Here is a 144,179-nt window from a genome sequence, read left to right on the forward strand (position 1 = left end):
GCACTGTCGCTGGGCCCTTAAAGGCAATTTATTACGGTAGGGCCCGACATCCCCCTCCCACTGCGAGAAGTATTTTAGTGTTGCCCACAATAACAAGTCCTATCCTTAGATTAAGGCACGTGTAACCTCTGTGGAGAGCGTGCACTTGGTTAGCCCTGTAACACATTCATCGGGATGTAGCACAGTTTTTTAATGGGCAAACCTGGGTGCTGTGAGGAACGCATGTGGCTTGATGTTTTTACTTCTGCTGTTTGAGCTAAGTGCATAGTGCGCTACTCGTTTTACACTCTTAATTGCTCCAACAAGACAGCACAGTTTTTAAAGGGCAAAGCTGAGTGCTGTGGTGAACGCGTGTGGCTTGGAGTTTTGTTTTAGCTGTTTTAGCTGAGTGCATAGTGCACTGCGTGAATTTGACGCTGGTAACTCCAACAAGGTTGGGTGGTTTATCCATCTCATACCCTGTGCGGCACAGGGCAGGGGATCCTGAAAGTAGGGGTACTAGCTGGCGGGGAAACATTTGGGAGCAGGAGGGGCTAGTCTCTTAGGTGCGGGACAGCCGGAGGTGCGCAGCAAAACCAGTATTTTTATTTTTTCAACAGTGTCACTGTTCATTGCGGGGAGAACAAGGCTGTTGCCCATGCAGGGAGGTCGCTGGTGGACACTGGAAGAACCGGGTTTTGGCACAATCAGCTAGCCAGCATCTCATCGCCTCCAGGAGCCACAGAGGGTTTGAGCGGGCGGCTCACCTGAGCCTACTGGGTTAGTCAGTGGGTCGTAGCTCTGGGGTGACAGATTTACGCATGGCACAGGTTGCGTGCGGGCAAGTCCTGATAAAAAGTAATCTCGACTGCCATGGCCTCTAAGGTGCCGCCGACAGACCGATTGTAAGGTTCCTGAGGCGTGAGCCGGGAACAGCGATTTTTAGCGAAATTTTTTAAAATTGTATTCTGTGTGTTGCTATTTTTTAAAAGTATTCCCTGAGCACTTCCTACCTTTTGCTTACGCGTGCGCTCACCGCGTTGAAGCTGCGGCCACAGCAGCCGATTAAACGCTGCAATAGATAACTATCACCGCCATTTTGGGTGAGTCAGAGGGCGAGCAGACTACTTGCTCGGCCCTCCCACCCTGACCACTATAAAATGGTACCCCCTCCCCGGAAGCGCAGCGGACGGGCGCAGCGGGTGCGCTGACGGCGCGCCGAAGGCTCGCCAAAGGCAAGCCCGTCTGCGCCCATCCGAGCCTGTCCCGAGCCTAGGGCCACCCCCGCTGGTCCACAGACATCTCGTCTTTCACACTCAGGTATCTACTACGATGCTGGCTATTTGAAATCACTTAACATCAATAATACCCACTGCGCCTCAACGAATCTACATACTCTCAATTATGCCCCGTATACCTGTCCCCATTGTTCATTTCATATTATGGACCACCCCCACTTAACAGCTCCAGCTATTCCACCTCATACCAAATCTCCTAATACCATCAAACTAGCCCTTCTAAATGTGCGATCACTCCCGAAACACAGGTATGAGATTGCACACTTTATTGAAAGCTGGAACTTGGACATCCTGCTACTCACTGAAACCTGGAGAGACCCGGCGTCCGACCTTGATTTCACCTCAGCCACTCTGGAGGGTTTCTCTAACATTAGACTCAACACATCGCTTAAAAAAGGGGGGGATAGCGATAATATATCGCAACACTTTTCGTCTACGCACAGAACCCTTAAAAATTAATACTTGCGAGGCTCTGAATTTCACTTTTGTTACTCCCTACTCCAGTTCCTCTACAGGCATTCTGCTCTATCCCCCCCCCAGGCCCCCGTTCTACTTTTCTGTCCTCTCTGAGTCACCTCTTAGAGCCAATACCTGGAGAAAATAACTTTACCATCTTAGGTGATTTTAATTTTCACCTAGAGATGAAGGATGACCCTGACACTCACTCCCTCCTCACTGAAATGAGCGCAGCAGGCCTCACCCAATTTGTCCACTCCTCCACGCACTTAGCAGAACACACGTTAGATGGAATTTTTTCCAATCTTAACTCCTCGATTATAGAGAACATAATATCACTTACATGGACAGATCATTCCGCTGTCTGCTTCAATACTCTCCCTCTTACCCCATCCCTCACGAAACCTTGTAAACCTAACACTTTCAAATCTTGGAAAAATATCAATATTCCCGAATTTAGTAATAAATTAGGCCCCTTGAAAGAAATTGACACCTCTGATCCAGAAACCGCCGCCATTCACTATACCACATGCATCAAGATTGCAACTGACACTTCCATTCCCATAAAAAAACGCTCTGCCAATAGACTGTCAAATTCTGCCCATGGTTTTAGGCTCTTAGATTAGAAAAACAAAGCTGCAGACGACAAGAACGCAAGTGGCGTAATAACTATGACCCCCATGAAAAAAGTTGCTACAAAGAGAAGTTAAAGAACTACAAACTATCGATCATCACTCAGAAAAACATTTTTTTTAACAATCAAATTGAATCAGCCCAAGATTTAATTAAACAACTCTTTCAGGTCGTCTCCCACCTCTCCGGCCACAACAAATCCTCTACCACGGAAGCGTCTCAACCTATGTGCAATGCACTTTCTATTTACTTCCAAGAAAAGGTCTGTGACATCTACTCCAATTTTAATAAACTCACTAATGATACACATCAGGCTCACACCATACCTAAATCCACACCCCCCAATTCTCCCAATTTTTCTTTCAATCACACTTCGCCTGAGCTAGTTCACAAACTTATGATGACCACTAACTCTGGCTCACGCAACGATCCCTGTCCACCTTCAGTTTTTAAAATGGTCCCAGAGACTATCTCAACTGTTCATGCAGATATTTTTAATGCCATGATTACATCATGCACCTACCCTACCATATGGAAAAAGACAGTAATTAAGCCACTGCTCAAAAAAACCACCTTAGATCCCTCCAAAGTCATTAGTTACAGACCCATTGCATGTATTCCCTACCCATCTAAGATCATTGAACAAATTATGAATATTCAACTATCTGAACACATAGATATTAACAACTGCTTAGATGCTTCCCAATTTGGATTCAGGAAGGGACACGACACGGAAACGGCATTAATAAAAGCTTCAGATGAGATAAGAATGATCCTCGACAAAGGAGGTGCCACGGTGCTCATACTGCTTGACCTTTCCGCGGCTTTCGACACGGTCGATCACTCCATTCTTATCGACCGTGTCGGAAAAGCCGGAATCTCACCAAATGCCGTCTCACTCCTTGCATCTTTTTTGACAGACCGAGAGCAATCGGTTTCCATTGGCGCATTCCCCTCTGACTCCTTTTCATTACCTTGTGGAGTCCCCTAGGGATCCTTGCTGAGTCCAACACTTTTTAACATCTATGTGGCGGACTTGGCAAGGGTCATTTAAGCTCATCGTCTAGCAGTAACATCGTACATAACAACGGAATGGAAGTCGCTATTAACTTCCAAAAAGGAATGCTTGCCATATGTAATTGGATGAACTCAAACTGTCTGAAGCTTAACTCGGATAAAACCGAGGTGATGGTGTTTGGGAAACGTACTCCCGCATGGTCTCCCACCTGGTGGCCCCAAGACCTTGGCCCTCCACCTAATCCTGTCACCAAGGTTAGAAACCTAGGCGTAATCTTTGACAACAAACTCTCATACACTCATCAAGTCAGTTCAATAGTTTCTGCCTCTTTTTTTACACTCAAAATGATCAAAAAACTTCAACCCTACCTTCCCTCAAACACCATAATCACCTTGATCTCAACATTACTTATGTCCCGAGTCGACTACTGCAACGCCTTCATGCTTAATGCTCAAGAACAAGTAGTCAATAAACTCCAGCTGGTCCAGAACGCGGCTGCAAGACTTGTCACAGGCACACCCAAGTTCAAACCCATCTCCAACATCATCCGCAAACTCCATTGGCTACCGGTCAGACAACAAATTAAATTCAAAGCCCTGTGTATAGCTTTTAAAAGCATTCATGAAAAAGCGCCATCCTTTCTTAAAGATGCCCTCTGTCCCTACCGACCGTCATGCACTCTCAGATCCGCTGATGCTAACCTTCTGAAGGTAGTCAAAACCAAGAAGGCTACTTGGGGAGACAGATCCACGGCTAAATTATGGAACACCTTGCCTTGTCACCTCAAGAACATTCCTACACCAACATCATTCAGGAAGCAGCTAAAGACTTGGCTATTTAATCACTAGACTCCACCAATGTTCTTAGATCTGAACCTTCAGTTTTTCTGTCAATCGCCAAAACACCCTTGGGTTATCGTGCGCTCAATAAATTGTATAAAATAAATAAATAAGGTACGGCAAAATGAGAAGCGCTCACGCACGGACATCATGCTTGAAGCAATAATGCAACAAGTACAGGTAATGGAGCAGACCCTCAGCAGGTTACAGGATAAGGTAGAGGATCCCTGTACCCTGGACTTTAGTTAGCATCCGTCTAGTTGACATGAGAACCAAATCTGCTGGACCACTACTTTGATTGATGGACTGTTTCAGTGGTATGGACATCATTGGATGTGTCGAGTTGAATTCTTCCCGGATTCTCCTACTTACAGTTACAAACAGTGGTTTGGTTTGGACAGTATGACATTAGAGAACATACACCTAACCATGAATTGAGAGTGGGTGGTGTTGGAATCAAAGTAGTGGTCCAGCAGATTTGGTTCTCAGGTCAACTAGACGGATGCTAACTAAAGTCCAGGGTACAGGGATTTTTTGGTATTGGATCTAATTGAGTGGAGGGCTATCCCGTAGGTACCCGTCTTTTCCCTCTGAGCTCCTTTGTGATTACACAGAGGGTCCAGAGGTGCCAGAAGGGAGGCCCAAGCTGCCTATTGTGCTGCCAAAAACCTACTCCCCGCTATTGCCAAAGCGCAACAGGCCAAAGCCCAGCGGGAGGGGGGCGGTTGAAGACCCGGGGGTGGCACCAAGAGAGGAGGTGCTGGTACCACCGGCACCTACGCCAAGCCCTCAGGGCGAGGAGGGCCCAAGTAACACAGTGCCCGAGGGGCTAACAGAGGGCCAAGCTATTGTCCATGTGCCCCCCCAAGGGGAAGGTCCAGGGGATGCAACACTGGATCAGCCGGACATAGCGTCCAATCTGGCGGCAGTGCTCCCCCGGCTGGAGACGGTGGGGAACTGGTCTCATGCTGTGGGGGCGACCTCCGGTGGGGGCGATGCAATTGAAAGGGCAAAGAAATTAATGGCTGAGTTAAGTAAAGGGAAGCCAAATGAGGTGCCGGCAGTACCAACAAGGGGTGCAACACCCAGTGCCACAATAGCGGTCCCCGGTGGCGAGGGCATCCTGGTTCCGTCAGCGATTTGAAGAACAAAGAAGCGCGCAAGACTGCTGATGCAGCAGCACCAGCAGGTACGAGTACAACATTGGCTCCACTATGCTTGGGAGAGATGTGCTCCGGGAGGGAACATTTGAGGCGTCATTTGTCCCAAGAGACTAAAGAAAAGATCTTGAAGGAGGAATATGTTAGCATGTTTTCCCTCCTGATTGATAAGGGAGAAGGCAAGGAAGAGCAATGAATGGACACATTACAAAGAGTGGGCAAACATATTTATAAAACACAGGGTGGAGGATACCTGGCCAATTGGATACAGGGTTTCACCATATACAAGGCTGTCGTGTTAGAGCATTTCCCGGAGGAAGGGTCCGAGATGGCATGTTATCAGAACAGGATCACCATAGCTCACGCAACAAAAGGGGGTGATGGGTGGAAGGAATATGATAAAGACTTTAGGAGGGCTAAAGCACAGGATCCAACTCTAAGATGGAACCAGACTGATATGAATATTCATTTGAGACATTTGGTCCAGGGCCCAACAGATAACATGTGGGGGCAGGTACCAGACAGCGTTCGGTTCCAGCACTTTAAGGCAGGCCCTGCCGGTAACACAGGGGAGATCACTGGAAAAACAGGGAACTTAGGTAGAAAAGGTGTCTGTTTTAATTATAACAAGAGAACCTGCAGTAGAGCGCCAGCTACATGTAGATTCAGACATTCCTGTAGTTTCGGTGGTAACGCATCCCACCCCAGTCCAGGTGTCACAAGAAATCCAGAGAAAAAGGGGGCAAAAAGCAAGAATAGTGAGGAACATTTAGTAATGGCTAGATCCCCAGTTAATGTTAGAGCCATGATCCCCTGGTTAGAATTTTACAATTGCCCTGAAGCAGCCAGGACGATCAAAGAAGGGTTTGTTGAAGGTTTCAGTATACCAGCCCAGGGCTACAATGGGGTGGCACACTGCAGGAATCAGCTCCCAGTTAGGTCCAATGAAGGTATAGCAGCAGCAAAAATCCAGAAGGAAATAAGCCTGGGTAGGGTGGCAGGACCTTTTGAGGATGTCCCAATGAAGGATTTTGTTTGCTCACCACTAGGGGTAGTTCCTAAGAAAACGCCAGGCGAATTCAGACTGATCCACAATTTTCCAGCGCCAAGGGGCAGTTAGGTGAACGATGCCTTTTCAGACACACTGTGTAGTGTGAAATATGCATCTTTTGACCAAGCAATAGACATGCTCAGGTCGCTAGGTCAGGGATCTTTACTGGCTAAATCCAACATTGAGTCTGCTTTTAGATTACTGCTGGTCCACCTTTCAGATTTTCACTTGCTGGGCTTCCAATTTCAGGGCAAGTACTATGTGGATAGATGTATGCCAAGGCGTTGCTCAGTGTCCAGCGCCTACTTCGAAAAATTCAGCTCCTTTTTAGAGTGGGCATTCAGGAGGGACTCAGGGCATCAATGGGTGCTGCATTACCTGGACCATTTTGTTTTTCTAGGTGCACCAGACTCAGGAGAATGCGGGACAGCTCTGTTAAAGTTTTGTACCGTTATGCAGGTTTTTGGTGTGCCTTTGGCACCCAGTAAGACAGTGAGTCTGAGCACAACAAATGAATTCCTGGGTATTGAACTAGATTCTGTGCAAGAGGTGTCTAGATTACTAGCTGACAAGGTTAAAGATTTTGGGGTGGCATGGCAACACCGCCTCAACAAGGATAAGGTTACTCTGCACCAGTTACAGCAGGTAGTATGGCAATTGAATTTTGTACTATGCATAATCCCAATGGCGCGCATATTTTCCCGTACCATCACGCGGGCCATGTTAGGCCTCAGAGAGAAGCATCATCACACCAGGCTGTCCGGCGAAGTCAGACTGGACATGCTGATTTGGAAAGCATTCCTTTGTGACTTTAATGGGAGAGTGGTGAGGCCCAGCCCGCCCAGGTCCAGCCCGGATCTGGGCTTGATGACCGATGCAGCAGGTAGCGAAGGTTTTGGGGGTATTCTGGGGTGTGAGTGGGTAGCTCAGCGATGGCCAGGTTGGTGGAAGAACTCTGGGCTCACAAGTAACATAAGCTTCCTAGAGCTTTTTCTTATCCTGGTAGCACTGTCTGTATGGGCTGAGGGACTGAGGAACCAGTCTGTAATATTCTGATCTGACAACATGGCAGTGGTAGAATGCATAAATAGCCAAATTGCTAAATGCAGCATGATGCTGCGTTTGTTGAAGGAAATTGTGTTACATTGCATGAAATTGAATGTCCTTTTTAGAGCTAAACATGTGCCAGGTATTTGAACCATGCAGCTGATGCATTGTCTCATTTTAAAATGCAGGCATTGAGGTCACACATCCCAGAGGCAGCGGTGCACCCAACACCTTTCCCAGAACAGCTTTGGCAGCTTGGTGCCCCCGAGTATCGAACCTCGTGGCAGCGAGCCTAGCACCCTGAGCCAGGAGTGCTTATGAAGGGGCTTTTGGGTATTTTTGTCTTTTCTTGGTGGAACAGTGGGAACATAGGTGGCACAACCCCAAATCAGTGGTGGCATATCTTGCTTTCATGAGGTAACAGAGATGCACAGTATCAGGGGCAAGGAGGCATATCACTGCAATATCATTTTTTGCAAAGATAGGTGGAAGAGGGGATCCCACAAGGAACTTTGTGATGCGAATGGCACTGAAAGGATGGCAACATTTGCAGGGAGGACAGCCAGATGTCAGGAGACCAATAGGACTAGAAACGTTAGGGAAGCTAGCGGGGGCCCTGCCGCAAGTTGGTGTTTCCCCAGGCGAGGTGGTCCTATTTCAAGCAGAATTCTGCCTTGCATTTTACGGTGCATTTAGGGTAGGTGAACTAGTGGCAAAGAATGAGAAAGATTGGCTGGGTGGCCTACAGATAGGACAAGTGAACGTAGGGAAGGAATCAGTGCTGATTCATACTAAAGTCAAAAAGCGATCAGGAAGGAAGGGAGGAGAGCATAGTACTACACAGGGCAGGGAACAATGCATGTTGCCCTGTCTACAGGCTGGAGGCCATTATGGCCCAACGTGCACAAGTCACGAGAGGGCCTCTCTTGATACATAGGGACAGGTCACCCCTCACTATATTCCAGTTCAAGAGAGTCATGGTTCTGGCATTGGAGAATGCTGGGCTAGACACTGCTGACTTCGGGACTCATTCTTTTAGGATAGTGGCAACCACCGAAGCAGCAGCAAGAGGGCTGGGGGATGAGCATCTCAAGAGGATTGGTAGGTGGTCCTCTAACTGTTATAAGAGGTATGTGCGGCTGCACGTGCTCTAGCAAGGTGTGAGTGTTCGTTATAGATACAAATTGCATCTTCCCTTCATCCTGTGACTCAGAAAGGAGGGTGTAGTCCACTATCAGATAGTGCTATTTGCAGTTTGTGATGTGTTCAGCATGCCGGTGTAGCAATGCATTTACCTTGGCTCTCTTTTTACCATGTTACTTTCAGTTTCTTCATCCTGTGACTCAGGTGAGAGGCTTTCACTTGTTCTCACTCATCAGCCACAGCACCAACCGGAAGAACGTCAGACAACAAATTTCAAGCAAACAACAGAAGTGATGGCGCAAGTTCACTCTTCGCTCCAAGAATATCAAGATATTTGGGTGGTAGGGCATTCATATGTCCACCATTTAAAAAATGTCTTTTCAGGGTCTGTCAGGACCAGGGCCCATCAGCTGGGGAGTAGGTTATAATTTGTTGGACAGGGTGACTTGTGCGTAGGTCAATTCAGGGAGCTGGTGAACCGCACTTTGAAAACAAGTAAGGGACCACCCGCGATCTGCACCTAGGGGGTAATGACTTGGCCTGATTGGGCAGGAGGGTGCTAGTGGAAGATCTGCTCACAGAAGTGGGGTGGCTAGCAAAGCAGTGTCCTCAGTTGATAATCGCAGGGTCTCGCAGGATCCCTAGGTCCAGTGGAGGGGGGGGTGAGTCAGTAAGAGCGTTGAATCACTCGGTAAAGCGAGTCAACAACAAATTTGATAAGTTATTCAGGACCCCTAGATTAAGGTCAATAGGACACAGATACATCTGGGGGAACACTTCTTTCTGCAGGATGGGGTGCACCTCTCACATAGAGGTAATTAGGCTTTCATAGAGGCCATCCTAGCTTGGGTGGAGAGTATGGGGTGCAGTACATGACCTTCCTAGTGAGTGAGGGGGAGGCCAGGGAGTCGGGCAACTATGCTGGCCTGTGGCGATAAAGTCATGATTGGTAAGCATATTCTTCGGTCCTTAGCGGTCAGCACCATGTAACTCCAGGGGTAGTGACAGCTGGTAAGTAGTCTGTCGGGGTGCGGAGGCTGGGGGAGTCATCCTTCCCAGTGGGCCTGGGGCCACCCCCTCACGCACGTACTTCAAGGCACCAGTATGCAGAGGTCTGCAGCCCCCGTAATGGAGTTTAAGGCACAGGGCGTGGGAGGGTCCGGGGGAAAGTATCCGTCCAATAAGGTGTACCCCCTGCGCAACCTTACTCCGGGAGTAGTATTGGTAGTACACTGGGATAAGGGGAGCTGCCAGTCATTGACCTTGCAATAGGCTCTAGATGGGACACCCAGAAAGTAAATATATGCATTGTTAGATTTACGGTAGGAGTGTCTTGTGTATTACACTGTGTTAAGGTTAGCCCTGTAACAAAATTTTTCTATCAATGTGTCTGTACTTTCTGCGTAAATTTTGTATATCATGTTTTTTAAAAATGTTTTTTGTAATTTTTAATAAATACGGCCGAGGGGGTTACACCCCAATCCAAAAATATTATATTTTGGTGTGATTTCAAATGCTGTTGCCTGGGGAAGGAAGGTGCCATACATACCCCAGAATCTGTAGTGTCCAGCAGTTAGAGTAGGGGACCTAGGTAAGTACCAGACCGTATGGGGAAGGCGAGGACTAACATAGCCCGTGATGCCATTATGGCGGTAGCACTAGTCCCCGGCTTTAGGAGAGGAAGGGGGGGAGGCAGAGTCAGCAATAATGTGGCACTCCCTCCCATATTTATGATCAATAGGCAAGAGGCGGCACCTTTGAATCGCAAGCACTTCTGTGCTTCCTATCCAAACATCCAGCCTGCGCCCAAGTAGACCAGTCTGGATCGGTCAGCCTGGGCGCCCTCTTTATAAGGGAGAAGTGTGAAGCAGAACAGTCTCTTCTTCTTGCTCTCCACAGGACTATCCACCGGGCCGGCTGAGGGCCCGTAATTGTTTTCTTTCCCACCCACCATCCCCTAAGGCAGTGTTGTTGAAAGGACTTGTATTGTGTGGTATGGGAAATTGTTTCCCTTGACCATTTTATTTTTAGGTAGCAAAGTTATTGAATGTAATTATTTGGAAATCACGTATAAGTAAAAGTGTGAGGTTTTTTTAGTTTCTCTTTCAGTTAAATATTGTTGTATTTAGTTTTGTGTCTTTGGTCAGGCGGTAAGGTCATGATTGGTAAGCATAGTCTTCGGTCCTTAGAGGTCAGCACCATTTAACTCCAGGGGTAGTGACAGATGGTAAGTAGGCTGTCGGGGTGCGGGGGCTGGGGGAGTCATCCTTCCCAGTGGGCCTGCGCATCAAGGAGCCAGTATGCAGAAGTCCGCAGCCCCCGTAATGGAGTTTAAGGCACAGGGCCTAGGGGGGGCCCGGGGGAAAGTATCCATCTGATAAGATGTTCCCCCTGCGCAACCTTACTTCGGGAGTAGTATTGGTAGTACACTGGGATAAGGGGAGCTGCCAGTCATTGACCTTGCCGTAGGCTCTAGATGGGACACACAGAAAGTAAATATATGCATTGTTACATTACGGTAGGAGTGTCTTGTGTATTAGACTGTGTTAGGTTAGCCATGTAACAACATCTGTTACCCAAGAATCTGTAGTGTCCGGCAGTTGGAGTAAGGGACCTAGGTAAGTACCAGACCATATTATTTGTCGCCTGGTCGCTCACATAACTGCTCGTGGGGACATGCAGTCCATATTTATTTTCAAACAGTCACTTTACAAACCACGGCATTCATTTGATGCCCTTTATCAGGAGCAAAACAAAACTATCTGTTTGTTCCATTTCTTAGCCTGAAGAAACAGATGGGCAGGTACAATGTGACTTTTAAAGCCACAATCATAACAAGCAACGGCAGAGCCAATATGTTGGTATTATGCAAACAGCATTTGTGCATGATAAGTGTGCAAGCAGGAGCAAATAAAAGAAAAGTGCTTGTTTCATGTGTTAAGGTGTCGTCCTCAAATAGTCAATCTGTGTCTCCGCTCTAGCTCTCTTCTTGTCCAAGTGATCCCATAGAGACATCCTTTTCTGCAGGGAATGCTTCATGGTAGGTCCATCATATTAATATTAAACATAGTAACCCCTTTAGCCACAATGAATTCCACATATTTCAGTAGGCCTCAAGTGGTCTGGAGACAGTTGTGGTAACGGTGCAGGATGAAGATCCTCAGAAGTTGACCCTTTTGACGATGTTTGTCTGCACTCTACCCCTGCTACAGATGAAGTCAGAAATTCACATTATCCGGATTTATGTGCATTCAGTAATAATTACAAGTATTTAGTAATGTTAATCTTGCCAAATATCCTCAATATTCTGGATTGTGAGGGTCATCTGGATCGGTTGTTTCCAGGTTGCCAGGTTTCAGACTCCCCTATTACTGTTTCTTTCATGAAATCTTTCAACAGCCTCTCAGTGGCACTTGCTGTACGGGGCACTGCTGTCAGCAGTATTTTTCCTATTCACAGGACGCAGCGACTATCCATTTAACTTTCTTCTGGAACAAGTTGTCCTTTTCTCTGAAACAGCTACTCACAGATCAAGCATGCCCCTTTACAAACACAGACATTCATTTGATTCTGTTTACAGTGAGCATAACAACTCCATTTTCCCTATTTTAGTCCTCTGGTATCTTCACACCAAAGTACGTAGCTATCTTCTCGAAGATGATACTGTATTTGTCTACCATATGCAGGTTATGCGTAATGCCCAGATGACTGACAGAAAATGAATGCGCTGGTGCAGTCAGCTTGGAGCACTGCTTTTCCAGTCCAGTTATTTCACTGTAGAAGTGTGAAAGCTCTACTTCGGAAATAAAGTTTTACTATTTTAGACTTTTTTCTTCCTTATTCGATTTCAATTAGATATCTTGCATTCTCGAGTGACACTTAGGACACCCATTTATGAATGAGAAATTTTGCTTGGATTTGTGCTAAGGACCGTATCAGAAAGGTTCAGTAATTTTTTGCAGGATCTTGGACCCTTCAGATATACCAGAATATTTAAGCACCATGAGCGACTGTGTAGTGTTAGATATCTACTGTACAATCATTCAACTACTACAGTGACCTAGACCTTAGCCCTTACAAATCTAAAAACGCATTGGTGCATCTCAAAGTATTACAGAGCTATATCAAGGTAAACAAATCATTCATTCACTCAAATAAATAGAAAACCATCAATACATCCATCCATCAGCTTTGGCACCAATTTATGTTTTTTGGAAGACGTTCTAATTTTTATCTTCTTGTTTAAATTTACCGTGAAGGTAATCATACATGTAGGGTTATCAGATCTGCTTCATAAAATACCATGCCCACAACCGAGAAAACTCCCATCTGCAATTAAAAACATTGATTCTTTTAGTTTACCTCTTCTAGTCGCTGCAATGACCATTAAGTTTTAGTTTAGACATCAAATGAATCAAAGATCTGTAGGAATTTGGATTACTGGTTGAGGTGGATGGAAGCCCCCTCACACAACATCCACAATCCTTGTTAGGGTCAACCACAAAAGTCACAAAATTAACCTGATCCTAACACTCTGGTATCTTGGTCCAAAGCAGTCAGACTTAAAACTTAGAGGCATAGTGCGTCTATGCAACACAGAGTAATAAGTTGAAAACACAACACAAGAAAACTTTTGAATAATAGATTGCATTTCAATAAACAAAATAAGACCAATGGGACACAAATACAATCAATAGGAACAGAGATATTAAGATTCAAAGTTAAAGGTAAGTATAGCTTCTAAAAGTACAAATTACCACTCGCAGTCACCAAGTCGTTCTAGTCTGGGGGAAAGTCACAAGTTCAGGCCAACCACGATGGAGCATGGGCCGGATCACAGGACCAGGTTTATCCCACTGGAAAAGTTACCTTTTAAAGTCCATCACTAAAAGTCCACTTCATGGTGGATGAGGCTTTGAGGAGCAGGGAGAAAATCATGGCTAGTCATCGATGTAGTGCGAAGAGCAGGCCTGGTGTCGTGGATGGTCTTCACTACCATGCAAGGTTTGGGTAGGGCATCATGGACGGTTGTTAATGTAGCTTTTCATTAGCGGTTACCATAGGCTGTTGTTGCTGTAGCATGAAGTGTAGAATTTGTATTGCTGATTTCCACTGTAGCGTGAAAAGTAGGTTCACCGGCGCTTTGTGTTGGCGGTTGTCATATGTGGAAGTATCTTATCGCAAATGGCACCTCTTGGAGATCAGTAACTTACTCCAGCAGAGGCCAGGAGGTCCAGTTGCAACAGGCCAGCAGGGCAGTGGCAGGGAAGACTCTGGAGCTTGTTGTGTCCCTGTGGCACAGAACAGGAGGTCAGTCATCTGACCCTTGACGTCATTTAGGTAGCCTAGGATGATGGGAGCATGTTCTGTCTGCTTTCTCACAGACTAGGGCATGCCTAAAGCAGCAGAGCAGTTTTCCGGAGAACAAAGCAGACCTCAAGAAGCAGGGCAGTTCTCTGGGGAACAAGTCAAGCCTCAAGCCTTAGATGTTTTAAGGCTTGGGAAAAGTAGGCTCTGGTCCGGGGCCCCAGTCTTTCTAAATGTTTTGCCTGATCTATCTGTCTTATTCTGACAGTCCTGCCCTGATAATATAAACGGCTGCTTAAACATAAATGTTCATTTTTTTTAATGTATGTTTTTAGCAGGGGAGACCAGGTGATGTGGTCGTTCATCACATACATTTTGAAAAGAAATGTTTTAAGCCCCATGTGACATCTGTAATAAGATTTATTTAGAGCTGAACAATGTGTCTTTCAGGAGTAATGAAGGAGAACAACATAGACTATTTCTAATAATACTACTAAGCTGCAGTTGTACCATAATATCGAAAACATAAATGGTACTGTTTTGTCTGCTGTTAAATATATTCTGAATATTAGGACCTGGATTTACTTACACTTTGCACTGGGGTTGCTCTACCTTTGTAATCCAAACCCAGCACAAAGCATTGCTGTTGAATTTAGTTTCAATTCAAATCAGGATTTGCAAAGGAAAGAGGGGTAACTCAAAGTAATTTGTGTCAAGGTGACCTGCCATGGGTGGTACAAGGGCGTTCCCATGCTGCTACCCATGGTTTTTGATGCAAATCATTATCTACTAACAATTTTACACAGTGATTTTCAACAGCACCTTACACCTCCTCAAGGCAGGAGTAACAGAGGAGAAATGTTTTAACTTGTACATGCTATTCAAACCTTTCATGTGTGCTGCATTGTACAGCATGCATGCAAAGCATCATACGTATTAAGCATAGTATTTGTACTGGGAGGGTTACCTTCCAGTACAAAATCTGTGCTTGACAGAATCCACACATTCTTGCTCTATGGCACCAGAGGCACATCCTTGCTCTATAGTGCAAGGGTGTGTGTGTTGACACACAGCAGTGGGGGAGAGAAAACAGCATTGTATCGTATTGGATATGGTGCTGTTTTTCACTATCTCTTTGACACAATGCAGCACTGCAGCTTTGGTTGCTGTTCTGTGCTGTCACACTTTAGTAAAAATTTCCATAAAAGCACATTTGAAACATTAGTGGTGTTTGTTGCATATTTACTTATTCTTTGTATACTATTCCTCACACATATACGTCTTATTTGAGCAGATTTATACATTTATAAAATGGCATATGCAGCCCTCCATCCAAAGAACTTATTGAACAAAGCTGCTGTTAGATGGTTGAGTGTGTAAAATGTGTGTAATTTGAGGAAAATGTAACAAACAAGTGAGGTACCCTACTTTTTAAAATAGGGACAGGGTAGATTTGCGAGTACAAACAGTGTCCCAATTAAGAGGCACAGAAATCCCCAAGATTTTATGACAAGGCCTATTGCCATTCAATGATTGTCATACCAACATAATTTAAAAGGCATGTCAGCAAACCACACAGTATAATTAATCCACAGAACCAAGAGAAATGATATTAAAAATGTTTTCATTTATTTATTACAATCAAAAGGTTAAAAACATAAGTGCTTAAAACATTTAATTATAGTATTATTAGAAAACAAAGTCGACACGGCGTTTCGGTGTTTTGAATGATGTTTACCTTCTTCAGGACAGATTTCTAGACAGTTTTCTAGACAGTGGAAGTATTTTATTATTTATATATACTTGTGTTGCTGACACCACCTCTACAATAGTCATATTATACTCTTAACATTAAGCAAGGACCAAGAGCATTATCTTGGTAACCACAACCCCCCCATAGAGCCTCTCATAACATCAGAAAAATATTTTATTAAAAAAAACCTATTTTATTAAAAAACACAATAGTATCTTCAAAAGGCATAGATTACACTAACTTAAATCCCATAGTTCAGTATAAATTTAATAACAGTTTACGTCAACATGAATAGGCTAAGGACATCAATTTGAATATCATACCTCTATTGTTAACAACGCTGAGTTTTTATTATTCTTTTCCTCAGACTTATGTCAAGAGAAAGATGGGATGGGATCTTGAAGATAGCCCAAGTATTAAAACCTATATGTTGTCAAAGAAAGATAAATACTACCTCTATCGATCAAAGAGTTAAAGAATTCATGAATCTGAAATAGGTAGTAACTAAATTAGACCTACCCCCTGAAAAAATGTTTAGGAATAATGGACTTGCATTGCAGCCACCGTCTTGTCAGATAAAAAAAATGTACTATTTGGGCAAAAGATATATATATTAAAAAAACTATACATTTGCTACCAGTCTTAAGGTCAGAAACTGTCCGACATAAATAGAGTTTGACTTGCTTTATATTATATGTAAAGGTCAGCAGGACAAGTCGCAGGTGCCTGTTTGAATCAACAGATGTGTTGCGACTGGATAGCGAATAATGACCACACAGCGTCTTGGAATTTTAGCTGTACCGTGGATGTAATTTTCTGTATTATGTATACATAATACTCACTATTCTGTTATTTTATATATTATTACTCAGTATTTTATGAGACAGATTGGCTATTTATTACCTGTAATCAAAACCAATGTCGTTCACTCTGCAGGGTTTTCTTGATAAAATTGTCTTCTCCTGGCATACCTGTAGACATAGAGTCATGATAAAATAACTTACTCTCTCATTGGTATTGATCAACCATAGCGCCATGTCTATACAGTTCTGTACTCCATATTGAGAAAGGTTATGCTGCTTATATTCCTGGATGGGGAGCACTCTGTAATACACTGTTGTCATGGAAACTAATCTCACCCCTTTATCTGTCTGTTAATTTAAAAAAAGGGGTATCAAAACCTAGTGATTCTGGCTTATTAAAGCAAACGGTAAACATATGCCTTCTTGTTCCTCCGTTGGCTAAAACTATAGACCACGGCTTGGTCTTCGATAGTAGTTTAGTTGTGTACGTGCCCTTTGCCCTGTTATTATAATATACATAGGCTAAGAGTATTTCACTTGTGTACTTGGATTTTCATGTCTGGATCAACCAATAAAGAATTTAATCGGACCAACATTGGATTCTGGACCTGCTTTTTACATCACATTGTTCTTGGATTTAATCGCAATTCCTTATTTTGCAATTGCATAGGAATGAATGGGGAGGTATTCCTTAATTGCGAATCGCAATTTGAGATTCGCAATTAAGGAATATGGAGGATTCGTAAAATGTATTGCAAATCCTACATACATAGCATTTTGCGATTCTCAAATAGCGATTCGTAAAAAAACGCTATTTGAGAATCGCAAAAGAGGATTTTGATACATATGGCCCCATGTCTCTCTCCAGTATTTGATGAACTATAATTGCACTATTGCAATGACTTTTGCAAGTTGTGGTTCTTCTTGCTTAATGTTAATTAAGTACACCGTTCCACTAGGGGTCCTAGATAGTATATTAGGTATCTAAATCCAAGTATGTCTTTTGAAATGTTAGCTATGTAGAGCACAAGCCCTCATCCACCCAAAGGTGGCATGCTTCATCATCGGGCTATGCTCTTTGATGGGCCGACACTGCAGTGCCCCAAAGGCCCCTCTGGAGGGCTCTTTGCAGAACAACCTCTCAGGTTGGGAGTGTGGAACTCGAATGCCTTCAATGTGAAACGGACACCAAAGAGTATCTAAGGAGATTGGTGATAAGTACTGCATATTAAAATTAACTGCATTTGGACTTTTGCGGATTGCGTTTTAGTGTGGTATCAACTCTTTTGTTTTGCTGCTCTTGTCTCATTCGTGGGGCCCTCTAGAAGATGTTATGCTTTCTTGTGCACTTAATTGCTGAATAATGTAGTGCTACATATGAAGCTACTGGGTGAATGACACTATGAACTATACTTGTTGCTTGTGCAAAACTCTGTATCTGTTATGTTTTAGAGTAGCTAGTTATAACTTGCTTCTTTCTCAGTTGAATGACGTTTCATTTGAGTATCCAGGCCCCATTCACTGTGCAGTGGGCCTATTACCTAAAACTCACAGTGCACTGGGAGGCTTTCAATAAGAGTGTTCATATTCCTTTAAGCTTTTCAGATGGCTCGGGGGCGGAGCTAGCCAGCAAGCGAGATGGCCGCACCTTAAGAGAGCTCCTCGCCTGAGCCCATACAATCCTAAAAAACCATCCTTCATCTACCTCCCTACCTGCGCTCCACAGTAGCCAGAAACATTGGGGCACCGAACGCCCGGGGTTAAAACATCAGCTGCGACCCCAGTGCGAAGAGACATCGACACAAACCCGGGGCCTGGTGCCGCCGCTGCGGACCTGAAACCTCGGAGTTGCGTGGAGTAGCTGCCGTGACGTACGCGATGTAAGGCGGGCGGAAAATCCTTTCCCGGCAGTGGCGGCCGGGAGTGCGACCCTGACGAGCGGACGCTGGGAGAAGACCTGTAGGGGCGAGACACAGCTCGCGCACACAGGGGCAGACGTGACAACAGCGAGAAGCTGCCCTCGACACCACGTGTTAACCCCCGCTGGGCCTGTTGGCGGTGAGAGACAATCGCGGCATCCTCAGCTCCTTCCGACTCCTTTGGAGAACCAAACCTTCACGGGACTGCCACGGACCGGCTGCCCCCTTGGGCCCCCTTGATGAGATCGAGGGAGACGTGCATCTAGGACGTTGTGTATGGACGGATTCCACCTACACGGTGAATAAGGTGAGGCTGCATATGCTCATAAATACCCACTTTTCACAGTAGAAGACACCCCGCTCCTTGACTGTTCCCGGTGGTGAGGTGGGGCGCGACCGCCGCGCTGCTGTGCGCGTGGTCTGGGCCTACCTGGGAGCTGCCGCGTTCTTCTCGCCTTGGACGCCTACGGCCCCTTTGAAATGCCCTTAGAGACCGCTATATGCACTCCGAAACCAGCCCCAATAAACATTTATGTGCCAGTAGAGTGGAGGATTGCCATGACACGGACCTCGGGGGCAGCAGTGAACCGTGTCAGAGATAGCCACGATATCATACAGTGGAGGCGCTGTTGTCCCAGGTTGGTGGGACGCCCACGCGGTATTGCCGCAAAGCCAATTGGTCACCATGGACATAGCAGGAGAGATTACAATGTCTTCCCAGCGCCTCCTCAGGGGCTGCTTGCTTACCCACAGAGACTGTATCCTGTACACACTACACTATGGGGAAACCAGACCACAACCAGTCAAAATTAACCTTCGAACAGGCGAAGAAGCACCAGCAGGATGTCGCGGGATCGCAGACCCCGTCCGCGCCTACGACGTTGGAGGCCAGCAGGACAGCAAATGACACCATCCAATCCATGTTCCACAGGATCCAGACCTCCCTTGCGTACATAGATGGTAAGATAGATTCCCTAACATATAGTGGACCGTATGTCGGAGCGTCTAGATAAGCACACTGAATGCATTGACATGGCGGAACGACGGATATCGGAGGCCGAGGACACTCAGACGCAAATGGATGCAAAACAAACGAGGCTGGAGAAGCAGATGGTGGTAATGGCTGCGAAGGCGGAGGACTTGGAAGTCAGATCTAGACAATGCAACATCCACCTAATGGGAGTTTCGGAAACCACAGCTACGGGCCAGATGGAACTATATGTTGAGAAACTGTTGATTGCCTTGCTGGGTCGCGACACATTCTCTACAGTGTTTATCGTTGAGAGGGCACACAAGTCGCTGGCTCCGAAGCCGCCTGCCGGATCCAGGCCGAGGCCTATTATAGCCAAGTTACTGAATTACATTGACCGCGATGCGGCACTACGGAAGGCCAGAGAACTTGGTAAGCTGACCTATGAGGGGATGGATCTGTCTCTGTACCCAGACTTCACCTGAGCGGTACAGGAAGCAAGAAAGAAATTCATGGAGGTAAAGAAGAAATTACGTGACCTTGGCATCCCCTATGCAATGCTATATCCAGCGAGGCTCAAAATCACGGAGGAAGGCAACACTCGGATCTTCAACGACACGGCAGAGGTGCAGAAATTCCTGAAACAAGGGGCGAAGTCGAGCGTGCGACGAAGATTGCCCCGGAGTGAACAGGGAGAGCAGCCGATCTTATCTGATGTGGAATAACATCGCCCCGAGAACGGGCTGGCACCAATGGACAGTTGCGCTGTCTTGTGAACCCCTCCACCTCAGAGGCATTGGACATTGTTGATATGCACGTATGTGGGCGGCTGAAGTCATCACCAGATAAGTGAACACTACTTTACTATGTTGAGGGGCCTACTTGCATTTCGAGATGTGCTGGGGTCACTGGCGGCTTTAATCTTGTTTAACAGGTCTCTATTATCACCTTGGTGGCCTTTTAAAAGTGTTAAGGTGTGTATATGTGGGGACTAGATGTACCTATCTTGAGTTGGGCTCAGACTCATGTAACCTTGGTTACAAGTAACGGGTGGGCAGCTCCGACCCGCATGCGAGCACCGCGCAATTTATAGACTTTTGTTGTTCTTCATTTTTTTTCGTTTTGATCACGGGGGGAAATGATAGTTGTTGTGGGTAGAAATGTTTCCGCCGAGTTTGGGGTGGTGGAGTGGGAGGGGGAGGTGAGGGGGAAACAGAAAGCTCTGACTGGCAGACAGATATTTGTACCATTTGTGACCATCGCGCGTCAACAACATGACGGTGGGGGGTCCGAGATAACTCCGATAGGTTCAGCCCTTGCTCTCAATGCACGACATGGGTGACACTTTGACAGACAGCAGGCCGCTCTCTATTCTCTCGTGGAACATGAGGGGACTACACAACCCACAGAAAATACGCCGAGTACTGCTATATTTAGATAGACACAAGATTGATGTGGCCTGCTTACAAGAAACACACCTGACTGATAGCAGGGAACACCACATAGGCACTAGGTGGGCATCATTTCCGCTGGTATCCTCCTATTCTTCGTATGCCAGGGGAGTCTTAATTTGGGTGAAACGGTCCACACCATTCACACACATTAAATCTATACGGGATGACCAAGGGCGCTATGTGATATTGCAGGGAAACTACGGGGGCACAACAATAACAATTGCGAATGTATACGGCCCGAACACGGATGATCCCGCTTTTTATGCCCAGCTCTGGTCGAAGCTGAGGGAATTACAGTCTGACACTATAGTCTGGGGAGGAGATTTTAATACATGTCTAGACCCTGCAATGGACAGATCATCTTGCGTAGACCGGTATGGCAGGCATTCGGCTAAGTTCTTGCTGGATGGGATGTTGGACTGGAATTTGGTGGACATATGGAGGCAGAGAACCCCTACTAAACGAGAGGGTACCTGCTTCTCGGCAACACGCCTCACATGGTCCAGACTGGACTACTGGTTAGTCACTCAAGATATCTGCACATGGACTGTTGAGGTGACACACATGTCTAGGACCCTTTCCGATCACGCACCGGTTCTACTCAGATTGAAAATCCCGATGCACACTCCGAGACAATTTACGTGGCGGCTGCACCCCACGGCGCTACAAGATCAGGTATTCCGAGAGAACTTACGTCAGGCTATTGAGACATTCTTTGAGACTAACACTGGCTCAGTTCATAGCACACAAACTCTCTGGGAAGCCTTTAAGGTTACGATACGCGGCCACTGCAAAGCTGCACATGCGGGTATACTGCGTGATATTCAGCAGCAATTGGAAAATACTGAAAAGGCCATCCAGACCCTTGAACTCAGCTGCGAGATACAGCCCTCTGACGCACTACTGGCGGACTTACGGAGGCAGATAGACGTATATAATGATCTTGCTACTGACAAACTCAAATACCTCTCACGTAAATACGTGGCACGCAGTTATGGCGAGGGTGGTAGACCTGGCAGGGCCTTGCCGTATAAAATCAGACCTGCTCACAATACGGCACTCATTACTGACATTAGGGACGCAGGGAATACCCAAGTTTATGACACACCAGCCATACTCAAATGCTTCACCGACTACTATACACAATTATACACGGCTAGAGCTACTCCCCCAGATACAGATATATGGAACTACCTCGACGACATAGGCCTTGCCTGGCTGTCGAATACTCATAGACGGTATTTTTGTCTGCCGATTTCTAAGGAAGAAATACTCGATGCCTTCAATTCTCTTCCTAATAATAAAGTCCCGGGCCTAGATGGGCTTCCGGGAGAATTTTATAAAGAATATCGTGACCTGCTCATGCCGCACGGAAATGCTTGAGGAAGCCTATGAGGAAGGTGCACTTCCGCACACTCTCTCGGAAGCATTGCTGATAGTGCTCCCAAAGCCGGGGAAAGACCCACAGTACTGTGAATCATACCGGCCGCTATATTTGATTAACATTGATCTGAAAATATTGGCGAAAATCATAGCAAATAGAATACAACCACTCCTTTGTAACCTGGATTACCTGATCAGGCGGGCTTTATGCCTACACGATCCACGGCCCAAAACCTGCGCACCATTTTCTCTATATGCCACCACTTGGACCCGGAGGTGCCTGCTGCTGCCGCCTTGCTGGATGCAGCTAATGCATTTGACTCCGTGGAATGGGGCTTCATATTTGTCACTCTACGAAAGATGAGGTTCCCGGAACCCTTTCTGAAATGGATTTCCCTATTATACGCAGCGCCAAAAGCAGGGATTAGAATCAATGGCTTGACATCTCCCCCCATCTTGGTTACAAGAGGGACGAGGCAGGGGTGCCGGCTGTCACCCATGCTCTTCGCCTTGATACTTGAACCATTGGCTTGTAAGATTCGGCAAAAACATTACACCGCGGCTTTACAATTTACATTCCGACCACTTGGCATTTCGCTATATGCGGATGATATGGTCCTATATACCACGCACCCGGACAAGAATCTGCCCCCCCTGATCAGGGAATACATACAATATGAACAATATGCAGGTCTAAGCATAAACTGGGACAAATCCGCAGTGATCCCGCTCACTGAATGTACGGTGGATCCAGAACTAGACTGCCCTTTGAAATGGTGTGTTGACCCGGTCAAGTATTTGGGGATCTGGATACACAGAGACCCAGAGGTGGTCATCCGAGAAAACTATGGCACGGCAATGTCCAAATTAGAAGACCAGGTGGAGAGGTGGATTAAAATGCCGCTTTCACTGGCAGACAGGATAGCGCTCCAGAAAATGATTATCCTACCCAGATTCCTGTACCTATTCTGGAATGTCCCTATTTGGCTAACCAACTCATTTTTTGACAGACTACGCTCTGTACTCCAGAGGCTGACCTGGGCTGGTAAACAATCCAGAATCAGCTGGAAAATCATGACCCAACCATATCATCTGGGAGGTTTTGAAGCGCCCGACTTTCAACTCTATTACATCTGTGCGCAGGCCCAACACGCACATTATTGGACAAGACCAAATGCCTGTATTCCACATGTTGCGGTGGAAAGTGATAGTGTCTATCCTACACCGTTGATGACGCTGCTGGCCCATCCAATACGACACACACCACACAACAAGTTTAAACTGGCTAAAACTACCTCAAGAGCGAGTCATGCACTGGCTTGCAGAGCGAATAAATTACCAATATATGCGCGGGCTCTGCCAACAGCTCACCACCCCCGGCTGACGGTGACTCAAGAATCAAGCCTGCAGACAATACTGGAGGAAATGGTATTTCAGACTATAGGTCAAGCCTTCCCACATAACAAATGTATTAATTGGTCAGACTCTGCCTTATGTGCGCATCAGACCCCCATGAAAAACTTTATATACCTGCGCTTTCGAGCGACATAAGGGCGCTATACGACACGTTCCACACTGAGCCTGAACAATTGTTGACTCTCCAAGTACTCTTGACGGCCCCTACTCGGAAACACTTAGTGTCCCGGTTATACACTGCAGCTCAAAATGAACAGGCTGACATGCCCTCGAAGGCAGAGGATAGATGGGAGAGGTCACTGGGTGAACCTATCGACGAACAGGATTGGCAATATAGCTGTACGCAACTCACACTTCTCACTTCAAATTGTAATCTGCGCATTATACACTTCAAATGCCTTCACCAGATCTACTACACCCCACTAAAACTACACAAATTGGATCTCCGGGACACTGACTCCTGCCACCGCTGCGGCATGGTGGGTGCAGATTTTACACACGTGGCCTGGTCCTGCCCTGGCCTGCAGCTGTATTGGAACGTGGTCACTGACGCATTGAGTACCATGCTCTCTGAGCGCATTCCAAATTCACCCTTGACCTGTCTGCTAGGTATTCAGAAGCTCAAACACGCTAGGCGCAGGAAGTTCTTGGCAGTGTCGTTTCTCCTTGCAAAACGGCGAGTGGCAATGAAATGGGTGGGGAAAAAGTCACCTAGACTGAAAGACTGGATAACAGACATGACATACTGCAAGACAACACTAGAGACATATGCGGAAGGCATACCATTGGCGTCCCGACCCTGAGACTTTTGGGAACCATTCGTGCAATACTTGCAAAACGATGCCAGTTAACTACTTTATCATTGGGCTGCATGTTAGATGGAAATATAAATTGAGGTGTGGGATTGTCATACTAATATGGCATTGAAAGGGATGTGCAAATATATGTTTGGTAGAGTTGTGGAGATTTCTAATGCCAATAACATACGATGTATTTGTACCACATTATATAGGCCCTATACTGTACCTGTCTGCTGAGTATTTATGTTGTGTTTAATGGATGTGAATTGTACCCTAATGTTGATCATTGAGATTTACTGTCAAATGTCAAACTCTGCCGGTTGGAATAAAAAATAAAATACTAAAAAAAAAGCTTTTCAGATGGCTCTGTGACACCAGTAATCAGTTTTCCTTTAAGGACATCCTGGTGACATCCTGGTTTAAGGTTAAAGGGTCATAAGAATCTCATTTTGTTTGATGACTGGTCAAAGTTCCTCTGAGGTTCAGAATTGGAAAATAGCAGGCTCCCGTAAAATCAAAGGGGATTCTTCAACTTAGTTTGTACTGCATTTTCTTTCCACCCTTGATCACAAGTGCAGGTGACTATTACCTTCCAAATGAACGAGTCCACAGGGGATTAAGTTGAAGGACTACTACAGGTTCACCACCAGGCATAGTCTCACAGTGACTCTTGCATGTCCTTAGCCCCTTACCTTGCATATATTAAATTTGGCTCTCAGGTTCAGGCCAAGACAGTTTAGGTCCAGATACCCATGGATTCTAAGCAGACTCTCTCATTGAGGTGGTTTCCATGTAGATTGCAGTCAGTTGGGTCTTATTCATGTTCTCAAGTCAAGAGCAGTTTGCCTCTTCTCTGGGTAGCCTGGGTACTCTAAGGCACACAGTAGCAGGACCTTCACCACTAGTGCAACTCTTTTGTTAGCCTTAGGGAAAAAAGAACTAGAGATGGCATGATAAATCAAACTCCTCGTAACTGGTGCTGCTGAGGTTCGAGAGGATTGAGGAGTTGGTGGGGGGCATAGTTAGAAGCTCCCCTATCTTCAAACTATATGTTCCCAGCCAGCACAGGGAATTGATCACAGGTTTTTTCCAGGCTTCCAGCTCCAGAGTAAGAGGGAGCAACAAAAGAGGTCAAATTAATATTTTCTTGGCATGTCAAAGGTTATACAGACGTCTGTGACACAAACGTGAAGGCCTACTCCAGTGAGAGGGTAGATACTAATGTAGGGAATCACAGTCTTGTACAATATATGATGTTCACCATTTGCACAGCACATGATTACTAAGCATACCACATAAGCACAACTGCACTTCATAAACCTGGGCAAAGCAAAGGACTGTATATATAAATGTTAAGCATGGGCCAAAAATCCATTCCGCTCACCAAATTTGCGAATTTTCGGCAATTTCGTGATCCGCGAATCTCGCGAATTTGCCGCAAAATTCGCAAATTTGCTCGCGGGCGGATTTTTCATTTTTTTGATGGCCATCTCACTCAAGGGACCAAAGTTACAGGCACACACGGTCACTGGAGCAAATCTTCTGGCCCTTTACGCAGCTGCAGTGTAGGGAAAGCACTATACATTACCCAACTAGGTAGCACTTACTGGATTAGCCAGTAGAAAGTATTCCAGTTGAGTAGAGGCATTGCACAAAACTGTGGCATCTTCGTGGATAACTATGCAGGGCAGGATTCATTCTGGCACGAGGCTCCTATCACAAAAACTAAACTTCAACAGGAAGCACTTACAGATATAAATAAAGCAGGTGCCCGAGTTGAAGCTCAAAGTCAGTAACGTTTTTATCAGCCCAAAACATTATTGAGCACGGTTGAGGATGGCCAAGTGTGCTTTGAACCCCATATCTGTGTGAAAATTAGCTGTAATACTCGAGGGAGGTCTTTGCATCCATGAGTTTCTCGAGCGCAATCCCTGTGTAGTTCCTGTGACCAGGAGGCTGCTTTCTCCTCACCTGCTGCCCTGCTCACTCTCTGACCCTTTATACACAAGAGGTATGTTGACATGCATAGAAGCCTCGCTCGTTTGGCCCCGCACCACACAGTAGCGGTATGAAACGTCTTCCCGCCCTTTCCCAACTATGATGGACAGCTCACTCAAGGTAACTCGGCGCCTTTTGGCGCTGTGGCAAAGTTACAGGTACACATTGTCAGTGGAGACAAATCTTCTGGTCCTTTACGCAGCTGCAGTGTAGTAAAAGCACCAAACATTTACCCAATGAGGTAGCACTTACTGGATTAGCCAGTAGAAAGTACTCCAGTGCAAATCCCCCAAAAATACGCGAGTTTGTGGGCAAATCTGCGAATTCGCAGATTTTTTCGCGAATTCGCAGAACGCAGATCCGTAAAATTCGCCCATAGTTTATAAATGTTCGAAAGGATTTTCACAGAGGGTCTATAGTAACCTGCCCTGGGATAGATATTTAAAGACCTGTGCAACTGCATACAAATGGCCATCAGCAACCATCACTCAATCAATCAATCATAGCATTTATAAAGCGCGCTATATGCCTGTGGTGTTTCAAGGCACTGGGGGGGGGAGTACTGCTGCTGCTCGGACATCCAGGTCTTGAGGCGTCTTCTGAAGGTCAGTAGGTCCTTCGTCTGTGTCTGCCCTAGGTGTAGGGGGAGGGTGTTCCATGTCTTGGCAGCGAGGTGGGAGAAGGATCTGCCACCGGTGGTGGCTATGCGGATGCGGGGGACGAAGGTGAGGGCGAGGTCGGCGGATCGTAGCTGGCGAATGGGGGTGTAGAAGTTGAGGCGGCTGTTGAGGTATGCCAGTCCGGTGTTGGTGACTGGGAGCCAGTGCAGGTGTTTCAGGAGCGGGGTAATGTGGCTGCATCGTGGGATGTCGAGGATCAGCCGTGCAGATGCGTTCTGGATGTGTTGGAGCCGTTTGAGGAGTTTCGCCGAGACTCCTGCATAGAGGGCGTTTCCGTCATCCAGTCTGCTGCTGACAAGGGCCTGGGTGACCGGCCTTCTGGTTTTGGTGGGGATCCACTTGTAGATCCTGCGAAGCATGTGAAGGGTGTAGAAGCAGGAGGAGGAGACGGCGTTGACCTGCTTTGTCATGGAGAGGGTGGAGTTGAGGATGACTCCTAGGATGCGTGCGTAGTCGGTGGGGGTGGGTGCTGTTCCTAGCGAGGTGGGCCACCAGGAGTGGTCCAGACTGAGGGGGTGGGCCCAAGGATGAGGACCTCTGTTTTGTCTGAGATCAGCTTCAGTCTGCTGTTTCTCATCCAGTCTGCAATGGCCATCATTCCCTCGTGGAGGTTGGTTTTGGCTGTGTGGGGGTCTTTGGTGAGGGAGAGGATCAGCTGGGTGTCGTCTGCATAGGAGATGATGTTGAGGTTGTGCAGTCGGGTGATGCGGGCGACTTGGGGCCATGTAAATGTTGAACAGCGTGGGGCTGAGGAAGGAGCCCTGGGGTACACCGCAGATGATCTTGGTGGTTTTGGAGCGGAAGGGAGGAATGTGGATGCTATGTGTTCTGCCGGATAGGAAGGAGGTGGTCCAGTCCAGGAACTTTCCTTGTATTCCTGCGTCGTGGAGGCGTGTCCATAGGGTGTGGTGGCAGACTGTGTCGAAGGCGGCCGACAGGTCCAGGATGATGGTGGCTGCGGTTTTCCCATCATCTAGCAGGGTTCTTATGTCGTCTTTGGTGGCTAGGAGGGCTGTCTCGGTACTGTGGTGGGGCGAAATTTGGACTGGGATGCGTCTAGGATGTTGTTTTCCTCGAGGAACCTGGTCAGTTGTATGTTGACGACCTTGTCAATGATTTTCACTGGAAAAGGGAGCAGGGAAATGGGACGGAAGTTCTTGAGGGCCTTGGGGCCAGCCGTAGGTTTTTTCAGGAGGGCGTCGATTTTGGTGTGCTTCCAGTACACCAGGAAGGTCGCCGTTTCAAGGGAGCAGTTGATGGCCTTCCAGAGGTGGGGTGCGATGGTGGTGCTGCCCCTGTTGAAGATGTGATGTGGGCAGGGGTCTGTCAGGGAGCCGGAGTGCACGGAGTTCATGATCTTGATGGTGTCGCTGATGTTGTCGTTTGCCCAGGCGGTCAGGCGGTTGGTGTGGGTGGCGGTGGTGTGGGTCTCGGTGATGGCTGAGGCGGGCGTGGTGATGAAGCTGTCATGGATGTTTGCGATCTTGCGGTAGAAAAAGGTGGCGAGCGAGTTGCAAAGTTCTTGTGAGGGGGGATGTCGATTGCACTGGAGGTGGGGTTGGAGAGTTCTTTTAAGATGTTGAAGAGCTCTTTGCTGTTGTGTGCGTTGTGGTCTAGGCGGTCTTTGTAGGAGGCTCTCTTGGAGGCTCTGATGAGGTGGTGGTGGTTGCGGGTGGCGTCCTTGTGCTTAGTGCGGCTTTTCAGGGTTCGTTTGCGGATCCAGATCTTCTCTAGCTTTCGGCAGTTTTTCTTGGATGTTTACAGGTCTTGGGAGAACCACTTCACTTTCTTCCTGGTGTTGCTGGTGGGGGGGGGTTCTTGATGGGGGCCAGTGCATTGGCGCAGTCTTCGATCTAGTGTCTGAGGATGTAGGCTGCGGTCAGTTCTGATGGCGGGTGATGCGCGAGGGTGACGTTTAGCTGATCGTCGGTGACGTTGCTCCAGTGGCGACGGGGCATCTGTTGGTTGCGTTGGGGGGTGACCGGTTTTCGAAAGGTGAAGTGGATGCAGCAATGGTCTGTTCAGTGGAGTTCGGTGGTGTGGTTGAAGGAGACGTGGGTGCTGGCTGAGAAGATGGGGTCCAAGCGTGTGACCTGCGGGGTGGGTGGGTGTCGTGACGAGTTGCCTGAGTCTGAGGTTGGCAAGGTTGTCGATCAGGGTGGTGGAGTTGGGATCGTTGTTGTTCTCAAGGTGGAAGTTCAGATCCCCGAAGAGGATGTAGTCCAAGGAGGCGAGGGCGTGGGTGCTGACGAGGTCGGCGATTGAGTCGCAGAACTGTGGTCGTGGTCTGGGGGGCCTGTAGATGAGCATTCCTCTGAGGGTAGTGTTTGGGTCGGTGTGGATCTGGAAGTGTAGGTGTTCGGCGGTGCAGAGGATGTCGGCGTCAGTGGTATAGACGTTGAGGGTGTTCCTGTGGATGATGGCGATTCCTCCTCCCAGTCCGTTGGTGCAGTCCTTGCGGATGATCTTGTATCGTTCCGGGGTGGGTATGGCGATGTTCGGTGCCGTGGAGGAGTTCAGCCAGGTTTCCGTCAGGAAGGCGACATCTGGGGTGTGGGTGTCGAGTAAGTCCCAGAGTTCTACGGCGTGTTTCCTGGCGGAGCGGGTGTTGAGGAGGATGCATTGCAGGTGGATGGCTTGTTTGGTGGGCATAATGTTGGTGTAGCTGCAGTTCCGGCAGAAAAAGGGCCCGTGGGTGCGCCTTGGGTCGCCCAGGCATCAGGTGCTAGATCGTCCGGTGTTGAGTGCGTGGAGAATGCTGTTGGTGTAGTGGAGGCGGATGTTGTGGCGGTCACGGGAGCCATGGGTTCTGGCTCTGGGCGCGGACCAGGCGAGGTCTAGGTGCGGACGCGTGCAGATGGGCTTGCCTTAGGTTGAAAAAACCATAGGTTTCACACACGTTATACTTAAAAATTAGCATTTAAAAAACCTTAGAGATTCACTGAAAAACCATAGGTTTCACACATGTTATAGTTAGCTGGACATTTCACTCATACAAAACCATTGAAATTCCCCCGTTATATTCAACTATATCTCGCGCGCCCGCAATGCACTGCTGATGACGTCACATATGGTCAGTGACATCACTCATGACATCTCAAATGACATCACTCATGACATCACTGATGACATCATCCAGTAAATGTGTATTTCTGTAAAGTTTAAATATTTTGCATATACATCTATGCCAAGATGTATTGAAGAATGAGTGCATTTACAAGTGCCTGAAGGGATTATGTGTGACTGACTGTATAAGTGAGTGATTGAACATGTCTCACTGAATACATGGGTTAGTGACTAAACTGTGTGAAAGTCTGTATTAGTCTATCAGTTGGTGTGTAAGCGGCTGCATGGGTTCGTGAGTAGCTACATGAGTTTGTATATGGGTTATTAGTTTGTTTTTGAGTATCAGTATGAGTGTCTGTATGGTTCGGTGGGGGATATCACTTAGCATATAGATGCATGAATGAGTGACTCACTGTTTGTATGTGTTTTGAAGACAGCATGGGTGCAGGACTGTATGGGTGGATGAGTGTGTGTAAGGGTGTGTTAGTGAGTGAATGACTGTCTCAATAGTGTCTATATGAGTAACTACATTTGTTTTAAACTAGTATATGTGAGTATTGATGTATATAAGTGATTATATGTGAGAGTGAGAGATTGGAAGAGTTCCTGTATAAATAAGTATTTGTTTCTATAAGTGATTGTTTAAGAGAATAAGTATGTGTATGTTTCTGTAGAAGTAAGTGTAGTGGTGGGTGTATAGCTGTATATACAACTAAATGGATGTTTATTTGCATGTGTCAGTTTGTGTGTGAGTAACTCTATAGATGAGTGTCGGTGTGTAATAAGATGTATAGGTGTATGAGTCATATGATGAGTGAGTACATGTATGAGTGCCTATATAGAACTGTTGGTGAAAGAGTGGATGTGTATGTAGATGTTAGAATTACTGAATAGGTTGTTGTAACTGGTATTGGTATCTGCTTTTTAAAAAAAAATTTAGGTTCGATTTTTGAATGTGTGTATCAAACGTTATATTACGGTGAGAGGTCTGCCACAAGGATGATGTTATCAGTGATGTCATCAGTGATGTCATTTGAGATATCATCAGTGATGTCATGAGTGATGTCACTGACCATGTCATGAATGATGTAATATGTGACGTCATCATCAGTGCATTGCGGACACGCGAGTTATAGTTAACTATGATGGGGGAATTTTAATGGTTTTGTATGAGTGAAATGTCCAGCTAACTATAACATGTGTGAAACCTATGGTTTTTCAGTGAATTTCTAAGGTTTTTTAAATGCAAATTTTTAACTATAACGTGTGTGAAACCTATGTTTTTTTAGTGAATTTCTAAGGTTTTTTAAATGCTAATTTTTAACTATAACGTGTGTGAAACCTATGTTTTTTTTCAGTGAATTTCAAAGGTTTTTTAAATGCTAACTTTTAACTATAACGTGTGTGTAATAATAATAATATTCTTTATTTGGATATAAAATAACATCCTTAAAAGAAGTGCCAACAGCAATACACATTGTAAGAGCAAAAATAACATCAATGATCAACTTTAAGTGGATAAAAGTTCCCACATTGCATTGTGCAGTTCCCTATTGAACAATCCAAGTGACGTTTAAAAATGACTTTTTTTAAAAAAGAAGAAAAAAGATACGGAGTTTGTTATATGTGTGTGAAACCTGTTTTTTTCAGTGAATTTCAAACGTTTTTTAAATGCTGATTTTGAACTATAACGTGTGTGAAACCTATGGTTTTTTCAGTGAATTTCAAAGGTTTTGTAAATGATAATTTTTAAATGTATCACATTTTTTTTCTTTTTTTACTAATTTTCCTCATTTATATAATAACTATTTACATCTTATTTTGTTTTATTTATATTTCATATTTAATTGTAAAATAATAACAAAATTAAATAAAACATTTTTATTGATTAGTTTTTTTACAAACATAAAAATTTAAATTTATATTCTTCCTTTTTTTTTAGGGTAATCGAACGGTACTCGTCCCGTAATCACACCGTTGTTTGTACTGTAAATTTTTCTCTGCGCGTACCCACACACATGTCACGCATACGTTTTGACGTTACGCGGTGCATTGGCGCTACCGCGTGATGTCTGATGTATGATGTATGATGTATGATGCCCCGTGCGCGTACCCCGAGAATTTTATAATGTTAAAAACAATATATTTATGCATTTATTGTTAATTTTAAAGGTAGACATTATCTGGGATAACGAAGAAAATGTTGTTTTTATCTTTTAAGAACCGTATATTACTTTTTAAAATAATTACAAATATCGCAACGGTCCGTCATACGTGCGTCGTACCGTAAGCGCACCTTAAGAGTCCATACAGTCATGTGACATGAAAAGAAGAGATTTCATTGGTTCATAATACTTCCTACTGCAATTGTTGAAGGACCCCTCCAATTTTGTTCATTCTACTTTGACTTTTGGAGTAGTAGGACCATTTCTTTGTAGCTCAACTAATCTGAAAGTTTATTTGAGTGTAATGGCTGCACAATCTCCACATTCTTCTAAAGATTCTCCAGATGACAACACCTTTCTGGCAGAACCTCCTCCCAAGAAAAGGAAGGAGGCATTTATTTGGAAATGTTTCTCTTTTCCTGAACACCCAAAATAAAGTGAACGCACCAGTGGTGACCTGCAAAATTTGCAGTACAACTCTGTCTCGTGGGGTCCCAAATAAAAAAAATTCTTTTGGGACGGCCAGTATGGCCCGACATGTAAAAAATGTACATCCTCACAACTATGCAAGAGAGAAGACTCGCAGTCTGCAGGATTTTCCACCACCTGCAGTTCCGAGCACCACAAGTGCACTGCCACCACCATCAGGAAGCACTCCTACTAAAACGATAGTTCCTCAATTTGCCAACATCATGTTCCTCTGCAATTTTTGCAATGAACTTTTATCCTCTAAACCGGCAAGGCAGAATATAGTTCATGGTCCCCGTTGGTTTGATTCTTCATGTTCCAAGGCCAATAGGGACCTGAGGGCTGCTTTAAAAACCAACCCTAGGGATGCGAGATTGGTGAGAGATCTAAGATCAAAATATAAAATTGCCCTATACACCAGATCTGAGGCTCTGGTGATTAACCACTGGGAATCTCTTACACGTACTGCCACGCTAAAGGACACAGCAGGCTTTTGGAGAGAAGTGAAGTTATTAAGATCTTTTGGCTCTAGCATTAACCCAATTAACTGCAACATAACTGGTGAGGCGTGGGTTGAGCATTTCTCTCAAATTTACGCAATATCAGCCACTTCTCCAGTAATTGCCCCCCTATTTAATAGCGCCGAACCTCTGACCTTTTCATTAATGGAGGTTGAGGACGCGATAATTGATAGTGCAAGTAATAAAGCACCCGGCCCCGACGGTCTTTCTATTGACCAGATTAAATCAGAAATTAATTTTTGGGCCCCTCTTCTATGCAACTTATTTAATAATCTGCGTGAAAGCACAATTCCTGAATCCTGGTCGAATAGTGTAATCGTACCAATATTTAAAAAAGGTGACAGGTCGGACCCCGCCTGCTACCGTCCGATTTCACTGATCGATAACACGTTAAAGGTCCTCGGTAGGGTAATCTTCAAAAGGATAAGGAATTGGGCTGAAGAAAACAATGTTCTTCATTGCAGTCAACTGGGATTTAGAAGCCAAGTAGGCACAGTTGAACAGTGTCTAAATTTAAACCTGATTATCGCTAAATACATTATCGTTAAAAAATCCCCTCTTTATTTAGGTTTCATGGATCTGAGTTCTGCATTTGATTTTGTTAATCGTTCTAGGTTGTGGTCACTTTTGCTCGAATATGGGTTGGATGACTCACTGGTGTATTTTCTTTCTGAGTTACACAGGGACTTAAAAGCGAGAGTACGGATCAATAATGATGGCCATCTGTCCAATGATGTTTTTATTAGCAGAGGAGTTAGACAGGGCTGCGTACTCGCCCCCCTGCTTTTTATTTTATATATTAATGGGTTGAGTAGCACTTTGAGTAGGATTACTAAGGACGTCCCAATTATAAATGGTTCCCCCATTACTACTTTACTTTATGCGGATGACGCAGTACTAATGGGGCGTACCCCGAATGCCTTACGCATCTTAATTTCTGGGTTTGTTGCGTTTATGTCCGATCTTGGTTTAAATACCAACTTTAAAAAATCCTTCATCATGAACTGCGGACCAAAGAAGTACAATATTACATCAATTAAATCCGGAGACAATATTTTAAAATGCACTAGCACTTTCCCCTATTTAGGGTTGTTATTCTCCAACTCAGGTTCATGGCAGCCTCATGCTGCACATGCGAGAAATAAAATTGGCAAATCAATCAATTCAATCTTATCCCTCCGAAAACCGAAATTGGCCAATGTTGTTACACCCCTACTTAACATATACCGTACTCAATGTCGGCCTACTGGGACATATGAGTCGTATTGACTACTGTAACGGACTGCTCCTTTCTGCTAATGAAGGAGTTCTGGATAGGCTCCAGGTGGTCCAGAATACGGCAGCTCGCCTTGTCCTAAATGCTCCCCCTAGAACAGCATCAAAACCTCTATTACAGAAACTACACTGGTTGAGCATCCGACAAAGAGCCAAGTTTAAGATATGTTGCATTATCCATAAATGCTTAAACGGAAATGGCCCTATATACCTGGAGCAGAAATTTACCCCCTACACTCCCTCCAGATCGTTGAGATCTAGTGAGAATTTTCTGTTGGCAGTACCTCGTGCAAAAAAAACCAGACATGGAAGGAAAGCTCTATCTGTTGCAGGACCCACACTGTGGAACAAACTGCCTCTGGCCCTCAGGCTCTGCACAGACCATTTAAAATTCAGGAAGCAACTGAAAACTCTGCTGTTCATTGATAAAATCTAGACCTTTCCCCTCATCTGCATATTTATTTAGACTCTATTTGGTATCACAGCGCAGAGATACTCCGGTTGGAGTCGATTCCAGCGCTATAGAAACATATAAATAAATAAATAAATAAATATGGAGCAGAAGTGTGGGGTTACTGCAAAAGCACGGGTCTCCAGTCGGAGGAAAATAGATTTTGTAGGAGGGTGCTGGGGGGAGTCCCGTGCGCCTCTACATTTATTTGTCACAACGAATTGAGATTGTCTTATATTGCTGATTTTATTAGGTCTAGGCCTGCTCTTTTTTGGATCAAGGTATGGTTAAATCCAGCAGCGTCCTTAACGCGCAGTATAATATCTGACTGTTTGTTAAGCGATAGTTTCCATCACATACCTTGGTTAAATGCAGTCAAGAATAGCCTGCAGAGCGTGGGTCAAGGTTCTTTGTTTAGTTCCCCGAATTCTATTGTACCCGCTCATAAGAATAGCATTAAACGGGCTTTACTAGACCTATATAAAGAGGACCGACTGAGATCAGAGTCAATTAAACCTGCTGTTATTAGATATCAGCTTATTATTGACTCTAGTTGTGATAATTTGAATAATTTTTATAGATACTTGTCAATACCTATAGGAAAGTGGAATCGGAGCCTTTTGTTCAGGTTTCGCGATGGAAGCATAGTTAATTTGCTTAGCTTCCCCCTTGGCTATAATAAAAAACTAGAAGAACTGGATTGCCCCTGCTCTCAGGGTGGAAAACAAAGTTTATTGCACTATTTCTTCTTTTGTAGCTATTACAAATTGTATACCTGTAAATACCTAAGGCCGATCCTTCGTAAATATAATCTTAGAGATTTTAAACTCGCATTAAAATTCCTACAAGTGTTGCATACCGACGAAGTTATATATATTTGTGAGTTGTTTTATAAAAAGATGTGTGAAATCGAGGGCATGCATGGAGTTTGGATAACTGATATCAGTATTATGGTATCTGTTGCACTTTTCTGCACTTAATTATTTTTGTAAATTGCCTACTGATTTAGTTGTATATCTATTTTGATATAAATGTTATTTCGGGAGTACATAATCTGAATTTTGTGTCTAAATTTGTTAATAGACCATTGTTTCTCCCTTTAGTATGCATTTTGTACTGTATAACATGCGCTTCGCACTTTATGACATATGCTACTTAAACCCAACCTGATAAATCTGTTTTCCATCTATATATATGTTTTTAAATAGTTTTAAACGTATTTTTATCTTGTATGTACTTTTATGGATGTATTGATAATCCGAATAAAGATCATTTGACTTGACTTGAAGTTTTATGTTATGGGGAGCAGTCAGTGGACCTTATTGTTAGGAGGTAGGAGCAGCACAAAGGCCCCAAAAAATGATTTTTTATTTTTAATTTTGTGTTCCAGGTCTACTTTTTTTTGTTAAAAGTTCTATTTGTCTGTTTTTTGTTGCTACAAAAACCCCCACAAAATAGTTAAAAAAATACAAAAAAAATACAAAACAAAAAAGAAAAAAAAACAGTTATTTTCTGAACTACCTCTACTGGTAAAAAAAAGAACTATGTTTGTGTGTAAAAGTTTGTCATAGTGAATGTCTAGTTCATAAATGAATGAATGAATATGAAAGTGCAAAACTACAAGGATCTGGTACAGCATAAATCTATAGGGTGTTTACCTATAGTATACTGTACTTCCTCCGAAGCACTGAAATGTAACATATGTATATAAATATATATCAAGTCTATGCTTCAATCTGCACTATCAGTGAAACTGCGTGAATGTAATTGTATGTATGAAAGGCGGTTTTACAACCCCCTTGTATCTCTTTTACACAACTGTTGCATCATATTTGTGATGCAGCAGTGGTGCAAAAGATGCAGCATGATGTATGCTATTTACAATCTGACGTACTTGGAAAGTGCGTCATATTGTAAAGCCGTGCGCCAAAAGAAGGCTTTCCTGCATACATGGGGAATGTGATGGTGCAGGAACGTCTCCTAAAAGTGACTAAGTGAAATTTAAAATATTTCATTCAGTCACTTTTCGGCTTATACTACGTCAAAACCCTGCACCTGTTTCAAACAGGTGTAAGGATTGACACAGCATTATAAGCATAGGGCCCAAAATGTTCTGTACTGTAAATGTAGGACAGCGTCAAAAGGTCATAGTTGTTACTAGAAACACCCCCACCAACAACCAGTGCACACCCCTTTAGCGCATAACACTGTATTAATGGGTCTCATATTTATCAGGCAACAGTACACCAAAAAAAGTGCAATAGAGCTACCTTAAAAATATTATGCTGACAGCTGTGCCACAGAACATCACAAAAAGTGACGTTCTAATGGCGCAAGAAATCTCAAAAATGAGGCCGTGAATGATTACAATTCTGCAAGGAGACTGTCTAAAAGGGTTTGAAACAGTCCATGCCCTAAGCCCACTTTACCTTATGAGTACTTTGGTACTGTCTCAATGATTAGAAACCGGCAAGGAAACTATCTGGTTGAATGTATAGCAGCTTCACTTTTAGAATATAACCTTATAGTCCACCATAGAGGGCTATACCGGCTATTAAAGGCTCTCTCCATCGTTGTTGGCCACGAGCCGAAGAAGAGGGCCTTTAACAAGGGAGAGAGACTTTAATAGTGGTATACCCATCTACGAAGGGCTATAAGGCTATTAGAACATTACGTCACTAAAGGACAGAATGTTGTAACAAAAAAAACAAAGCCTTTTGGGAGCGACAAGGGAATTGGGATAGGATGCTGACTGGGGAATTGAAGGTGTGAAATACAAGTGTGTAGGTGGTTAGAGGACTGTATGCATAGTGGATAGAGGTTTGAAGCAGTCAAGGTGCTAAGGCCTGGGTCACTGCATGAGTACTTGGGTACTGACTGAATTATTAGAGTACTGCAAGGAGAGTGACTGGGTGAATTTATATGTGGTTGGGTTGTGGTACAGTGAATGGATTAGTACATGGTGCTGAATGGGTCACTAGAGGATTGCAAGAGAAGTGACAGGTTGTTTGCTGGAGTGTTTGAATACTGACTGGGGAATTGAAGGCGTGACATACAAGTGTGTAGGTGCTTAGAGGACTGCATGCATATTGGAGAGGGGTTTGTAGCAGTCTATGTGTTTAGGCCTGGGTCACTGCATGAGTACTTGGGTACTAACTGAATGATTAGAGTACTGCAAGGAGAGTGCCTACTGAATTTTAAATAGCTTCATTTTTACCACAGTGCATACAAAAAGACATTCTGTTGAATAGCTCTGTACAATACGAAATCAGCAATCACAGAGACTTTGCCAGAAGTCAAAGGATATACACCTGGAAATAAAAACTATAAAACACAAGTTTGAAGCACTCCATGATGTAAGACTCAGTTTATACCATAATAACTTCGTTAGTAGCTCAGAGATTACAATTGTACAAGAAGACTCTCTCAAACCATTTTTAATTTTTAATCATAAATTTCTTCTTGTAACATTTCATAATGTAATAGAAGATCTAGCATGATTTCATCAGGAATTTCATTTGCTTCTTCATCAATTTCAAAACTTGTGACATTAAAGTCAATATCATCTAATGCTTCAATGAAGTCATTGTCCAAACTTTCATCCCAAAAATCGCAGGTTATATCTTCTGCACCAATAGGTTGTTCTTCATTGCTACTGTCCACAAAAGGTACATTTAAGTCCTCTATCAGACTGTTGGAAATTTCAAAAGTGTCTTCGATGTTCTTCTCAAGTTGATCCATAATACATTTTATTATGTTGCTGTACCTTGCAGGAAAATATAAACACTTCATTTTAACATTTTCCCTAATTAATAATACAAAACTAGCTTTATACTAGCTTTATCAACTATTTTGCCCTTTAAAAACAATTATGCAGAAACCTTTTCTCAAGTACTTTATATGATTATATCAATTAGATTTGTTTATAAGAATTTTTACTTATAAAATGTCCTTACATTTTTAAACCAATCATTATTTATCATTTTAGAAGTAAACTAAGGCTCTTATAATAAAATGTAGTACTAAAAAAAATAAAAAATATCTATTCAGCTTACCAATTCCAAAGCAGTTGCTGTGCTGTAGTTAAATACAAAGAAGACAAGTACATTCACTATATATGTTTTTTAAATTTCTTCAAATGTGTTTCAAAGATATAAACCATCTTTACAAACTGTTGTACACCATAGACGTTGTGTTACTTCTCTTTTGTAGAAGTACATCCAATCGATCATTTTTGATAGTTAGTTAAACTTACCTTCAAAATAAAAAATAAAAAAAAATGTATGCAAATTTACCATCTGTAGAAGACAAAAAAATACAGTTACAATTTATCTTATACAACACAAAATCATTTCTAAAGCATTTAATTTGCCTTTTTTGCTGTTCTCAGAATATAATGAATTTCACTACAAACAGTGAGTTCATTAGTACTCATCACATAACAGCGGGCAAAAAAACAGACAATTAAGAAGATTTTCTTAAAAAAGCCCGAACAACAATCTCAATAAATATTTCAAAAATAGAAATAAAATATATCTTAAATGTTTTTTTCTAAGACCAATTTCTTACGTAACTATGAGGTATGTCAAACAATCTAGAAATAACAAAACGCCATCTTTACTTTTATTCCATGATAACATTTGAAAAAAAGTAGTTAAAGGTTTCACAAACTTTTCCTCATGGCCAAATAGAATGTATGTAATTCTTACTTTGAAAGATGATCAAAAGTAACTCTGAACATTTGCCTTCCAGTATTCTGATCCAAAACCATTGATATCATTTGCACCGTCCACCAGTGCGGAACCGTCAACCCAACGCTATTCAACATCTTCATAGCCACCGTTACACAAGTGGCTCGCTATCTCAACCACAACATCATCTCTTACGTCGACGATACCCAGCTCATCCTGTTCCTCACCAAGGAACCACATACCATAACAAATAACCTCCACAACATAATTAAAGATGTCACCAAGTGGATAAGGAGCAGCTCTGTAAATCTGAACTTGCACAACATGAAGATACTCATCCTCAAACCCACCTATTCACCTTCAGATGACTTCTGCTGGCCAACTACACTGTAAACAGTACCAACACCTACTAACCATGTACACAACTTATGATTCTTTTTCCACATTCAAATTACGGCGTAAAATTATCCTACAGTTTTTACATGCATATAGATTCTTTTCTAACCCAGAAGTTTTACCTATCGATTTCTGTAAAGAATCCAATTTCCTCTATAACTTTTCAGTCAAAATAATAGTGATCCTTTCATGTTCTAATATATCAATTGCTTCCAATATCATAATTTCTTCATTTTCCAACGTTAACATTTCTTCATTGAATATAGAAAATTCACGCAGTGTTGGCATTAAACAGATTACAGACTTATTTTCTGCAATTTCCATATATATTTTCTCATGTACAATCGGATAGGTTCAAATGATGAGCAACAGCACTCTTTCTTCTCATGAAGTAAACCATGGTTAATCTGCTCTCTCACTTGCTCATATATTTCTTTCTGCTCAACATTTAGTTGTTCTTCCAAGTTTCCTAAGTTTCTTACATCTTCTAGAGCTTGATACATTGCTTTTTCCACCTCTTCCATAGCAGTTGTTGCTTCATTTTGAATAATTGGTTCTCCTAATGGATCCTGACTTAATGAAGCAGAAGTTTGACTATCCTGAGAACTGTCTCTAGCAATCTCAGCTGCAGTTGCAGCTTCTTGCTCAATTTCATCATTCAACATCTTCACATAATTAGCAAAAACAGGATATTCTATAGTGTCTTTATTAGCATTGAAGGAATCTTCATAGCTCTCGAAATCTCCAAGTAATTCTAATTCTGAACGCCATGGCTTAAAAAGTTTCAAAAGAGCTAAATAGTCAAATTCCCTTTTGTCAGGTGTTTCACAACTCAGCTTACAGTGATTAATCAAATGTCCTTTTCTTTGTTTCACCAGATATCCTTCAGAACCAATCACGGCATTTATACCATTATTGATGTTTTCTGTAATATTCAGTTTAAAAATATAGCTTTGCAGCACGTCATACAGACAAATGTTCTCAAGATGATGACTTCTATTTGGATAATATGTATCCAACATATTTGTTTTCACAATATCTGTACTTTCTGGGTCCTTTTCAGCGAAATATTCAATTTCTTGTACAGATTTAAGTACTGTGTTTCGTGTTGCAGCAAGACCCAGACTCACCCAAATGATTCTTCTAGATATGGAGTAAAGACTTGCAGATGATAAGCGATCCGAGCATTCATACTCTCCAATTTCTCGATGAGATAACATCTTCAAACTGTAAGTATATAATTTCTTACTTAGACTCTTCTCGTGAGAAATCTCTTCCCACATTTCCTTCAATTCTGTCTTTTCTGATTTGGTTATGTAAGATGTTACATATCGAGCAACTGCTATGGAATTGTCCGCAACGTATTGAATATCCATGTTAGCATTTCACATGGACAAAATTACTGGGTTGTAAACATTTATATATTTTGACTCTTCATTTCTTCTTAAGTTGTAGGTATTTTTTGGAGACTTTCTTCTGATACTATGTTGTACAGATGACATAAAATTGTTCACTCTTCCTTTCGATATTACAGGACGTGTGAATGCAAAACGACATTTGGTATAGAATTTATCCTTTGATTTGTACTTTCGTCGACAGTATTTGCCGCAACAATGGCTTTGAAATCGTAAGACTTTTTCTCTTAAGTCCCTATATTTTGTACTTTTTGGTATATCACATGTTGCATATTCTTCAATGAAAAACAATACAGTGTCATATGAGTCTGTTCCAAATTTGGGAGCATCTTTAATCCATATTAACATATGTATGTGATGAGCACCTCTTGCTTGATACTCTTTTCTCCAAAAGAAATCCAAAACCTCTCCAAGAGGTGGATTATTTTTATTGGTGATAAAAGACATCATAGCTTCAAATCTATGATTGAAATACCTGCATCAATCAATCAATCAATCAAGAAATTTGTATAGCGCGCTACTCACCCGGAGGGTCTCAAGGCGCTAGGGGGAGGGGGGTCCGCTACAGCTCGAACAGCCAGGTCTTGAGTTGCTTCCTGAAGGAGAGGTGGTCTTGGGTCAGACGGAGTTGGATGGAGAGGGAGTTCCAAGTCTTGGCTGCCAGGTAGGAGAAGGATCTTCCTCCCATTGTGGCTCTTCGAATGCGTGGAACGGCGGCCAGGGCGTGGCTGGTCGATCACAGCTGGTTGTTGAGGTACCTGGGGCCCAGGTTGTGGAGGGCCTTGTGTGCGTGGGTGAGGAGTCAGAACGTGATTCTCTTGTTGACGGGAAGCCAGTGCAGGTCTCTCAGGTGTCCGGAGATGTGGCTGTGTCGGGGGATGTCTAGGATGAGTCGTGCTTAGGCGTTCTGGATGCGTTGGAGTCTCTTCTGAAGTTTGGCTGTGGTTCCGGTGTAGAGGGTGTTCCCATAGTCCAGTTGGCTGGTGACGAGTGCCTGTGTGACCGTCTTTCTGGTCTCGGTGGGGATCCATCGGAAGATCCTTCGGAGCATGCGTAGGATGTTGAAACATGATGATGAGACGGCGTTGACTTGTCTGGTCATCGAGAGGGAGGAGTCCAGGATGAAGTCGAGGTTGCGTGCGTGGTCCGTTGGTTTGGGTGCGCTGCCCAGGGCAGGGGGCCACCAGGAGTCGTCCCAGGCCAAGGGTGATGATCCGAGGATGAGGACTTCCATCTTGTCTGAGTTCAGTTTCAGGCGGCTGTTCATCAGCCACTCGGCTACGTCTTTCATCCCTTCGTGTCGGTTGGTTCTGGCGGTGGCTGGGTCGTTGGTGAGGGAGAGGATGAGCTGGGTGTCGTCGGCATAGGAGATGATGTTGAGGTTGTGTTGGCGTGCAATGGCTGCGAGGGGGCTCATGTAGACGTTGAAGAGGGTGGGGCTGAGTGATGATCCTTGTGGTACGCCGCAGATGACTTCGGTGGCCTTGGATCTGTACGGGGGGAGGCGGACTCTCTGGGTTCTTCCGGTGAGGAACGAGGTGATCCACTCTAGTGCCTTCTCTTGGATTCCGATGTTGCTGAGGCGCTGTACTAGGGTGCGGTGGCAGACAGTATCGAATGCTGCGGAGAGGTCCAGGAGGATGAGGGCCGCTGTTTCCTCGTTGTCGAGCAGGGCTCGGATGTCATCAGTGGCTGCGATGAGGGCGGTCTCCGTGCTGTGGTTGGCTCGCAAGCCGGACTGCGAGTGGTCGAGGGATCCGTTCGTCTCGAGGAAGGCGGCGAGCTGTCTGTTGATGGTCTTCTCGATGACTTTGGCAGGAAAAGGGAGGAGCGAGATGGGACGGTAGTTCTCGAGGTCGGTGGGGTCTGCTGATGGTTTCTTCAGGAGGGCGCTGAGTTCGGCATGCTTCCAGCTCTGGAGAAGGTGGCGGTGCTGAAAGAGTGGTTGATGATGTCCCGGAGTTGGGCTGCGATGACGGAGTCGGCCTTGTTGAAGATGTGGTGGGGGCATGGGTCGGTTGGTGATCCGGAGTGGATGGTGTTCATCGTGTGGATGGTGTCGTCAGTGCTGACCGGGGTCTAGGCGCGGAGGGTGGTGGTGGAGGGCATCGGTTTGGTGGTTGGGTGCGTGGTCTGTGCGCCGAAGCTGTTGTGTATGTCGGCGATCTTGCTGTGGAAGAACGAGGCGAGTGAGTCGCAGAGGTCTTGTGAGGGTGTGATGTTGTTGTTTCCGGCGCTGGGGTTGGAGAGCTCTTTGACGATGGTGAAGAGTTCGTTGCTGTTGTGTGCGTTGTTGTCGAGACGTTCCTTGAATGCTGTCTTCTTGGTGGTGTGGATCAGCTAGTGGTGTTTGCGGGTGGCGTGCTTGAGGGCGGTCATGTTGTCTGTAGTCAGGTTTTTTCGCCAGGCTTTCTCGAGGGTGCCGCAGTTCTTCTTGGAGTTCTTGAGGTTGTCGTTGAACCAGGAGGCTTTCTTGATGCCGGGCCTGCTGGGATGGTTTTTCATAGGTGCGAGGTCGTCAGTGCAGTTGGTGATCCACTGTGTGAGGTTGTTGGCTGCTTGGTTGGGGTCCGTTGAGCTGGCGGGGGGGTTCTGGCTCAGTGATGTGGTGAGATGGTTGGTGGTGATCTTGTTCCAGCTCCTGCGGGGAACCTGTTGCGGGTGGTGGTAAGTCGTGGTCTTTCTGAAGCTGAAGTGTACGCAGCTGTGGTCTGTCCAGTGGAGTCCGGTGGAGTGGCTGAAGGAGATGTACTTGCTGGAGGAGAAGACTGGGTCAAGCGTGTGTCCAACGTAGTGGGTGGGGGTGTTCACCAGTTGCTTGAGTCCGAGGTTGGCGAGGTTGTCCAGCAGGGTGGGGGTGTTGTTGGCGTTGTTGTTCTCCAGGTGGGAGTTGAGGTCCCCTAGGAGGATGTGATCAGCAGAGGGGAGGGCGTGCGGGCTGATGAAGTCTGCGATGTCTTCGCTGAATTGTGTGCAGGGTCCTGGGGGTCTGTAGATGAGGGTGCCTCTGAGAGTGGTCTTGGGGTCGGTGTGTATCTGGAAGTGAAGATGTTCGGCGGTTGTGAGGGTGTCGTCGGAGTTGGTCGTGATGTGGATGGTGTTCTTGTGGACGATGGCGATGACTCCTCCTGTCTGGTTGACGCGGTCCCTCCGGGTGATCTTGTATCCGTCCGGGATGGCGATGGCAATGTCGGGCGCTGAGGAGGTGTTCATCCATGTTTCCGTGAAGAAGGCGACGTCTGGAGATGTGGTGTCGAGCAGGTTCCAGAGTTCTACGGCGTGTCTGTGGATGGAGCGGGTGTTGAGCAGGATGCACTTCAGGTGGTTGCTGCTGGTGCTCAGCTTGGCGGGTGCGGTACAGGTCCGGATGCAGGTAAACTTGCACGATTGGCAGTTGAAGGGTCCGTGGGTGTGCCTTGGGGTGGCTCGGTAGCAGCCGGGGATCCGTCCGGTGTTGAGTACGTTGAGGGTGGCGGCGTCGTAAGTCCGGCGGGTGGGCTGGCATCTGCGGGGGCCAGGGGGTCTGGCGCTGGGCGGGTCCAGGCGTGGACGGGCGTAGACGGGCTTGCCTTTGGCGCGCCTTAGGCGCACATTTGGCGCACAAGCTACGCGTGCACGCTGCGCGTGCACGCTGCACGTACGTGCGGACTCTGCCATAAATGGAGAGTGGGGGGGCGGAGCAAGGGAGGAGCAGCTGGGAGGTGGGAGCGGGGTGGCGAGTGGGGAGGGGAGCGGTGCGGTGAACAGAACGAAATGGGGGTGGGGCCGTGGGGGAGCAGCAGCAGGGAGTGGGAAGGGGGGTGGAACAGCGAGAGAGAACAGCGGTAGAAGCACAAAAATAGAATCAGGGGCACAACAGTGGAAGCAATGAAAGCAAATCAGGGGCACAACAGTGGACGCGCAAAAGAGATACTGGCACAACAAAGAAGCAAAATACAATTACTGGCAGTGACGGCTGCAGGGGAGACCGGGCACACACAGGGTGGGCCACGCGGCGGGTGGAGCGAACCGGCGCTGACGAGGTCAGGTCGGGTCACAGCTCCCCGCCTCGCGGACACCTCCTTAAGTATCCAGTGGGAGGTAGGAGCAGCTGGGAGGTGGGAGTGGGGTGGCGAGTGGGGAGGGGAGCGGTACGGTGAACAGAAAGAAACGGGGGTGGGGCCGTGGGGGAGCAGTAGCAGGGAGCGGGGTGGAACAGCGGGAGAGGACGGTGGTAGAAGCACAAAAATAGAATCAGGGGCACAACAGTGGAAGCAACGACAAACAAATCAGGGGCACAACAGTGGAAAGCAATGAAAGCAAATCAGGGGCACAACCGTGGAAGCAATGAAAACAAAGCAGGGGCACAACAGTGGATGCGCAAAAGAGATACTGGCACAACAAAGAAGCAAAATACAATTACTGGCAGTGGCGGCGGCAGAGGAGGCCGGGAACACTCAGGGTGGGCCACGCGGCGGGTGGAGCAAACCGGCGCTGACGAGGTCAGGTCGGGTCACAATGCATACATTAACTGGATCCATAGAACACAATTCTCCAGGTGTCTTGTATTCAATATTTTCTATATTTGCATTTGCCTCTCAAAAAAATTGAAGTAAATCATCCCAAGCATATTCAGCCCAGCTTAGAGTAAGGAACCATGTAGGAGTTCCTAAGTTTCTTAGCATACATTTAAGTTATCCTTGATGACGGTACCAGTACTCATTAGTACCACGCTGACATGCCATGAGATTAATCAGATGAGATTTCAAAACATTATCTTTCAAGTGTACTTTATCCATAAATTCCTTTGCTGAAACATTTTGCAGATGTACACCTGTTTTCAATATATGATTTACTGCATAAGAAAGTGCAGACAAATCACTCTCAAACAACAGGAGAAACAAATATGGAATACATTGTCGAAATCTTGGATCTTCAGCATACAATCTTGATGTTCGGTATTCAGATGCAGGAATCTGCACAGGTCGGTCATCATATCGTCCACCTTTTCCTGTGGGAAACAACTGTGGAAAGCAGCGAGCTTCCAAGCTTTTTTCCCATACACTAATTGGACTTCCCCTTGCTTCTTTCATTTGGAACAATTCTATAGTATCCCCCATCACTTCTTTAGAATGAAGTGGATGAACACTATAATATTCATAGATTTCTTCTGTTCTGGACACATCCGCTTTTTCAATTTTTCCAGATGGCAAGTCACTGTCTTATTCTACAGTTATTTCTTCTTCTCTCAGAAACACATTTTCATAATATTGATTGTTTCTTATCAGATACAAGGTTGCCTTTTTAACTTTCCTAACATTCACTAATTCCTGCCAGATTTTCTTACTCTTAGTAGGAACACCAATAACTAAAATAACTAAAAGTTCATCTTCAACATTTTCTACACCAATTGTTTCAATATTTTTCTTTAAATCTAGAGGCAAATATACAACTCTTCCCTTTAACCCTCTCTGTAAATCTGAAGGAGGCAATGTCCCCGTCTTAGGCTCCATACGAACAATAGCTTGAAATGGATAAACACATTGAATAAGAATAGACTCATAGGTATTTAAATCCATCAGTTCAGAAGGAATATTTACCAACTCAAGATTATTATGCACAGCTCTAGCGGTCATTTTCTGCCCATCTAATTTATTATAACAATATTTACAAATATGCTGATCAGAACCCAAATCAAAAGAATTCTGTACCAACAAATAAGTTGCAAAATCCTTCCACTCATTTTTATTTTCCTTTTCACTTTTTAAAAATAGATCAACACTCCTGGTCTGATATTTATAATGAGTACGTCGACAAGAGATACAAGAATAATTTGGCCTTTCACCAGAAATCACCTCAAACTTTGTAATTTCTAGCTCAAAATTTTCTGTACTACAATCTTGTACAGTCTCTTTTACATTTCCTTTTATTAATGTATCAATTTCTACACTGTCTTCCTCAGGACCAAAGTAACTAACCTGAATTTCAACACAAACCTTTATTACATCTGATACAGATCCATGCAAAAGAGCACTGTTCAACTTGTTTAACATTAGTACTGGACTTCTTGCATAATACAACCTTCTCACTAATTTCCTCATTTGAGTATGATGAACTGCTAACATCCTGAAATGGTGAAAAATACTTCTACATACTTTTTTAGTAAGACAATCCAAAAAATGTCCTTGCAAACCAGTATTTTCCCTAAGTCTACAAGGGTCTAATCCTTGCAACATTTTAATCTTTTGTTTAACACTTTTCTTAATACAATTACGTAAGAAATTGCGTAAAAAATCAATAGATTCCTGCCGTACACTACAAATACTACTGCAATTCCAAGTGTACACTGGAGCTTTAGGACGTCTCCCTAAAACTTCATCAGCTAACAACTGTTCCTCATTTCTAGGAACAATTTTCTCTTTCTCAATAGGACAACCATTTCTAACCTCATAAGCACGACCTGTTGTGTCAACTGCATGCAACAACTCATTACTCTGAAAATAACTCCCCTCATTAAAAAAAGGCTCAGAACTTGAACTATGTTTCCATTCACCCAATTAAACCTCTGAAAAATTACTTTTGTTAATTACTCTTTTCCACTTACTTTTGGCCTTCATTAAATGGATTGTCTTATCTAATTATTGAATTCTATTGATTACTAAAACAAAAAGTTTTTTTTCAATTCAAAAGCTTTCTCAAGAACATGTTCAATATATTTCTTCTTTTTGTAAAATGCTCTTTTTCTTTTACAATTTTTTACAATCTTAGTCAAATTTAAAACAACTCGATTATAGTACATTTTCTTCCGTATCTCCTTGTATTGTTTTTTTCTGCTTGTACTATACTCATTTTTTTCAGAATGTAATACTACACGGTTCTTCTCTTTTCTCTTGCTTCCAGAAACACTGATTTTTTTTTTCTTTCTGCACACTACTCTTACTGTTTACCAATCTTCGTAGAAAACTTTAAGTTTTCTTACCAGGACATTTTTGCGTCTTCGTAACACATTTTTCTTGTGGTAAATCTTGTTGATGACTTATCTTTAAATAACCTGCTTTCTTTCGTTGTTTCGTTTTCTTAGCCTTACTGGGCATGATGACTTTTTTTCAGTATTGATCAACAAAATCTATTACAATTTTTTTTATCACTTTTGAAAAATAAATGTATAAAACACACGATTATATTACTCTTAAAAATTGAGCAGAGATTACACTAAGAAGACAGGAGGCAGTTTGAAAAGAAGCAGCACTATCAAGAAAAACAAGTGAAAATAAGGAAAGAGTGGAAATATCAGAAAAGAGAGGACAGTATAAGCATAGAGAGGTAGACAGTGAGGAGAGACAGGTGAGATTATAGAAAAAGGTGCAAAAATAAATATTTTATTTACACAGACACTCAGTGTTATTCTGGACAGAAATATTAAAACCATACATTTTACCAAAACACATTTACCTCAGTTAAAGGTTAAAGTGAAAGAACACATCCCATGTATATTTTTTAGTACTGCACTTTATTCAACAAAGCTGACTAACTAAATACATTAACTTACCAAATAATTTGCCACAAAAGTTATCCAAGACCAAACAAACTGTAAATAAGATTCAGCAAACTTTTTAAGATTAAACACTTTACTTTTAAAAAAAATAAAATGCACCATATACATTCCCTTACAACTTTTTAACTCTCACCTTTCAAACAGATTAGTAGATTAAGAAGAATGCCACTCACACAGCAGATAGCCTTTTACAGAATCTCTCTGCTCCAGTGCTTGCAGCAGAACCAAAGAAATTGCACATTTTCCCTCTCAATTTACACATATATAAACATTACTGACAAATCAAATTCCTTTACACAATAATTGAAAACCAAACACACATTTCTATTGGTTCAATATTTCAAACCTTTCCAACTGACATATCTTTCCACCCTACCCCCAACACATCATGCAGAAGTCTACTGTAAATAGAGGTCAAAAGTTCAGCACACTGTAAAATACTAGTCCTCATCAAGTTTAGACTATGCATAAGTACTTTCTTATAAGTACCAATAAACAGAAAATCTCTAATTACAACCAACCAACACATAAACACATAAACTTGAAAGATATATGTAAAATATACTCTTTTAAAAGATTTTTTTCATGCTAGGGCCCGCTTCCGGTATGACTTAGGAAATTTACACCGTACGCGCATGGTGCATCTATCTCAAAAACAAAAATAGCGTCTATTACAAAATTTGCATAAGCCCCAGGGACCCCATCCCCCGGGGCAAAAAAAAAAACATTGGGGACCGTGGGGGGAGCCCCAATGCCCCCACAGTCCCAGCCGGCTACAAACATCCTTTGGGACCGGCATTGCTTTTTGTCAGAGAGAGCAGCTAACATGCTGCTCTCTCTGCCGAAAAGCAGTTTGCTGTGGTAGGGTGGGAGCCGCGAGGCACTGCCCTGCCACAGCAAAAAGCAGTGTCCCCGGGGTAGGCACCCCGGGACACTGCAGGAGCCGGCCCTGGGGAGGTGGTGGTCTCCAGGGCCATCATTGGCTCCAACATAGAAAAGCCCCGGGGTTTAATATTAGAGCCCCCCCACAATTTCTTTTACATTTTTTTAAAATGAAGCCCCGGGGGTGGCGGACCCCGGGGCTGCGGGGGGGCAGAGAGCCCCCCCGCAAACAAATAACTTAAGCCCCGGGTGATGGGGTCCCCGGGGATTATAAAAAATGAGTAATAGAAACTATTTTTTTTTACAATAGATGCACCGTAAGCGTACCGTGCAAATTTCGTAAGTCGTTCCGGAAGCGCACCCTAGCATGAAAAAATCATTTAAATATACATATACATATATCTTTCAAGTTTATATGTTGGTTGGTTCATTGTAAAACCCCCTAATTAACCCACAGCAATCTAAAAATCATATAGCAAACAGCAAACAATTCCTGTCAATCTACACACTTATCTTAAGTAATGTTCTTTACTATCACTTTTTCTTAACCAATAAATAACAGGCTTTGTAGCTAGTAACATTCCAAACAACCAATCTCTTCTTTGCTTTTTTTCAAAACTCCACTTATCCACCAATTTAGAAAAAAACATCCTTAAACTGCCCTTTCATTTACAGAGACCATCTCAGTGCATCCAGACCTCTCTTCAAGATGTTTAAAGTGTGGATTGTGGGACACAGCAATATTTTCTGGATTGAAAGGTATGCGCAACAGAAAGGAACTCACCTAAAGACCTAGTTTTATCAAATGTAGACATTAAATGGATTGGACAGAGAGGATTAAAGTGGCACCAATTGATGCCATTAGTGAAATCCTTTATGCATCTCCAACACCCTGACCTCATAATTGTGCACTGTGGTGGCAATGACCTAGGCACTTTGACTGGGGTAGGTCTGGAAATGTGTATGAAGGACATCTTTCAACAACTGATGGCACTTTTCCCCCAAACTGCCTTTGTCTATTCTAATATATGCCAAAGGCAGAAATGGAATTGGTCCAACCAATATTGTCCACAGATTGAAAAAGCTAGGAAACGTAATAAAACTGTTTCTGCCTTTCTCCAAGACTATAGAATGGGTTCCATTTACAGTAACAATCTACGCTTCAATATGTATGACATCTAAAGGAAAGATGGTGTACATTTTACAAATGAGGGAAACAGAGTCTTCCTCATAAACTTAAGACTCTCCAGCAGTACTTACTTGTAGGTACTAACATCTCACAATAAACACAAGGGCTCCTTTTAGAGCCACACAACACATAAATACATACACTTCATACATATCTAAAAATATTCTTAATTTTCTTGCTTACGTATGCTTACGGGACGACTTACATAATTTGAACAGTACGCGTACGGTGCATCTATCGTAAAAAGAAATGGCGTCTACAACACAGTTTTTTATAACCCCCGTAGACCCCATCCCCCGGGGTAAAAAAAAGTTGGAGACCATGGGGGGAGCCCCAATGCCCCCACGGTTCCAGCCGGCTCCCCATGTCCTTTGGGAGCCGGCATTGCTTTTCGTCAGAGAGGGCAGCTAACATGCTGCTCTCTCTGACAAAAAGCCGTTTGCTGTGGTAGGGTGGGAGCCACAAGGCTCTGCCCTACCACAGCAAACAGCAGTGTCCAGGGGGTAGGCACCCCGGGACACTGCAGGAGCTGGCCCTGGGGAGGTGGTGGTCCCCAGGGCCATCAATGGCTCCAGGAGGGGGCCCGTGTGGCCTCCCTCCAACATAGAAAAGCCCCCGGGAGTGGTGGTCCCCGAGGCTGGGGGGTCCATCACGGACCCCCCTTTTTTCAATATTAGAGCCCCAGGGGGTGGCGGTCCCCAGGGCAAGTGGGGGGAATAAAAAAAAAAAAAGAAAACCCTTGGATTGACCCCCTGAGCAGGCCTAGGAGGTCAGGGTGTGTCTACCCTGCCCCCCTTGCGTATTTTGCACATTTGTTTCTCATTTCTTTTGCCTTGGTTCTACAAAGGCACAAGATGGCTGCCAACACTTCCTAGTTTGGAATGTTGACAGACAGTTGACATCCAATCAGCATGCAGCTCGTGCTCGGGAGGGTAAGCTTACTGCACGCGTACGGGTTCGCGTACCGTAACACCTCCAATATATACTTATGATTTTACTTTTGATAATGTCAGGCACTACTGAACGGATTTACACCATTTAACAAAAAGGCCCATCTGCAAACAGAACTCTACCTTTTTGCCAAGTTTGGTGTAATTCCGTTCAGCCGTTCGGGCTGTAGCCCCGGCTAAAGGTCCTATGGAAAATTGCATGGGGAAAACACGTTTTGGGACCCCCTTTTTTCTCGGCCCCCGCTTCACGAATCACCCCCAATCTTTCAGGGAAGGAGCGGAGCGCAGCAGGCCATTTTCTTGGAGAAATTTGCAAAGATTCGTCCACCGACGCCAAAGTTATTCCAAATAGAATGTTTCCGATTTCCTATGGAAACTAGGTTTTAACTATAACTACCTAATGTCTATATATATATATATATTCACGCTCCGTTTGCCCAACAAATTGAGTTGCACTCTGACACAGGCGAAAGGTGGCAAACCTTTATTTCCAGTATGAGCTGACATCTGCCTGCTGTTTCCAAATCCAGTCTCTCCCGTACGTAATGCCTGACGCGTTTCTGGAAGATACGACTTCCTTCATCAGAGGCTTTTACAGGATTGATGTGTGCTTTAGGACTCTGTTCCTCTTAATCCAATGCAACTTTACACGCCCCCAGATGGGCGGGTTCCTTAACCAGCAAGGCATTGTGGTATACAGAGTCCTGACATTTCACGCACTATTTCTGGAGAAAACAGTTCGCGCCCTCAGATGGGCCCCCAACCAACAGTGCCAGCTCTCATCCCTAGCCGGTGTCCCACAGTGCGATTCGGCAATTTCCTGGTCGCGTGGTCCCCACCGTTAGTAGGGGTGGTGCAACTCGGCGACTTGGACTGCCGCCTAGTATTCACGCTCCGTTTGCCCAACAAATTGAGTTGCACTCTGACACAGGCGAAAGGTGGCAAACCTTTATTTCCAGTATGAGCTGACATCTGCCTGCTGTTTCCAAATCCAGTCTCTCCCGTACGTAATGCCTGACGCGTTTCTGGAAGATACGACTTCCTTCATCAGAGGCTTTTACAGGATTGATGTGTGCTTTAGGACTCTGTTCCTCTTAATCCAATGCAACTTTACACGCCCCCAGATGGGCGGGTTCCTTAACCAGCAAGGCATTGTGGTATACAGAGTCCTGACATTTCACGCACTATTTCTGGAGAAAACAGTTCGCGCCCTCAGATGGGCCCCCAACCAACAGTGCCAGCTCTCATCCCTAGCCGGTGTCCCACAGTGCGATTCGGCAACTTCCTGGTCGCGTGGTCCCCACCGTTAGTAGGGGTGGTGCAACTCGGCGACTTGGACTGCCGCCTAGTAGTCACGCTCCGTTTGCCCAACAAATTGAGTTGCACTCTGACACAGGCGAAAGGTGGCAAACCTTTATTTCCAGTATGAGCTGACATCTGCCTGCTGTTTCCAAATCCAGTCTCTCCCGTACGTAATGCCTGACGCGTTTCTGGAAGATACGACTTCCTTCATCAGAGGCTTTCACAGGATTGATGTGTGCTTTAGGACTCTGTTCCTCTTAATCCAATGCAACTTTACACGCCCCCAGATGGGCGGATTCCTTAACCAGCAAGGCATTGTGGTAGACAGAGTCCTGACATTTCACGCACTATTTCTGGAGAAAACAGTTCGTGCCCTCAGATGGGCCCCCAACCAACAGTGCCAGCTCTCATCCCTAGCCGGTGTCCCACAGTGCGATTCGGCAACTTCCTGGTCGCGTGGTCCCCACCGTTAGTAGGGCTGGTGCAACTCGGCGACTTGGACTGCCGCCTAGTATTCACGCTCCGTTTGCCCAACAAATTGAGTTGCACTCTGACACAGGCGAAAGGTGGCAAACCTTTATTTCCAGTATGAGCTGACATCTGCCTGCTGTTTCCAAATCCAGTCTCTCCCGTACGTAATGCCTGACGCGTTTCTGGAAGATACGACTTCCTTCATCAGAGGCTTTTACAGGATTGATGTGTGCTTTAGGACTCTGTTCCTCTTAATCCAATGCAACTTTACACACCCCCAGATGGGCGGGTTCCTTAACCAGCAAGGCATTGTGGTATACAGAGTCCTGACATTTCACGCACTATTTCTGGAGAAAACAGTTCGCGCCCTCAGATGGGCCCCCAACCAACAGTGCCAGCTCTCATCCCTAGCCGGTGTCCCACAGTGCGATTCGGCAACTTCCTGGTCGCGTGGTCCCCACCGTTAGTAGGGGTGGTGCAACTCGGCGACTTGGACTGCCGCCTAGTATTCACGCTCCGTTTGCCCAACAAATTGAGTTGCACTCTGACACAGGCAAAAGGTGGCAAACCTTTATTTCCAGTATGAGCTGACATCTGCCTGCTGTTTCCAAATCCAGTCACTCCCGTACGTAATGCCTGACGCGTTTCTGGAAGATACGACTTCCTTCATCAGAGGCTTTTACAGGATTGATGTGTGCTTTAGGACTCTGTTCCTCTTAATCCAATGCAACTTTACACGCCCCCAGATGGGCGGGTTCCTTAACCAGCAAGGCATTGTGGTATACAGAGCCCTGACATTTCACGCACTATTTCTGGAGAAAACAGTTTGCGCCCTCAGATGGGCCCCCAACCAACAGTGCCAGCTCTCATCCCTAGCCGGTGTCCCACAGTGCGATTCGGCAACTTCCTGGTCGCGTGGTCCCCACCGTTAGTAGGGGTGGTGCAACTCGGCAACTTGGACTGCCGCCTAGTATTCACGCTCCGTTTGCCCAACAAATTGAGTTGCACTCTGACACAGGCGAAAGGTGGCAAACCTTTATTTCCAGTATGAGCTGACATCTGCCTGCTGTTTCCAAATCCAGTCTCTCCCGTACGTAATGCCTGACGCGTTTCTGGAAGATACGACTTCCTTCATCAGAGGCTTTTACAGGATTGATGTGTGCTTTAGGACTCTGTTCCTCTTAATCCAATGCAACTTTACACGCCCCCAGATGGGCGGGTTCCTTGACCAGCAAGGCATTGTGGTATACAGAGTCCTGACATTTCACGCACTATTTCTGGAGAAAACAGTTCGCGCCCTCAGATGGGCCCCCAACCAACAGTGCCAGCTCTCATCCCTAGCTGGTGTCCCACAGTGCGATTCGGCAACTTCCTGGTCGCGTGGTCCCCACCGTTAGTAGGGGTGGTGCAACTCGGCGACTTGGACTGCCGCCTAGTATTCACGCTCCGTTTGCCCAACAAATTGAGTTGCACTCTGACACAGGCGAAAGGTGGCAAACCTTTATTTCCAGTATGAGCTGACATCTGCCTGCTGTTTCCAAATCCAGTCTCTCCCGTACGTAATGCCTGACGCGTTTCTGGAAGATACGACTTTTCTCCAGAAATAGTGCGTGAAATGTCAGGACTCTGTATACCACAATGCCTTGCTGGTTTAGGAACCCGCCCATCTGGGGGCGTGTAAAGTTGCATTGGATTAAGAGGAACAGAGTCCTAAAGCACACATCAATCCTGTAAAAGCCTCTGATGAAGGAAGTCGTATCTTCCAGAAACGCGTCAGGCATTAAGTACGGGAAAGACTGGATTTGGAAACAGCAGGCAGATGTCAGCTCATACTGGAAATAAAGGTTTGCCACCTTTCGCCTGTGTCAGAGTGCAACTCAATTTGTTGGGCAAACGGAGCGTGAATATATATATATATATATATATATATATATATTTGTTCTGTAGATCCTCACACAGTATATTCGTGGCATGCTTCATCATTGTGTCTCATCCTATAAACCAGGATTGGCTCGACCTTGGTGAATATTTTCTGTTTCTTGTTTTCATTTTTGCTATAGTGCCCAAGTACGAATTACAGCTGAAAAAATAGGTTGACAATATGCCAGAGGAACAGCAATGTAGATTGAATATGCCTTTTTAATGTTTATTTATTTTTATACACACCCTAGATCTAGGAGTAGATCCTAATGTTCATTTTTCCAATATGCATGCAGCTTGATCATAGTAAACACACCAAAAGGTAATGGAGTCTGTGAGGGATTTGTCATCTTGTAGTTCACACACAAGGAGGTACTCTGAGTTGTTAATAACATTAAATATTTTTATTAGAATGATTAAGGCTCCCCTTTAAGATTGAATAATCAAATTGAGTCGACAGCAGGAGATTTCCTAATTTAATCTTGTAATATTAGTGATCAATCGAAATACCTATGTTTGTGATCTTTCTAACATTTTTTTTGTTGCTGTTGGTTGATGGAATGTTCTCAGGAGTCACTCACCTTAAGTCATCCTGAGAATGCCCCTTATCCAAGAAATACCCAGTAGTTTTTGTCATATTTTTGGCAACACCTGATGTTGGAACGTTGCACATAAACACCAACCTGTGCTTTCCGCGATGTTATGCCGGCATTCTGTAAACCACATGGACATGTAAACAAGTGCACTACATTAATTGAATTACAATCTGCGTGATTAATCGACTTACAGGCCCTGCACTGTGAGCACTGCCGACATAGAAAATGCCCCTCTACTGGCAGGAGACCCCAAAGAGAATTCTCTTAAGCTGAGTTTGTGTTACAGGCTCTTATATGCACTAATATGCCTTTGAAATTTGTGTTATGCTTGAAAGAAAATGTAAATTTTTCAAGCAACAATTCATTTGAATTAAGTAACTCACTAATGTTTATTGATTATTTTCCAAATTTCAGAATAAGTGTTGCTGTATTTTGTATCACAGATAGAGTGTGTTTTTCTGTCCTTAAGCAAAGATTTTCTCTAATGGATACCTGGCTGTTTCTTTGCCTTTGCCATTATCTTCTGCGAATGGTGTCTAGTAGACAGGTTCCATGATAGATTATCAGCTTCTCTCTTGCAAGTTGGTACTTGTTATACATGGCATTCTTGGCATGGTTTTCTCCCTAATCTGTTTGCCTTCAGACCTCTCGTTTTGTTGACTTAGTTTTTGCTTGCTCTTCAACGTCTACATTCACCGTCTACATGGCTCCACTTGCCCCTATCGTCAGAACCTACGGACTCAACATTGTGTCATATGTAGACGACACCCAACTGATCCTCTCCCTATCCAACTAACCCAACACCGCCAGACACAATTTTTGGGAAGGCATGGAAGCAGTAGCCAAATGGATGAAAAACAACTGCCTTCAACTAATGGGGCAAAACCACGATGCCTGCAATGACATTTGGTGGCCCCCCACCCTCGGATCGTCTGCCCACCCCCACGAACCACACATGCAACATGGGAATCATCATGGACTCTGAACTCAAAACATACTGCCAGATCAACGCCGTCTCGTCCTCCTGCTTCCACACCCTCCGACTCCTATGCAAAACCTTCAAATGGATCCCCCTAGAACACAGAAAGACCGTAACTTACGTCTTGATCATCAGCAGACTCAACAACGGCAATGCTCTCTACGCCGAAATAAACAAAAACCTCACACACAAGCTACAGAACATCCAGAACGCCACAACAAGACTGGTCCTCAACCTGCCAAGACACTGGCACATCTCCCAGCATCTGTGCACACTCCATTGGCTTCCCATCGAAGCTAGAGTCACCTTCAAGATGCTCACCCACGCTCACAAGGCCCTCCACGACACCAAACCAGCATACCTGAACAGCCAGCACAATTCCAAGCACCCCAAAGGACCCTACGATCAGCCAAGCTCTCCTTCCCCGTGGTCCCCCGCACCAGAAAGACCAGATCAGGCAGACGCTCCTTCTCCTTCCTCGCGGCTAGAGATTGGAACGCCCTCCCTCTCCACCTCAGACAGACATGTCTCCTCATCTTCACATGAAACCTAAAAACCTAGCTCTTCAACAGACCCACCCCTTTATGGACTAAAACCTGCAAACCCCTCCTTTCCTAGCACCTTGAGACTCCCACGGGTGAGTAGTAGCTCTTAGCAAACACATGATTGATTGCCTTAGGACTCTGCGCACTGTACCGGTGCTAAAATGGCTGTTATCTCTCCTTAAAACATGTTAGATTGGCTTTTTCCCAATTGGCATACTTAATTTACTTGTAAGTCCCTAATAAGGTGGCAGCACCTGTGTCCAGGGCCTGATACTTAAATGCTCCTAGTGGGCCTAGAGCACTGATTGTGCCACCCATTTAAGTAGCACTTTAAATATGTCTCAGCCCTCCCATTGCAGCCTATGTGGCAAAATAAACATTTTGTCAGGCCCAAACATTCCTATATAATACATATCAGCTACCCCTATGTTAGATCGTGGACAGCTGAGAGAGCAGGGTGCAATGTACTTCAATGAACATGTACTGTTATGTTTTACATGTACTGTTAGTGAAAAGCCCACAAATTTGGTTTGTACACTGTAATGCCTACCTCTACATAAGATAGCATTTGAGTTACCTTATTACACTTAAAAAGCTGTAAGTTCCAAATGGAGAAGGTCTTAAGTTCAAGTTTGGTGTCTTTGGAATTGCAATTAACAAATCCTAACTTATGGGAAAGACAGATGTTATCTTCCAATTTTGAAAAGGCCAGAAAGTTGGCACTTTCCTTCCTGAACAATTTGGTGGCTACAGCCTGTCTCTGGATCACATAACTGGGTGTAATCAACAGATGAGATTTGTGTATTCCTCCTAAGCAGCCATATACAATAGGGAGCTTAGGTATCGCTGTATGGGCCATCACAACTGGATGGGAGGGAGGAGGTGTGCCCAGTCAGTCTCACCCTTAAATAGAATGTGTCCTGTCTCCACACAAAGGACTGCATACCCACTGTAGGAATTTGGAGCCAGGGCCAGGAAGGCAAGGCATCTGTGTACCTGAAATGCCAGTCTCTAGAAACTTTGCCGCACTTCTTAGGCACAACTGGCTATAAATTCTAGACATCCAACACCAACTCTTCAGTACACTTCTGGACCTGTGGATTCTCTGCCAGGAAGAAGGACTTCTGGGGTGCTAAAAGGACTTACAATGAGCTTAAGCAAGGGTGAGCGATGCACACCGTTGTAATCAAATTTAGTCCATGTTTACACCGATCCAAACTTTACCGGGGTGCAAAATTGTTCCGCGCTTCATCCCATTGCGCTGCAATATCATAAACCATGAGGGAACCATCAGTGGTTCCACCAAGCTGCACAGCCACAAGACTCTATGATTCCAGTACATTAAATTCAAATAAATTAAATTTGTCTTCACTGACGTGCACTTTTCTCTCATTATTTGCTTATCATTTTTGTGTTTTTTTAACCATATTCTTCCTTCCTTTTTATCATGGGTGCAATCTATACAATTTGGGACAAACAATGCATACAATGAGCTTAAGCAAAGGTGAGAGATGCACACCTTCGTAATCAAATTTAGTCCATGTTTAATCCGATTAAAACTTTATCAGCGTGCAAACTTGCTCCGTGCTTCGTCCCATTCTACTGCAATATCACAAACCATGAGGGAACCATCAGTGGTTCCACCAAGCTCCACGACCACACGACTATATGAATCCAATAAATTAAATTCCAATACTTTTATCTTCTGGTTTGTCTTTATTTTTCAATATTATTTTTCACCCTTCATACTTTACTTTTCACTCAATTCATTTTATTCATATCAATGTTTTACGTTGATGTTCACAAAGACTCAGGAGCAAAAGGTAGGTTCCATATTTCATGATTTTAATACAACAACCCAACGCATTTCGGGAAAAGATTCCCTTGATCAGGGGCATCTAAAAAATACAAATACATATATGTTTTACCCATCTTTGTCAACATAATAATACACCTCACTTGAATTAAAATATGAAATCCATCTATTGTACATGAGGCTAATGTTTTCAATAAGCAGTAAATGAAACACTGCAACTAAATCTGGCCTGTTCCCAGAGAGTTTACACCAGCATACTAACACCAGTCCTTTTTTCAACACCAGCATACTAACATCAGGCCCTTCTTCAACAACCGTGCTGTTCTCAAATACTCCACGTAGCACGTTAACCCTTGATCAATCCAAACCCTTTAGCTTGTAACATGGTATCGCCTATTCATTAACGCAGAAACTGCTTTAAACATGATCACGCTTACCATGACATCTGATCAATCCTGTTATTTAAAACACCTATTCCAGAGATTCCAACTCCTTTTAAAACAACATGCTGAGTTTCCTAGCGTGCCGAGGCGCACGTGTACCGTTTAAGTGCAAACTAAATCTATCAATGAAACAACCTCTTTTATGCATTTCCACCCATGTTAACTGACCCCAGGTGGTTGATTACGTATACCTATATCAAGATTCTAATCTAAGCACAACAACAGACTTTCTCCTTTCCTTTCACCTTCCCCCTTTTTTTTGGTTTTTATTGATGCAACTACACATCCCAAAATGCAATATGCCCCGTACCTCTCAACATGGTATTTTTCACAGACCCCAAGTCATCTCTCCAATATTCCCATCAAATTAGTTTTTATAATGATGGAGCAACACAACTCAAAACCACCTCATATCAACATGTATGAAGTCTCGTATTTCATTCAAACAGTTCATCTTAGTAGCGATGATAGTTATTTCTCCTTCCATGAATTGCTTGTGAACTTCGCATGTCCATAGTAGTCTGTCATGACAGGAAAACCGACTCCTGCGCCAGTCTTCTTCACTGATGTGCACTTTTCTCTCATTATTTGCTTATCAATCTCGTGTTTTTTTTAAACCATATTCTTCCTTCCTTTTTATCATGGGTGCAATCTCTCCAATCTGAGACAAACAATTCATACAATGAGCTTAAGCAAAGGTGAGAGATGCACACCTTCATAATCAAATTTAGTCCATGTTTAACCCGATTAAAATTTTATCAGCGTGCCGACTTGCTCTGTGTTTTGTCCCATTCCACAGTAATATCACAAACCATGAGGGAACCATCAGTGGTTCCACAAAGCTGCACGGCCACAAGACTATATGAATCCAATAAATTCAATTCAAATAATTTTATCTTCTGTTTTGTCCTTATTTTTCACAATTATTTTTCACCCTTCATACTTTATTTTTCATTCAATTCATTTTATTCATATCAATGCTTTACGCCGATACTTTTTGCACAAAATTATTAGCTTGTGACAAAACTAGGGGCAAAGATGTGGCCTAATAGCTAGAGCATTAGACCTTGAAGCTGGGGAATCGGGTTCGAGTCTTGGCAGGGATGCTCAACATCTTCTGATTCTGGACAAATCACCTAGGGCCAGATGTAGGTAAATCTATTTTACCGACACTTAAATACCGAATTTTACCGATTCGGTATTTAAGAGTCGGTAAAATAGATGTACCGAGATGTAGGTAAATCCAGATGTGGATTTACCGATTCTTTAAAAGTCGGTATTTACCGATTCGGTAAATACCGACCTGTAATGCTCCATTCATTCCTATGGGCTTTGAAGCCCATAGGAATGAATGGGGCATTACAGGTCGGTATTTACCGATCGGTAAATACAGATTTTTGGCAAGGGTGCAGGGGGTGTCACTTTGACACCCTCTAGCACCCCCAAAAAAGGTTCGGGGGCCATATGGCAGGCATACCTGCCCTAAGGGCAGGTCTGCCTGTCATATGGCACAGGTGTGCATGCACACATTTGCATGCTCACCTGAATCGGTATTTCACCATCAAATTGAATTTGATGGTAAAATACCGATTTCTTAGGCCTTGTGGGACTCATCAGAGTCCCACCTACATATCGATTTTACAGAATCGGTAATTTTACCGTTCTGTAAATTTACCGACCGGTATATTTACAGATTCTGTAAAATTACAGATCGGTAAATTTACAGAACGGTAAAATTACCGATTCTGCCCCCTACATCTCGAATTCCTTTTACCGGTCGGTAACGGCCGAATTCGGCCGTTACCGACCGGTAAAACCCTACCTACATCTGGCCCTTAATCTCCCTGTGCCTAACAAAAAGATGAATGTGTTTGTCTGTAATGCAACTGGTGCTCGTGTAAAGGTCTCTGATACCTTGGTGTCTACTTCGCATTATATAAAAACTCACAAAAAACACTAGAGTATTTCTCTTGCACATTATTGGAGTTTTTAACTCCTAACCTTGTATGTTCCTTTTGCGAAAGTACCTAATGAAGCTTGGAGTAGTTCGGTTTACTTTTACTGCTAAATTTGTCCTTGTTTTATCTTTCTTCAGGTGGAATTGCTGCCTACAATGCTGGACCTGGAAGTGTTACAAGTTAACCCAATGTAAATAGTGGCACATACAGCCAAGACTACTCCAATGACGTTGTCGCTCAAGCTATCTTTCAATAGAAACAACGGATATCATATGTATTGATGATAACCATTCTCATGTGCTGCGGATCTGTGTTCTTTTAAAGCAATGTATGTACTTATTTGTCTAAGACCTGATTTAGAGTTCCATAGTAGCTGAAAATCCTTTAAGGTTTCTAGAGGTAAGTCTAAATATGGAGTAAACGCCCCCATTGTTTAAGGAAATTCAGCCAGTGGATTATACTTTGTATTTAGAATATCTGTCAGAAATGTTGGGGTATTTTCATTTACCACTGAAATCTGAAGCAGGCCCTAACTAATCTTAACTTGTGGGAAATTTTTACCTGATTAAAAAGACTCCTACACAGCCTAAAAGTTAAGTTAAGAGAAGGTGGTCAGTGAGATAACTGACTTCACCAAAAACTGTTCAGAGTTAATTTACTCAATTGTATCAGATGAGACATAAACTTTAAGAAACACTCTGTATTTAATCTGTTTACTTGTAATGAATACCAAAGTCTCAATCAATCGGTGAACTTTCATTCAGCACGAAAGGTACATATACTGAAAGATTTTTGGGAACAACCATTCAGGAGTGGCCTACTCCCATCTTCAAGTTCTGCAACTGCATATATTCAAGGAAGATACATTTACATACATGAATATTAATGGGAATTTGAAAGTAAAATGTATCTGTGCTTCAGAATTGCCATGTAATCTTCTTGATATTGAAGAGAAACATTTTCCAATATCTGTAAACAACATGGACAAAGTGGCTATTGAAGAAATAGAAACCTTCTAAGGGGTTCACTGATACACCTGGTCCTTTAAACCAACAAAAAAGAAATTGGCACGGAAGCTGTAATATAAAAACAATGCATTTATTAACCTCACATAAGGGAGACTGTGTCATACCGTACCCTCAGGCCACTGTAGGAGCCAGTCTAAGGAATACAAAGAACAGGGGCCTTATACATGCATAGGTTGTATAGTCAGCATAAAACCAAGGGGAGGTCCTGGCACATACAAGCATGCTTACTGACTAATATGGCTATACAAAATGTGCTTGCTCAACAAAGTGGGAGGGGAGACAAAACTGAACAAATCAGTAAGAATAACCTGACAGTTCTATACTAGGAGCAGAAGTGTTCGACCAGCTAGGCCTTTCTGAGCATCTGCAAGGCTCTGGAAGAGGTAATCAGCACCTGAGAGCACATGGCTAACTAAGATGGCTGCCAAGTACAAAATGGCTTTCAGCTCATGCTAACAGCGATTCATGCAATCTTTATCAGATGGTCCTTTTAGTATGAGCTAAAGACATTCCTATGATCTAGTAGGAACATACAAAATATTTTGCACATTTATTCTCATAAATTCATCAACATCCTAATATATTGCTAGGTGGGCATTTTTCATTCTAAACATTTCATTAAGGGGGTATATATAAGGTATAAGCAGGAGTACAGAGGGAACATAGCATTGGGTCATAATTAACATACAGATAGTAGGAGAGAGTAATGACTATTATCACAAACAGAACTATCAATATTTTTCCAACCCTAAGCAAAAAGCAAATCCTAGATCCATCTAGTCTAATTCTATGTAAAAAACATTTTCAGTAGACTTTTCGAGTGTTCCTTTTATGAGGGCTAGATCATCAATCATTATACTTTTTGGAGGAGGGCAAAGTAACATTGCTAACAAAAAGAAGTCCTTGGGAAATTGAAGCCGATGTACAACCAGCCAGAGGGGATTCTACTCCCTGTGTTCGTTTGAGCCTCATAGGCAGGCTCTTGTTGTTCACACGGTGGAGCTGCACAACCCGCAATCCTGTCCAGTGTTTCAGACAGTGCCCCAGTGTTCTTCACTTCAATCTACAAGGCACCAGAGACACAGCACCTGTACCATAAACTCAAATCCTTCCCTAACTCATGTATTGCTCCACTGGCACACTGCTTCTTTGTTGGGGCCACTAAGTGTATCCAGTGTGCCCAGGTATCTCTTGATCAACAAACAGAGGTGCAAACTTTCATTAACTTTGGGACCAGGATTCAGAGGGCTGAAGCAACCCTTGTTTCAAAAGGGTTCATCTCAAGCAAAAGCCTCCTTGCCGTTCTGGTCGGTCTGTGACTCTCTCAGCTGGGCATCAAAAACTTGATCCACAACTTCTCCTTTCTAATTTGTGACCCCGTCTTTCACCCAGGACAGTGGCAGGGGTACACACTTTACATCACAGTGCTTCTACCTTCACTGAGGTCCTAGTTGCCAGCAACACATGTGCTGGTTAGCTTCACCTTGGCTTCAAGCTGGACAGGTGCTGACTCCCCAGGCTGGATCTGATGTCTGTGCCCCTCTGGCAATGGTTGTAAGGCAGCAAATAACTATTTGTGGACAGAACAAAATGTCTTTAAACAAGGCATACAAATAATCTATTAACAGAGAGGATAGTCTCAGAATACTTCCTAGTCAAGGGACGCCCCATATATTAGCAAGGCACCCTGGGACCACTTCATCTATCTGAGAGTAAATAAAACCTGGAACTATTACACTATTTGAAGCAGCTAAAGAAGTCTGTGTACATTTACTAAATTCTGAGGAAAAGAGAAAAACAATACAGACATACTCTAAATCCTTGTGTATTCCTATAGTATTCATCTGAAGACTCTCCAGAAAGAGAAATCTTCTACATTTTTACTCATAGACTTTGCATTACTTGTAAAGGACTGAAGGCACTTCTAAAATTATTTCTCTTAATAAAAGCACCTACATGTTACGCTTAGGACCATGCTCTCATGTTATAGGTGCAGCAGGAAAATCTAAAACTGCTAATTTAACAGGAATTCTTATTACATAAAGAACAAAAAAAACTTCAAAATAGTGGGTACATACATTTCTCCAGAACAAGTTGTAACAAAGAAACTCCTATAAAACATTATTTTCCTAAAAAATGTTTGCTGAAGATCACATGGGCGTCTTTACTGCTTTCAACTTTTCATGATCCAGACCATGCAACATCTGCTCTAATAAGATCTGTCAGCTTATTTACACAGACTAGCTAATAATAATGTTGTTATCACCTGAGAATTTTAGAAGAAAAACTACCCATATCTAGTTCCCCTTAAAGGTCAAATAAGGGAACAGAAATCTAGACTACTCATCCTTTCATAATTTCAACAGACAGGATGGACAGTAACATAGCATATGTATTTCCTTATTTTATTAAAAGCTAACAATTTTTAAAACAGTATTACTGAATAGCCTTTGAATGTCTCATGGCTGTTTCACAGACAGCTTAGACAGGCTCAAAAGAGAGTGAGAAAAAGAGAGAGAAAACATAAATTTGCCTACCCTTAATTTGCAGAGGAGCTAACCTCTTTCCCCCATTTCGACAGTAGGAAACCTGAAACAGGTTTCACTTCTGTCAACACTATTAACCTCTATTTGTGGCAACTGGGCACAAAACAAACTTGTAGGAGGTAAATAGCACATTTAGCTAGCGAGAAAACATTAATAACTAACTACCAATTCCTTTAGCAATTGTAGTAGTGTAACATGAGGGCGCATGAATTCAAACTAAATCCAATTGCCTCCTTATCTCAGCCCTTGCACAGTAATGTTTAAGCTAAAACCATTCTTTTTCTATATATGGTAGAACTGTGCTATACACAGGGCCCACATATAAGACTATATTTTCTTTTGTTCATATGAGTGCATAAAAACTTGCTTTTGCCAAAAATAGTAAGCAAAGCTTCTCTTTTCTCTCCCTGCGCTGTCATCTCGTCTTTCAACAATTTTCAGGGGTCAAAAAGTCAAAGTAAACCTTGCTCTTAGCCCTGCTAGGCTGCCAAATGCAGAACTCGACCTTTAACCCTTACCAGCTGTCCTATTTTGTGCCAGGCTTTTCGATGCGGCCTTTACACTTCAAAGCAACTTATGGAGACTCACAGCTGAAAAGTAGTCCTATTGCTTTCATGTTTACCAGTAATTTAGAGGTAGGATAATAACTTCTGCTGGTTTTTTATACTTAGTTTCATTTGTGTGCAGTGTGTGGTGTGCTTTTCTAGCAGTATAGAGGTCAGCTGTTCATTCTATACTTACATGTGTGCATTTACTGAAGCCTAAGATCAGTTTGAAAACTGCTCTGAGTGGCAGAACTGCTTTTAAACAGTACATTTTGCCAAAAGTTGACTTTGGTGCCAGGGGCACTACAAATGAATAACCTACATTTTTCGACTTATTAGTCATCCCCAGAGTGTCCCCTAGATATCCCAGGAATGGGGAATCAGAAATGTATGAGGTACACCCTTATAAAAATGATTTTTGTACCCCTGGCTAAAGTGACATTTTACATTTGAGTTCCCCCCATTGCGGTACAGAACTGCTTAAATTCTACTTTGATGCTAGGAGTTCACAGTATGATAATTAGGCAGCATAGAGATCAAAAAACATTTTTAGTGCACTTATTTTTAATGAACATTTTTTGTCATATCTTCAAAATTCCCCCTATTTTAATTTTTTTAATAACACCAACCCTTTTGATGGTTCCAGATATGAAAAGCAAGCCTTTTAAAATGCCTTTAACATTTATTCATTTATAACCCTAAGCACAGAAACCTTACTGAAATATGAACCTTCTGTGCCACTTTTTAATGGACAGTTATTATTTAACATCAGAACCACGGATGTTCTTTTTTTTTATTTAAACATTTTTTATTAGGGCATCAGACATAAATAGCAAAAACAAAAACATATTATAACAACTTCCCTGTATGACAGGTAAACATATAAGTTATATCTCACACCCAATTTTGAGACAGTATCGCCCTCCCTCCCCTCTCCCCGGTGGATCCTATTGAGAAAAAAAGAAACACAAATTTGGAACAGAAATAGACATATGACAATTCATCATATTAAACTATATCAGAATTAATCCATTTGGTTAACGATCCCCAAATCCTTTCTCCTTTCCCTCTAGCATTTCTACCCCTTCTTTTAAACACCGACATCTCCATTGGTACAAAAATAATATTTTACTAAACCAAACATGAATAGGCGGTGGAGTTGGTTCCAACCAATCAGCGGCGAGGCAGAGCCTCAATACCACCATTACGATAAAGACCCATTTACGATCCGCCTCAACCACAGGTTGGTTAGAATTCCCCAACATAATAGTCTGGGGGGTCAATACAACTGGATAGCCCAAAATCTGTTCTAAGCGCTGTTCAATTTAGGCTTTTAGTTGGGACAGACTGGACAGGTGGCAAATATATGTGTACTGTCAGCTGCCAGCACTCCGCATCGAGAACAGTTTATCCCGGAGGTCCTCCCCATCTATAGATGCAAGCTGGCGTTATATGTAAATCAGACCAGGTTTTAAAGCATTGTACCTGTATATTTGCAGAGATACACACTGTTTGGCTATAAAACATAGAATCCTCACAATCTCCCTGCCCAGCTTGTAATGTCATTTGCCATCTGTTAAAATGTTTAGTTAAATCATCCGGCCTTTTCTCATTGACAATTTTATATAAAGATGAGATTGTCGGGCGACCTGCATTTATCATATCCAATAGCGGGATTTGCAGCCATATCCCAGATCTCCTCATTAAAAAGTCCCTAACCTGTAACTATTTGAAAAAAAATGTATTCTCTACATCATATCTCTCTTTTATGGCCTCAAAGGACATTATAGCTGTATTGGATAGGAGATCCCCAATACAATGAATCCATTTATTCATCCAGTTTTTAATTGATGAATCTCGAAATATTTCAGGGAAGAGGGTATTCATTAGGAAAGGAGAATAAATATGTAAATGCCCTACTCCAAACATTTTCCTCACTGCTGTCCAAACCCGATAAGCACTTAATAAGACTTTGAATTTAACCCTTTTGAAATAGGCAAAATCAAGATGATGCAATAGAAGGCCCCTAGCCTCTATTCCGTAAATCAACTGATAAAAAGAAATCCCTGATATATCAGAATTACCCAGACTTCCAACATTTACCAGGTCTCGTATCTGTGTAAGGGTAATCGCCCAGTAATACACTTGAAAATTAGGGACCGACCACGCTCCCCTGTCTCTAGAAAGAGTCATCAATCTAAGAGCCCTTCTAGGTCTTTGTCCAGCCCATAAAAACCATGTGACTAAGTGATCCAGTTTCTTAAACAATAATTTGTCTATCCAGACTGGGATTGCACGAAAACAGTATAATATTTTGAGGAGAAATATAATTTTGATGATATTGCACCTACCCATCAGTGTTAGATGTAAATTATTAATCCTACGGGCTTAAAGGGTGATGTTATATAAAAGTGGTTTTAAATTAATTTCAACTATCTCCTCTACTTTTGAGCCAATTTCTATGCCTAGGTATCTGGCACTGGGAACGATCCGATGATCAACAAACCCTACGTTATCATTACAAACTATTTGCATTTTTACCTCATTTAAATGATACCCAGAGATCTTGCCATATTGCTGAGTTAAGATCTTAATCTGGGCTAGAGCCAGTTGAGGGGTGCTTGTCAAAATGGCCAAGTCATCCGCATATCCCAAAATTTTAACATTGGCCCCTCTGGCTTGAATGGGATGGATTATTTCATTAGCCTGGATCTTCCTGATTAGGGGGTCTATGTAGATGGCGAATAATAAAGGGGAACACGGACACCCCAATGTGATGTTGATTACCCCTGACTGTGCTCCCATTGCTGTGACATAGGCCATAGGGTTCTTATACATACTTTGAATTGCTCCGATGAATCCCTCCCCTATACCTTAAACCCTCAGTGCTTCCCATAAAAAAAGCCAGGAGACCCTATCAAAGGCTTTCTCCGCGTCTAGCAGGATTAAAGCCATAGGTTCTCCTGTAACCTTGGTATAATCAAACAGTGTAATTGCACATCGAATATGATCAATAGTTTCTCACCCAGGAAAAAAACCATATTGTTGTGGCGATACCATTTTCTTAATTACTGATGACAATCTATTAGAAAAGATTTTAGAATACATTTTAATATCAGTGTTAATCAATGCAATGGGTCGATATGAACCAGGATCCGACGCCACCTTCCCTTTTTTAAGAATGTAGCTATCTTAGCTGTCCGCCATGAATCTGGGGGTTTGTTTCCCTTCTGCATTAAACTAAATAACTCAAACATAATTGGCGTGAGCTGAACTTGAAATATCTTATAGAACTCCCCAGGTATATAATCTGGCCCTACCGCCTTACCTGTTGGCAGTGAAGCTATAGCACTTAGTAATTTGTCTAATTTTAAAGGAGCTTCTAACATATCAGAATCTTCAGGGGGGAAAGGAGTTATTGATAGCTCATTCAAATAATTATATATTTCAGTTTGAATGTCGCTTGGGGTCATCCAGAACTGGTCCATAGATGGAGCACAGTGTAAACCAATTATTTTGAATGGAGCATTGTATAATCGCCCACCTGCCATAATTGTCCACTGATGAGCGAGCAATATTGGCTAAGCCCCTACGTATAAAAATGGCTACCCCTTTCGTTTTAACTTCCTGCCCTGTCCAAGAAATTAATTGAAACCCGTCCAACTCCAAAACCTTAATTCAACTGGCTTCAATGTGAGTTTCCTGAAGATAGATAATATCTGCTCTCAGGATCCGTACATCCTCCTTTACCCTACGTCGTTTCGCTGGATCATTCAAACCACAGATGTTAATTGAGGCCATTCAAATACAGCCCATAGGTAAAACACCAACATTTTCCTGAGACATAAGGCATAGGATCTGTACATACATGAAAACATGTCAAACCAACTCTCAAATATAGAAATAGATAACCTTATTGACCCCACACCCCCCTTCTCCACAACGGATCCCTCACCCTCCCCCCGCCCCTCACCCCTACCCCTTACTATGGCATAAAAGGTCCTCAGACCCTTGTGATGCCTCCCGGTTTCCTGAGTGAGCCCCTGGTCACTCCCTGACCTGCAGGCAAAAACATATCATAACCAAAACAGAACAAGTAAAAAACAAAAGCCCTCCCCTTTGTACCACCATCTCGGAAGAGGAGATCATTCGTTACCAAAACACCCTCCATTATACCCATTACAACTTCCTCTTCTGAGAATTCCAATACGCAGAACATATAGAAAGCACAAACCCTTTCCACCCCTCCCTGACTTTGCACAAACAATACAGTCAATACATTCTTCAGCCACTCTTCAGCTCTTTTAGATAGCATTCAGCTTGGATCTCTGAAGTGAATATCCAGACATTCCCTTGATAAATAACCTTAAGACGTGCGGGATTCATTAGATATACTTCGCAGCCTATTTTTTGGAAAAGAGAGATCAATTGACGAAAGCGCCATCTTCTCTCCACTGTCACATGGCAAAAATCTGGCAGCACAAAAAAATATGTCCTTCAGCTGATTTCTTTGCATCTGGTCTTGCTTTTTCAAATACGGCCTGACATAACAAAAAGTTTCGCAAAAATATCAAGCTAGCCCGTGGTTTCGTATTCGTGGCTGGGATGGCATTTGGCCATTAGCGGAAATCTATGCACACGCTGAATCTCAGCTTCCCAATTCCAAGTTGACAATTTTGGGAAGGCAGCCTTAATTAGTTTCAGCACAAAACCTCGTATGTCATCCCCTTCGGCTTTCTCCTCAATGCCTAGCAAGAGTAAATTATTCCTCCGTTGTCGATTTTCTGACTCTTCTAGTTTCCACATAATGTCAGCTAATCTTGCATCAATCTCTGAGGTTTTGGCTTCAGAACTTTCAAGGCCAGCCTCTAGGCCACCACACGCTCCTCTAATCCTGCTGTTCTAGCTACCATCTCTGAAAAAGCTTTAGTTGTCTTCCGGATAGCCCCCTGTATTTTTTGAGACGCCAATTGAGCTCTTTTATGCTCTAGCCGGGCTTCGGCTTGAATGGCTTTTAATGTGGCGTATATCAAACTCATTGAGGGGGCCAGCTTTGGCTTGCTAGCGGAGGCTGTTAGATCTTCCTCTTGAAATCCTGGTTTCTTATCTACCAGTCCACTGGGATTGGTCAGTGCAAAGTCCCTTTTTAGGTGATCAATTGTCTCTGAAAGAAAGCTTTCTCATCGTGAATCACAAATGATCTTCTTCCTGGACTTGACGTAGCGAAGAGAAGCCCTCTTTAATGCATCAGCTGTTGTTGTAGGGCTATCTGTGTCCTCTCCGTAAGCCTCATCTGAACTGCCCGAATCCAGAGATTTATCGACATCCAGATCTGACTCCTCTGCCAGCGAGAAAAAATTATCTCCATCAGGAGTACCTGGTATTATTGGTGCCTCTACCAGTTTTTGTGATTCCCCGATAGGATCACCCAGTTGAAAAATGTCATCCGCTGCTGTAGTTTCTTTCTGAATCAAGCTAGCTGAACCTTCGCCAACCCCTACTGTATCCCTGCAGAGCTCTGAAAAGCCAGCTAGCTCATGAAAAACAGTTTCTAATAATACTGCACCATTGTTGCCAATATTACCAATGTTACCACTGTTACCGCTGTTGCCATCTATAGCCTTCGAATGTTCTGCAGGAGAAATGGTTCCAACCACTAGAGCTCCCCCCGGCAGCAGGTTATACTTTTTAACACTCGATGGCTTGCCAGAAAACATGTCAGGGATTTTGGGAGTCCGCCCTCTAGTAGCCCCTACAGGTAGTTGAACACACCCTCTTCCAGTCCCAGAGATATAGCCTTTATTAGCATTTTTCACTGCGTTTCCCTATGGGGGGTGCAAGTTGTTGTGGCGTCTTTTACTGCAGATACAGTCTTTGTATTATTTAATGTTGTTTTAGAATTTACCCCGGTCTCTTTGATCCCATCTGGTTTGCGGGGCGGCATGCTTCCCTTACCGCTCACACTCCGCTGCGTCCGCTGTCCCCTTTCGGGAACCCTCAGACCGGCCAACGTAATCTGCCGGAAAGCCCGACTCCAGTGGGCCAATACGCCCGACTTCACCTCTCGCCACATTCCAGCTCGACACAGCAGCCAAATTATCCGGCCACGCCTCCACAAGCAGCGGCAGCTGCTCCCAACGGCTTCCCAAGTGGTTTCTTAGCCCCGGGTGAAGACGCCAGCCTGCCGAGGTAAATCCGGCTTTCCCAATGGCTTCTCGATAGAAGCAAAACAGCCGTCTATTCTCGCCCGCCGCTCATGAAATATTCCAGCAAAATGTGTGCTTCCTACTGCTCAGCTAAAACCTGTATTACGGTCTTTCGATCCCCATAAAACTTTTTCACCGGGTCAGCAGTCAGGGATTGACTCTCACTCAGATCACGCGGCCGCCATCTTGCCTCAGAACCATGGATGTTCTAATGTAAAAAGGCTTTAAGAAAGGAAATCCCTACCTTCAAACTTTTCTCTGTTATCTATAATAATGAAACTGTTTTTTGTAACTTTTAAAATCAACAGTCTGTAATGCAGGCTTTTATACCGTGTTTGCACTGACTTAAAATCTAGTTGACTCAGCAGTTCCCTTGTGACCAGAAATAGCCATGTGTTATTGACGCAGCTGTTGCTCTGACCAGCAGGCGTCAAATTCTGCACCTTTCTCAGGAGAAATTTTTTTTTTCTGTATTTATAATGTCCTGACAGAGTTTCATCTCCGTTGGATGTGTGAGACAGGTTTTTCTCCGTGAGACAGCTTAAACACAGCTGTTTGAAAGTTTTTTTTCTAGTGCTAAAATGTAAGCACAGTGACAGTCTATTTAAAAGTCAGGCATTTCAAGGCAGTCAAAATTTATTGTTTTGATAATGTCGTGTTTACTGCAGCAACAACAAATTCACTCAGATGACGTGAATGTCTTTTAATATATAATACAATGTATCTAAGGAAAATGCTGTAACATTTTGCATTTTAGTCCTAGTTATTGCAAAGCACACAATTTCGTTTTTTCCCTTCCTTTCTATGATGCCTATTGTATTCCTATTGAATGTAAATTCAGATTTTATCTGTAGCATTGTGGCAATCTGCACATATCTATATTTTCTTACTTTGTCAATTTTAATGGTAGCGTGCAGCTATTTAGCATATGTTACATAATTCATTTCTGGATTTTTTATTTAATATGTAATTAAATAAATGACATTTTGCATAACAGAAGGATGACAAAAAAACACATTGAGCTCATTCCAGACATTTACAGAAGGGGGTCATACACTCAGAACACACAATACAGCACGCTTAAGGCTAGCCATTCTTACACAAAGAGCGCAATCGCTACTCACTCACACAAGTACCACCGGTGTCAAACCATAAAACACATAGACATGTAAACACACAACTAACCCACAAATCAACTCTTAGGACAAAACCAAAAGACAGCCCACAGACTGTACTTAAACCAAACCTTCTGTAAATACGAATTGTAAGTCATATTTACAAAAAAAGGTCTCAAAAGTAGTCGAAAAGACTGCACAAAACAGCCTCAAGACTGTTCCATGTTCAAGAAGCCAAAATACACCAAATTTGCCAGTTTTGGCTGACAGAACACTAAAACAAAACGCTCTGCATATCACCACTTATGAACATTTGTAAGTGCACAGATTAGGATCCTTTTAATGTACATATTTAGTTTCATGGGGTACTTAGTCACCAAGGAAGAAATATATTTTTTAATATACCTAAACCTATTTAGGTATCGCTTCTAGAGGAGCCGACTGATTCCATTCTAGTTCCATATTCGTTCCTCCAAGAAAGCAACACATTATACGATGTGTGCTAAGAACAGGCATGCCAAGAATATTGCAGCATATACAATATTATTTGCAAAGTAGCACTTAACTCAATGTGTACCGTTCAAGTTTTAAAAAACTTAGAGAAAACTCTCCTCATTACCTGTCTATATTAATTGCAATTCATATATATCCAAGCCAGTTCCAAGATTTTTGGCAAAAACAAGTCAAGAAAATGTCGACGACCTTACCAAGCACAAATCTCCAGCTACTCACTGCCAAGTTCTGAGTGACCTAACAGTCGTTTTTAGATTACTCACGCCATAAAGGTTCTCAGTCTGGAGCGGCAAACAGTTGGACGATCAGATCAGGGAGACCAGAAATATACTGGGTACCTCCTTATTAGACTCCTGTCCTGTCCTCTTCAGTAGATTCCTGTCTCCCATCAAGAACACTCCCTTGGGTAACTGCTTCTCTGATGAGGTCCACGTTTTGGGTGCCATATGAAGTAATAGAAACATTCTAAGGGGTTCACTGATACACCTGGTCCTTTAAACCAACAAAGAAGAAATTGACACTGAAGCTGTAATATAAAAACAATGCATTTATTAACCTCATATGAGGGAGACTGCGTCATACGGCACCATCAGGCCCCTGTAAGAGCCAGTCTAAGGAGTACAGAGAACAGGGGCCTCATAGATGCATAGGTTACATAGTCAGCATAAAACGAAGGGGATGTCCTGGCACATACAAGCATGCTTACTGACTAATATGGCTACACCAAATTTCCCTTCTCAACAAAGTGGGAGGGGAGACCAAACTGAACACATCAGTAAGAATAGCCTGACAGTTCTATACTAGGAGCAGGTGCATTCTACCAGCTAGGCCTTTCTGAGCATGTGCAAGGCTCTGGAAGAGGGAAAAAGCACATGGCAAGCACATGGCTAACTAAGATGGCTGCCAAGTACAAAATGGCTTTCAGCCCATGCTAACAGCGATTCCTGCAATCTTTAACATTATATTTTCAAAGGAAAAGTAAAGAAAACCCTACAATCAAAATAAAGTAATTGATATAGATCCATACTGTTGCTTCCCCATTGTAAGTGAAAAGAGTACTTTTTATAGGAATACTTTTAGGAAAACTTCAATAATTTTTTTATTTAGCGACAGTTTGCTAATAGGGCAATAAAAATATCGCCGCTTTAAACGGGAAAAAGTCCCGCTAAAGCGGCGATATTGCACTTGCTAATATGTCCCTTAATTCCTTACAAAAGTTTAATTCAAGTGTTTGCTTATAATGTTTATGTGTGCTTACCTATACAAACATTACTTAAATGTGGATATGTTATTTCAAATTGAAGTTAGCCATTTACAGTTAAATTAATTTAATTTGCTAAGGGCCCAATGTAGGTGGGCAAATACCGGTCGGTAACGGTGAACTTGGTAAATTTCACCGTTATCAACTGGTATTTAGCCATTCATGATGCAAGGAAGGAATCGGTAATAAGGAATCGCTAAATACTGATTCCTTAATACCGATTCCTTATTGGCCTTGCATTTAAGGAATCAGTAATAGCGATTCCTTAAATGCAATTTAGAAAGCACATAAAAGAGTGCTTTTGGGTCTTATGCAATCAGTAATTACCACCAATTTCAAGTTGGTGGTAATTACCAAATTCCTTTAGAAAAGCACATTCTTGCTTTTTTTGAAGTGCCATGTGGCACACAACCATGTCCTTAGGGTATGCAAGTGTGCCACATGTGCACACATGCACATTTCAGGGGGGCAAAAGGGTTTCCTTTGGACACCCTGGCACCCTCGAAATACCTCCCGGTATTACCGATTCGGTAATACCGAATCGGTAAAACCGAATGTCTTCACATTCTTTCCTATGAACCGCCAAGCCCATAGGAATGAATGGGTAGGTATCCGTTATTACCGAATCTCAATTACCGATTCGGTAATAACGAATATTAATGATTCGGTATTTTTTACCAAATTCTTACCTACATCTGAAATACTGATTTCTTAATACCGAATCGGTAAAATTCGGTATTAAGAATTTGATATTTTACTATTGCCTACATCGGGCCCAAAATGAGGAATTTTGCTCTATCACTCACCAGCCAGCTTTCATCACCTACTGCAGTACCGTACGTACCCTGTACCATATGGCTCACATGAAGTATTCTCTTGATATGATAAGGAAATTATATGCAATGGCCTCCCTGGGTGTTGAGAAGTCCTTTGTTAATGCATGATAGGAGTTCATGTTTCAGGTCCTTGAAAGGTTTCATTTTGCCATCTGTGTCCTGGGATGGATCAAGGTTCTCTCTGCAAGGCCTCGGACTCATGTTCGAACTGGAGGAAAAATCTTGAAAGAGTGGACTCTGGACAAGAGTATATGCTAGCGCTCCCCTCAAATAACACTGTTATGTGCAGTTGTGATGGAGCCCATAGACAAATTGTTGAGACAATTTGTGGCGGAATTGGAGATTAAGGCTGGTGCAGAGTCCCACACAGTGTCTTTGAATGCAAATTATTTTTTGGCACACAAAAAGGATCCTGCTCTCTCTATAACCAATTTCTTAGATACAGTGGGTAAGTACGTGGATCTTTTAGGGCTCCACATAAACTAGTCTAAAACCTGGTATTTCCTCCTGGGGAAAGGGCCTCTCTCCCAGATTAGAGCTAACAATGGTAAGCCAGTGATCCAAAATACACATATGAGTGTCATATTGGTGCATGATTGAGATGAGTACATTCAATTGACAATAGGGCGAGTACCTGATCACGTATGCAAAACAGTGGCTTTCTGTACAAAGTTAAACATTTACTTAATCTATATTTTTATTCCTCTGTTTCTTTTTGCTACACAGCAATATTTTTGGAAAAAAAGATTTTCACACAGAATGCAATCAAATCTGCACTTCTGCTGCTTCCTTGAATATTGCTACAACCTATAACTACAAACAAGATCTTCAGCAACCTTCTTAAAGCAAATTTTTAATTTGAGATAAAATCCTCCATATTTCCTACAGGAATATGTTATGTTCTATGTTAGGGGATTTATAAAGCGCACTTACACCATAGGTCTCTTGGCGCTGTTCCTACATGAGCTGCTGCGGGGGCCAGATTAGACAGTTTGTCCGAAAAGCCAGGTTTTTAAGGCTTTCCTGAATGCTAAGAGGCTATCGCAATTCCTAACTGATAGAGGAAATGAGTTCCAGAGTCTGGGGGCCAAATAGGCAAACCTACGCCCACCTAGACGTCTTAGTTTGATCGATGGAGTGGACAGAAGATGAAGATGGGCGGAACAAAGATTGCGAGTAGGGACATGTTTTGAAATTAGGCTGTTGAGAAATCTGGGACTAGTGCAATGTAGAGCCTTAAAGATTATATAGCCTGATTTGAATGCAGAGCGTTGTGCCATAGGTAGCCAGTTTAAAGTGCGCAACAACATCCTGGCAGACTGCCCTCTTGGCTGCTTATAAATCAATCTCGCCGCTTGGTTTTGAATTATTTGTAGACGATTTACCAGCCCAAGAGTAAGGCCAGTATAAAGAGAGTTGGAGGAATAGAGTTGTTAGTCACAATTGAGACAGCATAATAAAGGCATGGCCACTCAAAACATGGGTAATTCTCTATAAAATCATGCCTGTAGGTATGGACTTTACTGTTCTAAAAAAATAAATATTCAATGATTCTACCACCTCCTAATTTGTAGTTGGTGTTTGTGGTGCATTTTGATGAAGACATTTATGTTGTCAGTCACAAGTCGTTGAAGTGTTTGAAAAGTGTCTGGCAATCAACATTTTCTTTATTTGGTTTTTCACTCCTCAGTTTATGAAATTAGATTTTGCTTTTCTTGTTCCAAACTATCCCATCTCCAGTAAAAAATAGCAAAGGATGTCCCAAAGTTCTCAATATCCTGATTTTGTCTCATGCATGCATGCACACAGGATATGCTCCAGTGTCAACTGTCCTTCAGTGCTCTGGTAACTCTTGCTGCAACAGCACCCAGTTTGCACTGTCCTATGAATGTCAGGAGCATTGCAGCTCCCTTTGAGACCTCAACAGACAGGTAAGAAGTCCATGAAGGGCAAGTGCTACCTACATGCATACTGGTAGGAGGTCACCTTTCGACCATGAAAAGTATAAAACGGAGCTCAAGGTTTTGCAGACCTTGGATCTGGCATGTCTGAAAGAAATTGGTGGCATAGACAGACACCAGCCAGAATGCCCATCGGGATGGCACTTTACATCCCTTAAAGGACACAATACACTCCACCACGCAGGAAGTCATCCATGATGTCAGCAACGATGACAGATGAGATGCCAACCATTGCGTTGCTGGTACGTCACTTTTATTGACGCACTGGCAGCGCAATTGACTTCCCCATATTCACAATGCCATGTAAAGTCACCCTGCGGGCATTTTCATGACCTTGTGCATATGTTTCCCTTTCACTCATAACTTTGCATGAAAGGGGCATTTCAAGGGTGTTGGTGTGTGTGTTCCCACGCAACATCCATGGAACTTGACACGTCGCTAGATTTACAACATTTTGTAAACCTGGGAATGCATCAGAATCCTACGCCTCTCCAGGGGAGGCGTAAGGAGGCGCAACAAGGAAAAATACTTTTATTTATTTATTTCAATGAGGAGAAATACTTTAACTTCTCCTCATTTTTTCCTCTTTCTACATGTGCTGAATTCTGCAGCATGCATAGAAAGAGAAAAATGCCTTCAAAGATTGTTATTGTGCAGGAAGGTATCCCTTCCTGCACAAAAGCAATCATCTTCTCAGCGCAGGCACCCTTGCAATAGGATGCATGGATGTCGAGCTGGTGCATGGCTGCTGTTTGTGCACTGGTGCAGGGGAGAGAGACTGGAATGCGCAGTGTCTTCTAGATACAGCTCATTCCTGCCCTTTTATTTTGATGCACAGCAGCGCAGAAGGAAGGCTTGCTGTGCTGCTGTATGTCAATATATTGTAAATGAGGTCCAGCCAGTAAGGATATTACATAGGACGTCATACCAAACGCCATACAGCAGATGCCAACCAGGATGCTCAACACTAAGCATGCCAGTCAGGATGTTATGAAGGGTGTCATACTTATGCTGGAATACAAATGTAATGCACTATTTGGTGCTCAATGTTTGTCGCCTAGTCGCATTGATGTATAATGGCACACCTATTTTTATTTAATAAATTCTTTTTTTTTTTAAACAAAAAAAAAATGAAGGATGGCATACTAAATGCCATAGAGTGGATAACAACCAGGATGCTGAACAGCATGCCAGTCAGGATGTTATTAAGTCTGGCACAGCGAGTGCTATACAGCGGATGCTTACCTTGAAGCAAGCCTTTGGCCTTGTAAAATGGGTGGAGCAGGAAATAACCTTAAGCTCAGTAAGTTCTTTCACGTCCATTAAATTGACCTGCAGTGCTTTTGACTTGTTGGACATCTTTGTTTTATTGCTGCTCTTTCATGTAACAGGCCCCGTAATACATAAGGGAAAGAAGATGGAAGGCAGTGGAACTACAAAGGGAGCCATCACAAACGACACGCCAATAATGCAGGAGTATCTATTGATAGGAACAGCTTGATGGGACAACATGCAGCGGTTACAATGAAAGACAACATGGCTTTCCATGTGGGCACTATTATTGTTGCACGAATTAATGAAGATTGGAAAAACTATTGTTTGCTTCGCGGCACCAAGTGAGAGTTGGTGTTCCTTCAATGCCTACAACCAGAGATAGTTTCTAGTAAGAACATCCGCAGGGCCGCTTCAGACATTAAGAGTACATGGCAAATTAATGTTATTTCACGCTACAAGCACGGTAAACAAAGTTGCTGCACTGCGTGAAAGGGAGAGTTCAGGACAAAGACACAGCACTGCTGCTCTCGTCCCGAGCAGCGACTCACAATCAGGCTGCCTAGTGCCACGCACACACAGTTAGGATGTTTTGGATGTATTTAGATGAAGCCATTTATGCTGTCAGCAGGACAAAGTTATGGCGCTGCTGTTCTCTTCCCAGCCATAAGTAAGCTGCACCATAATACAAAGGTGGGTGCACAAGTCTAGCATAGGGTTTGTACTGGAAGGCTATTATTTCCAGTACAGAATACCATGATAAGACTAACTTTGTACAGTGCAGCACTCCTGCAAAGTTTGAAAAGTTTGTAGAAATAGAAATATTTCTTTACCTTTGCATCTGCCTCAATGTATGGTATCTTTTTAGTGCAAAATCCTGGCCACTGTTGTTAGTAGATAGGTAACCACATCAAAACCTTGGGACATACCCTGATAATGCACATGTGCCATGTATAACACCCCTTGATACAAAGTCAGGTAATGGAATGCACAGTGTAAAACAAAAGTAAATTACAAAACAGCACGTTATTCTTGCTTGCATCACTTTTGGTGACTTCGCACCGGCACAGTGTTGATTAATCTGGCGGGGACGCCTATCTGAATTTTCAGCGTTGCATTTGCTTTTTGGGACTGACCATCTTGCTGCCTTTCAGCCTTTTGCCTACCTCTTGCGGAACCCGCTTCGCGGGTCCCGCTTCGTTGGAGCGTTCCTGTTTGCCGCCTGGAGTCTTGAAGGGCCAGCTGAGGGTAGTTTCTAACGGGGCTGCGAGCGAGCGCGCCTGCTCCCTGAGGGACTTCATCTCCCAGGAGTGAGCGCCAGCCCGGAGCAGCATCACCTGGGCCGCTCTCCCCGACCCCTCCCACCCTTCCACCGAGCACTGATAAACAGCTTCTGCAGGTCAGAGAGCGGGACGCCTATCTGAATTTTCAGCGTTGCATTTGCTTTTTGGGACTGACCATCTTGCTGCCTTTCAGCCTTTTGCCTACCTCTTGCGGAACCCGCTTCGCGGGTCCCGCTTCGTTGGAGCGTTCCTGTTTGCCGCCTGGAGTCTTGAAGGGCCAGCTGAGGGTAGTTTCTAACGGGGCTGCGAGCGAGCGCGCCTGCTCCCTGAGGGACTTCATCTCCCAGGAGTGAGCGCCAGCCCGGAGCAGCATCACCTGGGCCGCTCTCCCCGACCCCTCCCACCCTTCCACCGAGCACTGATAAACAGCTTCTGCAGGTCAGAGAGCGGGACGCCTATCTGAATTTTCAGCGTTGCATTTGCTTTTTGGGACTGACCATCTTGCTGCCTTTCAGCCTTTTGCCTACCTCTTGCGGAACCCGCTTCGCGGGTCCCGCTTCGTTGGAGCGTTCCTGTTTGCCGCCTGGAGTCTTGAAGGGCCAGCTGAGGGTAGTTTCTAACGGGGCTGCGAGCGAGCGCGCCTGCTCCCTGAGGGACTTCATCTCCCAGGAGTGAGCGCCAGCCCGGAGCAGCATCACCTGGGCCGCTCTCCCCGACCCCTCCCACCCTTCCACCGCTTGTGTGCAAGTACTATATTGACTAGTTACCCTCCCGCAGCGCGGGAGAGCGCGCGGGAGAAGCCCGGGACAAGGGCGGGACCGTCTGTGGCCGTCCGGGGCCGCTGGAGGCCGGGCTGGGCCACCCCTTTTCCACCTACAGTCTTGTGTTTGATTACAATTTAGTACTTAAGTGTTTACCAGGATCATCTATTCATTTGAGGATAGCAGGGGGTTTTAACCTATGGCGAATACCTTAAATACCTCTGCCTTACAGTCTTCCATGGGTGAGGCTGAATCTGCGGTTATGGGGCCCCTAGATTCGTATTTTAAGCGTTTGCCCCAAGATATTGATAGGGAAATTGCTTTGGCGGAAAGACGCGCTGGACGAAGGTTATCGATCGAATTGATGAAAAATCCCCTTGAAAAACACATAGGACAAAGCTTCCCTGCACTGGTCACCCCGTTATCTTCTACAGTATTGCCACTTACACATGAAACACTGTATGATATATCTGTAAGTAATGAGCTGTTGGGTGCCTCTCCTGTAGATACAGTGGTTACCGCCCTATCATCAGAGCATTTAAAGGGCCCTAATACAGCACAAACAGGGCAAAATGTTACATCAAAAGCAGTTGTTCAAGTACACGCTGTCAAGCCCAAAGTATGCTCAAAGAGGAAGAGGGCTACAACCCTAAAAAAATCCATAGTCCCTAATCCAGCAAGGAAGATTAGGAAATTGGCCACTAAAACACCCATAATCCATGCCCTAGCTGAAAACCCTAATGGGGCAATAAGGGGGGGGGGAATTGGTTACCCTAATAGACGTAGAAAATCCAAAGATTCCGGCATCACCAGTAATAGAAATAAACCCCATTACCATAGCAGCTTCAGGGCAAATGAGGATTCATCCGGAATATTTATTGGATTTGGAAAAACTAATACGCTCCCTCTTAAATCCCCTTGAAACTAAACTGGAGAAGCTAGTAAAACAACTTGATCATCTTGAACAGGCTAGTTTAGATAATTTTTTCTCAGTGAAATCATTAATTAAGTCTCAGAATAAATCGGAAGAGAATGGGCGACAAAATAATCTAGCCGAGCAGGATTTGGGTGTTACGGGGGTCGAGTTGTTTCCCGCAAAAGTAAGTGGGGTTTCTACTCAGCAGAAACAGGGACCGAATAAAAAAAATATAGCAGCACCCCGACCTCCTGTAAACAATAGTGGCTCTGGGCGTACTAACACTATCTGCACTAGCACAATGGCCAATAGTACTAAAGATAGCATAAAAAACTGTGCCCCCGTGGTTCATAAAAAGAGTTCACTTTCACCATCTACTATGGACTGTGACCAGGGTACACTGATAGACACAGATAAAAACCCAGCTATAACTATTGATGGATTAAATGGGCCGTCTGTCTCTCAGTTAGTAAATAAGGGTGGTTATGTAAGGAATGGTAACCACACAGCCGGTGGAAATAATGCTAGTATGGCTGTGGGAAATAGTGATCCCGCGAGTGTTGCTGCCCCAGAACGCTGCCCACCAAAACCTTATGTTAATAAACCTTTAACTCGGATTCCCCCGGTCCAACTTACCCCTGATTCTTATCCATATGTGGCCATTCTCACCAATGTTCCTCCCCTACCGGATGGCCAAAGGGAAACATATGATATGTTAAAAAATAAAGCCATGCATTGGCTGCGGGTAAATAGACCCCTGCCAGGAGATGTGGATGGCCTGATCATTGGGGTTAGAAGGGTCAATTGGATTGGGAACACTTTGAAAAAGCAGGGGGGTGAGTGTATCATAATTAACTTTCAAGACCCAAGGGTAGTAGGGTTAATCACGAAACCTGGATGGAATATTAGCATTGGTGGGATTGGCGTTGTGGATTTGACTTTTTTCTATCCAAGATCTCTGTCATCTTACCCAGGGGGGAATGAGTCACTGAGAATTAGTTTGCCTCTACGGGTAGAGGCTAGCTCTTTCCCTGCTCCCTTCTTGCGCTCACATGATGGTTACAACCAGGTATATAATTTTGATGGTGGCGCAGGGTATATGAGATGGGGATGCTGACAGAATCCAGCTGAACTCCTTGACTCAGTTGTCCAAATGGACCGGGAAATTGTTGGGGAGTCAACCTTGCTATCTAAGGGGGATGCATTGTATAATTTAGTAGAAGGGGTCCCAGACAGGGACTGTGGATACAAGAGGGGGGGCAACCGGGCTTGCCAGGGCGATTGGGGAAGTGTCTCTGGACCACATTTCGGTTCTGGTACAAGTGATGTTAATGTGGTCAAATGTGTAAATATTGCTGTGGGAGAGAGCGGTGACTGTGAGATCCTGACTAATTCACCGGTCATAGTAGTCACCGAAAGGGGGACAAGCAAAGATGATACTGCGGGGAGGTTCCTTTCATGGAACATAGCGGGTTTGGCCTCCAGACTGTTGTCTCAAGATTGGCTAGATTTCGTTAATGGGTTTGAAATGTGCCTATTCCAGGAAACATGGGCTTGTGATCCAATTTACCTGCCAGGTTATTTAAATTTTTGTATACCAGCAACTCGGGGTCTGAGGGGAAGGCCTGCGGGAGGCTTAACAGCCTGGGTCAAGCAGAAATCCCAAGTTAAAATAAAAGTTATTGACCTAGGCTGCAAGGATATACAATTACTGAGGTGTACATCAGGACAGGGCGGTGTGATAGATATCTATAACATTTATGCTAGGGGGTTAAGTGCTGGGAATTCCCCCACCCTAGATGTTCTATCAACCTCCCTTGAATGCAACTCTCTGGGTAATAGAGTGGTTGTGGCAGGTGACTTGAATAGGACTTTCGAGCCTTTAGAAAATACCGAACATCCTATAGGCCAAGAGGAGGATGCTTTATGGGGACTACCAACTTTAAATCTATCCCCAGTGAAGCGTTGGACCAAGGATGTACTGTTGTTGAATTCGTTATGTTTGGAATATGGCTTGAGGGCCCTTAATGGCAGGACAAAAAGTGACCTAGGAGGAAACTGCTCTTTTGACAATGGGTATAGTAAGAGTAGGATCGACTATGTCATTTGTAGTCTTGAGCTATGGTCTGGCCTGGGTGATATGGAGATAGTGGAGAGAATAGAAAGTGATCACAATCCACTCAGTGTTACCCACTCATGGTGGAGGGCTGCCCATATAGACTTAGTCCCAGATAGCGAAATTGTACCTGTCATAGCAAACGATTCAAGAAGGGTGAAATGGCCAAATGTGTTGGCCAATTTAGCCACTATTGAGCACATTAATCTGGAGGTAGACAATGCTATTTTAGCTATGGAATCAGTACACCCTGTAGTACCGGGTTCCTCTTTAATAGCAGACATCCATGACGTATTTTTTTCTTTAATAAAACCGTATTTTATCAAACCTGTTAAGGCACATAGAAATCCACCTATTAAATTGGCAAGGTGGTTCAACAAGCAGTGCAGGGCAACTAGATTGGAGTTGGGAAGGGCAATTAAAAGCAGGGATAAGGCATTGATTAGTGCTGCTAGGAAGCAATACAAGGAGAATATTTGCAGGGCCAAGAAGCAGTGGGACGAGGAATATTGGGAGGAGTTACTTGAAGCTTCTGGACAAAAAGACTCAAGACTCTTTTGGAAAATTATGAGATGGGGCAGAGGTGGCACACCAAATAAACCTGATAATAATGTTAACGAAGCATCATGGGTTGAGTATTTCCAACCCCAGTATGCGGAGAATAGGGATAACTTGGACATCGAACCAATCCCTGTGGTATTTTCCAGGGGAGACCTATTTACATCTAAAGATGCAGAACTCGTAATTTCATTGCTGCGGGGGGGGGAAAGCTCCGGGGTTGGATGGAATCCCCTCAGACATCTTTAAGCATGATAAGGTTCGGTGGGCAAAATATGCGACTGTGCTTGGAAATGCCCTTGCAAAAGGGGCTAAAATCCCGGATGTCTGGAAGGGGGCAATTATAATTCCGATCTTTAAGAAAGGCGATCGGTCGCTACCTGCAAATTATAGACCGATAAGTTTGCTGGCCACTATCCAGAAAGTGGTGGGTAAGATGGTGGTCGACAAACTTATGTCCTGGGTAGATGAAAACAACGCCTTATCCCCCTACCAGGCAGGTTTTAGACGTGCAACCAGCACTGTCGATCAAATCTTTCGTTTCACCATGCTACGATGGGGGACTGTACTCCTTGGAGAAGGCAGCCTTTATGTAGCATTTGTAGATCTGAGGGCTGCCTTTGATCTGGTGCCCAGGAGCAAGCTATGGGGGGTTTTGAGCAACATAGGGGTTCCACTCGAACTACTCACACTAATAATGCGTCTTCACGAAAGCAACTTCGCTAAAGTCCAGTGGGGAAGGAACGGGGAATCTTCCACCAGTTTCCCCGTTGAGCGGGGGGTACGGCAGGGTTGTGCCATGGCACCCCTGTTGTTCTCCTTGTTCATCAATGGCATTGTCGATAGGATGTTGGATGCGAGGGTCGACGCACCTTCGCTGGCGGGCATCAGGGTCCCGATCCTGATGTTCGCCGACGATACCTTGATCGTGTCCAAAACCCCGGCAGGACTGCAGAGAGCCTTGAATATATTCGACAAGTTTTGTAAGGAACGGGGTCTCGAAGTCAATGTAAACAAAACTAAGTTGATGGTCTTTGGGCGAAAGCGTCAAGTCCGACCCAGGGTATCTCTGAACAGTATTAGACTAGAGGTAGTAAAAGTCTTTACTTACCTAGGGGTGGAGATATCCAGTAATCCTGGCTGGACAAGACACATTGAGAAAGCAGTTTTGAAACATCAGCAGATCTCGGGAGCGCTTCGAGTGGAACAATCTAAATCTAAAACCAGGCCCATTAAACCTGTTCTCAGGGTGTACGACGCCAAAGCCTTAGGCGCAGCCCTTTACGGGGCTGAAGTCTGGGGCTTTGAGAGGTTTGACACGCTCCAAAGATCGGAGAACAGGTTTTTGAGGGGGATAACTAGTCTCCCGCAAAGTACCCCGTTAATACCACTTGGCCTGGATTTAGGAAGAAGATCGCTCAGCGATCGTGCCCGCCTAAGGCCCATCCTTTACTGGAGACGGCTGTGGACGATCCCAGAAATTAGACATTATGCCGAGGGGTTTTCTGCCCTAGCTAAATCTGATGTTTTCCATAAAATTCCATGGCTAAAAAAGCTCAGGGACGTTCTTGCTGAGCTTGGTCTATCCAAACTGTGGGAAAATCCCTCTGGGGAAGTATTCCCTAGTAAAACAACTATAAAAGCTATATATTGGGATCATATTGACCAGAAGTTGTGGAGGAATGCGACCCCAGGATCTATGGCGGGTAGGTTTATGGAAATTAAAACAAGACCTGTACTAGAACTGTATTGGGATATTTTAACTGTTACACTAGACAGGAAATTATTCTTTCAGCTAAGGGCAGGTTCACTCCCGTTGAGGTCGTTGATGTCTAACTGGGGATCAAATAGTAGTTTGTGTTGCCCGGCATGTGGCGCCCCCAACGAAAGTATAGCGCATTTTCTATTCCTGTGTGAGGCTTACGTAAATCCAAGGAAAATGTGGCTGGCACCTGTTTGCAGGAACCTTGGTGTCTCTAGTGGTGTAGAGGGGCTGAGAATTATTTGTTCCACGACCGATTTGCCCATAGTAATAGGAACGGCAAAATATCTGGGGTGGGCCTGGTCTTTAAGGCGGAGGCTCCTATCGCTGAATAGGTTTTGAATCTTGTTATCTTGTTTTCTTGCCTATATGCTCGTATGAATTGCAATGCTAAGTATTTGATTGAGATAACTATGATTTTAGTTAAAATATGTTGCTAAATGTACGTAACAAGCTTTGATTGTTCAATTTGGGCTTTGATCCACATTGTGGGTGATTCGGCCTTTTTACTTTGCATTTAGCTAATGTACTTTGTGAGAAAGCTTATATTAACTTTTTGGGGAATATTTTAAGTGTCTAAACTGTGTATTTTATCTAGAAATTTAGTGTTAATGTATGTGTAGTGTTTCTAAAATGTGCAATTTTATATGTGTGTGCTTTTATGAGTGTACAACTCGAAATAAAGCTTTTTCACTTCACTTCGATTAATCTGGCCCCCCTGCACTGATGGTGTTACTGCAGTGGAACAACAAATGTCACTGAAAAACTGTCCATATCAATCAGTTCCCCCAGGTGCATAGCTTCAGGGGGTTGCTTGTGCTGTTACACCCCCCTAATCAATGTATTTTCTGGTAAATAGGTGGGTGCAGGTGCTTTCAGTCCGGTTTGGTGAGGTTTCTTTCGGATTTCATCAGGACTTTTTACATACACCCAGATAAAAACGCATACACATGCTCTCCATCTTTCAGTTTTTAAAGTCTGCAAAAATATTGGTTATTTTACAAAATATTGGGATTTCTCTCACTTAGTACCCCTACCAGTCCACATTCCTCTCCCTTTTTACCACCCTTTAATGTAAGATGCTCTCATATGCCGTGCTTGTGATACAATACTTTTTAACATTATATAGTTGGGAAATCTGAAGCTCACCCCCCCCAATCTTACTGACTAAGCTACACCCCTAGGTCTCCCTCATGAGTCCTCACCTTTGCAGTCTGCACTCCTGTGCAGGAGAGGTGTGGAGCAGCGGCCAGAGCTGCTGACTCCGGAGCACAGGGCTCACAGTTCGATCGCAGGTGGCAGCTCAGCTCAGCATCATGTGATGCTGGGCACTAGATTACTTAATCTGCCCGATGGCCTCCAGTGCCTTGAAACCTTAAGATGTGAAATGTTTGCGCTTTATAATTAGGAATTGTTATTTTTCTAATGAAGATAAACTATATCTGTCTGTGAGGCAGCAGTTCACAAAGTACCTATTTCAAGCCCTCAACAAGGACACTAAAGAGCTGCATGTTTTACAAAATAATATTATATTCCTCATTTTATTTGTGTACGACAAGATGTGAATTTCAATTGTTTTGCTTTTTTACCTGGGTAATAGGCTCATTTTCCCCAAAAAACCTTTGTTTTAAAAGCTGAAGCTGCATTAGCACGTGTTTTGCTCGTTTGTGCAATCTTTTGCTCACACACTGAGAATTCACAAGAACATAAAAACACTTTTCATATCTAGGAGTTCTGTAGGGGTTAATGGAAAAGCAGCGATGCTTGATACATCCCACAGCATTAGGTGCAAAATCTCCCGGGAAGACCACAGAAAGCAGGCCCTGAAAAACCTGCATCCTTGGCAACAATTCTCGAAAGATTTCAAAGCCAATAAACTAGAGCACTCACCAATGGAAGCACCAGTGTTTTTATCATGTGTTTTGGTTCCAAATTAGATCTGGTGATGTGTTTCATCTTGAGGATTGTGGGGCATATTATCAAGAAAGGGCGTTACATTATCGCCGCTTTTGATAAAGCAGCGCTAATGGGCTTGATAATATGCTCTATGAATTCCAATCGAAGCCAATGTTAGATGTCTTCATCATCTAACATGGGCTTCGATTGGAATTCCGAGAGCAAATTATCAAGCCCATTATCGCCGCTTTATCGGCAGTTTCCTGCCGATAAAAGCGGCGATAATGTAACGCCCTTTCTTGATAATATGCCCCTGTGTCCCTATGAATTTTACAAGGCTTCAAGATTTGCGCAGCATCCCAAATAAAGCCATCTGCATCTTGTAGGTTCTGGTACCATGTGGCCATTGGATTCTTCGTTGTTGAGAACCTCCATTTGGAAGTGGCAACATGTGTTTATGGGTTTGCATCCGTGTTTCCAATTGCAATGTTGGTCATATTAACAACTGATGCTACAATCACTAATCAACAAGGTGGGCAAATTAATTGCAAAGCATGAAGCACAGAAAATCACTGTGAAGCTACTACCCATGTCTGTCCCTTTGATGATAACGTTACCAACATCAAACATGTGGCAAGATCTTCCAGAACCAACACACCCTAAAGAATGTGATGAGGTCACTCATCGGAATTTGCACTGTTCTCCTTTTTGATGCAGTAAAACGTCAAGATCCATAAGAAATTTAACAAGATGGAAAATTTAGCTCATGAGAAAAGTGGGAAAAACAGTAGGACGTAGTAGACTTTCCCCACATCAAAATAGTCTTTCCATCCTCAACACCACAAAATCACATAAACATACAGAAATACGATTACTCTAAGAATAAATACCGCAAAATTTGAATTGCCATTAAAATCCGTGGGGCATATTATCAAGGGGCTTTATCTCCGCTTTTTTGGCTTTAAAAGCCAAGAAAGCGGAGATAAAATTATCTCCCTATTACCAAGCTGTCGCTAACACCAGTTAGCGACAGCTAATAGGAGATAGTGACCATCTTGGGCCCCGCTTTGCATGTCAGTGATATTTATCACTAATGACATGCAAAGTGGGCGTGCCAAGATGTTAGCGACTGAAAACAGTCGCTAACATCGCTATCTCCTATTACCAACTTTTGGAGATATTCGCGCTAAGCGTGAATATCTCCAAAAGCTAACACTTGCCCAGGAGCAGTTCTTAGCCATGTTATCCAATGGGAGGTGGATAACATGGCTAAGAGCATTTGCTCGATAATGCATGAATATCGCTGACTTTTCAGCGATATTCATGCATTGCGGCCGTTTTTTATCGCATTTGCGATAAACCTTGCTAATAGCAAGGTTTATCTGCGATAAAAATCGCCGATGTGCGGCGATAATTTTTGTCTCTAAACAAGTTAGAGACAAAAATTATCTCTATTGGTTGGTAATATGCCCCCATGTCCCTTTGTGGAACAGGACTGACTAAAGCATGTGGGATCTAACGATACCTACATTTTTTTTGTAGGAAACAGGTTGCCTTGCAAAAAATAAATGGAGAACAATGGAAACACCTGTATACATTACCACCATGACCTGGCTTCTCATTAGTCATTATGGAAACATCAACACCCAAGGCCCCCATTTTGATGTTGTTTGTGCGATCTGAATTATTGTTTAGTTTTTACTAATGACTAAAATCCAGTTTCAACTGTTTTCCAACACTTTAGGTAAGAGAATAACTCAACATGTTAGGTTATCTTACGCTATGCTCTGTAGATTTGTATAGAGTGGCTTATCACCCATTAGGTTATGACAACCATATATATTACTATGATCCATGATCCATAGAGCCTTCTACAGGATATTTCTGCATGTAGAAATTGTTATCCAGTCTAACCTATATTCCTCATTTCATGGAGCTTTGGAAGCTTGAGCGGGTAAGTTGACATGCCACAATGTGAACAAGCGCCATTCCATTTACGTCTTTCGGTATTCACATAGGGCATTTATGAGTAGAAAAGTTAGACTTTTTTCTCAGTTAAACTTAACTTTTGGTCTCAAGTTTCACTGAGACCAAAAGTGAAACAAAAGGCTAACTTTACTACTCGTAAATGTCCTTTGTAAATATCGAAAGTAATAAAGTTAGACTTTTGTCGCAGTTTACCTTTGTGAAACGGGCTCCATAGTCTACATAAACCAATCCTTTTTCGAATTATTCTTTACTGCAGCAAACCTTTTTGAAGTATTTTTGTCAGCTCAAAAGTGAGAGACAATATCACCAATATTACCGCCACCACCATTACTTCCATCACAACTATCAATATTATCACCACAAACATATTTGTGCCGGCCTTTGGTAGCATAATTTATCATATGAACACAACAGCATTTGGCTCTTCCACAATTACCTACCAAATAATGTTTATAACCAGCTTCAAAAAACACCATTCATAAATATTGGCCCCAATTAGGATGGCGGGCGGACTTTGCCCACCATCCCATCGTGGAAAGGGACCGCTCGCCATAAGGGCGGGGATCCCGTGGGGGGAATTAGGATGCTGAATGCACCGCCCGCCGCAATGTTAAAAATGTTGTGCATTTCAAAGCACAATGTGACAGGCACCGCGCGGTGCCTGCCACATTGTCCTTTGAAAGACTGGGGGTACAATAGGTACCCCCCATGTGCACCCCCCAGCCCCAGAGTCCTTACCACCATGAACAGGCTTCTCCTTAGTCATTATGGAAACATCATCACCCAAGGCCCCCATTTTGATGTTGTTTGTGCGATCTGAATTATTGTTTAGTTTTAATTAATGACTAAAATCCAGTTTCAACTGTTTTGCTACCTAGCTTTACGTTTTAATTTGGATTTGTAGCTTTAGGTGCTGGTGGTGCATGGTAGCGATATTATTGATGGTTATGCCAAACAACTAATTATGTCAGCTTTAAAGTTACAACCCCTCTAGCAACATTTAGGGGCATATTTAAGAACCCTGTGTGCTTCCGGAGGGTCAATTTTTGTGACCCTCCAGCACTGCAGACTACAAAATCCTATTTATGAGGTCAGGCAAAGCCACTTTGTAAGGCTTTGAATGGCCTCATAGATATGGAGTAAGGCAAGGCAGCGCAAACTGCTGTGTTGTCTTACTCTGCGTTAGGGAAGCATTCCATTGATGTAGTCTCAGATTTCCAAAACCTTGTAAACCTAGGTACGTGCCAAAACCTTACTCCCCAGGGGAGGCTCAACAAGGAGAAATAACTTTATTTCTCCTCACTTTTTTCCTCTTTCCAAGTGTGCTGCATTCTGCAGCACACATACAAAGAGGAAAACGCCTCCCAGGAGTGTATTTGTGCAGGATATTCCCCTTCATGCACTAAAACAATCCTGCCAAAAGCATAGGCACCCTTGCACCATGATGCAAAGGTGCCTGTGTTGGCTCAAGGCTGCAGAAATGGTGCCAGCATAGGGGGAAAGGACAGGAATGCACCGTACTGGATAAATACAAAGCTTTCTTGCCTTACTCCAAAACCCCATAAATGAGGCCGTTATTCCATATCTCAGAAATGAAGTCTACAACAAAATTGCCCTTTCCATGTTGTATGGATGACATGAGGAATTCTGCTATTTTTTTCGTGTTTACACATAGCTAAAAGAACCACAAACCCAGGAACAAAAGCATCATACTAAGGGAAGAGAATAACTCAACATGTTACGTTATCTTACGCTTTGCTCTGTAGATTTGTATAGAGTGGCTAATCACCCAGTAGGTTATGACAACCATATATATTACCTTGATCCATGGAGCCTTCTACAGGATATTTTTGCATGTAGAAATTGTTATCCAGTCTAACCTATATTCCTCATTTCATGGAGTTTTGGAAGCTTGAGCGGGTAAGTTGACATGCCACAATCTGAACAAAGCGCCATTCCATTTACGTCTTTCGGTATTCACAAAGGGCATTTATGAGTAGTTAAGTTAGACTTTTCTGTCAGTTAAATTTAAGTTTTGGTCTCAAGTTTCACTGAGACCAAAAGTGAAACAAAAGGCTAACATTACTACTCGTAAATGTCCTTTGTAAATATCGAAAGTAATAAAGTTGGACTTTTGTCGCAGTTTACCTTTGTGAAACGGGCTCCATAGTCTACAGAAAGCAATCCTTTTTTGAATTTTTCTTTACTGCAGCAAACCTTTTTGAAGTATTTTTGTCAGCTCAAAAGTGTGAGACAATATCACCATTACCACAATCACCAATATTACCGCCACCACCATTACTTCCATCACAACTATCACTATTATCACCACAAACATATCTGTGCCTGCCTTTGGTAGTATAAGTTATCATATGAACACAACAGCATTTGGCTCATCCACAATTACCTGCCAAATAATGTTTATAACCAGCTTCAAAAAACACCATTCACAAATATTGGCCCCCATTAGGATGGCGGGCTGACTTTGCGCGCCTGCCATCCCATCGTGGAAAGGGACCGCCCGCCATAAGGGCAGGGGTCCCGTGGACGGAATTAGGATGCTGAATGCACCGCCCGCTGCAATGTTAAAAATGTTGTGCATTTCAAAGCACAACGTGACAGGCACTGCGCGGTGCCTGCCACATTGTCCTTTGAAAGACTGGGGGGTACCATAGGTACCCCCCATGTGCACCCCCCACCCCCCGGAGTCCTTGGGGGCCCGCAACGTGCCCCCAAAGTAGACTCCGCATGCCTTTCCGTGGCGGCATTTCCGCCACGGAAAGGCATTGGTAAATGCCCATCCAAATATGTGTGGCGGTGTCTGATAGACACCGCCACCATATAAACCCGTGCGACCGGGGCGGAAAAGTGGCGGACGGTCTTTCCGTCTGCCGCGGTCACCCTGCCATGTTAAGGCGGGGGGTCATTTGGGCACGGATGGCGGGTGGATCGCCACCGCCATGCCGACCTGTCGGGGGCGATCCGCCCACCATCCTAATGGGGGCCATAGTGTCAATTTAGTTATGGTTTACACTACCACAAATGTGTGGTTAAAATAGGCTTAGCCTTCGGTGAGGAGGAAATACAGAATATTCTATCTGAAAATCCGAGCATTGTAGACATGGTACCGACTGCACAAACGAATACTGATGAAGGCTGGACCAAAGTTCTCACACTTAAAAAAAACCAAGCAAGGGTATGTGTGCATGGCACCATTATGGCGGAGTATCTGCGTGGCAATTGTGCCCCGAGTGGGCTGATAGTCACCAATGCTCCTCGCTTATTTTTAGATGACAAGGACTTCCTCAAAGACTGGTATCTTATCGCGTGGCGTTGTACACGCGATTGGCTTGTCTTGATTATCAAGGCGGCCAAAAGAACAGCGGATAACATTCTGATAGAGATCCAGACTCTTGAAGGACAAATAAGAGCGACCCTGTCTTCTAGTAAAATCTTCACGAAGAAACAGGAGGAAGGCAATAAGACCAGCAAGGACTTTCGGGACTCAATTCTATTTACGAAACTAGAAAAATTCAAAAAAGATCTGGTGAATTTTAGTACTACCAAGATCTATCCCTACACTAGTGATGATTACTCTCCGCCAACATATAACAAGAATAACCAGAAAGGAAGCTCTAACTATGGTTCCTCCGCCTCTGACACCGGATCGAGTGATTCGGATACTCCTCAACAGGGGGATCCCTCTAAGAAACAGAGAGGAAGAGGTAACAACAGGAGGAACTGGAGAGGTCATGGTCAACAGTTTGGACCACCACCACCACCGTGGTGGCAACCGTCACCGTGGGGACCTTACCCTCCAATGATGGGGATGTATGAGCCACACCAAACCTTTCAAAACTATGGTCAGCAGCCTTTTTTAGGGTCTGGCCGGAGAGGGAGAGGACGCCAACGGACGGCACAACAAGGTCACGTGCGCTGGACCGTCCCTCCACCACCAGCTCAGCCAATGGGACTGAGGAGCGGGAAGGTAGTAGGACAGGACCAAGCCGGGATGTCGAGCGGTCCAACATCGTAATAAATCTGAGTACGCACCAACTCACAGGGATGGAGGAGAAAGTTCTGAATAAAGGTTTAGGCTTTGTCTCAACCAACAGGAGTGATCCCTTTCTCACGCAAATAGAGATGGGCAAGTTCTATCGTAAAATAAGACTACACTACCTGTTTGCAAATAAACAACAGGTTTCCAGTCAAATGACTATAAGAGACGAAAACACGGGCCTCAAACGACCCTCAACGTTTAATCCCACGACAGTAGGGATGCCAGCTAAAGTCATTACGTTTGAGGAAGCAGTAGACCAAGATCTCAAAGAGTTGTTCGAGAGAGAGCATAGACCCTTTCAAAATATCTCACGAGAAGAACAAGAGGCGATCACGAGTTTAGCGAACAACTCCGCCTTGGTCATTAAACCGGCCGATAAAGGCGGGGCGACGGTGTTATTAGACTCTGACACTTATAGACAAGAATGCCTTCGCCAACTAGAAAACACCGCTGCGTATCAAAAACTGACCATAGATCCTACTGCTAGACTAACAAAGCAAATAGCAGAGATAGTAGAGGAAGCACTCAGCGAAGGCTGGATAACAGCGAAAGAAGGACAGTTCCTTTGCACTGCTAACCCTAGAACTCCCTACTTTTATCACTTACCCAAAATCCATAAACCCCAGCGACCACCACCTGGTCGCCCCATCATTTCGGGGATTGGCTCCCTTTTAGAGCCCCTGTCGACTTTCGTCGACGTGTTTCTAAAGCCAATGGTAAGTGCTATGCCCACGTATCTCAAAGACACGAAGGATGTCTTGAGACTATTGAGAGACGTTGAGTTTGATCGCAACACTGATATCTTAGTATCATTCGACGTGGAGAGTTTGTATACCTCAATTCCACAGAAAGAGACATTAGAGGTAGTGGAAATGCTCCTCTTAGAGAGAGATCTAGATTCCATCACTCCCGTCAATCTTATAATGACTCTGGCCAATATAGCCATGACGGAAAAATTTTTTCAATTTGAAGACTCACTATATCTCCAAGTCAGTGGAACGAGCATGGGCAGCATTTTTGCTCCGTCGCTAGCAAATCTGTATGTGCATAACTTTGAGACAGAGCACATCTTCTCTGACAATACCCCTTTCACAGACCAGGTGCGTCTGTGGAAGCGGTATATTGACGATATTTTGGTGATCTGGAGAGGGAGTGAAGAAGAACTAACCAGATTCCATGAGTGGCTGAATAAAAGAAATCGCTTTCTACGCTTCACAATGGAGCAGAGTAGAGTTCATCTAGCGTTTCTCGATCTATTGATAACACCCACGACTACAGGTTTGGCCTCAGAGCTGTATCGCAAACCGATGTCGCGTAATTCATTACTTGACTATAACAGCTGTCATCCCAAATCTCTTCGAGATAATTTGCCTTATGGGCAATTTTTGCGCATACAACGCAATTGCTCGGAGAAAGAACGGTTTGAACATCATGCCGACAGCCTCACAGAAGACCTTGCACAAAAACACTATCCCAAAAGCTTGATTCGGAAATCAAAAAAGAGAGCCTCCAATAACAACCGTGAGGGGCTATTGGAGATTTTGCCACCCAAACCCATCCAAAATCGAATGACCTGCGTGAGTACCTTTACTCCGCAATCAAATGCCATACAGAAAATAATAAAGAAACGCTGGGGCATTTTGAACACTGGAGGCGACACTATTCCAGCCCCATTGTTCGCCTTCAAGAGAGGGCAGAGCTTGAAGGATAGATTGGTTCACACGCGTCCCAAAGGGGACATACCCCGAGCATTAGGCACATTATGGGACATGCCTGCGGCCACAGGACACCATCCCTGTGGAAATTGCGCGGCCTGTCCGAACACAACGAAATCCCTAACTATAGATATAGGGACTGGGAGACCATGGGAACAGCGTAGGTTCACAAATTGTAATAGCTCCAATTTAGTGTACCTAATCAGCTGCCCATGTAATAAGAGGTACGTGGGTATGACTACCCGTAAAATTAAGACACGCATCTGTGAGCACAAAAGCTCTATCCGGTGCTCAAGACAGTCGACCAGATTGACGAACCACTTTTTAACAGCCAAGCATTTGTCGTCTGAGTTGCATTGGACTGTGATAGAGCAGCCTCTAATACCAGCCCATACCACTGACATTAAGAGCTTTCTGTTCCAGCGTGAACAGCGATGGGTACACAAGTTGGGCACAGACAAGCGGGGATTGAATGAAGACATCCCTTGGATGTCACTCAAGAGTTAGAGGCACAAGATAATTAGTGCTTTTTCATCCCTTGAATGAGATGCCCAGAGAGAGGTATTTCCGTGACGACCTGATAGCATCAGGACCTGATAACTCGATGATGTGGTTGGCGGATGGGCTGTCAGTGACTGAACATCTTTGTTGCCTGGGTGCACGGTAGCGAAGGACCTTTTTGCCCTTTGTTTTCCAGTACAATGGATACAGCGCAAGAGTAGCGCGTTTATAGTGACCTTTTTTAGGCGAGATCTGTCTATGTCTCACTCAGATGCGCCATTACTATTAAAACATAAGGGGCTTGGGTTTGATGCCCCCCTTCCTTGTCACGTTGGATTTGCCGCCAAGCTGTGTTAAACTTTATGTAGATTGAACATTTGGAAAATATCTATATCTTGTTTCCTTTTTTAAAAATTTTTTAAAATTAGAACAAGGTCGCCATGACATTTTGCGCCCTAGCGCCGAGTGTATATGTAAAAAATCTGAGGAGTCTGGGAGACCTCTTAGGCCCGACACCATAGATAATTGTATAAAGTACACACGAGGGTTTTGAAACTACAAATCCCATATTTCCTGGCGTGACGCGCCCGCGTCACGCACTGCGCTAGCCAATCAGTACACTCCTCTGGCAGACCCGGAAGAGGACAGACTGATGCGAGCAGCAAGGAGCGGGGCAGCGCGTCCGGATTGACGGTATGTGCAAGCACACCCTTAAGATCCATAATCTATTTAAACAATACGACGCCTCCCGTCGGTACCTCCCACAGACAGCCCAGTTGGACGTCTGGAGTACCGACGGAGAGGTGAGTGAACAGACAGAACTGGTGCCTCTGTAAGCCACGTAATGCCGAGTGGCTTGCCTTGACCTTTTAGTACTTCCTTTAATTAATTCTGGTTTTTTTATGTGTTTGCGATCCATACAGAGCGGGGCTCCGCAGTACCTGAGCTAATGCCGGGTGAGGTGGGGCAGCATTCTCCATAACATGGGGTGAGTGTTTCTGTACCTAAGAGACAATCTGGCTCTTTTGGGAATTGTTGTTATCCCAAAGTAAGTGTGGAAGATAATGGATTATAGACCATTAATTGCGAGACCCTGCTTGGTATCTGAGTCTCGCCCAGAGAGTTTTTCGCTAATAGGCTTGTTCTCTCTTTCTTCCTTTCTATGTGTGTGTGCTGTATTGCGAAATCCACCGGTTCCTCCAACAGAAAATCTGAGGAGAATGTAAGGTGAAATTTACTTTATTTAAGTTTCCTTGTTTTGCACTAATTAAGCAGTAGCAGGATAGGTCCTGAAGAAGCAGCGAGTGACCCCGGGGCACTGGTAAAAGCTGCAGAAACATGTCGACCGTGACTTTATAAACTGTCGAGGTAGTTATTTGTTCACACTACCTTTTTGCACTGTTTTTAGAGAGTGGGAGTTGAAGGTTGCTAATAAATCTATTTTCCTTCTCCTACCCCTTTTTAACATCACCACTTTTTGAAAAATTTTTTATTTTCATTATTTAGCACTGCTTACTGGTTACATCCTGCCACCGACCTGTCATAACTTCATTGGGCATTGGTTTCCACCATGCTATGCCTGATCGTATATGGGGTCTCCCTGTGTACTTATGGTGGCCTTCCCAAATGATGAAGGGCGGTACAGGTTGGAACCCTGATGGGAACACTGTAACTATCGCAAGGGTGTCCTGTTATTGATTTGGCAAGCAGCACACACACTTTTTCAACCCTCATTTTTGAGTGGGTTTTTGACTGAGTGTTACTCTTTAGTTGGTGGCTCATCCACAATTACCTGCCAAATAATGTTTATAACCAGCTTCAAAAAACACCATTCACAAATATTGGCCCCCATTAGGATGGCGGGCTGACTTTGCGCGCCTGCCATCCCATCGTGGAAAGGGACCGCCCGCCATAAGGGCAGGGGTCCCGTGGACGGAATTAGGATGCTGAATGCACCGCCCGCTGCAATGTTAAAAATGTTGTGCATTTCAAAGCACAACGTGACAGGCACTGCGCGGTGCCTGCCACATTGTCCTTTGAAAGACTGGGGGGTACCATAGGTACCCCCCATGTGCACCCCCCACCCCCCGGAGTCCTTGGGGGCCCGCAACGTGCCCCCAAAGTAGACTCCGCATGCCTTTCCGTGGCGGCATTTCCGCCACGGAAAGGCATTGGTAAATGCCCATCCAAATATGTGTGGCGGTGTCTGATAGACACCGCCACCATATAAACCCGTGCGACCGGGGCGGAAAAGTGGCGGACGGTCTTTCCGTCTGCCGCGGTCACCCTGCCATGTTAAGGCGGGGGGTCATTTGGGCACGGATGGCGGGTGGATCGCCACCGCCATGCCGACCTGTCGGGGGCGATCCGCCCACCATCCTAATGGGGGCCATAGTGTCAATTTAGTTATGGTTTACACTACCACAAATGTGTGGTTAAAATAGGCATGCCTCCCTTTATTGATCAAAAAGAAGGAAACAACTTTCATAACTTCAAAATGATCCACATAAAAAAACCAGTAGGGCTAGCTCCCGTTACGCTCACTACAATATGCAGCATACTCTTACATGCCAACATTTAGAAGAAGAAAGTGGGAGATTTAAAAACATAATTAGGAGGATGTATTTCCTCCATTGACTTCTATTGAAGCAGAGGGATTTTCAGGGTGGGACAGCCGAACAAAGTAATTTTTGGCGTAAAACCTCAGGACTCTCCTGCCTGCATCAGGTCTATTGACATCTATGTATACTCTAGTTCAATATAGGCAGTTAGTTACAATATTCTGATAGAGCACGTTCTAAAAGATGTTCTGAAAAGGGGGTACTAGAAGATTTTGAATGAGTAGGTTTCGAGATGCAATTTGAATTTCAAGATGTTACCTTCAGCCCGTACAATAGTGGAGCACTCCAGAGCAGTACAGTTCTCTGCTAGCATGGAACAAAGTATGGACAGAAGGGTTGTTTTCTTTGGCATTGACACAGCACAACTTAATGGACGGGGTGGCAATAGGGAACTCAGGCTAAGACGCCTAGAAGCTATGTGGGTAATGCGTCTTTGAACGGTGGAACTTGGTCTTAATTTTGACCAAGAGCTTCAATACTTCTTAGGCGATTAGACTCTTCAGCTAGTTCAGACTGTTAACCCCATAGATAACCATATCTGTTACTCACAAATGTGGGCTTATGGTTATCACTGTTAACAAATGACTCTGCCATGACCATCCAGAGGACTCTGGTATCAATGAATAGAACACCCATGAATGGTTACTAGAATATTTGCAATCATCTTATCTGTATATGCCTACTATGAGTCTGTGTTCTATCATGAGTGTACTATTATTACTTTACCTTTTAAATGTTTGTAATATTTTGTGACCCAACCCTTTAGTTTTTCCAGTCTGTCATACCATGCCTGAGTATGTTTTTCGATATGTTGATAGTCAGCGATTTCTTCTAAACCATGTTGATTAATGACTAACTGTATATCATGTTCTTATGCACCGGGACTCTTGTATTAAGTACACATGCGCCTGTTTGCTGTACATTGATCTGATGTATTGCTGGTATTACATAGATGTCTTTCCTTCTTGCTATCCCTCTCCCTAACTATAGGACAGTTGATTCCATAAGGATTGTAATTTAATTTTTAAAATGGACTTTTTATAAGTATTGTCACTCTTTCACTAGTTCATGACACAACATGTGCACCAATAAACAGTAATGCATGCACGATCGTACATTCAATGAGGACTGCTTATACTTCATTCTTCTCGCCTTCTCTGTCTCACAACTTTTGTCAGATTTTGTATGTAGTACCAATTCTCTAACAAATTTAATTCCACATTGGTACAGTCAGGGGCAAAATCGGGCCGTTTTTTACTTCCCCCTTTCCTAAATCTTTATTAGGTTCTCCTGCTAGGCAGACACGGAGAGGGGCGTACACGCTTTAGTCTTTTCAATCCGGGTCCCTTATTTTTGTCGGCAGCACTATTTATATGCTTCCGGTTCCGGGTCACGTGTCCAATACCTGGACCTCGGTGTCCCGCAGGATCATCGTTCACTTTACCGCTGCACATCCAGTAAGTTACTTCCGCCCCCCCGCTTTGGCTGAATTTCGCCCCACGTTTACCCATTTGGTTCACACTACACGGCGGCGAGACTGACTTCGCCCTTCTTTTTACTTGACTTACTATGTCAGTCACCCGCCATTTATTGGAGATTACCCACTCTCCAAATTTACGTCCACCAGCCTGCGGGACCACTCAACAACAAGTCTCAGATACCAGTAATTGACTCTTTTTAAAATTCCTCGAGAGTCACATTTACGTTATATATTGTAGCGTTTATGGTAAATGATCCCATGACCCTTGCCTACAATTTCTTTGGATTCCACAGAATATTGATTACCAAAAGCCAAATATGACTCCATCTACTCTTTTCAATGGTTATTTGATGCAAGATGTACAGGAACCCCTACCGGAGGTTTTCCCGTTTCTGGTGAGATCCCTTGCTCACCTACCCACGTGTGTTCCTAGACTCTTAACCCCTTTCTCCACCCAATAGGACGTTCATTTTCACCTCCTTTTTCCCCAAAATTCAGATACAGATTGGCATGTCCATACCACGGACACCTCCTAAGACTCGGGCCCTGCCGGGTCGGAATTTTCACCGGCGGAGGGGTGAGCACTATCACATCCTCACCTTTTCACTCGTCATACCGTCCCCTTTATCCACCCCCCTACTCCTAGCGTGTTTTTTCATTTTTCATTTTTCATCTCTGTTCCCTCCCTCTCTTCCTCTTTCAGACTTCTACTTCTGTTGTTTCTGCCATTCAGGTATGCCACACATTGGTCCTGACATGTTATTTGTCACAGACATGATTCACCAGCATGTTTTTGGTTTTCCAGCTCACATCGCATTCACATTTGCCATAGGGCACCTCCATTGCCCTAAATAGCATTGGTGTTAGATCTCTCTTGCGGATAATATTTATCACATCTCTTCCTTTCCCCACTTATTTCCTAGCTCACAACCACAGATAATCTTCCTTTTCCCATTACTACCATCAAGGTTAGTTAATTTTTTAATACATTACGTATTCTTTTGTTTGGTTCATGGGTTCAGGTTGCACCGCTTGTAAAATGGTCAAAGCGTAAAACATGTATGTATTTAATGTTGTATATTCCATTGCTATTCCTTATATCTTTCCCAGCCCTGAGGAGTCGCGAAATTAACATTCCTTTGTGATGAAACACATGTTGGTTGGCTTGTCTTAAGGAATAAATGAAGACCTTTACGTTTACATCATAAATGAAGACATTGTGGTTCTTTCTGACAGCTTTAAATTGAATTTCACTAGTGTCAACATTGACTCACGATTGCTTCACTTTTCTGTTTTGTGCATTGGGTACTTTGTTGAGACTAATGCATTCACTGCAGGGTCCTGTGTTTGACCTTATGGTCCGGATTTCAGATCCTCGCAGGTCCACTTAGCCTTTTATCCTTTTGAGGTTGATAAAATGAGTACCATTGAGTTGGATAACAATAAACATCTGTTATTCAGTGCAAATAGACCTATAGTTGAACGTGCGCTTTACAAATACACTTGTTATGTTAGAATACATCAGGTGTAATGCCTAATTGAGTAACCTTCATAATGAACATTTTGGTAAGATTGTGAAGACTAGATTGAGCACATATCATCTGCCGGGGCTGCATTAATTCCCCTTCACTAACTTTGTTACAAAATGATAGTGGGATGCAAAACATGTTTTAAATGGCATAATGGCAAAATGGCATAAGATCCAGAGGTTCATAAGAACAGATCTTTTCAAAATGCTTTCGAATCAAGTTCTGCATAACATATTTCAGGACACCACATTAGGAGACATTGTGTGATCTTTAATACCATTTGATTCACCAATTACATAAGGGAACAGGTAAAGAAACATTTTCCATGAATGTAAATAAAATAAAATGACATACAAAAATTTATAAAACGCACACTTTCTAATTTCATTACAAAAACGGAGGCTACATTATGCATTATTCCTTTAATGCAGTCCAAGCAGCCACGTACATCACGGTGTTAAAAGGTTCCAGAATAGAACAATAGCAACACATAAAAGGCATGAGCCATCAACAATCTGCCTCTCTTAAAAGCGGCTACAAACAGATAAGTTAATTTTCCTTCATTACCAATATTCATTTTTTCATCTCTATTTTGAAGTTCCCTTGCGTGTGGCTTAACCCCACCCCCTCTTCCTACTGCCTCTATACCAATCTCCAATTTACGGAGATCTCCCCACACCCCTTTCTCCTTGTGTGACTGACCAGATTAACCTGCCATTTCTTTCAGCTTATGTTCTATTTTCAAATGTTTGAATGTATTTAGATGTTTAATACAACCTTTAGAATTTCCACGCTTGTTTAAACGATTATTCTTCAATTTTATCCTCCTGCTACTCATGCCATAATGACCTTACCTAATATCTCTGTTTAACTCCGGTTTTTGAACCTTCTCCACTGATGCAGGCCACATACTCCAACACAGCTTTGCATCGCTACTTTTATCACTTTGGTTTTCCATGCTCTCCCGATGCAGGCCACACTCTCTAACACGGCTCTGCACGTTAGCAACAGTGACGCTTTGTCCACCTGTGCTAAGTACCTTTCCTCATAACGCTGTCTCCTGGCCTCCAGCTGATCATTCACGATCATGCTCAAGGCCGAATTTCATCATAGCAACAGCAGCTGATCGCAAGAATGTCAGTTACTCGGAGCTGATGCGATCAGCTGCTGCTCTTCCTATCACCGCAAGTAGTCATTGTTTTTTACAACCGTATACAAAAAAAGGGGTTTCCTCATTGAACTGACCTTTGAACATTCTATAACAAAGATAGTAATAGAAATAATCTCTTGGCATTCCTTCATCTATAAACCTTATTACTATTAATGAGGGAAATTCCCCCAAATTATCTATTCATTAAAGGGCTATACCATTATTTACAAGTTAACATTTCCTATATACCATGTCTGACTCTGACTCAGACAAGGCTTCTGCCCCTACTCTTAACATAGACAACAAAGCCCTGCAAAAAATTCTTCATAAGGAAATGATGTCCTGCATGTTTAAAACATTAAGTCAGTCCATGTCCTCTATAAGGTCACTCCCTGAAGAGGACAAAATAATAGAAATTCCAACTCCCTACTCTGACAATAGCACTGATTTAAGGGGTAAACCACTTAAGAAAAGTAAAAAAATGGACAAGAGCAATATAGGAGATCCTAGCACCTCATCAATTCAGGGAGGTCTTAGCACCTCAACCTCCAATGGAGGTACTCGTACCTCGAACTCCCAAGGTGTCCTTAGCGGCACAAAACATCTGTGTGTTCCTAGTGGCACAAAATATCATAATGCTCTTTACAATATGGGAGATAATGAATTTAATAATATAGAATCCTCAGACACATCTGATGAAAATGTCCTTGATCTTGATGAAAATTATCAAGAATTTTACAATCCAGAAGAGGAACTCCCATCATCCTCTAAGGATATAATCCCTGACCCCTTAGGAGAAGAAATGTTTTCCCCATTAAACCTGAAACACCCAAGAAACTCCGAGTGGCTCCCTCAAAAACACATTGCAAAAATCATTAAAAATGGCTAAGGAACCTCTTAGAAAGGGACACTCGTAAAAACATCCTTAGAGCTGAATGCTCTAGACCTTCTATCGAGGATAAAACCTGCTATACCTCCAATTTTGACCCTGAACTCATTAAATTCCTTTTGTGATCCAAGGAAATGGATGGAACGATTCCTAAAAGGGTGCCAAGCCCGTGTCCTCGATGTACTGGGACCATTAGCCTGAATCCTAGATTCTGCAGATGACAGCCACATAAATGGCACCCCTCTCAACAATAATCTCATCAGAGGATGGAGCCAGAGAGCATTAATCCTATTGGGTAATGCCAACACTAGCATTAATGCTGAAAGACAAAGAGTCATTTTAACTAAAATAAATCTAAAACTAAGTGACATGGCGGATAAAGAACCCCCGCGAAACCTAAAAGGTTTACTCTTTGGGGAAGACCTCATTAAATTTTTGGGAAAATATGTCTCCACTTTCAATGCCCTGGACAAGGCACAACAAAATATGCAAAGAGTATTCAATCCTAACCTTTTTGGTTGGGCCGGAAGACGGGCCTCTCTTCTGGCTGCTTCAATCAAAGCCATTTCCAAGATCCCGTGATTTCAGAAGAGGGTATCAGCAGTACAACATGCCTCAATTCTACCCACAGAGAGGTAGAGGCCAACGCAACAGAGGATTTAGATCCCGTGGATCCTCCATCCCAAAGAACCCTACAATAGAGCACTCTTTCCCCTCTCCCTTTTCCTTCTACCCCCCCCAAAACGTGGGTGGCAGACTCAAATTATCCCTTCACAATTGGAGATTGAATACTCAAGATCCTTGGGTCTTAAACACTGTCAATGGGTTTATGATAGACTTTACTCACATACCTTTACAAACTTTGTTTCTGAGAGACATTCCTCTCGTTCCAAAGCAACAAAAAATAATAGTTGAGGAGATCTCCTCCATGCTTCAGAAACGAGCTATAATAGAGATCCCATTAGAAACTTTAAGATTTAAGATGGCCTCTGAGTAGCAGCTACTCACTACAGCTTCACCGGTCTGGTCCCAGCCAGGCTCTAAACGCTTTCATGGGGCAGTGATTGCAGTGGGCAGAAAAAAAAGCCGGAAAGTGGACCGATTACCTTGCTGCATGGAGCGGCTGCAGTGTCTGTTCGTGGTTTCACTCTCGGCGGATTCAGAGAGGGAGCAGGCTCGGAGCGGGTGGCGAGGCACGACGCGCTTGGCGGTAACCTTCCGTACATGGAGCTGGGCAGCTCAGGCTTCCTCGTTCTTCCCTGCCCTGTGGCGGCATCCTATGCTGTCCGGCATCGAGGTAGCATTATCGGAGATCCTCAACACGTTCATGGCCGCACAGGATATGGACACGGAGAAGAAAGGCAGCTCTTGCTGGATTCAGCAGAGGATACATTGTGTTCCGAGGAGGAAACAGAAACAGAAAAGACAAGTAAGGATGTCGGGCGCATGGGAAAAACAGTAAAACCAAGGGCAGTCAGCCATCGGCTCTTTTGTTAACTGGCTCAGTGCAGCCCTTCCGCCCAGAAATCTTGCCTAATCGCCCAGAAACACGGGGTCTGAGAAAGCTGGAGGAGACAATTAACCCTGGAAATAGGGGTGAGCAAGGGGGCAAGCAATTAAAACAGATTGCACTCTGCAAGGGAAAACACCATCACTACTGCACGAACCCCTAATTCTCAACCATTAATCTCTAAGATGTTTGCCCCGGCAGAGGTGGGGAAAGGGCAAAACGAGTCAGCAGAAGCAGCATTGGGAGATCAGCTTCCACTAACTGCTCCAGGGACACTCTCTGTAAGCACCAATGATCCTAGGGCTTCTTCTTCAGTCACTCTAGAAATATCAGTTGCAAGTTCCCCCATATCAATGGCAAATGCAGAAATAGCTGGAAGATCAGGGGTAAATACTGCTAATGTGCAGTATGAGACTCTATCCGCTCCGCTACCCCCCGAATCTAGAACATCCGTGTCAGAGCTTTGTACCAATGCGCTGATATCAAATGCATTCATTGTAGACCCGGGTGCTACGTGCTCTGAGAACACACCAACACCAGTAAATCTAATAAATACTTTAACAGACAATGCTGATAATTCTGGAAAATCTGATAAGCCTGACATTGGGAAATCCTATCCGGCTACGGACGAGTCAGAGCTATATGAGACCGGCATATCTACTTCGAGTGAAGGTGAAGACAATGGCAAGAAGCAGGATTGGGGCTCTAGTACTGATTCACGGACATAAGGACAAATTATTGTACAACAAAAGAAGTCAGGAACGAGACTGAGTAGAAAAAGAAAAAAAGCATAGCAGACATAGAAATGGGGAGACCACAGAACAAGGAAGTAGTACGGAGCTTAGGTGGGACTATTCCTCCTCCCAGGTTGCGACTCCATCAGATTGCACAATTCGCTCAGGTGCAACGTCTCAGCTAGGGGAGATTTGGGCTGCGAGAACTCTGGAAATATTAGAGGTAAAGAAGAACCCACCCTCACGGAAGTCCTACAGTCAATCAAGGGCTTCCAACAAGAGGTAAAACTGGACAACCGCAAAAACCGACAAGCCACACCAAAATTGCAAGGCACAATTTGGAAAGTGGGTCGTACTTGCACGGAGATCACTGACAGAATGTCGAAGTGCGCCCTGAGAACTTGGAGAAAGATGTCTCGTCACTAAAAGAAGAAGGAGATGCAAATAGGTGTATAGTCAAGGATCTAATGGCAAAAGTTGAGGAGCAGGAGAACAGATTGTGACGGAATAATCTCCGCATTCTTGGTGCTCCAGAAGGAGTAGAAGGGAGTGATCCTAGTGCCTACATAATCTCACTTTTTAAAGGAGCATTTCCCGAGTTGCAATCTTGGGATAGGGACAAGGAGATTCAACGGGCGTACCGCTTTGCCGATATTGCTACCTAAATGGTCTCCAACTCCAGCGCAATACCCCCACGCATTGTTGGTATATTTTGGCAACATTCTGTTACACCAGGCACTTTTTGACTTAGTGCGTCCCACAAGCAAAAGAGAGTTTAATGGTGTCACCTTTTTTTAGCAGGCCTGGCTTTGCCAATGCCACAGTGGAGCGACGATGGAGGCTGAGGCAGCTATTTGCTCCTTTTCAGCAAATAGGGGCAACGGTCTATTTGCAGAACCCTGCACGCTTAAAAATTGTTCTTAACGGAGTTACACGTAGCTTTATCTCTGAAGTGAAAGCTCAAGCCTATCTGAAAGAAGTTACAGAATCAGGAAGAGACAGGTAAAAGGTTTAAATACCTAGACATTTATGGATATTACAACTCTGTTTACATTAATCTATACTGGTTAAAATTGGTAAATTGGTAATTTTTCATTTAGTAACTACACTGCTAGGGTGGATAGCCTGGGGAAGGGGCTGAACCGGGGAGGCGCATGAGGTTCTGTTGCTCAGATATCCACACACTGGTTCTCGGTGAACCAGGTTGCCTATATGGGGGGTGGAGGGTGGGGGTTGGGGTACATCTGGGTCGGGGTAGGGTAGGGGAAGGGGTTGGCATGGAGGGAGTTGACTCGAATGTTTGTTTTTCACTACTTGTTTATCTATATAGGAGGAGTTAGTCAATTGTCCATGAGTAATTTACGCATAGCAACAATTAATGTTTGCGGACTTAACGACCCAAGGAAACGACGGAATACCATAGCGGCTCTCCGGGTACTTAAAGCCGATATTTTATGCTTACAAGCAATGCACATAGAGAGAACACAGATCAATCTATTAGATTCACTTGGGTATACAGTAATAGGGCCCACAACACAAGGTGCCAGGGTCCGGGGGTGGCAGTATTATCCGCAAAGCGTTCAATTCAATTCAAATGGACACTAGTTGATCAGCAAGGGAGGTGGATCATCGTATATTGTCAGATTGGAAAATGGGGATTTACTCATGATATGCTCTTTATACGGTAGCACAGCAGATGATCCAGCAATTTTTTATTTTATGGATAATGAGTTGGCTAAGTGGCCGCTTCCATTAATCATGTGTGGTGATCTTAATATAAATTTGCCTGCTAACAAGAATATAGTTTTAGATAAAGATTAGAGTTACTGCGGGTGAAAATCGAAGGTCTTTAAAGCCTTGAGGACATTATGTTCAGAACAGGCACTTAGTGATATTTGGCATGCAAAACACTGCACTGATGCGGGCCATACTTTTCATTCATTTCCACATAATAGGTTGGTAAGATTAGATTTTGTGTTCGCATCTCACTCAAGTTTTCAATTATGTTCAATTGAAAAGACTCCACGTATTATATCAGATCACAATCCTTTAGTGGTGGAGATAAAGGGGGTCAGAGGTGGTATCAGAGAACTGAATAACTGGACCTTTGAATGATCCCTTCTCTTAAATAAAGATTATTGTAAACGTATGAAGCATTGGATACCACAATTTATCAAGGATAATTTAGGGAGCACAGGGATTGAAACGGTATGGGACGCACTAAAAGCTGGAATTAGGGGAGAAACATTGAGCTTTTCGCTCACCCTAAATAGGGATAAGAGTCAACTCATTGATAATCTGCAATCCCAACTCGCAGTTGCAGAAGAGAATCTAATTATTGTTAGCAGAGATGGTATGGAGCCAGCAAAAGCACTTGTCAAAAAAATGTCTGCAAAATCACTAATATTAGAGCAAATCGCTAAAAAAGTTGCAGAAAGATAAACAACCTGGGGGAAGGAAGGTTGGGCACCATCTTGCAATTAGAGCGAGGCAAAAAACCACTAGGAATATCATTACAGAAATCAAGGATACAACTCAAAAATAATTGTAGACCCTGAGGATATTCGGAATTTATTTTTTGCTTACTATCAAAACGTATATCAGTAAACTAACACGGCACAATTATACGACATTCATACATATCTCAACCAAATTCCTACAGTACAGCTAGAGCAAAACAAATTTCCTAGGCAGTGTTTAGGATTCAGGTAACATGCTGGCTGGTCAGACATCAGAAAACGGGGGATAACCCTGGCTCAGTGCAATACACAACACAGATTAAAACATGGATATTTCTTTTATTCTATTTGTTTTTTTTAAAATAAAAAGAAGGATTGGATACAATACATATATAACACATATATCTGAAATTAAGAAAGTGCATGATACATTTGATGCAGTGAATTCACCCTATGTAACGATGGGTGGATACTGTATCACAGAAAAAACTAATACATTAAAAACATACATTTTACATTCATACAATACACCATTTATACAAAAAGGGTAGTGTAATGTGGCCAGAAGCTGTAAGTTGTCTCAACGCACGTTTCGGCACAACAGTGCCTTCATCAGGAGTGCCACAAGGAAGCGGAGAATTTCCTATTAAAAAGAATGTGTATATATATATATATATATATATATATATATATAACCGTTAATTAAAGCCGGGTATATGTAGAGATATGATCAATGATAAAATACATTCTATCCATGATCTATAAAACCTTATTGACATGTAACATTGCACAGAGCCAACATATTGATAGACCAGTAGTTTATTTCAGGTATGCCATAGCTAATTTTCTTGAAGAAACAGTTAGATAAGATAGAGAAAATTAGTAAAAAATGAAAAAGAAAAAAGATTTTTGCCTGATTAGTGATAGGCGATAATAAGCTTCACCTGCAGGGTGATCCATAATATGTCTAGCCAGTATATCATATTGGTGACTTTGTGCTCTGATCGCCCGTGTAGAACAGAAGAACAGAATAAAAAGACAATAAAGGGACAACATCGTGCACTTACAGGGAATACTGTAGGAAGGTGGATATCTGACTATGGTTAACCCCAAACTTTTTGCCTGGTGTTTAGCTGGTTTTTGACTTTAGTTGGCCTGGGATCCTGCTATCCAGGGCCCCAGGCTAATTGCTCTCTCCTTAAAATGGACTCCATGTACCTTAGGTACATACACAATTGGAATTGGCTCACCTTATTGGCCCCTGTAACAGTGTACCCAGGTACCCAGGGCATAGGTGCTTCCAAGGCCTACCAGGGGCTGCAGCATGTATTGTGCCACCCCTGGCCTGGCCTCCATATTTGACACAACTGGCTGATCACTCAGCTGGGGTAAGTCGGTGTAACCACCCCTTACGTAGGTGTAGTATGCCTATACCTAACCTAAAATGGACACATATGTTCCTATCAGTCACTCCTCTGGAAGGCCTCATCAATCCTGGAGGCAGAGCGCTTGGAAATATGTGAGATGGTGCTCTGGCATGAGCTGAGCCTGTCTGCAGCTTTCGGAACCATGTCCTTTAGCTGTTTCATGATATTGTCATACCATATACTCTTAAGTGCATTATGAACCTCGCGGTTAAATGCTATCTTAGGTTTGGCTTTATCAAAACATGTCGAGTAAGGTGTCATACGAATTGGAATACTACCCCCTCGCCAGTTCGGGCGACGGGGGTAGCATTCCACCCTTCTAGAGGGACACGACATGTACCTAGCCTGAACCCCGGTTAAAGTTAAACAGAGCCTTAGCATCACAAAATGGATGCTGCCACCACAGACACAAGTCTGACCTCCTGCTGCTGGGAGTCCTTCCAGCGAGGGCAGCTTGGACAAAGGGTTTCCTGCCTGGGGAGGTGCTAGCACCACTCCAGACGGGATTTTGTGTATTGGGTAGGACAGGGCTGAATAGAATCAGACATGCCTGGGGCACACAAGGTGTCCCTGTGCATAGGCCAGTTCAAACCGGTGCTGGGGCTTTCCAGCCCCAGTCCTGGCGCGAAACTGGACAAAGGAAAGGGGGTGTGACCACCCCCCTTCCTGGTTCCACCCAGAGGAGGGACCTAGTAGGTGATCCGGCCCCCCAGATTCGAATAAGAGTGGGAGCTGTGTCCTGAGACTTCAGATCATCCTGAATCAACTTGAAATACAGAAGAAGACTGGACTTCGACATTCTGCTGCACAGAAGACGGAAGAGAATCTCCCTTGTGGCCAAGGAGTGACCACCCTGTGAACACAGGCACCAACCAGCAACTCAACGTCTGCTTTGCCGCCGCCTCCCGCCGGAGCCCGAACCCAAAGCCTGACAAGACCCAGACTCTCAGACTTCTCACAGCCCGATCCACAGTCCCTGCAAAGAAGGGACCCATGGAGGCACCGAGAGACGTGGGACCGGACATCTTGGGAGACCCCCAAAACGCTGACTGCGCAGCATCAGAGGCACCCTCGACGCTGTGCTTTGGGGTTTGAGAAGCCCCAACCTCGAGCAGCCCTTGCACCGAAGATCAGCCCCCCAGCATCTCCACGATCTGCGTGGGGCCCTTTTGCATTGTGCCACTCGACGCGCCTAACCGTCCACTTGCCACGCGGCTAGTGGCCATCTTGGCGACTAAACCTACAACTTTCACTGCGGGTCTGGTTGCTCCAGACTTGCCCTTGCTCCTGTAAAAAGGAGCCCCTGCTCTGACCTTGCTGGTCCGAGTAACAAGCCTTTTTTGATTCCTGTGTGGCTTGCATTAGCCAAGGCCTGTTTGCTTCTATCAAGTCGCCGACACCGTCAACAGCGAGAAGCCTGCGTGGGACAGCTCGTGACCGACTCCTGGACGGCTTCGACCCCTCGTGTCCACGTGGCTGCAGAGAGAAGCTACACCTCAACACCTGTTTGCACCCGACATCGCCTGGTTCCACTCTGGTTCCACGGTAGTCACTGGCTAGTGACTTTGAACATTGTCCCCTCTGCTTTCAGGTCTTCACCACTTCAGATCCACCCTTGGATCCACCGGAACTCTTCACATCGAGCCGCCTGCAGCATCTTCAGCTCCAAGCACCATCGACCTGCGTGACGAAACCCGACACTACTTCGACCCTATGCACCCGCTTCCTGTGGGTGAGGTAACTCAGCTCCGCCGGTGTTCCCACACTGGTACACACCTCTAGTGTCTGTGTCTCAAGTTTCAGCTTTCTAGGTCACTCGGAAGGTTCCTTCCTAACTAACTTTGTACTTTTTACGCACCATTGACATTGCATTGGTAAAGCGTGCACTTTCCGCACTGCTCCCGAGTCCCGCGGGCCTTTTCCGACTTCTTCACTGTTAGTCCCGAACCGCTCCAGCGATTCCCCAGGCCCTAGGCCTCTTCACTTTCCCCATAGTGGTTCTTATACCACTATTTTAGTATATGGTTTTGGTGGCCCCTAGGGCTCATCCATATTGTGCAACTTTTGTGTATTTAAACTGTGTTTTGTTTTAACGCATTTGCTTCTGTGCTCATAAAGAGTATCAGGGATATTTGTAGTAATAAATCTATATATATTTTCAATATATATCTGTGTGGTGTCCTTTCATTTGGTATTCAAGGGATTGTGTATGGTAAAACAGCTTGCTTCACATGCCTTTACAGAGTTTAGCCTAAGACTGCTTAGTCCATGCTACCCCTAGGATAGCTTGTCTATAAGGTTGACTTTACAACCTGCACCATAAGGGTTGCTTGGCATGATACAAGGTGATCACTAGAACTAGTGAGCATCATATATCAGGCCAACTTCTCACATTGGTGAGCAGCGGATTGGGATTTGAGCTTGCTGTTTTACCATTACAATCTTTGAAAATATCATTTGAAAGATCATACAGGTACCTGATAGGTACACTAAAACAAGACTAGATATACTTAGGTTCTACTGAACTTATTTGTTGTAGAGGATAGGGAGTAGCACACCCTGACTACAACTACTAGATAGGTTTTGTAGGAAAACACCAGTGTAGGTAGATTGCAACACATCCACCACACTAGAGCAATGTCTGGAACAGAGGGATCCAATGGAACCACCTCTGTTGAGAGTGACCCTCCAAGGGCACCATCCAAATTTGCTACCTTTCCATTTAAGGAACTGAGGCAACTGTGTTCCATGAGAGGAATCAAAACAGGTCCTTCTCCTACAGCAGGACACCTCAGAGAGCTGTTAGACCAGTCTGAAGCTCTAAGGGACTCCAAACCAGGCCCCTCAGGGACTGGAGATGGAGGATCCCCCACTGAAGATGATAACTCTGATGCCCCTGCCCCTGTCGTCCAGATAGATGAGGAAAACCAGACCCCTGGGAATACTCAGCCCGAGGAAGAGGAGGAGGAGGAGGAAGAAAGTGATTCTGATGATGGGACTAGCCAGGTGTTAGTCAGCAGGCTTAACCAGGCTAACTTAAGCTTATTTGGGACTGAAGGTGGGTCCAACCCATTCAGACCCCCAAATGGACTTAACCAGGAGCATAGGAGGAGGAGGAATCACTCAGGTAATTCCAATACTTCCCATTTTTCTAGAGGTTCTCATGGCAACTCCAGAAGGGAGTTGACTAGCCCTCAGAGAAGGGAACATGAGGCCAAAATGAGAGAGGCTGAACTTAGGATCCAGAGACAAGAATTAGAAGTTGCCCTGGCCAAAGAGAAACTTGCTAGAGCAAGGCAGCCTAGAGAGAGTGGATCAGATTCCACTGGTGGCAGCACTATCCCTAAGGATAAAGACAGGTCCTATGACAATAGAAACCTGAGTAAGATTGTGCCCCCTACAAAGCTGGGGATGATATCCACAAGTGGATGACTGCACTTGAGAGAGCTTGCAAAGTACAGCAGGTTCCTCAAGAGCAGTGGGCAGCAATCTTGTGGCTCTCCTTTGAAGGTAGAGGCCGAGACAGACTCCTCACAGTTAGTGATGGGGAGTCTAGAAACTACCTGGTCCTGAAGAGTGCTCTGATTGATGGGTTAGGCTTAACCACTGAACAGTACAGGTTAATGTTCAGAGATACCCAGAAGACACAGACTCAGGACTGGTCTGAATTTGTTGAATGTGCCACTAAGGCTCTGGAGGGCTGGTTGCTGGGAAGTAAGGTTACTGACTATACAGGATTGTATAATTTAATTATGAGAGAGCAAATCTTAAGTAATTGTCAAAATCAGCTTCTACATCAGCACCTGGTTGACTCTGATCTGACCTCCCCACAAGAATTGGGTAGGAGGGCAGACAAATGGGTCAGAACCAGGATCAGGCCTAAGAACCAGGGTGGTGACCAAAAGAAAGAGACTACCAAGCCTCAAGAGAAGGGTGGGGATAAAAGTAAGGAAAAGACTTCCCCAGGGCCCCAAAACTCCAAGGATGGGGGTGGGTCCCAAGACACTTCTTCAACCCAGAAAAAGCCTTATTGTCATGTCTGTAAACAGGTTGGGCATTAGAAAACAGACAGCTGTTGTCCCAAGAATGGCAATAAAGAGAATATACCTCCAAAGCCAGCTCCAACACCTCCTGTTACTGTCAGCAGTAATCCCCCAGGAAGTGGGAGCACACCCAGGAATCTGGGTGGGTTTACTTTTGGAGGACAGGTGGATTCTGGCCTAACCAGGTCCCCTACCTCAGATACTCTTGTCTATGAGACTGGCATGGGGTTTGCCAATTTCACTGCTTGCCCAAACACTTTGAGCAAGTATAGACAGGAGCCCCTCATCAATGGCTTGAAAGTTGAGGCCTTTAGAGACACAGGGGCTAGCATCACCATGTTGGCTGAATGTCTAGTCCCCTCAAGGCAACTTTTACCTGATGCCACATATCAGGTGACAAACATTGATGGAATAGAAACCAATCACCCCATGGCAGTAGTAAATCTTAGCTGGGGAGGTGTCACTGGCCCAAAGAGAGTGGCAGTGTCATCAAACTTGCCTGTAGATTGTCTACTGGGGAATGATTTAGAAATCTCAGCCTGGGCTGAGGTAGAACAAGAAACCCATTCTAAAATGGTAAATCTCCATGGAAAGGTTAGTGGGGCCGTGATGGCTACAGCCCCAATCCAAGATGTCCTTCCTGAAAAGGTTGGTAGGGCTGAGCAAACCTCAGCCCCATCTTTAGCTAACTTCCCTCCTGAAAAGATTAGCAGGGCTGTGATGGTAACAGCCCATACCCAAACTGAGTCTCCTCCTGAAAAGGTTGGTGGGGCTGTGATGGCCACAGCCCAAACTCAAACTGATACATGTGTTGTGAAGCCTGAAAAGATGGATCACTCCACACAAACAGAGAGCATTGAGGAGGAAGAGAGATCTCCCTCCCACCAGACTTTAGGAAAGGATCAGCCTCCTCAGGGAACTGATCTTACCCCTGATGAAGGAACTGTCCCAGAGGTTGTTAGGCCTGGCCTGACAGAGCCTCTGATGACAGTGGACCCTTCTCAGGTGGGACCCAGTCTGGAGCAGGTAACCTGCCCCTCTCTACCGTGCCTTAGTCAGCCCAGGGCTGCAGAGGACAAGAAGGACAGTGAGCCCCAAAGGGCCCCCTGTCAAATAAAGCACCCCCATCAACAGATTAGGGGCACCGAAACTAGTAGCCCTAGTGAGGTGAAAACTTTAAAAACTCCTGAGGGAGCCCCCGTAAAAGTAGTTAGGGACCTCCCACAGATGGATTCTGTTGGGCACAGCCAAACCTGGGACCCCAAGGCCCCAAACCTGACCTGTCCCTCCAGTAAGCCAACAAGAGGGACCCAGCCTCCAGCTTTAGGTAGCCAGAGGTTGACCCTGAGAGCACAGTGCAACTCAGTCAAAGAAAGAAAGGCACACATGGTGGAGAGTGATTGGAGGAAGCTGAGTCCTACAGAGGAATCTCACTTCAGTACTCCATCCCAACACCAGCCTTTAACTTTGCAAAGACACACCACAGGTAGAGATTCCCTATGGTGGAGACCCTCAGATACCCTTAGGGTGAGGGATTGCTTAGTGGACCATGAGACAGGGGGTAACCAAGCCAGAGCTGGTACTTCCTTATATGGCCACTTAGGCAATATAGGCTTACCTGGTCAAGGATAGCCTTATCTCCTTTCGTTTGGGGGGGGGGTTATGTAGGAAGGTGGATATCTGACTATGGTTACCCCCAAACTTTTTGCCTGGTGTTTAGCTGGTTTTTGACTTTAGTTGGCCTGGGATCCTGCTATCCAGGGCCCCAGGCTAATTGCTCTCTCCTTAAAATGGACTCCATGTACCTTAGGTACATACACAATTGGAATTGGCTCACCTTATTGGCCCCTGTAACAGTGTACCCAGGTACCCAGGGCATAGGTGCTTCCAAGGCCTACCAGGGGCTGCAGCATGTATTGTGCCACCCCTGGCCTGGCCTCCATATTTGACACAACTGGCTGATCACTCAGCTGGGGTAAGTCGGTGTAACCACCCCTTACTTAGGTGTAGTATGCCTATACCTAACCTAAAATGGACACATATGTTCCTATCAGTCACTCCTCTGGAAGGCCTCATCAATCCTGGAGGCAGAGTGCTTGGAAATATGTGAGATGGTGCTCTGGCATGAGCTGAGCCTGTCTGCAGCTTTCGGAACCATGTCCTTTAGCTGTTTCATGATATTGCCATACCATATACTCTTAAGTGCATTATGAACCTCGCGGTTAAATGCTATCTTAGGTTTGGCTTTATCAAAACATGTCGAGTAAGGTGTCATACGAATTGGAATACTACCCCCTCACCAGTTCTGGCGACGGGGGTAGCATTCCACCCTTCTAGAGGGACACAACATGTACCTAGCCTGAACCCCGGTTAAAGTTAAACAGAGCCTTAGCATCACAAAATGGATGCTGCCACCACAGACACAAGTCTGACCTCCTGCTGCTGGGAGTCCTTCCAGCGAGGGCAGCTTGGACAAAGGGTTTCCTGCCTGGGGAGGTGCTAGCACCACTCCAGACAGGATTTTGTGTATTGGGTAGGACAGGGCTGAATAGAATCAGACATGCCTGGGGCACACAAGGTGTCCCTGTGCATAGGCCAGTTCAAACCGGTGCTGGGGCTTTCCAGCCCCAGTCCTGGCGCGAAACTGGACAAAGGAAAGGGGGTGTGACCACCCCCTTCCTGGTTAAACCCAGAGGAGGGACCTAGTAGGTGATCCGGCCCCCCAGATTCGAATAAGAGTGGGAGCTGTGTCCTGAGACTTCAGATCATCCTGAATCAACTTGAAATACAGAAGAAGACTGGACTTCGACATTCTGCTGCACAGAAGACGGAAGAGAATCTCCCTTGTGGCCAAGGAGTGACCACCCTGTGAACACAGGCACCAACCAGCAACTCGACGTCTGCTTTGCCGCTGCCTCCCGCCGGAGCCCGAGCCCAGAGCCTGACAAGACCCAGACTTCCAGACTTCTCACAGCCCGATCCACAGTCCCTGCAAAGAAGGGACCTGTGGAGGCACCGAGAGACGTGGGACCGGACATCTTGGAAGACCCCCGAAACGCTGACTGCACAGCATCAGAGGCACCCTCGACGCTTTGCTTTGGGGTTTGCGAAGCCCCAACCTTGAGCAGCCCTTGCACCGAAGATCAGCCCCCCAGCATCTCCACAATCTGCGTGGGGCCCTTTTGCATCGTGCCACTTGACGCGCCTAACCGTCCACTTGCCACGCGGCTAGTGGCCATCTTGGCAACGAAACCTACAACTTTCACTGCGGGTCTGGTTGCTCCAGACTTGCCCTTGCTCCTGTAAAAAGGAGCCCCTGATCTGACCTTGCTGGTCCGAGTAACAAGCCTTTTTCGATTCCTGCGTGGCTTGCATTAGCCAAGGCCTGTTTGCTTCTATCAAGTCGCAAACACCGCCAACAGCGAGAAGCCTGCGTGGGACAGCTCTTGACCGACTCCTGGACGTCTTCGACCCCTCGTGTCCACGTGGCTGCAGAGAGAAGCTACACCTCGACGCCTGTTTGCACCCGACATCGCCTCGTTCCACTCTGGTTCCACGGTAGTCACTGGCTAGTGACTTTGAACATTGTCCCCTCTGCTTTCAGGTCTTCACCACTTCAGATCCACCCTTGGATCCACCGGAACTCTTCACATCGAGCCGCCTGCAGCATCTTCAGCTCCAAGCACCATCGACCTGCGTGACGAAACCTGACACTACTTCGACCCTATGCACCCGCTTCCTGTGGGTGAGGTAACTCAGCTCCGCCGGTGTTCCCACACTGGTAAACACCTCTAGTGTCTGTGTCTCAAGTTTCAGCTTTCTAGGTCACTCGGAACTTTCCTTCCTAACTAACTTTGTACTTTTTACGCACCATTGACATTGCATTGGTAAAGCGTGCACTTTCCGCACTGCTCCCGAGTCCCGCGGGCCTTTCCCGACTTCTTCACTGTTAGTCCCGAACAGCTCCAGCGATTCCCCAGGCCCTAGGCCTCTTCACTTTCCCCATAGTGGTTCTTATACCACTATTTTAGTATATGGTTTAGGTGGCCCCTAGGGCTCATCCATATTGTGCAACTTTTGTGTATTTAAACTGTGTTTTTGTTTTAACGCATTTGCTTCTGTGCTCATAAAGAGTATCAGGGATATTTGTAGTAATAAATCTATATATATTTTCAATATATATCTGTGTGGTGTCCTTTCATTTGGTATTCAAGGGATTGTGTATGGTAAAACAGCTTGCTTCACATGCCTTTACAGAGTTTAGCCTAAGACTGCTTAGTCCATGCTACCCCTAGGATAGCTTGTCTATAAGGTTGACTTTACAACCTGCACCATAAGGGTTGCTTGGCATGATACAAGGTGATCACTAGAACTAGTGAGCATCATATATCAGGCCAACTTCTCACAAATACACAATGAGGAGAAGATGCGATGTTTATCAGAGGTATATTTTTTATCTAGCTGATCTTTTTTCTTGAGGAAGATACTTTATGATGATTTAAAATTGCACTAAATATAGGATAAAGAGAGAAAAATTAATATATTAATTAAACTATGAATCTAAAGAGGCTGATTTCTTAAAAAACACAACACGAACAAGAGTGAAGGCGCTCTCTAGTTGGATACTCTGAGAGTTAACACTACTTAGAAGTAGTGCATGCTATATGATGAAAAAAGGAGGCACTCTTAGATCTAATAATGCATTTTAGAATGGACCTTTTGCAAGGTGAATAGATACCTTGTTCAGGTTTTAGCGGTGGAGTCCAGCAGCTAAGGATATGTTGTGCAGTCCCCACAGCAACCAAGGAGAAACCTATGTTCAAGTTTATACATAAAATATTATTTAAAATAAGACATTTTACAACAATAAAACGTGAATAAATGTAGTTTTTAGAGGGAAAGGAAATCCTATTACCTGTGTTAAAGGTTTTTTGGGTCCCTGTACCATAGATTCAACTTGACGATAATCTTTATATATGGAATCTGCAGGTGTGGATTTGCTCTGGGAAGGACATGTAACGGCTACGTTAGTATATTATATGATATCTGGTGAGTGGTTTAGCCAAAAGACGAGAATGTTGCTAATGTTATTATGATGTCAAGGCTTACCTATTTTTAGAGAGTAAAAAAAGGGAGGGTCTGCTGATGCTTGGCTGATGGAATTTGGCGTGCCAGTGGAGGCGCTTCGTGCTGAAAGGGGGAAAAAAGAGGTCACATGATGCCGAATTTAGTATGTGGCTATCATGATATATTAACGTGGGATGTTTTAGCATCAAGATTCAATTTACTCACCACGCTAGAAAGTCAATAATACTTTCAGTTACACAGCCTGAACCAAAAGCGAAAGTCGAGTAGAAAGTAATAGCTTTCGTCCTGAAGCAGCTGTTCAGCTAGGATAAACTGCAAGGAGGAACAGAACGGGGATAAATATATAAAGCTGTGTTAACGGGGATACTGTGAGACAGATAGACCACAGTAGTTTACTACGTGGGGTCTAGCACCAAGGGGCCCGAAATTGCTTTGCTCAGAAGTGCTTACCTTAAGGGTGCGTAATCATCAGTAGATGTTAATCCGCCATAGACGAGCAACGGCTCTCGAGTGCGGCGTTTTTAGTCCTACCTCTTGGATCATGTGGGTTTCTACAGAATGGATATGGAAGACATACTATTCCACTATATTTCTCGATTAACGTTAAAAGGTGATATATATGTATAAAACAATTTTCTAACTGTGGACATTTGGATACAAGTGCTAGTGATTGTGCATAAATTAATTGAGTTTTTCAAAATGAATATGAAAAACGGGAATAAAATAAAGGAACAAGAGATCATTGTCAGAATAAATTGACGATCGAACAATTATCAAGGGGACACGGATTGCAAACTAAAGTGTGTCATAGTTCACTGAATAGAACAATTGTCAAAGGGGCACAGATTGCAGACTAAAGTGTGTCCTTGTTCACTGAGACATACAGATAGCTCATGTATTGCCTATATTTCTTTAGCTGTTATATAAAATGGCATTTTCCCAGGGTAGATCTAAATTTAATCCATTTTTGTAAGTGTCTAGATTGAAAATCCAGAACACTTCGCATTTTTGCCTGATGTTTTCACCTTTAATTTCATTGGTATTGCGGATGTTTTCTAGGATATACCATCTCATATCATTGGGAGAATGTTTTAAATCGACATAATGTTTCATCATCGGTGCATTAAGTTTAGCTGTTCGAATTGCTGATCGATGTTCTGTGAGTCTGGTTGATACTGCTCTGGACGTTTCTCCAACATACCCTCGATAACAGGGGCATATTATGAGATAGATCACATTACTTGTTTTGCAGTTGCACATGACATAAGACTGAATAACAGTCTTATTGTGGGTGAGAGATTCTCTTTCAATTGCCCCCATACAGGCTTTACATTGAGCATGTAGGCATTTGTACGTGCCCACAATGGGCGCATGATCATCTATGTTTTTTTGTATGTAAGGTGTTTTTTTAGTGAACCTAGAATGAACAATAAGATCTTTGATATTTTTATTTCGTCTGTGTGCGATAAGAGGTTTCTGTAATTTCTTTTGGGCTTGTTGTCCACTATTCAAGATATGCCAATTGGCATTAATTATCTGTCTCACCTGATTGTTGAGGGTTGAGTGCTTGGTAACACATATCAGTTGATTTGGATTATCAATAGAGACTTTAGGACAGAGTAGTACATCTCTATCATAGAATCTCGCTCTTTTAAAAGCTTCTCGTATTAATCTGTGGGGATAGCCTCTGGTCAAGAATTTCTGCTCCATGGTGGCTGCTTGTGTATCATAATCAATTAGATTTGTACAGTTACGCCTGAGTCGGAGAAATTGTCCGAATGGAATACTCTGTTTCTGCGCTCTAGGGTGGTAACTGTCAAAATGTAGCAACGTGTTCCGACTAGTAGGTTTAGTATTTAGGTCCACCTCAAGATGATTGTCTGTGCTTCTGATGATTATGTCTACAAATTCAACTTTGTGTTTGTTGGTGTGGCTGGTAAATTTTAGATTTATATCAATGGCATTGAGCCATAGCAGAAATTCCTCCAATTTCTCAATGGTATCTGACCAAATGAAGAAAATGTCGTCGATATAACGCGACCAGTGTTTCACAGATTCAAAGAAGGGAGCTAGTTCATTGTGAATGTGTTTTTGTTCAAATGTGGCCATATAGATGTTTGCCACCGAGGGTGCTACCGTGGCCCCCATACTCACCCCTTTTATTTGTTTGTACAGGTGACTGCCAAACTCAAAAGTGTTTTCAGTGAGCACTATTTTTAGACATTCTAAAATGAATAGTTTAGGACCTGGAATTTTATATTTGTCAATGAACCAAGCGACCGCAGTTAAAGCTGCTTGCTGAGGGATGTTGCTGTAAAGCGACTCTATATCTAGAGTTAAAAGGGTATCTTGATTAGGATTGAAAGGGAGATCTTCTACTAAATTTATCATATCCTTCGTGTCTCTGATATAGGAAGGTATATGGGATATGTAAGGATTCAACCATCGATCTGTGTATCTAGACAAAGGTTCTGTGAAGGAGCCTAGGGTAGATACTATGGGCCGATATGGAGGATCTAGGAGGTGCTTGTGTATTTTCGGCACCCCGTAGATACATGGCATGGTTGCATTCGAGGTGGTTAGAAAATCAAATTCTTTATTGTTTATTTCGCCCTTTAGTAGAGCCGCATGGACCAGCCGATTAATTGCCAACTGTACCTGCTTTGTGGGGTCTTTCCCTAGTTTTTCATAGAATTGGGAATTATTCAGTAACAATAACATGTTTTGCTCATAGGTGGTAGTGTCAACAAGCACTATGCCACCGCCCTTGTCACATGTTTTTATTGTTAAATCTGTATTTGTTTTAAGGGAATTTAGACGTGTAAATTCTTCCCTGTCGAGATTATATGTAGGTTTTGGTATGAATCGAGTAGTGGAATCAAGCCGTGCGAGTACCACTTGTTCAAAAATTCCCACCTCTGGACCAACTTGGTCCAGAGTGGGAGTAAAGGTAGAGGGTACTCGAAGGTTAGTGTAGGGAGTAGTTATGGTCGGTTGGTGGTCATTGGAGAAATATTTTTGTAGTCTGATCTTCCGGAAAAAGGCTTGTATATCTGTGTAGAGCTCGAATTTATTTGTTTGGCAATGTGGAACATAAGATAAGCCTTTTGAGAGTAGCCGTATGCAGGCTGGGTCGAGGGTTTCCTTTGAGAGGTTGAAGATGGGAATGGTTTTGTCTACCTCCAATACTGTTTGTTTCTTGTTTCCAGAAAATTTGGGTTTTCTGTTTGTTGGTAATTCCCTCTCATATTGGGGGCAAAATTCCCTCATCTTGTTGTTTGAAACTGTACTCGTTGCCGACCCCTGCGAGTCCCGCGTTGGGCTAAAAAAGGCTGATAGTTGGTGTTGTACTGATGATTTATTCTATGTTGATCTTGAAATTGATAACTATTTTCTCCCTCGGAGTTGGAACTATCAGAAAATGTTCTGATTTGTGGTCTAGGATGAAAATCAGTAGGGTTGGTATTAGTCTGATAGTAATTTTCCTGGAGATATGGATATTTTTTTTCTACTGAATAGTAGCGGAGATCTTTTTTAAGTTTGTCCGTTTTCCTTTTTATCAAATAGTCCGAGAAAGATGCTAGTTCTTTATTAACTTCTTCTAGTTTTATCTTTGCCTCATCTACTGAATTGTTTTTTCTTATTTTTTCTTCTAATTCTAGTAGTTCATTTTGTAGAGCTGCTAATAGCTCCTTGGCAGTTTCTATAATTAGCATCATCAGATCGCGGGAGCAGCGGTTGGCGATCATGCTCCACCTTTCTAAAAATTTACGAAACTCTACAAAAAGACCAGGGATATTTCTTACTTTAAGGCCTTGGGGGATGACACCAGCTTTTAAATAATCCAACATAAAGTCCCCATGGGCTTCTATTCTTTTGATTTTCTTTTTTAAATTTAAAAGTTCAATGGAATCATCATTATGTGGTTTCGATGTATTGGCAATGTTCCCAAATGAGGTACTTGTGCCTACTAGGAGAGCGAATTCCTCATCCGAGAAACCAAACGTTTTTATTTGCTCCATAATGGGATATCTACAGTGCCTCAACAATATGTCTGTTTCAATATAGGGAAAAAGTGAACAATGCAGGTGAAGAGGTTCTCTATCTAGTGTATAAGATATCTTTAGGTATGCAGATAAACAGAGAAAACAGGAAAAGGAGATGAAATATCTATAGATATGGCAACCTGTAGGAATAATACTACTTAACAATAAACATTAACCTGATAAAGAGTAGAGCAGTCCCGCACAGACAAGCTGTGGGTAAATTGAAGGCAAAAAATAGGGACCCCCTGTAAGGTTTGGAGGACTCCTAGGACTCCTAGGACAGGGCAATAATGCAATGCAAAACAAATTTCCTAGGCAGTGTTTAGGATTCAGTTAACATGCTGGCTGGTCAGACATCAGAAAACGGGGGATAACCCTGGCTCAGTGCAATACACAACACAGATTAAAACATGGATATTTCTTTTATTCTATTTGTTTTTTTAGAAATAAAAAGAAAGATTGGATTCAATACATATATAACACATATATCTGAAATTAAGAAAGTGCATGATACATTTGATGCGGTGAATTCACCCTATGTAACGGTGGGTGGATACTGTATCACAGAATAAACCAATACATTAAAAACATACTTTTTACATTCATACAATACACCATTTATACAAAACAGGTAGTGTAATGTGGCCAGAAGCTGTAAGTTGTCTCAACGCGCGTTTCGGCACAACAGTGCCTTCATAAGGAGTGCCACAAGGATGCGGAGAATTTCCTATTAAAAAGAATGTGTATATATATATATGTAACCGTTAATTAAAACCGGGTATATGTAGAGATATGATCAATGATAAAATACATTCTATCCATGATCTATAAAACCTTATTGGCATGTAACATTGCACAGAGCCAACATATTGATAGACCAGTAGTTTATTTCAGGTATGCCATAGCTAATTTTCTTGAAGAAACAGTTAGATAAGATAGAGAAAATAAGTAAAAAATGAAAAAGAATAAAGATTTTTGCCTGATTAGTGATAGGCGATAATAACCTTCACCTGCAGGGTGATCCATAATGTGTCTAGCCAGTATATCATATTGGTGACTTTGTGCTCTGATCGCCCGTGTAGAACAGAAGAACAGAATAAAAAGATAATAAAGGGACAACATCGTGCACTTACAGGGAATACACAATGAGGAGAAGATGCGATGTTTATCAGAGGTATATTTTTTATCTAGCGGATCTTTTTTCTTTAGGAAGATACTTTTTGATGATTTAAAATTGCACTAAATATAGGATAAAGAGAAACAAATTAATATATTAATTAAACTATGAATCTAAAGAGGCTGATTTCTTAAAAAAACGCAACACGAACAAGAGTGAAGGCGCTCTCTAGTTGGATACTCTGAGAGTTAACACTACTTAGAAGTAGTGCATGCTATATGATGAAAAAAGGAGGCACTCCTAGATCTAATAATGCATTTTAGAATGGACCTTTTGCAAGGTGAATAGATACCTTGTTCAGGTTATAGCGGTGGAGTCCAGCAGCTAAGGATATGTTGTGCAGTCCCCACAGCAACCAAGGAGAAACCTATGTTCAAGTTTATACATAAAATATTATTTAAAATAAGACATTTTACAACAATAAAACGTGAATAAATGTAGTTTTTAGAGGGAAAGGAAATCGTATTACCTGTGTTAAAGGTTTTTTGGGTCCCTGTACCATATATTCAACTTGACGAAAATCTTTATATATGGAATCTGCAGGTGTGGATTTGCTCTGGGATGGACATGTAACGGCTACGTTAGTATATTATATGTTATATGATATCTGGTGAGTGGTTTAGCCAAAAGACGAGAATGTTGCTAATGTTATTATGATGTCAAGGCGTACCTATTTTTAGAGAGTAAAAAAAGGGAGGGTCTGCTGATGCTTGGCTGATGGAATTTGGCGGGCCAGTGGAGGCGCTTCGTGCTGAAAGGGGGAAAAAAGAGGTCACATGATGCCGAATTTAGTATGTGGCTGTCATGATATATTAACGTGGGATGTTTTAGCATCAAGATTCAATTTACTCACCACGCTAGAAAGTCATTAATACTTTCAGTTACACAGCCTGAACCAAAAACGAAAGTCGAGTAGAAAGTAATAGCTTTCGTCCTGAAGCAGCCGTTCAGCTAGGATAAATTGCAAGGAGGAACAGAACGGGGATAAATATATAAAGCTGTGTTAACGGGAATACTGTGAGACAGATAGACCACAGTAGTTTACTACGTGGGGTCTAACACCAAGGGGCCCAAAATTGCATTGCTCAGAAGTGCTTACCTTAAGGGTGCATAATCGTCAGTAGATGGTAATCCGCCATAGACGAGCAACGGCTCTCGAGTGCGGCGTTTTTAGTCCTACCTCTTGGATCACGTGGGTTTCTACAGAATGGATATGGTAGACATACTATTCCACTACATTTCTCGATTAACGTTAAAAGGTGATATATATGTATAAACAATTTTCTAACTCTGGACATTTGGATAGAAGTGCTAGTGATTGTGCTTAAATTAATTGAGTTTTTCAAAATGAATATGAAAAACGGGAATAAAATAAAGGAACAAGAGATCATTGTCAGAATAAATTGATGATCGAACAATTATCAAGGGGACACGGATTGCAAACTAAAGTGTGTCATAGTTCACTGAATCGAACAATTGTCAAAGGGGCACAGATTGCAGACTAAAGTGTGTCCTTGTTCACTGAGACATACAGATAGCTCATGTATTGCCTATATTTCTTTAGCTGTTATATAAAATGGCATTTTCCCAGGGTAGATCTAAATTTAATCAATTTTTGTAAGTGTCTAGATTGAAAATCAAGAACACTTTGCGTTTTTTCCTGATGTTTTCACCTGTAATTGCATTGGTTTTGCGGATTTTTTCTAGGATATACCATCTCATATCATTGGGAGAATGTTTTAAATCGACATAATGTTTCACCATCGGTGCATTAAGTTTAGCAGTTCGAATTGCTGATCGATGTTCTGTGAGTCTGGTTGATACTGCTCTGGACGTTTCTCCAACATACCCTCGATTACAGGGGCATATTATGAGATAGATCACATTACTTGTTTTGCAGTTGCACATGACATAAGACTGAATAACAGTCTTATTGTGGGTGAGAGATTCTCCTTCAATTGCCCCCATACAGGCTTTACATTGAGCATGTAGGCATTTGTACGTGCCCACAATGGGCGCATGACCATCTATGGTTTTTTGTATGTAAGGTGTTTTTTTAGTGAACCTAGAATGAACAATAAGATCTTTGATATTTTTATTTCGTCTGCGTGCGAAAAGAGGTTTCTGTAATTTCTTTTGGGCTTGTTGTCCACTATTCAAGATATGCCAATTGGCATTAATTATCTGTCTCACCTGATTGTTGAGGGTTGAGTGCTTGGTAACACATATCAGTTGATTTGGATTATCAAGAGAGACTTTAGGATGGAGTAGTACATCTCTATCATAGAATCTCGCTCTTTTAAAAGCTTCTCGTATTAATCTGTGGGGATAGCCTCTGGTGTAGAATTTCTGCTTCATGGTGGCTGCTTGTGTATCATAATCAATTAGATTTGTACAGTTACGCCTGAGTCGGAGAAATTGTCCGAATGGAATACTCTGTTTCTGCGCTCTAGGGTGGTAACTATCAAAATGTAGCAACGTGTTCCGACTAGTAGGTTTAGTATATAGGTCCACCTCAAGATGGCATTGAGCCATAGCAGAAATTCCTCCAATTTCTCAATGGTATCTTACCAAATGAAGGAAATGTCGTCGATATAACGCGACCAGTGTTTCACAGATTCAAAGAAGGGAGCTAGTTCATTGTGAATGTGTTTTTGTTCAAATGTTGCCATATAGATGTTTGCCACCGAGGGTGTTACCGTGGCCCCCATACTAACCCCTTTTATTTGTTTGTACAGGTGACTGCCAAACTCAAAAGTGTTTTCAGTGAGCACTATTTTTAGACATTCTAAAATGAATAGTTTAGGACCTGGAATTTTATATTTGTCAATGAACCAAGTGACAGCAGTTAAAGATGCTTGCTGAGGGATGTTGCTGTAAAGTGACTCTATATCTAGAGTTACAAGGGTGTCTTGATTAGGATTGAAAGGGAGATCTTCTACTAAATTTATCATATCCCTCGTGTCTTTGATATAGGAAGGTATATGGGATATGTAAGGATTCAACCATCGATCTGTGTATCTAGACAAAGGTTCTGTGATGGAGCCTAGGGTAGATACTATGGGCCGATATGGAGGATCTAGGAGGTGCTTGTGTATTTTTGGCACCCCGTAGATACATGGCATGGTTGCATTCGAGGTGGTTAGAAAATCAAATTCTTTATTGTTTATTTCGCCCTTTAGTAGAGCCGCATGGACCAGCCGATTCATTGCCAACTGTACCTGCTTTGTGGGGTCTTTCCCACTGAGTATATCTACAGGAACAGAAAGTTCACCCACTCCATAAATGTGCAGGTAATCTGCGATTCTGTCAACATAATCACTGGCATCGTGGCATAATTTGCTGGGAGCACCCACGACTCATACATCTTCCAGAACAGTGGCATTTACACACGCCTGGCTGCAGGAGAATTTGCAGAAGGATACCTGCTAGGTAAATAACTGTGACGCACCCTTATAGTTACTGCAGATGAATGTGTTTTGGTGTATGTAACTAATGGCACTCTCTTTCTCACCTAGGCAATAGCACATATGCCGTGCGGTCATTTATCCTCACTCCCTACCTAAACCCATCAACCCCAAGTGAGAGACGATACAATGTGGCACACAAATCAACATGGAACGTTGTGGAGCACACCTTTGGACTATTGAAAAGCAGGTTCAGCTGCCTCCACAAAAGTGGCGGAGCACGTCAGTATACACCCATCTTCTGCTGCAAAATCATTACAACTTGTGCTATGCTGCACAACCTTGCCACAAAGAAAGATACAGAAGTGGAATTAACTGATTTTGAGGACAATGATGATGCATTTGCACAACCAGAGCCCAACGCAGCAGGAGTTGCGCCAGCTACAGATGGGAGACAGAGACGGGCAGATATAACACACAACTATTTTTAAGTAAGGAAGGAGACACAGCCAGTTGTATGTAATGATGTAGTTTTAACTTCTGAGCACTGTGTCACAACACAAACGGCCAAACTTGGCAGTCCAATTTGTGACATCTATAGAAGGAAGTCATGGGTCACTTCACCCAATTCAGTTCTGATAGTGTGGGCTGCATCAGCGTCTGCGTCCACGCACCACAGTGCTGGATGCCATCATTTGACTGTCATCACTGGCTGTGGAACCAGTGCCAGTCCCATGCCGTCTGCTGCTCCGCTGGGTGTCTGTTACAGGGGGGTAATGCTGCTCCGACTGGTCGTGTCCTCACTGTCCCCAACTTCCACAGCACCAGTAGTGGCATACTGAGTTGTCAGCAGAACTTCCAGCGCAGTGGTTACCTTTACCAGCCCCCTAGAGACAGCAGTGCTGCAGTACGCCAGCCCCTCCTGCATGGCCACGGAGTGCCTGCAGAGCAGATAAGTCGCAGTTGCTAGGCGGTTCACTGCCCTCGTATGGTGATCCAATGTCTGCCTGTCCCTGCGCCTTGTTACCCTGTCCTCATCCATTTTGCTGCACAGCAGCGTCACAGACTGGGAACTGTCCCGCATGCCAGCAGCCATCTCCTTCATGCCCTCAGCCATTGAGCTAATGCCCTTCTCGATGTTAACCATGTTGTGATTGAGGTGCTTCAGTTGTCGCTGTACAGACTGAATTGCATTGCCTTGTAGGCACTGTACCTTCACCATGCTTGCCTCCAGTCCTTGGAAGACACCATGACTCTCACCATGTAGAGGCGGACTGCTTTCACGATCCCTGCGGTGGCGTCTGACACCTGTGTGTGCTCCCAAAGAAGTGGACAGCAAACCAGCATTGCTGCCATCCAGTGGCACAATTGATGTTTCCCCCCTTCGTGTCTTCTGAGGACAACTCAAGCTCCTACATTGTGGCAACAGCATGCCTCCTGGGTCTAGCGACTGCAGGTGGTGTTGCTGCTGATGAGGCTAGCAGTAGTGGTGAGGCTAGCAGTAGTTGCGAGGCTGGCTGTGGTGGCAAGGCTGGCTGTGGTGGCGAGGCTGGCTGTGGTGGTGTTGTGTGCCCTGCACTTGTACTGGCCTTCTCTGTTCTGTCCTTCCGGGGTGCCCTTTCTCCCTTGTCCTGAGAAGTCCTGCGCGATATCTTGTTGTATAGTGTTTTAGGACCCTAGTGTAATTTTCCCGTTTCATGCCCTTATATAGGTATGAAAATACCCTATCCTTATATAGGCATAGAAATCATAACCATATTAAGACATAGCTTAAGTAGTCCTAATACGGCTTGGCTACTTCCACTAATTCCGAAAATCTACAACGATTTCTTGGAAAAACCTGCCTTCAGCAGTCAGGGACTTCCCCTTGCTTGAATATTGATTTATCCGAGAACTCGTGGAGTTTTCAAAGAACCGAGTCTTTGATGACGTTATTATGTCCAGCCTTACGTCTAACAAAGCACCTTCAAGGTATAAATATGCCCACATTTGCCCAAGCAAACACACGGTGGTTTGAGCAGTTCGACTATCTACTTGCCCGATGCCCTGCTACAGCAAGTGCCGAAGAAAGCCGACCCTCCAGCAGATGCACTGAGAGAGACGCTGTCTTTTCTCATGCCGAGAAATCCAGCTCCAGTGTTTCCAACCTACCCTTGAGGGTTGTTGGGAAATCGAGTCCTGAGAGAGAGATACCAGACCTCCTTCATTCTGAAATCAAGGTACGGAGCTGATTAGACCCTTAGAGAATTCTTGGATTAGATTCTTGGCAAAAGAATACTGAAACTAAGCTACACCTCACTTACTTCTTCCCTTGTACTAGACCTAGGTGAGGTACACCGGGGTAGGCATATTTTAGTAGCACCAGTTGAGTACTTTTAGTCTTTATTTATTAACTAGCAGTCCGTCCCGACCATGTCTGGGAGCAATCAGGCTTCCCCGACCCCCGCCCGCCCCGACATTGTGTAGCAGCCCGGCCCCCCGCCCGCCCCGACATTGTCAAGCAGCCCGGGCCCCCGCCCGCCCCGTCCACCGCCTGCCCTGACCCCCGCCTGCCCCGACCCCCGCCTGCCCGGAGCCTTACCTCATCTGCCACTCCTCCCCCGCGCTCCTCATTTCACTGCACATTGTGCAGCAGCCCGGCCCCCCGCCCGCCCCGACATTGTCAAGCAGCCCGGGACCCCGCCCGCCCCGTCCCCTGCCTGCCCCGACCCCCGCCTGCCTGGAGCCTTACCTCAGCCGCCGCTCCTCCCCCGCGCTCCTCATTTCACCACTCCACCGCTCCTTGCCGCTTACCGCTCCTCCCGCCTGTCCGCCGGTCCTCACCGCCATTCCGCCGTTCGTCACCGCTACTCCCCCGCGCCATGTCCACCGCTCTTCCTCGCGTTCCTGGACGCCGCTCCTCCCCGCGCTACTGACGTCAGCACGCAGGTCGCGGCCGGCGCTACTTCGAAGGGACTACTTTTTTTTATGTTAATTTTTTTAATAACGCATATTTTTATACTTTATATAGCCTATGTCCATCTGCACACCCTGACTATTACAATGATGTATCGGGTGTGTGGATTGGCACTGTGGTTCCCGAGTTTACCCACCTCAAAGGTGCAAAGTTCTTCCTTTATAATAGTAGTATAGATATATGTATTCTATGTATTTTATGGTATAGAAACCATATCATGCTTTTACAGTATTATTTTATAATACTCTTCGTACTGTACGCATTGTACTTTGCAACCAGTATTATGATTGTAGCAGTTCATTTCTTCTCCAAGAGAAAAAAGACTGTTCAATAAATACTTTTTATTGAAAACGCCCGTCTCTCTATTTCTCTGCACCTCTGGTGAAACGAAGCATGCACGATTGACTGAGTAAAATAACTATCTATTGTTTCTTCGACTCTAGAGATACGTTTCTTATTCTTGGGCAACAAAGTTGTCATGTTTATGCGGTTATCAGAAACTAATCCCTTCTTGTGTGTTTGAGAAAGTTTCTAGTGATCTCTGAGCTAGCTGGCACTCACAATTAAGTCTAGTATATTTGATAGAGACCTAGTAGACCTCAGTCCTACGTCAAATCTATAGGATATAATTTTCCAATGCGCAGAGCCTATTGGGAATATAGGAACTACACTACATGGCGCCCAACATTTGGTAAGGCGATAATTTAATGCTAGATACTAGAGTAACTCAGTCGTGCTTTTCACTCAGACCCCTTTTTCCTGTAAAAATACTCCAAAAGACATCTGGAGAGGGTTGAAGGAGATAATATACACCATAACTGAGTAGGACGAAAATCCTATGTATTAGTTTTTGGTTTTTGAAGGATGCAGTGTTATTGTGCACCTAATCTTTGTTTCCTTGAAACTTGCTCTGCACACTTTCGGGCAACAAAATGACGGATAGTGACGACGAAAGGGATAGAGCTGCAGCAGCAGCTCAGGCAGTTTTAGACGACACAAATCTCCAACAAAATAACCCGGATGCTATACTAATCCCGGTAAATATAAGGAAAACAATCACTATAAAACGCATAGAAAATGGAGTATCATCGAGAGGTGGTAAAGTAATATTAGTTATAGAGGCACATGAATATTGGCAGACAGAGGTATTCTATTCATGGATTCTCTTTCCTGCAGCAAATCCAGTAACACATGAGTTCCACTACTACAAAGTAGAAGAACCTCCAGCGGAATACGTTCCTTTCGAAGACGTTGAAATTCCACTAACTTACCAAGAGCATCAGCTCTGGTTTAATGGCGCCCTACAATATCAAAATCACATTACCAGGCTCGGTCCACTAGGTAGACCAGGAGCAACATGGCCGGTATTAGCAAGCTATACACCACATCCTAACATTGAAAGAATGTCAGATGTAGAACTGTTAGCTCAGCTAAAACAGCTAATACAAATACACAGACAATTGGTTCAATATCTCATGCAGACAATAACAGTCCAACCTACTATAAGAATTCCACAACACACCCCTCATCAGGGTAACACAATCAAAATACCACGACAGAGTATACAGTCAGTCATTGGTAAATTTCCCACAAAACGGGAACAAATTCCGTTTTGGTTAGCTCAAAAAATTACTCAAATAGAGGCAGTATTCCCTGATAGTACACCTCACGAGAAACACAGGATTCTGACAATCTGTCTACCAATGGGGATTGCACCACACGTAGCGGACTGTGACACTTGGGGTACAGTCTTTGCTTCAATCTACACAAAAGCACATAGTGTTCCGTCTATGGCGGTAATACCAGGCGTTCTAAGACAGATTCAAAATGAATGCGTTCCAGAACCGGCCTTGAATCTTGGTATGAAGTTACTAAAAGATTTCAAACACGTCTCGGCTATACTATTAGCCAACATTAAAGGTGAAGCAGCATCCGTGGCGATCCGCCAAAAACTACAAGAAACAGATTGATAGCAACTATTTGAGTTTGCCAGAATTATTGAAAAATCCTATGAAGAACCAGGTAGAGATATTTTGGGTGGGAACCAGTAAAACCCCAACTCGCTAAAAATCCTGAAAAAGTTGTTTTTAAAAATAATCTCACTACTCCTAAGAAGAAGTGGGAAAACACCAAACAGACACTTCCTAAAGAGAAGTGTTCCCAGTCCAGAGGAAGGTCTCCTCGACGGGACCCCTCTGAAAAGAGATATAACCTTAGTAATAGGGATAATTTAATAAAACCTGATAGATATCAAGATATTGATACACGTTCCTCTCGTACCTTTCAGATTTCCTCGCAGAAACCTGAAAGAAGAGGACAACCAGAACAAAAAGAAGAACGTGTGAAGTCCAAAGCCGAACAGCACGTTCCAAAAAATAGGAAAACTCAATTCACCAAGAAGAAGGTAGCAAGTCTAAAGATCAGATATGCCGAGGATCTTGAGGACACAACTCAAGAACGGAGAGTGGGCCCGGACAATGCTAGACAGCAGAGCAGAGGTCACCATAGCTCACAAGATCATCTGGAGACTGATGGGATATGAAATTCGATATATGTGATATTGGCCTGATGTATCCAATATATGTGTTAGCCTGATGTACTTATCCATTCTTTCACCAGATATATATATATATTTAGTATTGGCTTAATGTGTCTAAACCAATATGCAGTTGCAGCTTATTGTTCATGTGCTGCAAGCCACTGAGCTATTTTGTAAGGTGCAAGACTTCTGATGCAGACATTTGCTTTGCAGCTCCACTCCCCCCTCCCTTTGAGTTACTAAGAACAGTTGAAAGTATACTGTCTTTCCTCTGACTTGAGAACCCAAGGCCATCTGGCTTTGGGCTGCGATAAACACATTCCTGTAGACACTGTTCTTGTACTCCCATGCCCGAGATAGAAAGGGAGTCACCCTTCCTGACCTCCCCAGTAATAAATAGCTTGAGCTGAGTTTCGTTCTAATCTATTGTGCCATATATGGGTTTTCCTCTAGGCTTCACGGGAAATAGAAACTTGCCATGTGTGGTGATTTCATGTGTTCACTGAAAGTATATCTGTCTGGTTTTGACTGTAAGCCAGCAGTCTGCTCCGCGCACCTCAAGGGGTGAGGATGTGAGAGGCTCCTCTGTGCAAAGTCCTTTGTATGATAAATGATTGACCCTTCTTCATTGTCAACTGACTGATTATTGGTAATTGGTAATGGGGGGGCTATTGGTAAGTATAGCTCCATAGCTCCTATGCTAGAATATTTGGTTCCTTCAAGACAGTGGACTTGAATTAATGCATTCAAGTTGAAACTGCCGACACCAGGGTTAGCGTACCCCATAAGTTATATGAAGTAACACTCCGGATGGAGGGGGACATAACTAGGAAAGTAAAAGCACTCTTTTGGGAGAAGCTATATAAGGGTTATGACATTCTTCTAGCTGAACAAGACTGGCCACCTGAATTTGTCAGGGAGTGCCCACATGGCGAAGAGATAATTATGCCAGCTTTCTTAAATCACTTTCCAATTCATAAAAAAGACACCTATGCCAGGAAATGGGCTGTAGGCCAGGCCCCAGCATTATACAAAAATCATGTAGGATATGATGAGGATTCCACTCACCATGAAATCCAGTTGAAAACTCAACTTACAATGCAAAGGCAATATCCTGTAAAGCAAGAAGCTGAAAAAAACAGTCAGGGTGATCTTAGATCAACTTAAATACCAAGGGGTGATTGAAACATGCACCTCACCTATCAACAATCCTTTGTTTTCTGTCTCCAAACCAGACAATTCATATTGTCTTGTTTCGGACTACAGACATTTAAACTCTTGTTGCAAAACATTTACGGTACAAAATGCACATAGTGCAGCACTGATGAATAACATCGTGCGCAAAAAATATAAATCAACCTTAGATATTTCAAACGGTTTCTTCTGTCAAAACATTTCACCAGAAAGTAGGTATTTGACTGCTTTCTCCATCATGGGGACACAGCGACAATTTAGCCGTCTCCCCTGGGATTCAAGAATATTCCAGGTTTATTTTCAGCCAAATTAACAGAGTTACTACAAACGTATGATGATGAGGCATTATCCTATGTCGATGACATCTATCTTACAGACGATGATTTGGACGTGCACTTGAAAAGAGTGAACACCATAATACTTGGGTTCACTTCTGAAGGGTACAAATTCAATTTTAAGAAATCACGAATTGCCCACCTGAACATCCCATTCTTAGGATACGAGTTATCAAGTGAAGGTAAAAGCCTGGAAGTCAACTTTCTAGAGAAATGTGCGCTGCTTCAACCTCCAAAAACGCTGAAGTAATTACAGTCAATTCTAGGTTTCCTGAATTTTGGAAGAACTTATGTTCTAAATTACGCAGAAAGGGTTAGACCTCACTACGAACTAATAAAACCTAATTTCAAATCAACTAATTGGACTCAAGATCACACAGAAATTTTGCGATCAGTGCAAACTGACATGTTAACAAAAACACAGTTACAAACATGCGACAACATGCGCAACCTTGTGATCCGAATCATCCCAAGGAGATGCGGATTCACATACCTAACCTTTAATGAAGGTGGAAAGGTACCAATAGCTTACAAATCACACTTGTACACACAAGCTGAAATGAAATTCACTTCAACAGAAAAGATTCTGACAGCGGTTCAGACTGCTGTAGCAAAGGAGAGAGCCCTCACACAGGGTAAGCGCTTTAACATTGTTACACCTGTACCTGCCTTAGAGGCAGTAACATAGGCAAGCATTCCAAATGCAAAAGCTCTACATCCAAGATGGATACAATGGGTTAATTCTCTTGCTGCAACTGACGTTGAATATGTTTTTGACCCCTATTTGAGAACACAAGAATTTCTACAATACGAACTAGAATGCCCTCTGCAGACTGAAATTCTGCCTCTAGAACATTACGGCTGTATAATCTATACAGACGGATCAGCACAGCCCGCAATTGGAGGTAAACAAGCCTATAGTGCTGCATGCGCGATTGTTAAAGGTCGCTGACACGAAGGTAAATTTAGACCAATGGTCACTAAAACTCAATCACTCGGAGACTGTACAGCTCAGCGAGCTGAACTACAGCCTTTCAAGATGGCGCCTGAAAATACCGATTGCGAATTCCGCACACTCATAGTGTGCGATTCGTATTATTACGTTCAATCTTACAATGAATATTTGCAGAACTGGGTTCAAAATGCTTTCAAAGACGCTAAAGGCGGCACAATTAAGCATAAAATGCTTTGGGAACAAGTAGTTCTATTACAAAAAGAACTACAAAAGACTCACGTGATTCACACACTGAGTCATCAGCGTGATGAAGCCGCAAAGGCAGCTGTGCAAACGGCTTCCGTAGCTGCAATCTCTCGTTCAAAAACAAAAATAGACGGTGAAACAATGCTAGCAGTAAATGACTCAATGAAAGGCAGCTATGCAGCGTTACCTCTAAATTATCCACTCGGATATACATACATAATTGCTACACACTCCTTTCCTATTTCTGAAATCCCTGGAGTGGGGGATAGAGTAATTCCAAACAGGAACTAGAGCGGTGCTTTGGTTTACGAAGCAGATATGGGAGAGGGTCTGACACATCAAGGGATCTTACAATCGCTAATAGAATTAGAAGAGATGTACTGGTGGCCGGGAATGAGCGTTGAAGTTTACAAATTCGGAATTAACTGTGATACCTGTTACAGAGATCATTGCTTTGAAAGCCACCAGATACCTGACTACCGTGTAGCCAGCCCAGTACAGACACCATTGTTAGACAGCATTAGAATTTCTACACGCAGACGTCACCATGGATGTATGCACTTCAACAACTATTAGGACAAGATTCATTTGGATGTGGCCCCAGAGCTCGGCAGACGCCAGAACTGTTATAAAAGATTTGCGAGTCTTTATCGGCACATACGCAATCGGCACGCTACATTCTGACCACGGTCCTGCATTTAGCTCTCGAGCTTACAAATAGGCCATGGCTAGCTTGGGCGCTGCATTGCGGTACTCAAGTCCATTCCATCCTGAGGGAAATGCAGTAATGGGGCGAAAAAAACATGACATAAAGCAATCTATAACAGCTGGGGTATTAGGCTCGGGTGACGGGTGGGCCACACATCTAAATAGTGTCCAACGTAGTCTTAATAATCTGCCAAGAAATTCTATAGGGGGAATCACTCCATATGAATTACTATTTGGTACTAGAATGCTCATCCAGGATCTTGATTGACAAACTTCAGTGGTGGATCAGAAACCCTTTGATATCAAAGAACGTTTGGCTGTTTTACAGGACTTAAATGAAACAAGAAGAAGTCGGAGTAACACAACACAAAGCCCAACGATCATTGAAGAAAAACCACCTGCCCCAGCAAGACCTGTCGGGATTCCGCAGGGAAACAATCGCGGTGAAGAAGGAATTTGGGCCTTCTTACAGAAAACAAGTACCTGTCTTAGCAATCCTTGGAACAAGATCAGTGTCTCTACCGCCGCTTGCTGGTAAAAGGGAGAACAGAACCGTATCAATCGACCTGGTAAACCCACATCATGTGGCTGATATTAAGTAGTACGCCCAGTGGACTCCCGAGAAGTAGCAGACGGCCAAATCTTGCTACAATCCAAGAGGTTCAAACTGAAAGACTTATGACCTTTGATAAACCTACAGTAAGAATAGAAGGACTATACAACAAAGCCATGGAACTTGTGCCTCTTGAAACCCAAATAACAGTTTGTCAAGAAACACCTGTCTACAATGATATAGCCTCTGACTATACTAATATGACAAAGGAAGAAACAGCTCCAGCGATTCCGAAAAATCCGGATTCAATCCCATCAATTGACAGAACTGCCTCTGGCTATTTCATCAACTTTGATACATTTTCTGAGGATACCAGTGAATCTGAAACTGTGCCAGCAAATACAACTTTCAAAGAAAAAATAACAGAACTTTTACATCAACTTGAGAAAACATATCTGGTTTCACCATGGGTTGCATTTTTGATTATGTTAGGTGTATTTATTTTCCTGCTCTGGCTCATTCTTGTCTTAAGTTTGGGAAAGATGATAGCTGGAAAATACAGTACAATGGACACAGCAAGTAAGAACATCAACTTGCTCCTGCAACCTTACAAACCATCTCATCGTGAACGAAGAGACCTGTCATCAGTTAACATCACAGCCGGTCCTATACCTGGTGGTATAGCATGGGACACAACTGATTATGACATTAATGGTCCGGTGGAACTATTGAAGATTCCACACCAGTTTAAGGTTTCTTTAAGTGATTTTGTCTCACCAAGCACTTTTTCTGATGATTGGGACTTTGAAACTGTTAATAATATGATGACAGATTATAATTGTCAGTAAAATTTACAAAACATGAATACTGAGAAGGTTCATCAGATTATGAACAAATGTATTGTTTTAATCATTATGGTCACCATTACTTGCCCAAATCTGCAAACCCTAGAAATGTTTTTACTTATAATCAATGGGAACATTGTCCAATGCCGCCAAAGGGCAGCTCAAAAACATTTTATGTAACGTTTCCATACTTCTCAGGTTTTAATGTCACAATTCCAGAAACGTTTTATTATACAAATATGAATAAGACAGGAATGAAAACATGTTGACCGATACTAAACAAATGTATTCTGTGAACTTTTATGCTCAGCTGTCTACATTAGGTTTTAACTGTTTGGGGCACAAAAGACTGGCAGGTGCAGGGTTTAGAAGCCTTGTACAGAGCCTGCATTATCCCAGAACAAATGATATTTTTAAATGACACTGTTCAACAAACATCATGTCTTGGCTTAGCTAAGATAAAAGATTTAAACCAACCGTCCATACCTAAAGCCACACCTGACAGTAATGGCACTACAGATGAGGAGGTGGACGTAAAACATATTTTACAACAGAACAGAACTAATTCTGAATGGAAAAAATAGTTAATCTGGCCCACAGACACGAATAACTGTCAAGATAGATTCCTGAACAAAACACATGGGTTCAAAATGAACAGGCCAGATCCAAGATATTCCCAGAGACAACATCCAAGGATAGTTACAACATACAGTGTAGGAAAACTATGCCTTGAGTGGCTACAGAAATCCACACTTCCAGACATTAAACAACACTTAACTTTACTTAAAGAAGACGTTGACTTACGAGACTTCTTACTAGGGCCTCATAAACAACGTCAAAAACGTTTCGTATACGCCGGTATATATTCTGCTTACAATGAAGCATGGAAAATCACGCAAATGGAAACTGCAGAAAAGATACGAGAAATTGATTGTATTAATTTAGAGAAAGCTCTCTCTGTAGTGGACAATGGGTTAACAACTCTGTCCTCCAGAATTTATTCTTTGGACAGCATTGTATCATCTGCAATTGACATAATAGAGCAGGACTTGCTAATGTTACAACATGGCCAGCGTCAATTACGTTCTATAATGCTGCTAGGCTGGACGTTACAAAATCTGCATTCAGGCTATGTGCCATGGCGTCTAATCAATACCATGTCATTGTTTACTGTCTTTAACCTTACAGATAAACAAATATCTTTGGCACAAAGAGAAGCAGACTATACGGTGCTGAGCATTGAAAAACTGGAAGGATTACCATTAACTGTTTCTGAGAAACCAGTCATAGAATGGATAATACATGGCACCATCACGATACCAGTGACGATTTTCCAATTTCAGTATTGTCTACAGCATGTACCAGCAGTCCTGTATGAAAGGTTGGGTAAAGGATACATTAAGTCAACCTGGAATTTACCATACACACACAAATGTTGGAGTGGGGGAAAGGAGGTATTTCTTAGTACTAAAAATTGTAAAAACTCACTAACCGGTACACTTTTATGTGAAGGTATTAATTTACACGGAGCATGCAAAGGTTCTTCAAATAACCTTTCGTGCCACATGCACAGTTCTCCTGCAGCAGTAATAGAGCCAATTTTCAGGCAGCTCTCCAATGGCAGCTATGTTATGCTCAATGAGCACAGCTGTTGTGGCATGTTGCCAGAAAAAGCCTATCTAGTTAGTGTGTCAGCCAGGGTCACTTTTATGCAAGTATTGTATCCAAAAAGCAAGACAGACAGGGAGTCGGCTTGATGGCCTTCACTGAATATCTCTTCTATACTAATTGATACATTAAGCAGAATGAGAGCCATTCTTTTGCAAAAAACTGTGCCGCTGATCTCGTCTAGAGAAACGTATGATCTGCAAGTTGCAAGGACTTCTGCAGAGATACATGCATTATTATCAACCAACTGCACAGTACATTTCGCTGAAATGTTAGGTCAAATCTTAAACATGTCTGATACCAGTGGCATCGCATATGTATTTAAGACAATTTTTGGGGGACCTTTAGCACCCTTTGAAGCAGTCCTCTGCATTTTTCCAAATTTGGTGCACTATGTGTTCGGCGGCCTGCCTCTCATTTTGGGACTCATAGCAGGAATTCTATTTTTGTTTATTCTGCTCCAATATGGCAAGTCCAGTCACCAACGATACCCTGACTACCATGGAACAAGCTCTCCTAGCTATGCGGTATCGTGACATGATTAGACAGATTCTTGGCTTGGCTCGTTTAAGAGATCTGAGTACCACTTGGTTTCTTTCGTTCAGACCAATCTGGCAAGCTTGCATCTTACCTGTTCTACGATGCCTGCTTTGTGGAGAAGAATGCGTGTTAGATGTTTGTCTAACACTACCATCGGTTGTGCCAATGGATGCAGACGCATTACTGGGTCGGATAACGGCTCATGTGTAGTGTTGCCCCCAACGGCTACCAATCCTGATGACAGCGTACATTGAGATCTCACCAGCAAATCCAACGGGAGGTGAGGTACGAGGAACAACAGGCACACAGGTACCATCTGATATGTACATTGCTAACGCGGCAACTGACGCTGATGGCGATGCTTCTCATCTGTGCATAATTGATCTGCTTGATTAAGTAGTTCCACTTTCACCTACTGTGGTTGACAATTTCTTTGCCAGCTTAGACGATTTGATGTTTTCTCCTGACACCTAGAATAACTTTTGAAATCTGCACACAGCGGTCCATGAACTCTGAATTTGGCCTTCACTTTTCATACCATTCCTTCCAAATAACTTTAGAACTCTATATTTCTATGGCTAATTTTGATTTTTCCCAAATAACTTGAAAAATATAATTTTGGGGGGGGTTCGCAAACTAATCTGCTTAAAGTAGAACTAGTCTTAGAGAACAAGAAATTCAATACTTCCTAGAGACAGTGTTTGACCTTGTCCTCTGAAAACAACAATAGCAGTTTATATATATTCTGCTATGGAATAGTCTTGACTTTTTCTTATGTAAACTTAGAGCCATTTCATGAATGGCATTACATGATTTGTTCAGTTAGCTTTGCCAACATCATAATTCATGTTTTAAATTACGTCTATTGCTTTTAAATGCGTACTATACAAATGCTCATTTTTCGTGTGCAACCTTATCAAATGCATTTTTGTGTATTTTGGGTGGGATTGTAAACACATGCTTGAGTTATATTTTAGATGCTTACGGATTTAGTAATATTAGACATAATACGTGGAGTGGGTGTTGTATAGTGTTTTAGGACCCTAGTGTAATTTTCCCGTTTCATGCCCTCATATAGGTATAAAAATACCCTTTCCTTATATAGGCGTAGAAATCATAACCATATTAAGAGATAGCTTAAGTAGGCCTAATATGGCTTGGCTACTTCCGCTAGTTCCGAAAATCTACAATGATTTCTTGGAAAAACCCGCCTTCAGCAGTCAGGGACTTCCCCTTGCTTGAATATTGATTTATCCGAGAACTCATGGAGTTTTCAAAGAACTGAGTCTTTGATGACGTTATTATGTCCAACCTTACGTCAAACAAAGCACCTTCAAGGTATAAATATGCCCACAATTGCCCAAGCAAACACACGGTGGTTTGAAGCAGTTAAACTATCTACTTGCCCGACGCCCTGCTACAGCAAGTGCCGAAGGAAGCCGACCCTGAAGCAGACGCACTGAGAGAGTTGCTGTCTTTTCTCTTGCCGAGAAATCCAGCTCCAGTGTTTACAACCTACCCTTGCAGGTTGTTGGGAAATCGAGTCCGGGGAGAGAGATACCAGACCTCCTTCATTCTGAAACCAAGATACGGAGCTCATTAGATCCTTAGAGAATTCTTGGATTAGATTCTTGGCAAAAGAATACTGAAACTAAGCTATACCTCACTTCCCTTGTACTAGACCTAGGTTAGGTACACCGGGGTAGGCGTATTTTAGAAGCATCAGTTGAGTACTTTTAGTCTTTATTTATTAATGTATGTATTCTATGTATTTCATGGCTTAGAAACCATATCATGCTTTTACAGTATTATGTTATAATACTCTTCGTACTGTACGTATTGTACTCTGCAACCAGTATTACGATTGTAGCAGTTCTTTTCTTCTGCATGAGAAAGAAGACTGTTCAATAAATACTTTTTATTGAAAACACCGTCTCTCTATTTCTCTGCAGCTCAGGTGAAACGAAGCATGCACAACTGACTGAATAAAATACCCATCTATTGTTTCCGCGACTCTAGAGATACATTTATTATTTTTGAGAAACAAAGTTGTCATGTTTATGCGGTTATCAGAAACTAATCCCTTCTTGTGTATTCGAGAAAGTTTCTAGTGATCTCTGAGCTAGCTGGCACTCACAATTAAGTCTAGTATATTCGATAGAGACCTAGTAGACCTCAGTCCTACGTCAAATCTATAGGATATATTATTCCAATGCGCAGAGCCAATTGGGAATATAGGAACTACACTACAGTCTCGCCTGTGGACAGAAATTTTCCATTAGCTCAGTGGTCCTGCTGCCCTGAATTGCATTAATAAAAATACATTTCTGCCACACTATCTCGTTGTCCTCTGCCTGCTTCTCGCTGATGTGTGTCACATGCCTTGTTGTTCAGTGTGATTCCTGTCATGAAATGGCTTTCACTGACTACATCTCCCATAATGCATTGCTGGTCTTAACAAAAACGTGTACTGGAGTGGGATTGTCATAGCCCAATTGGGGATTTGGGTTAGGGGAAGGGTGGGTGCACAATGCTGTGCATGCTTCCTACCTTGTTTGGTAGTAGATCTGGCAAAGCTGTCTGCATCCCCGATTCCACAGACACTTTCTGGCTCTATCGTGGACTCCACAAGCTGCTCAAGTTCAGTCAGGGCAGGTGCCCTGTTCCTTCCTCCTCCTGTCTGGCTGGCTTGTTTTTTTAGATCAGCCATCTTCTTTTTTGTTGATGCTCCTGATATCATACCACCGCTTTTTGAGCACTTCAATGTCCCGGGGGGTCACTCCAATGGCATTCACCTGTGTTTGGATTCCAAGCCAGATTTTTCTTTTTTCGATTCAGCCACTTGCAGGGACTGCTTTCCAAACAACTTTGTATGCCGTTTTACTACCTCCTCCACAAGGAACTGCAGTTCCTTTTGACTGAATGTCAGTTTCCTCTTCCTCTCACCTCCTTCTCTTTCTGTGTCCTAGTTGGCCATTGTGCAAGATTTGCAGGTGAAGTTCAGGCTGTGGCTCTGTTGCTCTCCTCTGCACTCCAAGCCTCTCCAGAAGGTTCTGATTGTGTGCACCTGCCTGGGTGTGGCAACTTCCTGGTTGGGAGG

The sequence above is a fragment of the Lissotriton helveticus genome, chromosome 8, assembly GCF_964261635.1.
Source record: "Lissotriton helveticus chromosome 8, aLisHel1.1, whole genome shotgun sequence".
Lineage (NCBI taxonomy): Eukaryota > Metazoa > Chordata > Amphibia > Caudata > Salamandridae > Lissotriton > Lissotriton helveticus.